This window comes from Dipodomys merriami, unplaced genomic scaffold (genome assembly GCF_024711535.1).
Source record: "Dipodomys merriami isolate MVZ:Mamm:240054 unplaced genomic scaffold, mDipMer1.0.p SCAF_738, whole genome shotgun sequence".
NCBI classification, from domain to species: domain Eukaryota; kingdom Metazoa; phylum Chordata; class Mammalia; order Rodentia; family Heteromyidae; genus Dipodomys; species Dipodomys merriami.
In genome coordinates this window covers 284,375-421,872 of record NW_027206333.1, presented here as the reverse complement: position 1 = coordinate 421,872, position 137,498 = coordinate 284,375, and the positions used below count along the sequence as shown (strand labels likewise).

Sequence of the window (137,498 nt, the reverse complement as noted above, 5' to 3'; positions counted from 1 at the left end):
CAGGAAATCCAGTTTCATGGACTAACCCTTCCACTATCAAATAGCTGAGCACAAAACCTTCTTGACAGATGGAATTCCAGCCAACAAGAGAGTTGAAATCACTAGACAGACCCTGACCTGAGGCCACCCCCCTCTTCTACATAGCACACTCAATCCTGAGAATAACAAGCCCAACTGAACTTGGAGGGATAAGGGGGTGGAGGTTGAGAGCTGTGGGCCAGGAAACCATGGAGCTAGATAGATGGTTGCTCAATATCCTTAGGAAGCATTGGATCACCCAGCATGCCACTCAGTGTTTTGTCACTCTTGGCCATGAGTCACATTCTCATTTGCTGTGATCCCAAAACAGCTTTAGGCCCAAAGTTGGATACATGAGCCCCTAAGTGTGGGAAAGACTTCACAGGGTATTGATATGTTTCAATAACATAGCAGATCTGCCTTTGATCTAAAACTCCTTCCAAGTTACATACTCTGGGCTACCCGACCAAGTAAGAAATTACACACCTCCTACTTACCACATTCACAATGTGAGATTACGTTGCAATGAAAGGCACACGCAGAAGGACAAAGTATTTCACATCTGACATTTTTGATTCACAGCTTCTATCTCACTATTTCAGGGAAACCACATCCTCATTTTCCATTGGATATTCCTCATTTCCCATGTTCAGTCCATAAGGTCAGATAGAATGAATCCATCCCACTGCTAAAGGGTACTGGGTCATCACACATCACATCCCCACAAGGAATGGTCAGAAATGGCCATATGACCCCACTAGAACCAATGAGATTGCATATTTAAAATGCTTTCAGTTGCGTGCACTGTAATCAAAGTATGCAACTAAGGTGTGTAGGATAAGTGATAGCACAGCAAAAACAAATTCCCATTTGATAAGAAAAGTTAACATAAAATACTCTAATTGATGACAGTAATTTATTGTTCCAAGTTATAAAAAGTCTGAATTTTGAAGCTCAACAGTGTCCTCAAAGCCGTTGGTTCTTTCTGTCAACTTAGTCCTTCCTTGGTCCTTGAACTAGTTTACCTATGGCCAGGAGCTGGGACCAGCTTCCCTCAAAACATATAGTTGCAGGAAAGGTAGAAAAGACTTGATAGAAATCAAGGTTGTGTTGCCAAGCAATGGCAATGGCAACAGAACACAATGAGGCTTTTGCAAGGAGTCTGGATAAAAACCCATAAGATCTCCAGAGCTACTTCATTTTCCAGGGTCATAGAAAATCCAATTTCATAAGACTAACCCTTATACTGTCAAGTGGCTGATTAAAATGCCCCTTATGCAAATGAAACTGAAAAAAAAACAAGTTCTTGTGTTTCTGCAGTCAAAAACTTCATGAAGGGAGAACCTGTTTGTGAATGAGCTTGTAGTAAAGAGAGAAAAACAAGAGAGAAGCCAGTCTTCATATAGAACTATTTGTATTCAGAATGTCAGTCCCACCTCTCCATTATACAGGCCAATAAAGTCTCTTTTAGCTGAACTGCTTTGAGTTGGGTTTATTGCCTCTTGACATAGGCAGAATCACAAAAGAAACAAACAGCAAGACATCAGTCACAGGAAAGACAGTGTTAATGGAGTGACCCTCTGACCCTATGTCCTTTAGACAAGCATGGCTAGGACCCTTCAACCAACTACTCCAGCAATGCCTTTGCCATTCACCTGGACCTTTCCACTGTTTTACCAGTTGGGGGAAAAGCTTTTGAAGCAACCCTTGTCATTTCTGACAATTGAGGGGAATATTTGAACATGATCACCAGAAACATTCAGCCCTCTGTGTGTGGGGGATGGAAACAAAACAGAGTGGAAAAACTCAGTGAATTGAGAAATAATTTTCCACCTGTTAACAAACAAAATAGAGTACTGCTAGATAAATAAACATTCTATCATTTCTCTAAGTCCAAAAGTTCCTTTCTCACATGAGCAAAAGATGGGAGGGTGGAGAAGATGGGCACAGCAAAACCAGAGGGGAACTGGCAGAAGGTGCGGCTATGTGGAGCCCTCCTCAAAGGAGTTGGCAGAGTCCAGATACTTTTGAGCCCTGCTTATATTCTTTGGCACTTTTCTGCAGAAAGGATCCAAGAGAATTCAGGAATGGAGCTGTTAACCTTCAGTGTGCCCTGATGAAGTTCATTGGGGGGGGGGGGGGCGATGGCGGGGGGGGGGGGGGGGGGGGGGGATGGCGGGGAGGGGGAGGGGAAGGGATAGGGCAAAAACATGTGCAAAGAGACCAAAGACTTATTATTCTTTAATAAAAGTTATTGTTAAGGAGAAACAGATGTTGAAGAGATACACCGAGACAGGAAAATGAACTATAAAACAGAAAGCAATCAAATTAGGAAAAGGTGTAGGCTCAAAGAAGAAAACAAAACAAACAAAAAAAGATTCTATTCCCCTTTTCAAACATACAATTGTAATGTCTGGATATGCCAACATAAAAATGCACACAAAGTTCTAACTTTGGCCTAAACATTTGATTTTTCAGAAACAACAACAATAATAGCAATAACAACATGCAATCATATCAAGTACCATGAGAGCTCTGAATTGCCCAAAACAATTGCTGGCATAGGAAAATATATTTTCAGGACATCATATATTTCCTGCCTTCCCAGATACTATTAAGCTGGTGAAGCTAAGTGAATCTTTGTGAAACTAATGATGAAAAATATCATCAAGTGAGTGAAGATAAGTGCTTGGGTTTGGATATGAAGTGTTCCCCATAAAGCTACTGTGTTGTCAGCTTGGTGTGAAACTGGTGGATCCAATCATTGAAGTTATTGGACCTTGACTGCTCCTACATAATCAATGGATTGATCAAATGATGTATTTATAATTGATGGACTATTCGAAAGTGGTGTAATTGTAGGAGGGGGGGGGTTGCTTGCAGGAAGTGGGTCACTGGGTTCTGTTCTGGGAGGTTACATCTTATCTCTTTTACCTGACTCTGTTTCTCTGTCTCTGTTTCCTGTCTCCAATGACTTGGGAAATTTTGGTCCACCATTCCCCCTTCCACCAAGATGTTCTGTTTTATGGTAGGCTCAGAATCATAGAACCAGGTGATCACAGGTTAAAAGAACAGCCAAAACAAATTCTTCATCTGTTACATTGTTTCTATTACATATTACATTGCCACTACTACAGTGAAAAAAAGAAGCTGGAAATGTTGAGTGTCACTTGCTTTCTGGACATAATTGGATGTGTATCCCATTGTCACTGGCCTCCACACAAAAATGCAATTCTTTCCAGGCATATTATTTTGTTTCCATGTTAATAGTTTATTTCTAGGAGGATTCTTGGCATTGACATAAAAAAAATCAAAGGTGAATTTTAAAAGAGTATATATATATTTTCTAATTTATCATAGCTTTGATAGAGTTTAAAAAATCTTTGTTTTTATTTTATACTGAAATTATTCTTTTCTTCAGCTTTTCCCCCCAGGATAGGCTTTTCTTCCAGACAACTCTTCTGATTTAGAAATAATTTGCTCCTTTTTCAGCTGTGATTATCTCAGGTGACAGGGAAAGCTCATGTATAGGTTAAGGAGACTATACGCTCCATATACATGTCAGGTGCTATGTAAACCTAGATTCATTCAATGACCTGTGTATCCATAACTAAACTCTTTAAGTTCAGTGCTTCTATTTGTATTTTTAAGCATGTACAACAAAAATTACGCAGTCTTTTTTGGCTACCATCTCTGTGTTCAGTGCATACACCATTATAACACAATAACGGCACACATTGCTAACAATAAGAAAAAAAGAAATAGAAGATAATGGTTTAGTTTTTTAAGAACAAGACAATAGCCCTGATTTTTATGGCCATCTGCATCACTTTTAACAGGATGGCCTTGCTGGGTCTTGCCTCTACATTACAAACACAAAACATCAAACTTGAAGAATATCTTTTTCTTTTGGAAGGAAAAATTAAAGAACTGCTTTATTAAAAGCAGATAAACCAACTTGATTATCTGTATACATATGACATAACATTGAAATGATAAAAAAAAGTTTTGAAGTCATGTTAAAAAAAAAATAGGGGAAGGGCCTACTATTGTGGTACCTGCCTGTACTCCCAGAACTCAGGAGGCTAAGACTGAAGAATTGCCAGTTTTGGGTACTTTTTTTTTTTTTTTTGGTCCAGTCGTGGGGCCTGAACTCGGCCTGGGCACTGTCCCTCAGCTCTTCAGCTCAAGGCTAGAGCTCTACCACGTGAGCCACAGCGCCACTTCTGGCTTTTTTCTTTTTGCTTATGTGGTGCTGAGGAATCGAATCAAGGGCCTCAGGCACGCAAGGCAAGCGCTCTACCACTGAGCCACCTTCCCAGGCCCCAGTTTGGGAACATTTTGACACCCTGGCTAAAAAAAGAAATGTGTGAGTGAGGGGAGGATAAGGAATGATATAGAGGTGTTTAAGTTCTTAGTCAACTAGATTCAAGGACCATTCATTTTAGTGATTGCCTTGTATTTTAAAGTTCCAGGAGGTTCCATTTTAATGTGAAAGAATAAATGTTTGACTTGGGTTTGACATATTAAAATCTTTTTTTAATCTTCCTTATACTCACTTTTATGAATGTGTTGTTCCATTAAGAACTTTCTAAGGGAGGCTGGGAAGGTGGCTCAGTGGTAGAGCGCTTGCCTTGCATGAATGAAGCCCTGGGTTCCATTCCTCAGCACCACATAAGCAGAAAAAAAAACAAAACTGGAAGTGGCACTGTGGCTCAAGTGGTAGAGCGCTAGCCTTGAGCTGAAGAGCTGAGGGACAGTGCCCAGGCCCAGAGTTCAGGCCTACGACTGGACCATCCCCCCCCCAACAAAAAAAAGAACTTTCTAAGAGCTGGGAATATGGCTTAGTGGTAGAGTGTTTGCCTAGCATGCATGAAGCCCTGGGGTCAATTCCTCAGTACCACATAAATGGAAAAAGCTGAAAATGGTGCTGTGGCTTAGGTGGGAAAGTGCTAGCCTTGAGCAAAAGCTCAGGGACAGTGCCCAGGTCCTGAGTTCAAGTCCCAGGACTGGCAAAAAAAAAAAAAAAAAAGAAGCAATCAATCCCCAGCACTGGTGGCTCATGCCTATAATCTTACAACACAGGAGACTGAGATCTGAGGATCGCGGTTCAAAGCCAGCTGAGGTAGGAAAGTCAGTGAGACTCACTCCAATAAACCACTAAGAAAACTGGAAGTGGCACTGTGACTCAAGTGGCAGAGCACTACCCTTGAGCTGAAGAGTGCAAGGACAGCACCCAGGCCCAGAGTTCAAGCCTACAAAACATTTTAATCCACTTCTTTTTTTTTTTAATTTAATTTAATTTTATTTGTGAACATATTGTACAGAGGAGTTGCAATTACATGGGCAGGATAATGCGTACATTTCTTACCAAACATTGCAGCCTCCTCCTTTGTTTACACTTCACATCCCTTCCCAGCCTCCCCCCCAATCCCAATCCCAAGCCTTCTCCTTCACCCCCCTTCCCCCCCCCCCCCCCGCACCGACGTTGTAAAGCTCATTTTGGACATGACAACTTGTACTTCTCATTGTTGCAACAGGTCCACCTGAATCCTTAAACAACTGGTTTTTGCCATCTCCTCCACAACTTATACTGACATCAAATATAGTGAAAGCAGGGGTTATACTGTGGGGGAGGGACATACAAAGCAACAAAGAAACACATGCACAAAACAAAAAAACATTAAAATACATATCTAAGGGTTCATTTTCCTGACATCACATTATCTGACCTTTTCCACTTGACTCATACATCTACTAGATATTACAAATAAGGGAAACCATGGGACCTATGTTTCTTTGGGCCTGGCTTACTTCACTTAATATAATTTTTTCCAAGTTTTTCCATTTCCTAACAAATGGGGCAATGTCATTCTTTCTGATGGAGGCATAGAATTCCATTGTGTATATATACCACATTTTCTTGATCCATTCATCTACTGAGGGGCATCTGGGTTGGTTCCATATCTTAGCTATGGTAAATAATGCTGCAATAAACATAGTTGTGCTGGTAGCTTTAGTGTGGTCTTGTTTGTAAACATTTGGGTAAATGCCCCAAAGTGGGATTGCTGGGTCATAGGGGAGTTCTATGTGAAGTCTTTTGAGGAACCTCCATACTGCTTTCCAAAGTGGTTGAACAAGTTTACATTCCCACCAACAATGAAGTAAGGTTCCTTTCTGTCCACATCCCCTCCAGCATCTGTTGTTGTTAGAGTTCTTGATTTTTGCCGTTCTAACTGGAGTGAGGTGATATCTCAATGTTGTTTTGATTTGCATTTCTTTTATGGCTAGGGATGTTGAACATTTCTTCATGTGTCTATTGGCTATCCTTCTTTCTTCTTCAGACAAGTTTCTCTTTAAGTCTTTCGCCCACTTATTTATTGGGCAGTTGTTTCTTTGAGGATTTGTTGTTGGGGGGGTTAATTTTTTGAGTTCCAAGTATATTTTAGATATGAGACCCTTGTCCGTTGTATGGCTAGTAAAGATCTTCTCCCAATCCGTGGGCTTTCTATTGATCTTGCTAGCTATGTCCTTTGCCCTGCAGAAGCTCTGCAACTTTATGCAATCCCATTTGTCCAACCTTTCTTTGATTTGTTGTGTTTCCGGGTCTCTATTCAGAAAATTTTGGCCTGAGCCAAGGAGACCTAGGGTTTCTCCTATTCCATCCTGTAATGTTTTGAGAGTGTCTGCTTTGAGTTCAAGGTCTTTGATCCATTTGGAGTTGATTCTGGTGCAGGGTGATATATAAGGATCTAGCTTTAGTTTTCTACATGTAGTTAACCAATTTTGCCAGCACCATTTACTGAAGAGGTTCTCTTTCTTCCATTCTATTGTTTTAGCTCCCTTATCGAAGATTAGATGGCTATAGGTATGTAGGTTCATTTCTGGGTTTTCAATTCTATTCCATTGGTCCTGAGGTCTGTTCTTATGCCAATACCAAGCTGTTTTGATTACTATGGCTTTATAGTAGAGTTTGAAGTTTGGTATTGATATTCCTCCAGCAGTGTTCTTTCCATTGAGGAACGTTTTTGCTATTCGGGGTCTTTCATTGTTCCATATGAATTTTTGGATTGCCTCTTCTATTTCCTTGAAGAATGAGGTTGGAATTTTGATAGGTATTGCGTTGAATTTGTAGATAGCCTTGGGAAGTATTGCCATTTTCACGATGTTAATCTTTCCAATCCAGGAGCATGGGAGGTTTTGCCATTTTTTAAGTTCTGTGTTGATTTCCTTTTTCAAGATTTTAAAGTTTTCATCATAGAGGTCCTTCACTTCTTTGGTTAAGTTAATTCCTAGGTATTTTATTTTTTGTGGGGCGATTACAAATGGAGTTGCTTTCCTAATTTCAGCCACACTTTTCTCATTGTTGGCATACAGAAAAGCCATTGATTTTGGGGGGTTAATTTTATAACCTGCTACTTTGCCAAAGTTTTGAATCAGCTTGAGTAATTTGGGAGTGGAGTCTATGGGATTCTTTAAATACAAGATCATGTCATCTGCAAAGAGGGAGAATTTTATTTCTTCTTTCCCTATTTCGATCCCCTTTATGTCTGCATCTTGTCTTATTGCTGTAGCTAGGCATTCTAATACTAGATTGAAGAGGAGTGGAGAGAGTGGGCATCCTTGTCTTGTTCCTGAGTTAAGAGGAAATGGCTTTAGTTTTTCACCATTGAGTATAATGCTGGCTGTAGGTTTGTCATATACAGCCTTTATTGTATTGAGGAATGTTTCATGGATTCCTAATTTTTCCAAAACCTTCATCATAAAGGGGTGTTGGATCTTGTCGAATGCTTTTTCTGCATCTATTGAGATAACCATGTGGTTCTTATTCTTGCTCCTGTTGATGTGATGAATAATATTAATTGATTTGCGTATATTGAACCAGCTTTGCATCCCTGAAATGAATCCTGTTTGATCATGGTGTGTGATTTTTTGGATGAATTGTTGAAGTCGATTGGCCAAAATTTTGTTGAGAAGTTTTGCATCAATGTTCATCAAAGAAATGGGTCTATAGTTCTCTTTCTTTGATGAGTCCCTGCCTGGTTTGGGGATGAGGGTTATGATGGCTTCATAGAATGTGTTCGGTAGTGAGCTTTCTCTTTCAATTTCATTGAAGAGTTGGAGGAGTATTGGTGTGAGCTCTGCTTTGAAGGCCTTGTAAAATTCCGCTGTAAAACCATCTGGTCCTGGACTTTTCTTAGCTGGGAGGTCTCTTATTGCTGTTTCTATTTCAATGCTTGATATGGGCCTGTTAAGCTGGTTTAACTCATCTTGGTTTAGTTTTGGCATGTTAATATTTGCTAGGAAAAGGTCCATTTCTGTCAAGTTCTCAAACTTATTAGCATAAAGTTTTGAGAAGTATTCCCTTATAATGTTCTGAATCTTGGTTGTTTCCGTGGTGATGTTTCCGTTCTCATCTCTGAGTTTATTAATTTGGGTGTGTTCTCTCCTTTTTCTGATAAGGTTTGCTAAGGGTCTGTCAATTTTGTTAAGTTTTTCGAAGAACCAACTCTTTGTTTTGTTGATTCTTTCTATAGTTTTTTTGGATACTAATTCATTTAATTCTGATTTAATTTTGATTATTTCTTTTCGTCTACTGGATTGGGGTTTATCTTGCTGCTCTTTTTCAAGGAGGTTTAGATGTGTCATTAAATTGCTAGTTTCAGATCTCTCCAATTTGTTGATGTAGGAGCTCAGAGCTATAAACTTGCCTCTGAGTACTGCCTTTGCTGTGTCCCAGAGGAGCTGGTAATTTGTGTGTTCATTTTTGTTGAATAGCATGAACATTTTAATTTCCTTTCTAATCTCTTCCATGACCCACTCATGATTCAACAGTGTGTTGTTCAGCCTCCATGTGATACCGGACTTTCTTTGGTGGCTTTTGGTGTTGAGTTCTAATTTTATTCCCTTGTGGTCAGAGAGAATGCAAGGTATAACTTCAATGTTTCTGAATTTAGACAAGTTTGCTTTGTGGCCTAAAATGTGGTCTATTTTAGAAACGTTCCATGTGCTGCTGAGAAAAACATGTATTCTGATGCTGCTGGGTGAAATGTTCGGTAGATATCTGTTAAGTCTAGTTGATCTATGCAGCTGTTTAGATCTGCGGTTTCTCTGTTGAGTTTTTGCCGAGTTGATCTATCTAGTGGGGAGAGTGGTGTGTTAAAATCCCCAACAATTAATGTCTTTGGATCTATATGGGATTTGAGGGAAAGTAGTGTTTCTTTGATAAATTTGGGTGCTCCATTGTTTGGCGAATAGATATTTAGAATTGTAATATCCTCCTGAAGGAGAGATCCTGTAATTAGTATGTAGCAACCTTTTTATTTCTTCTCACGAATTTTAATTTGAAGTCTATTTTATCTGATATTAGGATTGCAACTCCCGCCTGTTTATGGGGGCCGTTTGCTTGGTAGATTTTGTTCTAGCCTTTAACATTGAAAATGTGTTTGTTTTTACGGGCAAGATGTGACTCCTGCAGGCAGCAGATAGAAGGGTCTTGTCTTTTAATCCAACTAGACAGTCTATGTCGCTTAATTGGAGAGTTCAGTCCGTTAACGTTAAGAGATAGGACTGAGAGGTATTTGGGAGTTCCTGCCATGTTATCCACCTTCTTGGGGGCTGCAAAAACTGGGTTCTTCCTATGGTTCTTGGATTCTCAGTTTGGGTGCAGTTTCTTGGCCTTTGTTGCGGTCTTGTTGGCTTTCTATGTGTAGGACATCTTTAAGAATCTTTTGTAGGGCTGGTTTGGTGGAGATGTATTGTTTCAATTTTTCTTTGCTATGGAAGGTTTTTATTTGGCCTTCATTTATAAAGGAGAGTTTAGCTGGGTCCAGTATTCTTGGTTGATAGTTGTTTGTTTTTAGGGCATGGCATACATCATTCCAGGCTCTTCTTGCTTTGATTGTCTCTGCTGAGAAATCTGAGGTGATTCTAATTGGTTTCCCTTTATAGGTGATTAACCTTTTCTCCTTGACAGCTTTAAGGATCTTTTCCTTGGTCTGAGTTGATCCTGTGTGGATTATAATGTGATGGTGGGATGTCCTATTCTGGTCTGGTCTATTTGGGGTTCTAAAAGCTTCTCGTATCTGAATAGGCCTATCTTTTTGTATGTTTGGGAAGTTCTCTGCTAGGATCCTGTTAAACAAATTTCCTAGACCATTAACTTCTGTTTCTAGGTGCTCCTCTACACCCATTATCCTTAGATTGGGCCTTCTGATGGTGTCTTCCAGGTGTTGGATAGATCTATCATATTTCTTGGACTTGTCTTGGATGGTTGTATGTTCTTTCTCTATAATATCTAGGCTGTCTTCAATCCCTGAGATTCGATCTTCTGCATGGTCTAACCTGCTGTCAAGACTCTCTACTTTGTTTTTTATCTTTTTTCCTTCTAATTGGTCAACTTTGATGGCTTCAAGTTCTTTGTTGAAGCTCTGTTTTAGGTCTTGTATGAATTTCTTTACTTCCTTAATTTGGTGTTCAGTGTTTGTTCTCAAATCACTTAGTTGATTGGTTATGGTTTCTTTGGACTCCCATTCCTTCTGTTGGGTTTCATTCAGCATTCCCTTTGTGGTCTCCCTGACTTCCTTCAGCTCTTTGTTAATGGATTCCATGAATGCCTTTAGTGATCTTTGTGTATTCTCTACCTGGTCTCTCAATTCCTGAATTACTCTTTGATTAGCTTCCTCCTGTTTGTGGGATTCCTGCAGTTCTCTTTCCTCCCATTCGTGGGATTCCTGCAGTTCTCTTTGAGTGTTCTCAGCCTGCTCGTGCCATTCCTCCCTTTCTCTTTGAGTATTCTCAAGTTGTTCACGCAAATCCTGTATCAGTTTTTGAGTAGCTTCCTCACGCTTATGATATTCCTGTATAAACTTTTGGGATGCCTCCTCTCTCTCCCTATCACGCTCATACAGAGTCCTTTGTAAGTTGTCAGACTTCTCATTTATCATGTTTGCCACCAGTGTTTGTAGAGCTATTTGGGAACTCTCCTCTGGATTGTTCATTATCTGATCTGACCCCTGATTATCAAGATTGGGAATTGAGATACCCGGATTTGCCATTTTTCTTGTGTTTTTTCTGGCTTACTCTGCCCATTTGAGATGAAAATAGAACCAGTTTTGTGCTAGAACACTATCTTAAGGCAACCATCAACCAACGTTTGCATTTATACAGTCAATAGTCTACAGATACAGTCTAGTTCAACAGATACATCTATTCAACATCAAACAACTATATGTTAATGGGCTTTGAACCACAGAGAAGAATTTGGAAAACCAGAAATTATTAGGGTTAGGGAGAGATGTGGGTAAAAAATAGGAATAGATTGGTGTGGGGAGGCACAGGGAGAGTTAACTATGTCCTAATCTCAATGCAGGAAATAGGTTGGGTAGGATGCAAGTAGAGAGAGCGAGAAAAAGAAGAAAGGGAAAGGGAAATGAAAAGAGACCAGAAAAAAATAGAAACGTAAAAATTAATATAGTCATGGAGATTGAAAGACCATGTATTTAGAGAGGAATGTGAATATATTGAGAAAACAGGAGGGAGATAGAGGAGATGTGAAAAGCTTAAAAAATGCTTAAAATATTATATAGGTATAAAGAGGTAGTACTGCTATTAAGGAATTTAAGTCTCAGAGGTTTTGGATTCAGTAATAAATTTGTGGATTAAGTGTGTACACAATGGGGGATAGGGTCTAGTAGTTAACTATTGGTTTATCTGAGGATGTGCAGGACAAGGGTTAAGTCACATACAGAAGAACAAAACAGAGGAAAAGGTGAAAAGGATGACACAGGGAGAAAAAAAGATCAGAAGTTCAGTAGAGCTAGACAAAAAACAAAAAGATAATTAAGAAAGAAAGAAAAAGAGAAAGAAGACAAGAAAAGAAAGGAAAACGCACATTCACGTATTCCTAAAATAAAAATTATAAGAGGGAAAAAAAGTTACTGGAAAACAATTATTTTTCAAAAAAGGCAAAAATTGAAGATTAATAAAAGTTTTAGAAAAGGAAAAAAATTTTTTTTATATATATAAGGTACCAAAAAAAAAAGAAAAAAGAAAAAAGAAGAAGAAGAAAAAAAAAAAAGTTCTTTGATTTTTTTTTTTGATTTTTTTGGGAGGGGTGGGAAGAATCCTGTATCTCCCTTTTGTGTGTAACCAGTCTCTTGTTGGAGTCTCTGGTCAGCTTGAGGTCCTGTGGCTTGATTGGTTTCTTAAGTCAGTTTGTTCGAACAGGCAGAAAAATGCTCCGCTTTACCGAAGATTTTGAGATCCCCCTCCCAGGTTAGTTTTCTGGGAGGGTGATCTGCTTTGAGAATCACAAAAGAGGGGTGATGAGGCTAGGTTCTGGTAGAGTTGAGGCCTTTCAACAAACAGTAGCTTTTCCCTGGGGCTATTTTGTGAAAAACTCACAGAGCCATTCTCAGGGTTTCTGTTTTTCAATTGATTGTGGGGGCTGCTAGAGGGAGGGGCAGCCTCTGGCTCTGGTTACCCAGTGAGGCAAGCCACTCCAATGGCTGGCGCCTGAGCTGGGTGACTTTTCCCTGGATGGAGCTGAGTCTGGCAGGTCACTTCGCCGTTAAGTTCTTGTGACCTGCTAAATGACTCGTTTTATTCCAAGGCCTGAGTTGGAGCTGGCAGCTCCTCCGAGCTTTGTCGGTATCCAAGATGGAGATCACCGGTGCTGGGGGGGGAGGGGTGGCCTTCCCTCCTCTGCTCCCTGAGAAGGAGTGAGGACGTTGGGCTTGTACTCACGCCGAGTCTTGGATCCTGGGTCATCTCTGGTCTGCAAACTGCAGGATGAGGATGTCCGCTCCTTGTCGGTTCTTGCTGGTGTTGAATAGAATCCTCTCGCCCGCTGCGTCTGGCTCCTTCGTCCTGGCCTCTCTGTGTGAGCGCTCAGGTATGGCCGCGGCTGTGGTCGGCGCATGCGACCCTGCCACCGCCGCCGCCGCGGCTGCTGGCAGGCGCTCAGATGTGTCTCCTTGTCTTGGCTTCCCCTCTCTTGTCTAACTCTCTGTTCTGTGATGGCACACTTGGTGTGATTCTCTGGCTTAGGACTGTTCACTGGAACTCTAAAACTGCTTTCTATGCGAGAGCTTGTTCAGATTCCAGCTTCTCCTCTGCCATCTTCCCGGAACTCCTTATCCACTTCTTATTTATTCCCTTTCCCTTGTGTTTCCCAGAGCTCTCTTCCTTATAATCGTTGTGAAAAAGGAAGAAGAATCTGAAAGACACATTTGTTGTTGTTGTTGTTCAATGTTTGCCACTGTCTATGCTTTCATGAAATTAAAACTTCATACCAGGCGATTCAATTGATTTTTCTTCCTCTATAACCCGGAGTGCAGTGAAGAACTAAACCAGCTTTGAGAACTAGATCACTTCTTTTCTCCTTTGGCCCTCTATGTTCAGAAAATAAGAGACGCCAACAGATCTGCTTATTTTATTTGTTTGGTCATTTTAATCATTTTTGTTTCAAAATATTATTGAGAATCATCTGAAGAGGTGAAATAAGGTAAAAAAATGCTTAAAAATACAGTTCTGTTGGATATGACTGGAGTTTCTCTTATCATTAGAGGAAAACATTCTTAAATTTATGTTTATGTAAAAATATGATATTACATATTTTAGCACAAAGGATATCTTTTTTTAAAAATCTCTTTATCTGTCTCTCATTTGGATAATTTTTTGTTATTCAGGGGAGTCTCAGAAAAGTTGATTTAACCATAAAGCACAAAATGATCCATAGAAGTGGTCAAATTTTAATTTGTTTAAGAAGTCATATTCAAATTATATTTGGGCTATGCCCCTCATTCAAAAAAATTGAAACCACCTTCCAAAGGACTTTTTATGCTTCTATCTAAGCTTTCTCAAAAGTGTAATCATAGGCTTCAATGGATCATTCCCAGACAATAGTAGATTTGTTAAAGAAGCATTGAAGGAACTATTATTGTCAAATTCATTTTACTTAAAAAAAAATCTAGTATTTTTGCCAATTCTGTTTATCAGTCATTTTTAAAAATTTTTTATTGTAAAGATACTATACAGAGGGTTACAGTTACATGAGTAAGGTAATGAGTACACTTCATATTGAGCATTGTTACCCCCTCCATTGTTTTATCCCCTACCATCCCTTCCCTCCCTACCTTCCCCCAGTCATTTATTTTTAAAAGAATTTTGAGTAACTATTATTTTAATATTAGGATAAAATATCTGACATAGAAGTCTCCTTTGAAACCTTTTACTTATTTAATACAATTTATACTATTCTATAAATTACTTTTCTGTAGCTTCCCTAAATTTCAAGCTAATGTTTTCAGTTCCCAATTTTAACCATAACTGTTTTGCAACATACTGTAGAAACTAACAGATTCTGTTACTGTCTGTGCTAGAAGTCTGTCTGAAAAATTAAAGAGAAGCTATTGAAAAATAAATGATATATACCATCAATATTTCATATAGCTTTCTTTTTTGAGTTTTAAAAAATTTTATGATTATAAAAGTGATGTAAAGAGGGGCTACAATTACATAAGTCAGGTAAAGAGTGTATTTTTTGGATGATGTCACTCCTTCCCTTGATCTCTCATTTTCTCCCATCTACTCCCCCCACCCCCCACCCCCGCTTAAACTGTATAGAATTTTGTGTGTGTGTGTGTGAAAATACCATACAGAGGAGTTACAATTACATGGGCAAGATAATGAGTACATTTCTTATCAAGCATTGTTGCCTTCTCCTTTGTTTCCCCTTCCTATCCCTTCCCATCTCCCCCACTGCCTCCCATATCCCCTCCTATAGCTTTCTTAAATACCATAATAACCAATAAAATATGAGAAGGAAAATGATCTAATTTGTGATAATAACAAACTGGAAATAAACTAATAAAACATTTTCATGAACTACAATCTAAAACTTTGTACATAAAATTTCTAAAAACTATAAGCAAAGACATAAGCATATGAAGAAAATATCCTCTTTCTTGTTGAATAAGCTGTTATAAAGCTATCAAAATTTCTCCAAATTAAACTAGAAAGGCAATGCAATTCCAGTGAAAGCCTAACTAAAGCTTTATGTAATTGTATGTAAGCACACTCCCAAGTTCATCTAGAATTAAAGTGCTAGGGAAATTTTGAAATGAGATTAATTAGGAAGAATGGTCTCCACCATAAATAAAAATTCGTGCTCTTGTTGATGATCATGAGGAATGAACTCAGAGGCTCGGCATTATCTCAGAGCTTTTCTCACTCAAAGCTAGTGCTCTACCACTTTGAGCCACAGTGCTACTTCTGGCTTTCTGTGACTGATTGGAGATAAGAGTCTCACAGATTTTCTTGCCTGGGGTGGCTTCAAACTAAGATCCTCAGATGTCAGCCTCCTGAGTAGTTAGAATTACAGGCATGAGTCTCCAGTGCCCAGCTTGTGATAGTTAATTTTGTTTGCCAAATTAATTGAATTAAGATACCTAAGTGATTAGTAACGAACAATTCTGGATGTGACTGGATGTTTCCACAGAGCATTAACTAAGTGGAGAAAATCTGCTCTGAATGTGGATAGTCCTTGGTAAAATAAAAAGAAGAATATGAAATCTCTTCTCTCTCCCTCTCCCCCTTCATCTTTCTTGGTCTCCATGAGGTGAGCTATGCTGCTCTGCCATACCCTCTCATCTATACTGGACTGACACCTCTGAAACCATGAGCCAAAATATCCATCAAAGATCTATTACATTGTTTCTCACAGATATTTGGTCATTGTGACAAAACTATTTTACAGGAAAGAAAACTGGTACCAGAGAAGTAGGGTCATTACTATCTGTGGCTCCAAAGCATTTGGACTAATTTGTTGGAAGACGTTTGGAGGGCTTTAGAGAAGTAGACTAGAGAAACCTTAAAATGATGCAAATGGAGGTTAATGGGCAGTTTTGGTGCAACTCAGAAGACCAGAATGCAGACAATAACGATTACACTCATAAGGTTTCAAATGGAAATGAGGACTCTTGGGATTAGACTTGAAGTCCTTTGCAAAAGGACTAGAGGAAAAATCTCTTGAGAACATCTCATGAGTTGCTCAACCTCCAGACATCACAAGTTGAAGCAGATAACAGTATAAATTCATATAACAACCTTCCATTGTATTTTTTTAAGAAGGGAACATCTTTTGAGAAAGCTCATCTGTTTGCATTGGGCCAATTAAGAAGTTATTTCTCTAGGATTCATTCTGCTGTGTTCAAGCACTCAACCAAGGTCTCTAGACAGTGTTAGAGTTGGTGGTGGACCTTGCAATCAAACATATGATGCTGGTTTTTTCAGGCATGCAGAGTGCAAGAGTTTTGTGGACATAGAGACTTCCACCCAGATTTCAAAGGAAAACCTAGAAAGCCAGGCAGCGATGTGTTAGAAGGTCAGCCTACCTGTAGGTATCCCTGCAAGGACACTGCATGAAGCTGTCAGAATAAAGGCAACCCTCAGAAAATTCCAGTTACATGGAATATCTGCTGAGCAAAGCCATAGCAGGTGAACAATGCTAGGTTTAGAGAGAAGCAATATGAGCAGAAATTAGCAATGTGATAGAGGGCTCCCAAACCCTTGGGAGAGAGGTAAAACATGGATCAAGATTTTGATTTTTACACTGCTGAGTTTCAGTTTTGCTTTGGTGCAATTCCTCTTTTCTGGGCTCCCATTGCTCCTTTTTGAAATAGGAATTATTACTATATGGCATTATATTTTGGTAGTATGTATTTGTTTTGTTTGTTCTTTGTACCACAGGGGGCTAAGCATTTGCCTTGAGTCTCAGAGACCATTTTGAATTTGGACTTTTGGACAAGGTTGAAAGGGGATTCGTGGAAATAGAATGAATTCTGTATTTTGAGGTAAATATGAGTATTTGAGGGCAAGAGGCAGAGGGTCATTGTTTAAGGAGGTGTGTTTGAGTGCATTTCTTCTTCCCTTTCTCCTCTCTTTCTCCCCCTCCCCCTTCCCTGAGAAGTGACTGCTTGAGTCATGCTCCAGCTCTTTTTGCTTCAGTTACCTTTCAGATACGGTCTTGTGCTGGGCATTGGGACTCACACCTATAATCCTAGATATTCAGGAGGTTGAGATCTGAGGGTCATGGTTCAAAGGCACCAGAGGCAGCTAAGTCCATGAGAATCTGATCTCCAATTAACGATCCAAAAAAGCCAGACGAGGATCTGTGGCTCCAGTGGTAGAGCACTAACCTTGAGCTAAAAAGAAAAAAATGCTCATGGACATCACCCAAGCCCTGAGTTCAAGTCCTAGGACTTTGCCCCACAAAACAACAACAACCAGATAAGGTCTTGTATTTTTGCCTTGAGCTAACTTCAAACTATGATCTTCTGACCCATAGACTTTCACATAACTGGAGTCACAGGCATGTTTTACCATGCTTATTGATCGAAATGGAGTCTTGCTAACCTTTTGCCTAAACTGATCTCTACAATTCTCCAAATCTCTTCCTCCTGAGTAGCTGGGATTAGACATGAGCCACCACACCTAGCCTGACTTCTGATGGTTGTTCTTGATTGTTAGCTGGATGGATTGGGGGATGCTGGGAAAATTAGAAAAACAATTTCTAGGTGTCTGTACATCATTTTTCAGAAAGGATTAACTAAGCATGGAGCCTACATTCAGTGTCAACAAGACTTTCCAATAAGCTTTGTGGAATAAAGGGGGAAGAGGAGGAAGTCCATACATCCTCCCTGCCCCTGACCCCTCTGAGGTGAGCTGCTCTGACATGCCCTCCCTACTATCCAGATGGACTGCAACCATTAGCCAGAATTAGTCTTTCCTCCCTTAAGATTTTGGCTCAGAAATTTTGTTACCATGATAAAATACTAACACATGTTTTAAAAGCTATCATAAATGCTAAACATGGGGAAATGGTACAAAAATAGTCTATATACATATGTGGTTTTATTTATAATAACTAATGGTATGATCATTGAGTATTATCTTAATCTGTGTTGCTATGATATAATACCACAGACTGGGTAATTTATCTTAGTAAACAGTCTAAAGCCCAAGGTCAACATGTTTCACTGCTCTCACATAGCAGAGGGGAAAGGGCTGGGGAGCAGGGGGGGGGAGGGGTGGGAGGTGGGAAAGGGATGAATGCCCCATTCAGTTGTTTTATAATGACTCCTAATTCCATCCATGAAAGCAGAGTCTTTATCATATAAAAAAATCTGTATTACATATAACACTCAAAAGTGTTATACAAAAAAAATACAAACAAACTTGCTTTCCTTTCATTTTTTTGTTTGGTGCTATTTTGAGACATTAATGATTTATAAGTATCAAAGTATTACCTACCCTACACCTCAGGTGCCAGTGAAAAGACACTGCTATGGAGTCTTGGAATATCCTGGTATCTCTGAAAATGCTGTGGAATATGCAAAATTAAAGTATTAAGAACATTGACATTGTCTGTGTATTCTATAGAGATACAAGGAGCCTTCAGTTATAAAATTTTAGCTGCAACTTAAAATTTTAGTACTTCTTCATGGGTTTGAATATGTGGCTAGGTATTTTGTTTAAAATAAAATGATAGCATGATATGGTACCTGTCAGATAAAAGTTAAAGTCATCCTTGTTCCAGTGGCTATAATCCTACCTACTCAGGAGGAGGCTGAGATTATAGTTTGAAGCCAACCCAGGTAGGAAGTCCATGAGACTCTTATCTCCAATTAATTACCAGAAAACAGGAAGTGGCACCAAGTGGCTCAAAGTGGTAGAGTGCTAGCCTTGAGCAGAAAAAGCTCAGGGACAGCACCCAGGCCCTGAGTTCACAGGCCCCAGGATCACATACGCGTACACGTGCGCATGTGCACACGCGTGAGCACACACACACACACAAATGCCATTGCTAAGAAAAGACATAGGAGATATGGCAAAGAGCAGAGGAGAATACAGCAAATCTATGTCCCCTAAGCCACCTTTGTCTAAGAGGTATATTAAATAGCCAATATGAAAAGACATGTTTGAGGCATTTCTCTTATTCCTCTTTGCTGAGGTACAGCCCTTGGAAAAAGAAAGACAGTAAGCCATGGAGAGTCAATTGATTCTGCTACAAAGAAGCCCATCCTCTTCAGATACAGACACAGGCATGAGTATACAGGAGCATAGTATAATGTATTTTGGTTGTTATATATGTTATGTAATAATAATATACTATCTGTGTTCTTGCCAAATTATTAATGGTGAGTCTTGGTCATTTGACAATTTTTGGTTATTATTGTCAGTATCAGGGTTTGAACTCAGGGTCTTCCTTGCTCTATTACTTGAGTCACTTCTTCAGCCCTGTTTTTTGCAGATTATTTGGAGATGGAATCTCTCAAACCTTTCTTCCTGGTGTAGCTACAAACTGAAATCCTCTGATCTCAGCCTCCTGAGTAGCAAGGTTACAGGCCTCAGCCACTGGTGCCCAGCTTTTTTTTTTTTTTTTTTTCTGAAACCAGGTGTCACTATGTAGAACAGGCTGGGCTTGAACTCAGCATTTTCATACCTTTATCTCTAAAGTACTGGGATTACAGGCCTATACGACCACATCTAACTGGCAATTTCTTTGTAAATTCTATTCTCTTTAACCTCATCTACATAATTGGGAGGATGGATAAATATAGTATACTGTTCTAAAGAAATGCATTAAAAAGAATATTAGTACTGACATAAAAAAATATCCAAAGCCTTCTGCACTTTTGAAAAAGTCACAGAACTTTTATAAAGTCACATAGCTGGTGTACAATGATTCCAAATATATATTTTTAAATTATACAGAAGACAGGTACTGATTGCTACTTCTGATAATGGCAAAGGAATACTTATCATATGAACCCTCACTTTACTCAGCATTTATAAAAAGTGGAAAGCAGAATAAAAACATTTTAAGATTGTTGGTCTGTCTTCAAAGTGTGTGTGACTAAAGCTGCAGGAGAATTAAGCTCAAAACACCGCAATTAGAAAGGGTAAGAATTATGCGTTGTGGCTTTCTGGCCCAAGGGCAGTGCCAATGCCTGTGGCTATAACTGTGGAAAATTGTAGAAGAAACCACATCTTTATTAGTTAAAGGTGCCAGAGATAAGGGTTGAGGGATGGAAAAGCAGCTGAAATTTTAAAGGAAAAATCCTGGCAGTGAGAAATCAAGAGGAAAAGGAAAACACAAATTCTGAACATAAGTTCAGTCCAAATGTAAAAGCTAAACTCCAAAGACTTAGAGGAGCTGCTGAGGGTTCAAAAAAATAAAAACACAATGGGAAACCTACTCTTGACAAAGTCACTTGGGGCCAGATTTTTGAATTTGTCATACAACCCCATTCCCAAATACATGTCTTAACAAACAACAATACGGTCAGCAGAAAAAGAAAGCCCTTAAACATCTGAAAAATGGGGGCAGGAGGAATCTTATAGTCAAGAGAGCAGCTGAAAATTAGAAGGATCCCTAAAAACAAAGAAACCACCCAGGGCAGCAGTTGGGTGACCCCCATCAATACCCAAAGACTTGGCTCACTGGTAAATGGTGCAAAAGAGGCTAGGTTAGAAAGCAGCTATGGACAAGCCTAAGATCTCAGGTGTAGTATCATCAGGGGAAGGTACACCATTTACTGTAAATTCAAAAGACGTAACTGCCTAAGAGAAAAAAAGCCAGCCATACTCAAAGAATGCCCCTGAGATCCAGAGTAACTACAATATACTAAATCAAGTGTCCAAAAAGTACTTGACACTCATAGACATGAAAGCATAGCCATTCAAGGCATGGCCATTCCAAGGAAGTAAAGATAACCCATAAGATCCACTCCAAGTATGTCCTGAAGTTGGGTTGTAGCAAAGACTACAAATAACAATTATAGATGTAAAGATTTAAAGTGGCAAAGCCTGCTATATGCAAGTTGATAATTTAAAAATTCAATTTAAAAAATGGGGGAAAAAAGGATCCTGGAAAGTTTACCAAAAAGGAAAAAAGACATTGTGAACATCTGACAACCACAAGAAAAGTAGCTGAATATCATGCTAGTCATTTGGAAAATGCAAATTAAAACCACAATGTGATAGAACTTCACACCTATGACTAAAGGGGGATGTATATGCTCTGACAACCACAAATGGGGCAGATTTGGAGTTGTTGAATCTCCTACATTGCTGGTAGAAATGCAAAAAAAAAAAAATGGTACAAGCAACTTGGAGAAATATTTGGTAGTTTTTTTTAAATAAAATCAAACATACATGTCCTTTCTGCCTAAGCAATTACATTCTTCGGTACAAAACAAAAGAAATACAAACATATGTTAATAAAAGTTATAAATAAATAATCATAGCAACCTTATATACAATAGCCTAAAACTAGAAAGCACAGTTCTGTCCACTGGAACATTAAATAAATGAACTAGGATATCTTCACAGAATGGAGTCCTTCTCAAAGAGAAAAGGTATAAAATGACTGCTAATTGCAAAAACTGCATGATTCTTACAGATATTAATCTGATCACAATAAATGAACAAAGAGTACTTTTCAAAGAGTACTTTTCAGATCTTCAAATCTGGTTCCTATTTCCTTAGTTATATAATGTCTGTAAATATGCTATACCTGCAGTAAAAGGAACTTTGCAGTTATAATTAAGGTTTCTTACCAATTGATTTTAAGACACAGAATTTTCAGGATTTATTTGTAAACCCAGTTAATCATAGGAGTGCTCAAAGGAGAGATGGAATGGAAAGTCTAAAGTATTTAAAGCTTGGGAAGAATAAACTAACTTGAAGATGGAAGTTCCAAATGGAAAATGCTAGAAGGATAGAAATTGTTTTTACAACCAGTTCAGAGAAAAGGATTCTGATCCCCAATCAGGATTTAGATCAGCCAACATCTTGATTCTGGTCTTGCAAGACCCTGAGTAGATAATTCACCCATACTTTGCCAGGCTTCTGGTCTATAGAAACTGTAAGATAATTAATGGTTGTTTTTTGAGCCACTAAATATGTAGCAATTGATTATACAGAAATACATAAGTAACACACTGTATGATTCTATTTGCTTGAGTTACTGGAAGAGGCAAAATTCCATGGTGATCTAAGTCAGAAAAAGAGAAAACAAGCTGAAAAGAGGCACAAGGGAAATTTCTGAGACAATAGAAAAGTTCTGTATGTTGTTTTACATGGTGATTATTTGGTTTTATAAAACTGTCAAAACCCATTAAATTTTATATCTTCAGTAAAACACAAACATATACAGAAACACCACTCTATCTTCATAACAATGGCTAAAACTTTTTAAAAGACTGACACACATTGCTATGGATTAGAAGAATCTAGAAGCCAAATGCACTGCCATAAAATAGTATAGCCAGTTTGGAGAACAGTCTGGCAGTTTCTCATAAAGCTAGTAGACATTGTCCCCAGAAGTGAGCATTGCCACTCCCAGGAATTTATGTAAAAAAATATATATTTAGGCACAAAAGAACTTGGATAACAATGTTCACAACACCCTTGTTTGTAACAGACTCCAGCTGAAAATAATCTCAGATACATCAGCAGGAAGATGGATAAACAAATTGCAGAATAGCCATACAGTGAAATTAACTCTGATAAAAATGGCTCATATACACAGCAAATAGATGGATCTTAAAAGTTTTTATTTTGAGTAAAATGCTCCACATAAAAGAACACATATTTATCCACTAAATTTGGATTATGTTGAAGAGTAAAACTTATGCTGGTAGAAGTCAGAGACCGGTTGCCTCTGGGTTTCAAGGATGGGGAATTAATTGAAAAAGGTACATACAGGAACTTTCTAGAGTGATGAAAGTGTTTTATATTTTGTTTGGGGTGGTAATGAGACAGGAATAAATAACTGCCAAGACTCAGACTGAATACTTAAGTCCTGTGAAGGATGTCTGTAAACCACATCTCAATTTTTTAAAAAATGAAAACAAGTGTTTTAAGGAATAGGCAGAGTATTTATTAGTCATTCTTTGCTGTAGTTGCTAAGTTCATTATTGAGAGCCTACCATGTGCCTAACCCGGAGTGTAGGCCTTCAACTGGAAGACAGTATTAGTTTGATATTCTCTGTCCTGTATTTCAATAGATATGTTTCAAGCCATTAATGTTATTCTTTTTCTTCAAGTTCATTTACAAATAGGACTTTGTTAAATTGATAGTGGAAAGTTATCTACTATAAATACACTTACTGACCTTAACTACTTCCATTTCTAACTTTTATATAGGAAAAAATACAGTTTCTTTTCATAAAATGAGTGATAATACTCCATAGATTTGTAAAAATGTAACTTTAGGGAATGTGTGTGGAATAGATGAGGAATAAATGTGTGTGTGTGGATAGACGGGAGAGGATTTAGGGTAGAGGTAACATTGATCAAGATGCATTGTATACACAAGTAGACATGTTGAATTGAAACCTTTCATACAACTACTTAAAGACAATAAAACATTTAATAATAACACTTTTACTAGCATTTTTTGTCAATTCAAATTTTGTGGGTTTGAAAGCTTTGAGTTACACTAAAGGAAGATATTGGTTTATTTTTATTTTTCATTTATTTTTATGCTGGCAGCTTTTGCTTACTGGATATATGAACTCATGCTGATAATACATAAGATTCATTTTTAAGAATTACAGTGTGGTAATTCTAAAGATCTGAAAGTTTTATGGAGAGCTGAGGGATTGCCATAGAGAAATAAAGCTCATATTAAAATTCCATTTTGCCTATGCAAAGCATTTTGCCTCAAAATTTAAAGCAGTTTACAGTTCACCAAGGGATAAATACCAATGGCCAACAAGCATGTAACAGAAGTTATGTCATTATAATAAATGGAAAACCAATTAAAAGTTAAATACTATGATTTTTTTGTCTCTCAAATGTTTTACAAGTGACATTATCCAGGTTTGGCTTGGACATAACATAGGTTGCAAGTAGAAATGTAAATGAGCACAGTTTTTGGATGCCTTGGAAGTTTTGTGGTCATACACATTAGTAACCTTTAAATGCAGACAGCCTTTTCTTTGCATGGTGCTGTGTTAAATAGAAAAGGAGTGCTGTCAGCATCATGGAAAATGAGAGCATTTGTAATGCTTTACATCCAGAAATTTCACATATAGGAATCTATTTCAGATAATAAATAAGCATGCACAAAAAGATTAAGATGCAAGTATATTTATTAGGACATTATTTTAATTTAAAAATGAAAAAAACCCACATACCCAACCATAAGGAATTGGTTAGATAGATTATGATGTTTCTATAGAGTATAATGCTTTGCTCCCATAAAAATCGTGCTTTTTAAACATAAGCATAGATATTTTGAAATACTCTTAATATAATATTCAATTTTAAAAAGCAGGATACAAAAAATTACAACAGAATGACCTCAGTTTTATGTGCCTGTGGGCAGTCAAGTACATCCACACACGATCCTAGTTGAAGTTGAATCAAAATGTTAAGAAGGTCCTTTCTGAGTGATAACATTATGGAAAATTTGTAATTTTACTGCAGTTTCTATACTTTCTTTTAAAAAATCAGTGATATTTATGGAGTCATAATGAAGACTCTTTGTCCAGGCCATCCTGTTAGGGGAGAGACCATGGCAATGAGTCTTGTCAGCAGGGACAGAGATTAGACTGAACTCCCAGTATAACTTGGGGAAATGGGAATTTGTAGCCAAGAAGCAGGGTATGGGCCAGTGAATAGAAATCTACCAAGTTGAAGCATTACAGGGGAAGAATTCTGACTAAACAGAACTAATAGAATTTCTGCTGAAAACAATCTGGTCAGAGCAGACATCTTTTGGGAGATGATGGACAAGGAACCCAATATGATATTGAAGTCTTGACTGATATCAAGAGTGAAAGTTCTCATCAAACTGTCTTTGCAAATATTTTTTTTTGGCTAAAACTAGACGTTTAAAACTACAACAATAAAACAAAAAAAGTGCTCGGATGAGAAGTTGGGGAGCCTGGTTAAAATTTGACCAAGCAAAGAATCAATGTCAACTTCTCCAAACTTAGTTATAAACTGAATTGTTGCCTTTTAGGTTTTAATCTTTTAATACATATGCTAATACAGCTTATAGCATACTTGAAAAATCTGGAACTATAAAGATCAAAATAGTAAAGTTCCCAGTCTATTTCCCTGAAAAGAAGTGAGTGCACAAACTATTTTCTATGTATTTGCATAGGTAGAAAGGCATATTCACTTTTTCATTGACATACAACCTACATGCAAAATTCTACATCCACTTAAAGTGTTTGATAAACGCCTACAGCAACTAAATCTCCACTCTAATTCAAACACAGAACATTGCTATCACCCTGAAAAGATTGTTTATGCACCTTGTAGTCCAGCGTTTCCTCCATGAATCAGTTTTTGTTAATTCAGTTTAATCTGCTTTTCCTAGAACTATATACAAATGGAACTTATAGTATACAAGTTTATAGTATCTAACTTATTTTAAGCATCATGATTGTTTTGAGATTCACCTATGTGGTTTTATATATATATATATATATATATATATATTATATATATATATATATATATAAATACTTTCCTTCATTTCATTGCTGTATGGTATTTAATTATATAGATATACTATATCATACATATCTATTTACCTGTTGAAACATTTGAGTTATTTCTAATTTGTTACTATTATGAATTGATCTGTTATAATCATTTATGCACAAGTATGTATGTGGACATGTGTTTTCTTTTTTTTTGTGGGGGGGTCCGGTCATGGGGCCTAAACTCTGGGCCTGGGCGCTGTCCCTCAGCTCTTCAGCTCAAGGCTAGCGCTCTACCACTGGAGCCACAGCGCCACTTCCGGCTTTTTTCATTTTGCTTATGTGGTGCTGAGGAATCGAACCCAGGGCCTCAGGCATGCAAGGCACATGCTCTACCACTGAGCCATCTTCCCAGCCCCTGGACATGTGTTTTCATTTTTCTTGGGTAAGCACCTATGAATATACATTCATAGTCCAGGCTCTTGAGAGAAACAGAACTAATAGGATGGATGGATTGGATTGTAAGGAATTGGCTCATTGGATTACAGAAGTTGACACATCCACAATCTGGATTTGGCAAGCTGGAGACCCCCAAGAGCCAATATTGTAAATTGTAGTCTGAGTTCAAATTGCAAAACAGGAGAAAGCTGTTGTCCTAGCTTAAAGCTGTCAGAGAAAGACAATTCTTTTTTAGTCAATGTTTTACTCCACTCAGACTCTTAAGGCCCTGAATGAGGCCCATCCACTCTGAGGAGGGTCATCTACTCTACTCAGTCTATTACAATTTGAATATTAATTTTATCCAGAAACACCACCATAGACACACCCAAAACAGTGTTTTACAATATATCCAGCAACTCCTGATTTAATCAAGATGACACATAAAATTAATAATCATCGGGTAGAATGATATACGTAATTTTTTTTAATGTGTCTGTATGTTTACCTCTTTAACAAAGAATCAAAAATTCGTCCCAAGGTTAAACCACAAGAGAAATGTGTGTACTCCTTATTCTGCCCAAATACCTGATAGTCTTTTATAATTTTAGACATTTTAAGAGGGTTGGAATATTTTTTCATGAAAGTTTTAATTTGAATATTCCTGATAACTAATAGTGTTGTGTGTCTTCATATAAGCTTATTTGTTATCTGTATGTGTTTTTTTTTCTTGTGCCAGTACAGGGGCTTGAACTCAGGGACTGGTCCTATCACTTAGCTTTTTTATTCAAGGCTGGAGCTATACTACTTGAGCCACAACTCCACATCTGCACATTTTTTTCCTGGTTATATATAGAGTGTCACAGACTTTTCTGCTTGGGCTGGCTTTGAACGCTGTTTTCAGATTTTAACCTTCTTTGTACCTAGGATTACAGGCATGAGCCATGGGGACACCTAGCTCTGAGAAGGCTCTTTTATGAAGTATTCAGAATTTTGCCCAATTTTTTAATTTAATTTCTTCTTTTACTATTGAATTTTGAAAAAATCCTTGTATATATTCCGGGTTCAAGTCCTTTTCTTTTGGTTCAGTGACAAACTTTGAATTTAGGGCCTTGGGCTTTCTTGGCTTGCTTTCCTAGCTAACACTGTATCACTTGGGCCAAACCTCCAGCCAGGCTTTTAACTGGATTTTTCTGTCTTGTTTGGCTTTGAACCCTGATCATTTGGATTTGAACCTCTTGAATAGCTAGGATTACAAACAAAAACTGCCCAGGCTCAGCTATAGGCATAAATCCTTTCTCAGATACATACTTTGGATGTGTTTTCTACTAATCTATGACTTGTGCTTTGGGAAGATAACAGTGTACATTGAGGGGTTCTTCTTAGTCCTCCTATCCTGGTATGAATATACAGTGTATTTCTGCACTGGGCTTAGTAGTTACTAGTAGGTATAGATTGTCACTACAACATCTTGTGACTCTAGCCTATTATGCCAGGCCACACACAACCATCCAGATTTGTTTATAGACTGAGTTCTCCCTTTCCTTTCTGTGATCTTTCCAGTGTGTCCCTAGGGATAAAAGCCACGGTGGGTACTTCTCTTCCAGGAAGATGTGATCCTTTCTGAAATATCATTAATGTAATTTCTTTGTGTCTCCTGGGTGGTTTATGGGTACGACACATGTAAATAAAAATAAAATAAAATAAAATAATACAGTTTTGTGGTGTTTCTGGCCTGTTCTCATTGTTAGAAAAAGAATGGCACTGCAACTCTGCATCTTATACAAAAGTAAACAACCTTACTGTCTCAGGGTTTATGCACTATTCCCAGGCTATAGGTTGTGTATTTATCACTGTTGCCTTATGTGCTCACACACACATAACATATCATAACATCGCTCTTTTTAAATGGCCGAGGAATGCTTCAAGGCCTATAATTTTAACATCCTAACCAAATGTGACAGAGCTTAAACTTTCTTTAGTATCCAAAATTTTCCTCCTTGAGGTCCTCCATATCTGTGATAAAATTTACATAAGCTTTCCAACCACTGTATACCTAGTACACTGGGGATTGTTGCAGGACATAGGGATAAAGCTAAGAGTCCTGTGGATGCTACATTCTAGCAGACTTCTGAAAAAACTGAGTGCTCTCACAATATGCAAGTTCACCACAGTCTAACATTTGCCACAGTCATTTCAGGAGCCAAATTATTAAGGATAATTTATTCCAGATCTCTGCGGAAATAAACAATGCTTCTGAGTTCTATACAGATGCACGGCCAGCAGGGAGCTGCCTGACTCCATTAGACTCCATTTCTTTCAGCAAAATCAGAGCTCTACATGGAAAAGCAAGAATCTGGGGTGCTCTGTGCTGGGAGCATTCAGCTAGTAAGGGGATTATGCTGATTATGCTCTTCTCTCTGTATAACTTTTTTCCATTGTTGATGCTCACTTAATAAGTAGTCCAGTAGAATTTAACAGAAGTTACTAATTCAAGTTCAAAATGAGTCTTCATCTGTAATTTTGAGAGGGCCGTGTGTGTGTGTGTGTGTGTGTGTGTGTGTGTGTGTGTGTGTGTGTGTGTGTGTGTGTGTGTGTGTGTGTGTGTGTGTGTGTGTGTCAGAGGAAAACCATGGGTGAACAGCTAATCCAGGAGCAGACCATTCCAAATGACTGTATAGCACTCATTTCTACTGAATCAACTGGGACTATGAAAAAAAGTGGAAAAGTACATTTCATAGTAGTTATCATTTGGAATCACATTAAGAGCTTAAATCAAAGAACTGTCCAATATGCTTAACATAAGACACAAAATCATGTTTACTTACACTATTTTAGTTTTTGCAGCTAAAGCAGAGGTCAGAAAATGTTCTTAGGGTCTCCTATTATTCCATATGAACTTCTGGATTGCTTCCACTGTTGGTGGGAGTGTAAACTATTCAACCACTCTGGAAAGCAGTATTGGAGGTTCCGCAAAAGATAGAGAGTTCCCCTATGACCCAGCAATCCCACTTCTGGGCATTTACCCAGCCCACACTAATGCTACCAGCACAGCTATGTTTGTTCCAGTATTATTTACCATAGCTAAGATATGGAACCAACCTAAATGCCCCTCAGTAGATGAATGTATCAAGAAAATGAGGTAGATGTACACAATGGAATTCTATGCTTCCATCATCTCATTCATAAGAAAATGAAAAGACTTGGAAAAAATAATATTAAGTGAAATAATCCAGATCCAAAGGAACATAGACTCCATGGTTCCCCTCATTTGTAATAATTAGTATATATCTAGGACAGTCCTAGAAGAGAATCACAATAGCTCAATAGCTGTGCATATATGACCATATAAGATGATGCTAAGCAAAATGAACTACAAGATATGGAAACAATGTTTTTCTTTATTGTTATTGTTTTTAATGTACTATGTGAAATTATTTCCTTTTTCTTTCATTCTTTTTTTCCTTCCCATGGTTGTCACTGTATCTGATTTTGGTACTTTGTGTATTGTATATACACTTATCTGAATTAGGGAAGGGGAATAACCAAATGATGAGACAAATGGCAAACCAATGCAACAGCAATTCTCACAAGACAGTATGTTGGAAATGAACTTATGACTTGGGGGGATTAGGGGAGAGGGAAACTGGAAAAAAATGAGGGAGGGGGTAACATTGCTAGACCAGAAATATACTCACTGCCTTATGTATGTAAATGTAAAACCTCTGTACATCACCTTGACAATAAACTTTTTAAAAACATTCTTAAAGGATTCAGATTAGAAATAATTTATGCTTTGCAAACTATATAGTCTCTGTGACAACTATTCAACACTGTTGTCATAGAGAAAAGGCAAGCATTAACAATAAAAAAGTAGATGAGCATGACTGTATTCCAATAAACTTGATTTACAAAAACAGGCAGCAAACTGACTTTAGCCTGTGGACCACTGTTGATCAACCTTCAAAAAAGAAGTGATAATTAGACTTTCCAAAAGAAAGTATAAGTCATACTCAAAATGAATTGACCTAGGACTGGGCTATTCATGGAATTGACATATTTTGCCTGTGTGGTGCTATAAAATATGACCTTACTTTACATGCTTTTCAAGATCTAGCTAATAAGGCTTATAAGGGGCATCAAAGCAATGCATCATAGCCCTGTGCCCATATGTGGCCAGGGAGAGAAGTCTCAATAGACTGCTGTAGGGATCTATTCTTTCCAATAGAACTGATTAGATTAAGATAACTTTAAAGCTATAGATACATTCAATGCCATTCATTGAGTCAGCATTGATGTTTCTACATGGCGCTAAGAGCTGGGAATACAAAGAAGAATAAAAAAATCTGTTCTTAAAGACTCACAGTTTAATAACTTTAATGCATTTAACAAATTCCATAATAAAATCATGGAAGAACGAGGCATTCTGGTTCAGGGAAGAGATGCTCTCAACTTTGCCTGAAGATATTAAGAAACACTTTGCAAAGTTCTCATTGACTCTATTTAAAGACTGTTTACTTTGTCAGGCCATAATAAGTTTGAAAATAATTCTAGGAATTATTCTCCATTGTCTTCTGACAACAATAACTCCTTGGATAGAAAGCAAATTGTGATAGCCACTTGGGAAATTAATTTAGTACTAATTAAAGTTGGTGGCACATATAACCTATAACTGAGGTGGTTCCACTTTTATGTACAGACCATAGAGAACCTCTCACTGTATGCACTATGGGTATATTTATAGTCATTTATCACAACACTTTTGTAACTGCATAAAAGTACTGATCACTTAACTACCCATGTAAATAACTAAAAGAAAAAATGTGAGTGAAGCCGGGCACCCATGGCTCATGCCTGTAATCCTAGCTAATCAGGAGGCTGAGATCTGAGGATCACAGTTCAAAGCCAGCCCGGGCAAGAAAGTCCGTAAGACTCTTATCTCCAATAAACCACTAGAAAACCGGAATTGGCGCTGTGGCTCAAGTGGTAGAGCACTTGCTTGAGCTGAAGAGGACAGGGACAGCGCCCAACCCCAGAGTTCAAGCCCCACGACCAACAAAAAACAAAAAACAAAAAACAAAAATAATGTGTGTGATTATAAATTAGAAGATGATGCAATACTATGCACAACTATTGGTATAGTGGTACAAAACTGAAATTCTAGTATTTGCAGGCTGAGGCAGGAGGATCAGTTATCAATTTGAAAAGGACAGAGAGAGTTGCAACAATGAGAAGTACAAAATGTCATGTCAAAACCAGCTTTACAATGTCGGTGTGTGGGGGGGAGGGGGGTATAATTGGGTGGGGGGAGGGGGGTAAAATTGGGTGGGGGGAGGGGGGAGGCGGGGAAGGGAAGTGAAGGGTAAACAAAGGAGGAGGCTGCAATGCTTGGTAAGAAATGTATGCATTATCCTGCCCATGTAATTGTAGCCCCTCTGTACAGTATGTTCTCAAATAAAATAAAATACAATTAAAAAAAAAAAAAAAAAAAGAAAAGGACAGAGAGAGGGCTGGGAAGGTGGCTCAGTGGTAGAGCGCTTGCCTTGCATGTATGAGGTCCTGGGTTCAATTCCTCAGCACCACATAAGCAAAAAGAAAAAAGCCGGAAGTGGCGCTGTGGCTCAAGCGCTAGAGCGCTAGTCTTGAGTTGAAGAGCTGAGGGACAGCGCCCAGGCCCAGAGTTTAGGCCCCATAACAGGACTCCAAAAAAAAAAAAAAAGAAAGAAAAGGCCAGAGAGAATTTTTGTTGTTGTTTTTGGTCAGTGATGGAGCTTGAACTCTGGGCCTGAGCACTGTCCATCAGCTCTTCAGCTCAAGGCTAGTGCTCTACCACTTGAGTCACTGTGCCACTTCTGTTTTTCTGGTGGTTTATTGGAAATTAGAGTCTCATGGACTTTCCTGTCCGGGCTGGCTTTGATCAGATCTCAGATCTCAGATCTCAGATCTCAGACCTCAGATCTCAGCCTCCTGAGTAGTTAGGATTATAGGCATGAGCCACCAGCGCCCGGTAAGAGAATATTTTTAAAGTATTTATTTTGTTTTTTAAAATATTCTTGTAAAGGTGATATACAGAGGGGTTACAGTTACATGTCAGGTAATGAGTACATTCTTTTTGAATAGTATCACTCCTCCCTCATTTTCTCCTCATTTCTACCCTCCCTCCCCCCAAGTTATATAGTTCACTTCCAACATAGTGTCTAATGATAGTATCTATCACTGCTGAATTGGCTTACCCTTTGCTCTACTGTGTCTGTGCTTCCCTTCCCCTCCCCAAATTAGATAAAGTTTTATTTGTATATAAGTTTTAAAAGGGTAAAGAAATAAAAAAGTGACAAAAGGAAATAAACCAAAGAAAAGAGAAAAAAAACCTGCAAATGGTACAAAAAAAAAATCTCTCATAGCCAGGTACCAGGGGCTCATGCCTGTAATCCTAGTTACTGAGGAGGCTGAGATCTGAGGATCCTGGTTCAAAGCCAGCCTAGACAGGAAAAACCACAAGACTCTTATCTCCAATAAACCAAAAGAAAACTGGAAGTGGTGCTGTGGCTCAAGTGGTAGAGTGCTAACTTTGAGCTGAAGAGCTCAGGGACAGTGCCCAGGCCCAGAGGTCAAGACCCATGACTGACAAAAAAAAAAACAACAACAAAAAAAACAACTCTCATTTCCATTTCTTGGAGTTCATTTCAATAAGCATCATTTTTATACGATCATGTGCAAAGATATCTACTATTGAGGTCTTGTGATCCTCTCCTAAGAATATCCTCCTTTGTTCTCACTGTGTGAATGTTTAATTAATCATGTCCAAGTCTAATTATTTGTCTTATACTATCCATTGGGTTTACTATGCTACTTCACTATTGGTGGGAATGTAAACTTGCTCAACCATTCTTAAAATATTTTTGAGCTGGATACTGGTGGCTCATATTTGTAATCCTAGCTACTTAGGAGGTAGAAAGCAGAAAGATTGTGGTTTGAAGCCAGCTTGGTATGAGACCCCATTTCAACCAATAGTTGGGTGTGGTAGTATGTACTCTCATCCCATCTATGCAGAAAGCTGAGATTTGGAGGACCATGGCTGCTGGTCAGCCTGGGCAAAAAAATGTTTTTGAGAACCCCATCTTAACATGAAAAACTTGGAGTGACAGCATGAACCTGTTGTCTCAATTACAAAGTGAAGTGTGAGTAAGAGGCTCAAAGTCCAGGCCTGCCTCAGCAAAACTTGAGACCCTATCTCCAAAATAAGCAAACAAACACAACTAGAGGTATAACACAAGCAGCTGAGCACCTGTCTAACAAGTGCAAAGCCCTGAGTTCAAACCCAGTACCACAACACAAAAGAGACTGAAAATATTTTTAAATAGCATTTTTAAAAATTGGTGAAAGACATGAATTTGTGGATCCAAGAAGCTCAATTATGTCCAGGGCGAATAAACTCAAAGATATCTACACTGAAATATATTATAACCACATACCACAGAACTATGTAAGTTTCCATACATAAAGGAACAAGAAGGAGGAGGAAGAGGAGGAGTAGGAGGAGGAAGAAAAAGAGGAATAGAAATGCACTGGACATATATAAATGTGAAAAAAAATCTTTAGCATATGGTGTATGTTAAAATCAAGTTGTACAATGCTACCACTTGGGTTTCCTGGGGAAATGGTCCCATTCACACTGAGGCAATGTTTGGGGATAGTCTGTAAGGAATGAGAGAAACAAGAGGCAAAGGGAAAATCTGAACCACAAAGAATGTCACAATAGTCCATAAAGCAAAGTTAGTTTTCAGCAGCCCTAGAATTGAGGTATCCCTTGAGGACTGCTCTGAGTAGAGGCAAGGTCAGGTCTCTCTGTTGACTCTTCCACCTCATCCCATCTGGCAGACACGAGGGAAGACTTGAAGCAAGGTCTTTTGCCAAAGGGAATTCTCAGAGGAACAAGTTAGACTGTTGGACTTGAAGAGGTGCAATCAACGAAGGGGGAAAAAAGGCAGAGGGAATTTTACATATTAGAAGATATATCATTTGCTAGGAAATGCATGGAACTGGAAATCATGAGGAACAAGATAAGCCAAGCTCAGAAAGCAAACATTGCATGTGTTTCTCTCAGACATGGAATCTAGAACTAAAATAATAATAATAAGCTGATCCAAGAACTGTGCAAACCACAGTGATGCCAATGGGATAATTTGAAATTGACAGTACTGACAGTACTGGAGGTATTTACACTACAGAGATGGGCAAAGACTCCACAAAAAGCCCCACACACTAAGGTAGAAAACTGTTCCTGGAACAGAAGTTACAGCCAATATAAACTCTGTGCAGGAGGGTAGATAACACCTCACACAGGGTGTCCCTAATCAAATGGGACCTCTACAGCCTAAGAAAATATGAAAAAGGGGCCAGACCTTTCTACTTTATTCTACATGATCTCATGCAATTTTCATCAGTAATATTTAAAAGGTAATAAAATCTGGATATGTGGTGTCCATTTGGAATCCCAGCACTGAAAAGACTGAGGCAAAAGGATCTTGAAGCTGAGGTCAGCCCAGGAGAAATGTGACCACAGAGCCTTTGTCTTGGAGTCTCAGCATGACAGTGCAATATATGTGTAAAAAGAGATCCTGTTTTGAATCAAGAGGAAGTGAAAGCTGGTACAATTTCATCATCGTGCAAACGGCAGCTTGAAGAAGCAAGAATACAGAGATTATGCTGACAGCCAGGGGATCCACAAAGAATGAGAAGGGCAAGGTGATCCACAAACTTTTCCATTAATTTTTTTTAAATCTCTTTCCTTATGTCAGTTATCCCTGACAGAAAGCACCGAAAAATTAAAGATCTCTTTTCTAAATTAGAGACTCAACCTAAATCCCACACCTCACTTTACATGAGGGAGGTTACAAAAATTGTTTTCAAGCTGGGTGTTGGTGGCTCACCTGTAATCCTAGCTACTTAGGAGGCTGAGATCTGAAGATCGAGGTTCAAAGCCAGCCCGGACAGGAAAGCTCATGTAAATCTTATCTCCAATTAACCACCAGAAAAGCAGAAGTGATGCTATGCCTCAACTGGTAGAGCACTTGCCTTGAACTGAAGAGCTGAGAGACAACACCCAGGCCCACAATTCAGGCCCCATGACCAACCCCCCCCCCAAAAAAAAAAAAGTTTTCAAAAGATTTGTCTGCAATCTCTTAACATCTTCCTCTTCCTCCTCCCTTCCCCCTCCCCCCTACTGAAACAGACTCTGTTCTCTGGACAGAAAACAAGGGGCAGGGCCTTCTGGGCCTTGGATTGGAGATAAATACAGTTCAAATGCCATCCAAAAAGTCACTACAATGTAGGAGAAAGGAAAGCAAGTAAGGGAAAGAAAATCAAGGCAGACAGCAGGAACGTGAATGAAAGAGGAAAAAACAGAGCCAGGAAACAGAAGGTCTGTGGTTTTGAAATGCATAGCCTAGAAACAAAATGGAAACAGACTAAAGGAATAGCACTTTAAAAGCTATGAAGTGAAGTTATGAGAGAAAAATCTCAAATCTGAAAAAAAATGAAAGGATCTGATTTGTAACTAATAAGAGAGTAACTCCAGAGCCTTCTGAAACTCCCTTGGTTGTAGCAGAGAAGCCTGGATTGTGGAATCCTTGGTTACGGACACCTGATGATGATAGCTGTAAAACGTAAAACAAAAAATAACCTTTCTGGGTTTGTAATTTTAGCTACTAAGGAGGATGAGATCTGAGGACTGTAGTTCAAAACTAGCCTGGCAGACAATCTGAGAAACTCTCATCTCCAATTAACCAGCAAAAATCCAGAGGTGGATGAGGTGTGGCTCAAGTAGTGAAGTGTGAGCATGAGGCTGAGTTGAAGCCCCAGTACCTACCTCCTTCTTATTCTTCTCTTCCTTCTCCTCTTTCTACTTCTCTCCTTTTCTCTCCTCCTCTCCTCTTTCTCCTCCAATAGTTGAGTTTGACCTATTGGCTGCTGTAAGTTCAGTACATTATTGCATTAAGGTGGCTGAGATGTTCTGTCAACTTTTCACATTCTAGAGAACAGTAGGCTTCCAACTCTGCATGGGCTCCCTGGTGTGCTAGATGAGTGCCAGTATGGTTCATGTAACACAATCAGTGATGTAAAGAAAGAAAAATTTATGAGAGCAATGACAAAAAATGATGCATATACCAAAGACAAGTGAAGGAAGTTATGTGAGGTGATAAATGTGAACATTTTCTGTCATGTGACAAATTTTTGGGTTTTTTTTTGGGGGGGGGCAGGGGCATTGGTGCTGGTACTTGGACTTGAGCTCAGGGTTTGAGTGCTGTCCCTTAGCTTTTCCCACTCAAAGCTAGTGTGCTCTGCCATTTGAGCCATTCCACCACTTCATGATTTTTGGTTGTTAATTGGAGATAAGGGTCTTACTGACTCTCCTGTCCAGGCTGGCCAGAAGTGTGATCCTCAGATCTCAGCTTCCTGAGAAGCTGGGATTCCAGGTGTGAGCCACCAGTACCAGGCAATGTGACAGATGTTTTTAAGAAAAGCTCAACACTTGCAGTTAGGAACACACTTCTGATTTTACTTGTGTTCTGGTTTCCTTTTCATAATGACATCTACCCAATATCTTCAAAGAATTTGACAGGAGAAAGTGAACAACCAGTTTGGGGAGGGCTTTCATTAAGTCCACATAGCAGATTGTTAACAAAAGTTTCAAACAGCTCTCCTCTGCCTCCACAGTAATCTTACACAAATCAAATTAGACCCAAACGGTTTGATTTTCTTTAAAGTACCTTACAGGCACGTAATATAAATTTAAGCCCCACCTCCATGCCTTTCCCCACTTTTAAAGTACAAATAGCATTGTTCAATATAACTCAAATACACAGCTAAACAAAAAAGTTAGCTTTCATGTTAAGCTCATAATGACATGGAGACATGGTTTCATTTTCTTCATCAGAAAACCACACTTAAGTGCATAGAAATTCATTAGACCCCAGCCAAGCTTGCTGTTGACATGCAAAGTGGGTGCTTTGAGAAAGGCTGGGTTTCCACAGATGGTACAACCTCTAATTGGTTCAAGCAGGTTGTGTTATTAAAGAAAGGAGCCATATGTAAATGGCATTAACATGAAAATCATTCCATGACAGGCACAAAGGTTGAACTAGAATATCTGCAATTCAAACCCACCTATCAAAAAACTGATTAGATGTTCATGAGTTGAAGTATTATGATACTACAAATTGAGGAAAAGGAAAAGAAAAAAAACACTTTTAACTAGATCTCCAGTGGTCTGTCAAAAAGCATTTCTTGAGTTTTCATTCATCCTAAATCCCAGCCAGCAGGTTCGTCATCTGTACATTTGCTGTAAGTCTCCAATGCCATGTGTATTTCAGAACTTTTCTTAAATGACTTTCTTCTAGCTGCTTGGAATACAAATTCCAGCTGAAAACTATAACTGTGAATGAGAAATCCAATTCATACAAAGAATTGAAACCATTAGATTTAGCAGACTTTTTTTTTTTTTTTTGCTGGCACCAGAGTTTTAATTCAGGCCTCATGCTTGTTTGGCTTGTTTGTTCAGCTGTTGCTTTACCACTTGAGCTATACCTCCACCTGTTTTTGCTGTTATTTTGGAAGAAGGAATCTCATGTATTTTTTTCTACTGGATCTGGCTTTTAACAATGATCCTCTAGATTTCAGCCTCCTGAATAGCTAGGATTATAGGTGTGAGCCACCAGAGCCAAGCCCTAAACTACATTTTTGTTTGATGACACCTGCCCTTCCAAACTTCTATGAAAGTATTACAATTACCATCTTGTCAATGGTCCAGTTCTCTGGCGTCCTCAGATGAGCATCTTCATCAGCTAGTAGATGCCTGTCTCTTCAGCCCTCATGACAGATCAGTCATGGAAGGTGTCCATTGCCTGAAAAATATGCATGAGTATTTTCCAGAACTAAAGTGTTTTTCAAAAACCTACTTTTCTATACATCTCAGAGTCCTCTGACTCCATCAGACTAACCGGGGATAAAATCTGTATAGGCCAAATCAAAGTCAATCCCCATCCACTGAGATTTGGACAAGGGTATGCACATGATCTGAAACTATTTATATGTATATATTGTATAAACTAAAAAAAAACTGATTCTCCCCTTTTCCCCTATCTCCCAGCCACGGGAAGCCACATTGTGAGCAGGAGGACTAGGCTTTGAATGGAGCCAATGTTATTCTACCTTTGGAATCTAGTTGTGTAGATAAGTGTCTCAGAATCCATTGAAACTACTCAATTTAAGTTGTACCCTGATGTTGGAATTTTTGCTAAAATCCAACCATTACTCCAAAGGGAATGGACGAGAAGGAGGCTCTAAATAATGAGCAATATACTCCATATTGTCCCCCCACCCCACCCCCTTTTTTTTCCAGTGCTAGATCAGAATGGATGTGCTCAATTCTTAGAATGAGTTATTTCCCAAGAGAATTCCATCTATTAAAAGAGAAAGGAAGAAAGACAGATAGACAGACAGACAGACAGAAAGAAAGGAAGAAAGAAAGAAAGAAAGAAAGAAAGAAAGAAAGAAAGAAAGAAAGAAAGAAAGAAGGAAAGAAAGAAAGAAGGAAAGAAAGGGTTATTTCCCAAGACAATTCCATCTATTAAAAGAGAAAGGAAGAAAGGCAGACAGATAGAAGAAAGGAAGGAAGGAAGGAAGGAAGGAAGGAAGGAAGGAAGGAAGGAAGGAAGGAAGGAAGGAAGGAGAAAGAAAGAAGGAAGGAAGGAAAGGAAGGAAAGGAAGAGAGGGAATAGGAATATCAGGCTGATCTTTTATCATATAACAAATTCATATGAAATATCTGTATTCAATTATGAAAATTTCTTCAACACTAAGCTTTGAAACGTGATTTTCAATATATTTCTGCCTTACCCAGGGACTCACACTGGCTCATTTTGCCTTCTACTTTCAAGTCCAGACATCTCTGGCTGGTTTTCAAAGCATTCTGTAACCACACTCCACTAATTATTCAACGGTTACACTTCATCACCTCCTGAGCTCTCTTAAAGCATCTGCACTAAATCCCAAGCCTCCACTGACCAATGTGCTCTGATATTCATGAACATCACTTCCTCCCTCAGATTTTCACCCATAGGTAGCCCACATCTGAAATGCTCTCTACCATCTTCCCTGACTGTTCAAGTCCACCCTGTCCTCGAGGCTCCTCATAAATCCCTCCTCAGTTGCAATGGGCCCAGCCCCTACTACTATTTTCTTAGTTTTAATAGAACTATTTATGTGTCTCCAATTGGTCTAGTAGGTCTTTCTAATTGCTTCCTGTGTATGTATCCATATGGGTTTGATTGCAAACTTTATAAAAATAAACAATGATATTGTTTCCTTAAATTTATTCCACAGAACACCTTGCAGGACATGGAATTTGAGAGCTTGCCTTCAGATGATTATGTCTAGTGGATAGAGATAAGTAAAGGATGCTCTTCCGATGCATCCTGCGATCCCCAAACTTTTGCTGCTTCTGGTCCTGCTGGGATACTAGCTGCTTTTCACATCAGATTAAGTTCTTGAAGTCTGAGCACCAGGCCTTCCTGTTCTGTTCCACAGAAGACTTCTTGCCTTGTCTTAGATTCTTAGTAGAACAGCTGAGATTTCAGACCTGTAGACAGAGCAAACAGAATGTCAAATATCAACAGATATCTGTGACATTGATAATCTCTTCTACTTCCAAGTTGGACAGGACCTAAGCTGCTTCAGCAATGTTCTTGTTCTCAAAATCCCCAGGCAGTCTTGAGTATCTTGCAGAGATAGGAAGTTATTTTCAACCTCTAATCTAAAGTTCTCTGGCTGCAACTCAAGTCTATTCCCTTTATCTCATCTCTCAGGGAAAAACAAAAACTAGGGCCTTTTTTGCTGAAAACCGTGTCTACACCATGTAACTGTTTTGTAAAAATGCATTTACCAGACTATCTTCTTTACTTGTTAAGGACGAGGTGTTGTGTTTTCTATCTGGACTCAGTTTTAAGGTAAATGACCATCTGCAGTACTGATTATAAAGAGGCAAGCCTTTAAATGTTCAAACCTACAGAAACAGAAGAATGTTGTGACATTTGTTTAAAAAAATTAAGATATTGCCAGTCGCCAGTGACTCATGTCTGTAATCTGAGCTCCTCAAGAGGCTGAGATCTGAGCTATTTCCTTATTTTTCTGAAGATCAAACACAAAGCCTCACGTGTGCTAAGGCTGACAATACCGCTGAGTGATAGTCTCAGCCATATGCTTTAATTTTTTAGAATTTAGTTTAAAAGACATTTATAGTTAAAGAAACAATTGTCAAACTTTTTACAAAACCATTCTTCTGATCCAGGTACCAGTGGCTCAGGCCTATAATACTACCTACTTGTGAGGCTGAGAACTGAGGATCACTGCTTGAAATACCTGGGCAGAAAAGTCTGTGAGAATCTTACCTTCAAGTAACCAGCACAAAGCCAGAAATGGAGCTTGAGCTGTGGCTCAAATGATATTTAGTGTCATCCTTGAATGAAAAAGGTAAGGGACAGCACTCAGATCCTGAGTTCAAGTCCCAGTACTGGTAATACATCTACATACAAAAATTAAGATATTGTAGACATAGATGATATACATTCATATCATTGTCTATTCGCTTTCCTGAAGGATAATGACTACTCTGAAGCTAGGCACATACCCTCACTAAACAGGTTTAATATTTTAAATAAATAAATAGTATATAATACTACAATCATGCATATGTACATGACATGTTGTGTGTACTTTTTATATATACTCTAAATGGTATGTGTATATGCATGTGTCATATGCATCTATTTTAAGAAATATAGACATACATCCCATATACATTACATATCATTTTTGAGTGTTCAGATTCTTTACCTAAATAATATCAGTTTGTGGACCTCTCCAGAGTTGAGTTACATGTAAGTCATCATAACTTACATAGAATGGAGCTTCCAGCTGTTTCTGAGCCAGGGGCCCCATAGTACTGCAGTGCCAGCCCCAACTTAGTGTCTTGTATTTTCTATTTATAGTTCATAAAAACACTTGTTTCCCACTAAGATGATATGCCTTTTTAATTTTATATCATATCTGTACAATTTATTTGGTTGGACTGCCATGGATGAGGGCTTGGTGTCTGAACCTGCAATGCAATCTTGAATTAGCATACACCTGATTTCTCATTGCCAAGATGGGATCTGGAGTACACATGAGAGGAACAGTTTCGTTCTGGCTGAGTTGAATAACTAACAGGAATTTGGGCACTGGGGATGAGAGCAAAGGGATGATTGCTTCTCCAAGACATTTTGAGAATATGATGAAAAGCAACAGACTCTTGATGGTTGAACATTACCATATAAGCACCATGGGTTGTATTTTTTTGGTTAGAATCCTTCGATCTGTTTAAGTCAGAGTAAATAACTGATAATACGTTTCCATTTATACTTGTTGTACAGCAATTCTTCTATTGCATTTAGATTTCAAAAAATTTATGTGTGCATCCATTATGAAGAGTTTACCAAGATTTAAGTAACAGGTACTAGGCTTCAAAAATACAGGCAAGATACTCAGGATTCCTGTCTCATGAATAAATGTGTAATCACAAGGTAAACTTTTGCTACAGCTGTGACATGGGGGCCTCAGTGTTCTCACTCCTTTACAAATATCTTCTTCCAGTCTGTGTTTCAACGTTACTTTGAGTCTGTTATGTCATAAATATTTCATGTAATCAAATCACAAATCTTTTCTTCACTTTTGTTGTGCCAATACTTATTTTGTGTGTATGCCAGTTTAAGTCTTCAGGGCCTAGGCATTATCCCTTAGCTTTTTTGCACAAAGATGGTGCTCTACCCCTTGAGCCACAGCTCCATTTCCAGCTTTTGGGTGGTTAGTTGAAGATAACTGGAGATAAGAACCTCATGGACTTTCCTGCCCAGGTTGGCTTCAAACCTCAATCCTCAGATCTCAGCCTCCTGAGTAGCTAGGATTACAGGAATGAGCCACCACTCCCCAGCTTAGTTTTTGCTTTTTGAGTGTCACTTGAGTGTTCTCCTTTCCCTCACTGAAAATGTCATATCCTCTGACAATGTCATATTCTCCTCACCTGCCACCATCCTCTGATCTAGCTCTATGCTTCATTTAAAGATGTCCATCACAAGAGGTGACATTGATCAAGATGCACTGTACTAGTAAATTGATATGTTGAAAATTGATATGTTGAACTGAAAATTCTTTGTATAGCAAAGATATTTATTAAAAAATTAAAGAAGGGGGCTGGGAAGGTGGCTCAGTGGTAGAGCACTTGCCTTGCATGCCTGTAGGCCCTGGGTTCGATTCCTCAGCACCACATAAGCAAAAAGAAAAAAGCCGGAAGTGGCGCTGTGGCTCAAGTGGTAGAGTTCTAGCCTTGAGCTGAAGAGCTGAGGGACAGTGCAGAGGTCCAGAGTTCAGGCCCCACAACCGGACCCCCCAAAAAAAAATTGGTAAAAAATTAAAGAATAAAAAAGATGCCCACCAAAGTATTTATTTGCTTTTATAATGAATGTAATCTTAACTAAACTACAAACTCCACAGTACAGTGGGACTGTCTATAATATTCTGTCTGTTATCTTTGCAGTTATTCCTCAGTACTTAGCACAGTGCCTGACTCAGAAGTGGAACTCAACAAATATTGGGCTGAATGAATGAATGAGTATACCAATGAGAGAAAGAGATCTAAAGAAGAGTAGGCACTGATCAGGTAATGGGGGAAGGGAATGAGAGGAATGTTGAATAGAAATACGAAGAACTTGCCTGGGAACAATTTGTAAGCTCTTGAGGGCTGAAAGAGCCTGACCTGCTGGAGGATTAGGTAGAAGACCCAGAGCTCAGTGACTGCAGGGGTCAACTCACGATAGTAGAGAGGGCCAGGCTAAGGATTCTGAAGGATTATTCCTTCATTTTTAAAACTATACTCTCCAATATGATAGCCACCAGCTCCACATAGCTATTAAATTTAAATTAATTAAAACATAATGTAATTTAATTTTATAAAATTCAATTTTATAACACATACACACACACAATCCAGGTGTTGGTGGCTCATACCTGTAATCCTAGCTACTCAGGAGGATGAGATCTGAGGATCACAGTCTGAAGTCAGCTCAAGCAGATAAATCAAGGAGACTCATGTCCATTTAACTAGCAAAAAGGCAGAAGTGGAGGTATGGCCCCAAACTTAAGCAAAAAAAAAAAAAAAAAAAAATGGAGCCCTGACTTCAAGACCCTACTACTGGCATAAAAATAAAACAAACCAAAAAAGCTCATGAATCAACAATTATGTCTCTTTGTCACATCATGTCTAATGGTCAGTTCAAGTGACAGCACAAATAAGGAGTCTTTTTACCACTGCAAAAAGCCATAGGAAGAACCGCCTGAAAACACTGGGCTCTGCAGTGTGGCAGGTGGGCAGGAGGAAAGGATGTTGGTATGTTCTAACACTCCAACCCACCCAGTAGTAAACCTATGAGCTTTTGACTGTGGGAAAATAAAAGATACTTAAAACTGTAATGTGATTGAAAATGAAGGTTGAGTTTTGAGAGAACAATTTAACAGGTCAGCACATTATTAGTGTTTATATACTCATAAAATCATGCTATTCTCAAACACTTAAAAAAAAAACCTCTCAAAACATTTTGAAATCCAGTTCCAAAATCATCACTGTGTTCTAAAAACAAATAAATCTAAAGATAGGTCTGGAGATAATAAAGAAAAATCTATTTGCAAATTTACTAATTAGAGGCAGAGCTATTCTTTCATAGAAATGTTAAACATTTGTGTATTTGAAGTAAAATCTCTTTAGCCAACTACCTATTGGCTGCCTGTCAGAAACAAAGCACCCAGATTTCACATGTTTTATATTTCCTAGAATTGACCAGCACCTACAATATTTTCATATACTGACAGCTGTCATAAGAGAGGAATATCATATATATACGTATATATGAGATTTTGATTAATTACCTCATGTTGGTTCATGTTTAAAGTCATTAGTCCTGATCTAATTTTTACCCAAAACATGCTCAGAGTTGACCATGACATTGATTATGTTATCCTCTTGTTAGGGTGTAACCAAAATGATCCCAGTGCCAATGGGAGTGATTTTTTAACTGCAGATGGCAACTCATTACTAAGTTGTGAAGTCAATGAACTCACTTTTATTGGTGTTGAATAAAGAAACATACAGTACACAATGTATGTAGGTTCTGGTTGGTAAAAATCTTTATCACCATGGATTTGTCTTTGTATAACTGATGAGTCATGCAGTAAGATGTAATTAATTTATTTATGGGTTTGTTTACATTTGGGCAGTACTGGGATTTGAAGTCTGAACTGCATGCTTGCTAGGTGAGTCCCTTGCCACTTGAGCCATGACCCCAGCCCTTCACTTTACTTTTTGGATAGAGGTGGGGCTGGCCTCAGTGATTCTTTTTGCTATTTCTCCCAAGTAGTTAGAATTACAGATGTGAATCACCATGCCCCACGTTGTTGGCTGAGATGAGGGTGTCGTCAAACTTTTTTTGTTTAACCTGGCTGGCCTCAAATCACAATCTTCCTGATCTCCCAGGTAGCAAGGGCTATGAGATATACTTCTGATTAGGAATTACAATAAAAATATTTTGAGAAATACTGAACCATTTTCATTTGAAACTTGAGTTTGGGGTTTTTTTTTTCCTCTTAGCTAAATAAGGATCAAAATGGGTACCAGAACAAAACACAATACCTCTTGCTATCATTCAGCTTGCTCCTTTGGCTGATATCTTACCACATGGCCAGTCAAGCTTTCTGCTTGTGTCTCTTAGATTTTTCTACCTGGGCTGGTTTCAAACCATGATCCTCCAGATCTCAGCCTCCTAAACAACTAAGATTATAGGCTTGAGCCACTGGTGCCTGGCTAGCCTGGTTAGCCCTTTGTTGGATCCCATTTTATCTCTGTTAGTGCTGTGTAAGAGCCTCTCTTCCCCAATCTCATTTCCTATTATCTTTCCTCACCTCACACTCATTCTTTAGCTGACTTTGAACACACACAGAAAGCTAAATCTGAAGAGCCTGTGTACTGCTGTTCCTTCTGCCTGAACAGCCTTCCCTCAGACACAATGAATTCTCTTCATTCAAGTCTTTGTTGAAGTCTTACCTCCTTTGTGAGGTTTATCTTGGCCACTTTATAATATTTAAAATCAACTCTTGTACTCTCTTTTTTTTAAATTTAATTTTATTTTATTTGTGAACATACTGTACAGAGGAGTTACAATTACAAGGGCAGGATAATGCGTACATTTCTTACCAAGCATTGCAGCCTCCTCCTTTGTTTACCCTTCACATCCCTTCCCAGCCTCCCCCCTCCCCCCCAATCCCAATCCCAATCCTTCTCCTTCCCCCTCTTCCCCCCCCCCCCCCTCGCACCGACGTTGTAAAGCTCGTTTTGGACATGACAACTTGTACTTCTCATTGTTGCAACAGGTCCACCTGTATCCTTAAAAAACTGGTTTTTCCCCATCTCCTCCACAAGTTATACTGACATCAAATATAGTGAAAGCAGGAGTTATACTGTGGGGGAGGGACATACAAAGCAACAAAGAGATAATCTTATAAATGCGTTAGAAACACATGCATAAAAGAAAAAAAACATTAAAATACATATCTAAGGGTTCATTTTCCTGACATCACATTATCTGACCTTTTCCACCGGACTCATACATCTACTAGAAAAACCCAGAAATGAACCTACAGACCTATAGCCATCTAATCTTCGATAAGGGAGCTAAAACAATAGAATGGAAGAAAGACAACCTCTTCAGTAAATGGTGCTGGCAAAATTGGTTAACTACATGTAGAAAACTTAAGCTAGATCCTTATATATCACCCTGCACCAGAATCAACTCCAAATGGATCAAAGACCTTGAACTCAAAGCAGACACTCTCAAAACATTACAGGATGGAATAGGAGAAACCCTAGGTCTCCTTGGCTCAGGCTGAAATTTTCTGAATAGAGACCCGGAAACACAACAAATCAAAGAAAGATTGGACAAATGGGATTGCATAAAGTTGCAGAGCTTCTGCAGGGCAAAGGACATAGCTAGCAAGATCAATAGAAAGCCCACGGATTGGGAGAAGATCTTTACTAGCCATACAACGGACAAGGTTCTCATATCTAAAATATACTTGGAACTCAAAAAATTAAACCCCCCAACAACAAATCCTCAAAGAAACAACTGCCCAATAAATAAGTGGGCGAAAGACTTAAAGAGAAACTTCTCTGAAGAAGAAAGAAGGATGGCCAATAGACACATGAAGAAATGTTCAACATCCCTAGCCATAAAAGAAATGCAAATCAAAACAACATTGAGATATCACCTCACTCCAGTTAGAATGGCAAAAATCAAGAACTCTAACAACAACAGATGCTGGAGGGGATGTGGACAGAAAGGAACCTTACTTCATTGTTGGTGGGAATGTAAACTTGTTCAACCACTTTGGAAAGCAGTATGGAGGTTCCTCAAAAGACTTCACATAGAACTCCCCTATGACCCAGCAATCCCACTTTGGGGCATTTACCCAAATGTATACAAACAAGACCACACTAAAGCTACCAGCACAACTATGTTTATTGCAGCATTATTTACCATAGCTAAGATATGGAACCAACCCAGATGCCCCTCAGTAGATGAATGGATCAAGAAAATGTGGTATATATACACAATGGAATTCTATGCCTCCATCAGAAAGAATGACATTGCCCCATTTGTTAGGAAATGGAAGAACTTGGAAAAAATTATATTAAGTGAAGTAAGCCAGGCCCAAAGAAACATAGGTCCCAACTCTTGTACTCTTGAACCCCTGGCCCTGCTGCATTTCTTCCCTCTGTAGCAATGGCCATCTTGTATGAAGCTCTCAGGCTTATCTTCTCTGTGGATTGCTTGTTTGTCTCTCTCTGGGGGCAACCTCCCAGAGACTTTTTGAATGTTTTGCTTACTGATTTAATCCATACAATCAGAAAAGTGTTAATCAACATTGTTGAATTAATTAATTCAGATTGGCCAGATATTGAGAGAGACAGAGTCAGAGCCAGAGAGAAAGAGCAAGAGTAGACAGACACAGTCACAGAATCACGCAGAGAGACAGAATCAGATGCAAATTTGGTATTGAATTCTTAGGCTTTTTTTTAAAATTAAAAACTTGCCTTTTTATTTAAAAAACACTGCTGAAACAGCTATTATATATTGATTTTTCTTCTTCTAAGCCTATTCCTTATCTGGCTCTACAAGATTACACTAAGAGCTTCTGTTAACTCCCTGGAATCCCATCTTCAAGGAAAGTATTGAAAGTTAAAAAATGGCCCTCTGGTTAGATTTATAGTAACTCTACAGCAAATCTAGGCAAAATCAGCAACACATGTGCTTCTGCTAACTTAGCTATCCAACATGAGAAATGAAATGGTAAAGGAGGTCAGAGGATAAACCGTGGGCTTGGTTGGTTTGCAACATAAAGCTAAGGGCAAAAAGAATGGGCCCTGAATCCCCTTCCCCCACCATACACCTTTTCTTGGAACTACCCAAGTTTGAGGAGTAAACTATAAAGCTGCTCTTTGAGATAGGAAAGTTATGTGCTTGGGACATAGCATTCATTTCCTGTCTGACATTTTCCAAAATGGCTAGATCTGAGCACACCACTTAGACCAAATGATGTCCATCACGCCTTTGTGCATCCTTCATAATTATAGCTGGAGCTAGTGGCTCATTCCTGTAATCCTAGCTACTGAGGAGGAAATCTGAGGATGGCAGTTCAAAGCCCGTCCGGGAAGTGGAGGGTGGGAGACTCTTACCTCCAATTAACCAGCAAAAAAATCCACAAGTGGTAGTGTGCCAGCCTTGAGTGGAAAAGCTAAGTGATAACACAAGGCCCTGAGTTCAAGCCCTAGTACTGGCACCAAAAGCCAACAATGAAAAACAGATAGCTGGAGCTAGATATTGTTATAAGGAGTACCGCTATAAAGTAGTGTTACTTTTTAAAGAAATAGAGCATCAGTACATAAATCATTTTTGTCAAAATGGCAGAAATAATTTTTTAGCTGTATATTGTTTTTGTAAGCATACTATTTTATGTTGGAACACAAGATACACATCTGATAATAAAAATAACAGATACCCTGGTAGTACTCCCGCATTCCTGTAATCTTTGCTACTCAGAGGCTGAGATCTGAGATCTGAGGATCATGGTTCAAAGCCAACCCAGGCAGGAAAGTCTGTTAGATTCTTATCTTGAATTAACTATCCAAAAATAAAAGCTGCAAGTGGCTCCACTGGTACAGCACTATCTTTAAGCACAAAAACTCAGGAACAGCATCTAAGCCTTAAGTTCAAGCTCTAAGACTGGCACCCAAAAAAACCCACAAACAAACAAAAAAACCAAACCAAAAAACAAAAACACCCCAAAACAAAACAATGAAGAAAACAATCAAAAAGATGTAACTTTAAATAGATTGACATGATATCAGACAAACAAAACCTCACAAAAACTCAGCAAGGGTATTTAATATTTTTCTTTTATTTCCAAACATATAGCTAGCTACCTTTCCCAAACCACATTTGCACTCTAAGCAAGTCAACTACAAATTCAACTGTAAAGCTTTTTAGCTCAGTGTTTAACACTGAAGCCCAAAATATTGTACCATGCCTTGCTCATACTTCTTTTCCTCAACTTTTAGACAATTTTTAAATACATAGAAAAAGGTCTTCAGGGTTCCCATCCACAATGATGATGAAAAAGTCTGTGTTCCTCAGTAAATCTGTCAGTTTTTTGTCAATTCAGTCACAATTCAGTTTATCAATCGCAAAGCTATAGGACAAATATTACAGTCTTAAGTTCAGGGAAGTCCTTTCCTACTCTCAAAATCTCCTTAGTTTCTCCCCAATTCTAAAACAAAGGATGTTGGACTTACTACAAATTCTTCACCTCTGGTATAATTTTTTTTTAAATTTTCTTTCTCTTTGAGAAAGAACTGGAACTTAAGACTTTACACCTTTTTTTTGGTGTGTATATGATAGTCTTAGGGCTTGAACTCAGGACCTGGGTGCTGTCCCTGAGCTTCTTTTGCTTAAGGCTAGGGCTCTACTACTTGAACAACAGTTCTACTTTTGCCTTTTTAGATAGTTTATTGGAGATAGGAGTCTCACAGACTTTCTGGCCTAAGCTGGCTTTGAACCATGATCCTCAGATTTTAGCCTCCTGAGTAGATAGGGTTGCAGGAACCACTGGAACCCAGCAAGACTTTACATCTTTCCTGGCTTTTTCACTCAATATTAGGGCTCTATCATTTAAACCATACCTCCACTTTCAGCTTTTTGCTGGCTAACAGGAGTTAAAACTGGCTTCTAACTTTAATCCTCAAATCTCACCCTCCTCAGAAATAAGCTATTGAAACCCCTTTGTACAACTACTTAAAGATAATTTAGAATTATAAAAAGAATTTTTTAAAGGAAATAAACAATACTCATTTGTTCCGGGTAGAAGTTTAAATAATAAAATAAATATACTTCATATTTACAATAAATTTGGAGAAATTCTTACATCATCAACCCAATCAAAAGATTCAACATGAATGGTTGTACTTACCACCTTTCTCTTTGAACAATCAGTATTTTTTAGTTTTGTTGTTGAACAAAACATTGGATGAACATCTTACATTACTGGAAAAATATGTTAACTTTATGGCAATACAGAAGCCTTATTTAGCAGTTCAGTTCCTGTCCTCAAATGATTTGTTAAAGTGAGTCATTAAAATACTATCACTTCTTACTAGTTAATTTTAATAGTTTTAGTATTAAGGAGAAAGAAAGCAGCAGGTATGATTGCTCTCCTGTTATGGGGCTCTTACTTGTAGAGACCACCATTAAAAGTAACCAGATTTTGCCAAAAGAGAACCAGATTGCTATTGTGTGAGATACAAGAGGAAGCACAGAGTAAAATGAAATTATAAATGAATAATATCTCCATTACCAAATTAAAAATTAGCTAAAAAAAATCTTAGAAAATTAGAGAAAAAAATCAAGGGCACCCATGGTTAGGTCTTGACAGTATTTTATTCAAGGTTTTTTTCCTATGAGTATACTCGCTAAACAAGGTTATATCTTGATTTTTGAAAATAAGTATTTAAATAAAAAATACTCCAGCATTTCAGTGTTTCTCATCACACACTGCACAACTTGATTAACAATATATCTCAAAAGTGCTGCACAGGTAGAAAGGATTAATAATGTATATAAAAACAAAAAAAAAACAAATGAAGTGAAAATTGGGACACGTTATTAAAATCCTATAAAGTACATGGTGATCGTTTAGTTTGACAGGTAGCAAAATAATGACCAGATTCTCTGATTCATGTGATTATGGTAATCTTGCTCTGATAGTTTAGACACACACAAAAAATGCACTTTAGGGTATGAACTGCCTGTATTTTCTAGCTACTTTGATTATATACAAATATATGTGTAATATTCATTACTGTATCTACATGTACACACATTATCTATGTGTGAATGTGTAAACAGTGTTCTATGCTTCAGCCAAAGAAGAACAAGTAGTTGAACAAGTCTAATTTAGTTCTCATTGCACATAGGTGTCTCAGGAGGAAGGTGTTAGAAGCTTTTTCAGGGTTTGGGCTCAGGCTGAGTGGAGGGAGGGTGTGGGAGGAAGCAGGAATTCACTCCAAATTGGATGCTGGTAGAAAACAGGGCTATTTATAATTTGGAATTTAGGGATTCTTATCTTGAGAGGGAAGACTAGAATGAGAATAAAGCTGTAATTGGTGGAGAACTGGCAGTCCTCATCTTGGCCAAGAGATTGGTGTCTGGTGTTTCCTGGGTGGCAGAGTGACCTTGTTTTTGTCTGAGCTCAGACAAAACTGTGGAGTGGCCTTGCTTGGTCATGTGTTGCTGGTGAGAGTGGACTTGTCTGAGGTAAGTGTTCTGAGATTCTTCATGTCTGATGGGAGAAGTGCAAGGTCAATCCACAAGAGTCAGGCCAGCTTCTGATGTTGTTATATGGTGAGAAAACAGAGAAGCCACATTTTCTTTTAATTTTTTACTTCTTTTTGTAATTCATTCTTTCAGACCATGGAAACCACATTTTGAGAGGTTGAATTGGGAATCTTTATTAAAAGGCCAATGAATACAGGCCGACTCTTGTTGCAAAGACCTGTAGCCTGGTGAACACACTTAACCTTGTCAGTAAACTAGCCACGAAAGCCAGAAGAGGAAAGAAAAAGCAGAAAAACAATACCAGCAAACCATATGAGTTTCAAAGGAGAGTGGAAGTGGGATGCAATGGTGACTGGAGAAGAGTCAGGATACAGGATAGGAAAATGGAGACATGTGGTATGGTACAATGGTACCTGAACTGGGTCTAAATAGGGTCAGGGTCACAGGGAGCTTGAGAGTTCACAACCTAAGACTAGCAGGACTAGTAATCTATTGTCCCAGTCCCCACTCCTGCCTCTAGGAATTCAGGCATGCCTATCACCTGGGAGGTGGGACTTTCCTGCTTCCAACATGAAGAAAAGATGGTGCCACTTAAACCCAATACCCTATCATCTACCATGTGGCCAAGATGACACTGGTTAGATTCAACATCCCTACTTCAATGTTGTGTCTGATCTTTGCCTTTTTGAAATAGTTTCAGTAATCCTGATTCTGGAGATGGAAGACCTTATAAGTATATATGTACCTATGTGTCAGATTGCCTTTTTTGCATGACTCAACTTTAGGTAGGGCTGGACAAGAAAGAACATTAAGAGAACAGTTTCCCCACCCAGAAAGAACAATTCAGTACTATTCACCAGTCCCCTCCTCTCTCTATCCCAGCCCTGAAGATAGTATTGCTATCTCTTATTGTCACCTGATGAATATTCAGTAATAAAACAAGAAACCTCATGTTTATCATTATAAAAATGTATGTGGGGTTTCATTTTTTATTTATACTTTTTGCTGGTCTTGGGGATTGGGGCCTGTCCCTGAATCTTTGTGCTCAAAACTAACACTCTACCACTTGAGCCACAGCTCCATTTCCAGGTTTATGTGACTAATTGGAGATGAGAGTCTCAGGGATCTTCCTACGTGGGCTGGCTTTGAACCGTAATCCTCAGATCTCAGTCTCCAAAGTAGCTAGGATTACAGGTATGCATGACTGGTGCCCAGCTCATTTTTTATTTTGAAGAAATGTTGTTTCAAGTTTGTTTTTTAATAATCAAAAGATTCTTTTATTACCTTTAGTTCAGATTGTTTCTCTATGTTCTGATTACTTCTAAGCATTGCTAAGATAGTTCCTTCCCTTCCCCACTATTTTTTTCTTTTTTCTTTTGGCTAGGAAATTAACATTTATTGTAGCTGGCATTTAAAAGATCCTCCATGATTCTCAACTCAGAGGTGTTGTGGTTGTATTCTTCTCTTATTCTCTGGAGAACACCTGAAGTCTCTGTGCATGTTAGTGTGACTAGTACAGATGAGCACACAAATTAATTTATGGGCTATTTCATCAAATATTTATAGAAATACAAAATGTTTTGTCAAATTAATATAATCATTTTCTTCTAATTTATGGGATTTGGGAATACCACAGCCACCATCACCTCCTATTCGTCTATATAATCATTTACTAAAGAAGGATTAGTCCAATACATGTTATGTGCCCATGCATGTGCCCATGTATCTTTGCCCTAGATACTAGGCCACTGAGAGGGAGGAAGATTAATAATCCAACATCTGGATTCCTAGGGCTCAGGATGAAATTCCTGCTCAGATAATCACTTATTTCTCTAAATGCTACTTTCTTCCTATATTAAATGCATGACCACAATAATATTTCTTATCCCTTTGGGCTACTGGAGAGCTAAAAGAGATAATAATACAAGTTGACCACTAGTACAGTATTTGTATTCAGTGAGTCTTTATGGATTTTTTAGGATAAAGTGGTGAGGTACTGGAATGATGTCCTTCCCTCAAGAATTGACAGGCTCTTCTCTCTCATGTGATCAGTGGGAGACTGGAGACATCTCACTTATACTTGGGGTGAGCATAAGGAGGTAGGAGGGCAAAGTATGGAGAAGGCATTGACTGACAGACCTGACAGATGTGGAAAAGTTGTCCTGGTGTTGGTGGAAGGTGAGGAAGAAACATTGGGTGCCCTCCTCAGCCAGAGAGGCCTCCTTTCCATTCCTATGTTCTACTATCAGCTCTTGTCTTGCTATCACAGGTACTTACAAACTATTTTTTGCTAAAAGCATCCACTCCTCACAAAGTCCTACAAATGAACTAAAATTATGAGAATAACCAGGCATCCCAGCTTTTATTTACAGTGTCTCAAATGCTGGGTCTGCTTACCTGTGCACAGGCAACGATAATCAGTCAAGGAATGTCTGTTTAAAATGATGCCTGGGGGGGGGGGCTGGGAAGGGATGTGAAGGGTAAACAAAGGAGGAGGCTGCAATGCTTGATAAGAAATGTACTCATTATCTTGCCCATGAAATTGTAACCCCTCTGTACAGTATGTTCACAAAAAATAAAAATAAAAATTAAAAAAAATAAAAAATAAAATGATGCCTATCTCATCCCCCTTCAAGGCTGAAGACATAAAGAGTAACTAAGGAATCTTATTGTCATTTTTCATAATGTCTTATTATAGACAATCACAGCCCCTGGGGGGAAAATGTCTCCAAGTTTCCAGTCATTATTCTAACCTGTAGCCACCTTGATTCTGGGAACAGCAGAGCCTTACACTCAGCACTCCATGAAAAGATTACCTCAGTGCATGAGGTAATATGCTAATGTCATGAGATTCAGGTATAAATAGAGGAAAAATTGGGGTGAGGCAAAAAATATACACCATTAAGCAGTTTTAGTCAAACTGGTCCTTTGGATAATCTCATCTTGGCGGCTAAAAGGGATTTTTGTTGTTGTTCCCTTGGGCAATGGTCGCTCAAGCTGTAATCCTAGCTACTCAGGAGGCTGAGATCTGAGGATCATGGTTTGAAGACAGCAGGTAGGAAAGTCTGTGAGACTCTTATCTCCAATTAACTACACAAAGCCAGAAGTAGAGCTTGGATTCAAGTAGTAAAGTATTCCCAGTACCCAAACAACAACAACAGAAACCCTTTTCCACTATGATGAGATTATCCCAAAAGGATAATCCAAATTTGTCCAAAACTGCTTAATTATGCATACTTTTTGCCTCACCCCAATTTTTCTCCTATTTACACCTGAATCTTATATAAGACAGTAGCATATGAAGATGGGCTGAAGTAATTTGCCTTCATAATTTGGCTTTTTTTTTCTAAGTTGTTTGTTCCAGTCCTGTGTCTGACACTCTTGCTGAGCTTTCTTGTTCATTGGCTGGTGCTATAACTTGACCTACAGCTCCAACCTGTATTTTGCTGGTTAATTGGAGATGGAGTCTCAATGATTTTTTTTTTCCTGCCTGGATTGGCTTTGAACTGTAATCTTCCACTTCTCAGCCAGCTTGATAACTAGATATAGCTCAGCATTGCTTTTTCCTTTTTTTTTTTTTTTTGGTGTGTGTGTGGGGTGTCAAGACCTTAAGTCAATCCATAGGAAACAGCTAATCTACTGAAATGGAGAGCTATAGAAATCTTCAAGATTAAATAAGAAAAGTAGCATGCCTAAGAATTATGTACACTGCTCTCCGTGCAATAGATGACACATGGACTTGAATTTGCATGGGAAAATTCTGAAGAAATGTTGCCATTAAATGTGGAATCTGAGGTGCATGTGTGTGTGTGGGTGGGTGGGGGATATACTTCTCTATAAAGTATAAAATAAATTATTTCTAAAAACCATGTCTCAAGGATTAAATTTTTTAATTAAAATTTACTTTTCTAAAGTTTCAAACTCTAACAAATGCACGTCCCTAAACTTTCTAAACATCACCTATATTAGAATGAGTTCTCCAAAAAAATAAATTTCTACCTGGAGCCCTCATCTGTGCACCTCTCTTTGTTATTATTATTTTTTCCTGGAGTGGGACCTGAACTCAGGCCCTGGGCGATGTCCCTGAGCCTCTTTGAGCTCAAGGCGAGCACTCTACCACTAGAGCCCCGAGCTAGGATTCACACCACGATTCCCAGATCTCAGCCTCCTGAGTAGCTAGGATGACAGGCGTGAGCCACAGGCGCCTGGCTGTGCACCAACAATGAGAGTTCAAGACTACAGGCTCACAAAGAATAAGGCATATGCTTCCTTAATGTTAGGTGTGACATGTGGCGAGGGGGGGTGGGGGGGAAGGAGACGTGTGCCTACTCCAGGCGAATCCCTAAGACTGTGGCGGGGCCACTCGTCCTGCATTCCCCCTCCCCAGCCCCCTCAGCCTCCCACATCCCCAACCCGCAGGAGCGCGCTCAGGCGCTGGGCCGCGCGCCTGGGCCCGGGCGCCTCCGCCCGCCGCGTCCCCAGGCCACCCCCACAATGCCCCGCGCGCGTCACCCGTCACTCACGGCCCCGGGGCGCGCGCGAAGCTCCTTTCATTGGCGGGAAAACGCGCGGGAGAAGGAGGTCGGGACCCGCCCCGCTGCCGCCCGGCCACCGCCGCCGACCCGCGCTGCCAGAGCTCGGCGCTAAATTTGAAAGCAAAACCCGAGCGCGGGCGGGTCTTGGAAGCAGAACCACCCGCCCGGGAGCGGCCGGGTCCTCAGCCCGGGGACAGACTCCGTTCTCGCCGTCTCCGGCAGGACGCGCGCGCGGCCCGGGAGGACGAGGAGGAGGGCGGCATGGCCGCAGGCGTGGCCTGCGGGGACGCGGCCGGGGCCGGGCAGCTAGTGTTCTTGCTTCCAGGTAAGCCCGGCGGGACGGCGGCCCCGAGCGGGGACGGCGGGGCGTGGTTTTCCTGCCGTGACCCCCCCTCCTTCCCGCCCTCGCTCCCTTCACCTCGGTGGGGGGGGGGGGGGAGAACCCGAGGCTCGGCTTCCCTGGGGACGTCTGGGTCACGTGGCGTGTCGCGTCGCGCGGCTTCTAACCCGGAAGTGCAGGGTGGAGCTCTCGAGTCCCTGGGGATTGGCAGGACCGAGTTTTGCAGTGGCACCCAGGCTGCGCGCGCGAGAGTGAGTGTGTGTGTGTGTGAGTGTGTGTGTGTGCGTGCGTGCGTGCGTGCGTGTGTGTGTGCGTGCGTGCGTGCGCGCGCGCGCGTGTGTGTGTGTGTGTGTGTGTTGGTCCTGGGGTTTGAATTCAGGGTCTAGGCACTGTCCATTTTTGGGGGGTGGGTGGTTAGTTGGAGATCAGAATCTCACGGACTTTCCTGTGGGAGCTGGTCTTGAACCGCGATCTTCAGATCTCAGTCTCCTTCGTAGCTAGGATTACTACAGGCGTGAGCCACCAGCCCTTTGCTAACTCGGCCCTTTTGGGTAAAGGTGTCCTACCCGGCAGCTTGAAGGGTTCTTACTTGGATTGGATCCGAGGACCCACAAAGTGGCCTGGGAAAGTGCTTTGTTGCCTTAACGTGGCTCAGGCCTGGGATAGAACTGAATGGAGATTGCTGTTAGGCCAAGAGGGGGTCAAAACAATTCCTGAGAGTAAAGACCACCAGAGCCAGGCCCTTGGGCCTCTCTGTAGGTGGTGAGCAGCCATCCAGGGCATGTAGGGGCTGGAAACATTGGGCAGTCCAATGCCACAGGGTAAAAATTTGAACTGTGGAGTCAAGCCAGGAATGTTTGGTTGTCTTTTAGATGATACAGTTGGTGGGATCATATTGGAAGAAAGGAAAAAGAGCCTTTGCTAACTATATTTAATTTTGTATTATGCGAAGTTGACTCCGATATGATATGACAAAATTGCCCACTACTCTAGAGTGTGTGTACTGAAAATCGTTGTAGGATAGTCATGCATTTTGCATGTTTAACATCCCCACACTTTTTTTTCAGTGTATAAGTTTGATTTTTTTTTAAACATGCAGATGACACGAAGGGCTAAATTTTTTCTTTGACGTTAATTTTCTTGAAGAACTCCACTCCCATTACTTGATATCTATGATTCTGTGTCTCATCCTCTCAAGCCAGCATTTCAGTATACCGTTTATATTTTTTATTGTCAAGGTGATGTATCGAGGGTTACACTTATGTAAGTAAGGTAATAAGTGCCTCACACTTTCTAGTTAACAACATATAAGAAAAATGAAAGGACAGATTTACTTAAACCCTTCCAGCTTTTCATATGTCATGGCCTATGGCAAGAGATAGAACTTCACCCAGCAGCATTTTGTCTCTCTATGCTGACCTCTTCTTGGACCAGAGATTAGTTTTGCACGTTTGGATACTAGCATACTCCTTTGCGTCCAAGTGCTTTCCCTCAGCATTATGTCTGTACTATCCATCCATGTTGTATGCAGCAATTGGTTGGTTGATTTTTTTTCATTGCTGTTTGGAGTTCATTATGAATGTCAATCTAATTGGTTGGTTTCCAATTTGTGATTAAGAACATTGCCACCCATTTCTCTAGGATGTCACTACCCTGGAGTGGAATGGCTTGTTACTTAGTTTTGGAAGCCACTCCAAAATGGTTTTTCAAAGTGGTTATACCGATCTGCACTCTTGCCAGAAGAGCAGGAGAGTTCCTGTTGTTGCACATCCTCAATGAAGATGTTTGGGTAGAAAAACAGCTAATAAGAAACTGAGGGTTTTGACAGACTCTAGCAAAGGGCTAGCTACATCACTGCTTTAAAAATAATAGATACTCTCTTTGTCATACCATACAATTCGATTTTCATAGTAGGAAACAACCTTTTCGAATCAAGTTCATTGCTTTATTCAAATGTGTAGGATACCTCATGATAATTTGTGTTTCTAATTTTGTCATCTTTTTTTTTATCAATACTGTTATCTTCATTCTTTGTTTCGTATTGTCATGGTAAATACAAATTAAATGTTGAGTATGTCCCTGAAATCAGTGAGTTTAATATGTCTGTTGCACCATACTAAGAATTTTAGGCTAGTTCTGGTGTTGAGTTGAGTTGTATTATCACTTGCTAACACATTAGGGTGGGAAAGTGGCAGTTAAAGAACTGATAGCAACCTGTGGTCAAGGGTCAGGGAGGAGCATGGTGTTTTATAGCAGTTAAAACTTGAGTTTCTTTCTGTTCTTCTAGGTGGCCTTTAGTGCCACCTGCAGGCTCTCAGGATACAAACATGATTTGGTAGCTATGAAAGTGTGATGGTGGGTTTCCAAACTTGAAGGCATCAGTCACCTGGGAGCCAATCTTCTCTCCTTCCTTCCGAAGAGCAGTAGATCCTGAGCTAGGATTCAAGAATGAGCTTTTAAAACAAGTTCCCAGATGCTGCTGCTGTGATAGGTCTTGAGATCCACTCCTGGGAACCAATATAGTGAGGACTGGCCCTTGGGAGCTACATTAGGATGTAGGCATCCCAAATAGCCCAGGTTGGGCTGTTTGTTTGATGGCGGGCCAAAGTTTGCATGGTTAGGAAGTACATGGCAGTAGGTAGTATGAGGCTGGCTTTCACAGTATTTATTGTGTTTTTCTTTTTTCTTTTTTTTTGCTAGTCCTGGGAATTGAACTCAGGGCTTGGGCACTGCCCCTGAGCTTCTTTTGCTCAAGGCTAGCACTCTACCACTTGAGCCACAGTGCCACTTCCAGTTTTTTCTGCTTATGTGGTAGTGAGGAATCGAACCCAGGGTTTCATGCATGCTAGGCAAGCACTTTACCACTAAGCCACCTTCCCAACCTTTATTGTTTTTTGTTTTTTTTTTTCACTACTACCAGCAAGTAGAAATTTATCCCAGGTGGTTAGAAAGGCAGGAGACGTGCTGAGCAAGCAAAGTAGCTACAGTGAAACTGGGCTTTAATAAAGTAAAGATTATATAAACATTTTCAAGATGGAGGTAATTTGTACTCAGTTTTAGAAAACTTTTAGAATCTGAAGAACTCACTTGGTATGGAAAAGTGAGTGCATTATCCAACATTTTTCACAAGCCAGTAGAGCTCTGTGGAGATTTATCCATGAGACCATCAAGACCACGTGGCCTGATGATCGTCTTTTTCCACTACATTTAATTCATATCATAGCACTATGTATTATCATGAAGGAGTTTGGGTTTAGGTCCATTTGCCCTTAGTTTGTAATTTTGTTTAAAGTTGAGTATTCCAGTTAAACCAAAGCTGGAATTTAGAAAGGAGGCTGTAAGATATTCAGACTCAGGACCTTAATTTCCATAGGCAGGTGGAGACAGAACCACTTACAATTTAAGCAAGATAAACACTTCTTTTCCTTTGGAATGATCTATGTTTCCAGCATGGCTTGGAAATATTAGGTTGTATGTAGTTCTTTTATTTCAGAGGCCATTGACATCTCTACTTTTTGGAACATGTTAGAAGTTTCCATCCCTCTCTCTTGACCTAAAAGGAAATACTTGAGTTATATTTTGTATAATTTTCTCTGGTTGGAGTTGTGTGTCCAAGTTCTGTATACTTGTCAATTCTACGAAGCTGGGATGGACCTGGGTATGAGGGTCAGCTGGGAACACATTGAGTGTACAGTAAGAGATTATGGGTATTGCAAGCTGAATCTGCAACAGGTATCAGGGCTGAATTAATAACAGGAGTCACTTTCAGCAAATACTAAGACAATGGGACATCTCGATGTTATTTGAGGAAAAATAGAAAGAATGGAAATGATTTCAAAACCATTTTGAAACCCTCAAACCTCATTTGGGTCCATTTAACCTGATCATAAAATGACCCCGAAGCAAGAGTAAAAAGTCCCTAGAAGCAACTGAACTTTCAGTTATAGACAAGTTTTGGTGTAAAGTTCTCTATTTTATTTTTGCCAGTCGTGGGGCTTGAACTATAGGCCTGGGCGCTGTCCCTCAGCTCTTCAGCTCAAGGCGAGAGCTCTACCACTTGAGCTACAGCGCCACTTCTGGCTTTTTCTGCTTATGTGGTGCTGAGGAAATGAACCCAGGGCCTCATGCATGCAAGGCAAGCACTCTGCCACTGAGCCACCTTCCCAGCCCTTCTCTTTATTTTATAAAAATACGTGTTAAAAGATATCTTAAGAAAGACCATACTTGTTATTTATTTCCCTACAGGGAGTACAAGTGGTAGTCAGTTTCTTGTGGGTGGAATATGGTTAGTTTTTGGGAGATAAGGCTCCCAGGTCTGAGGACCAGAGACATTTCAAATTCAGTGGCATCTTTTAAGATGGAACATCTTGATAATCACAAGTACTAATATGAGAGTTGCCTCTCCAAATGCACATTTACACTGTAGAACTATATTCTCATTAAAATATTTAAACTATGAAATTTCCAAATTAATTTTCCTGTTTAGTGATGGAGGAAATTTATGTTGTTGTTATTCTGATTGTAGTCTTGTTGCCTTAATATATATATATATATACACATATATACATGTATATAGTCTTGTTGCCTTAATATATATATACATGTATATGTATATATATGTATATATACATGTATATATATATGTATATATACATGTATATATATGTGTATATATATATATATATATATATATATATATATATATATATGCCTAAAAGAAGCACCTCTTGTTTGGGAGAGGATTTTTTAAAAAGGAAGGAAATGTGTAAAAATTTAGAGCAAAAGAAGGACTACTGTAGACACCCTTGATTTTTCAGTGTCCCTAAAACACAAAAACAACTTTTTTTCCTCTTTAACCTGAGGATCAGGCATGTGGATAATAGCAGAAGAAAAGTTGAAGCAGGTAGCTGTTTGTATATGTATATGTATCTTTGTGCTTAGAAATATTCCTCATGGCTGAATCTTCCTTTATTTTAAGAAGAGCTTATTCAAATGGAAGAAGCTGCTCTTCCCTTGGCAATGTGGCCAATCCAAGCTCAACGTTGAGACAAGCTGTGTAAAGCTTGGCTTAGCTCAGAAGATAGGCCATTTACTCAATGGTTTCCTGCAGGCAGTCTCTAACATGGGACATGTTTGAACATTTTCCACATGATTCCTGAGCCTGGCTTTGTCTTAACAGAATGTGTTTTGGTGGAGCCCTGCCTTTCTCATATGGCCCCTGAATCTGCTTGTCTGGCTGGTTGAGCACACTCAGAGTTGATGGACCAAATCCTTTGCCAGCTGGTATGATCAGGCTGTATCTGAAACCTGATCCTAGTGCTCAGTAATTGTTCCAAAAGACCTGGAACAAGTAAGAATTAGCGACTCCTATGTATTTATCCCTCAGGACAGAAAAATATTCATAAAAGGAATGCTAACAGTGTTCATGATTTTTTTATTTGAGTAGCAGGATGTTTTAAGCTCCATCTCTATGTGTTGCTGGTCATTGTGGCTCTGGGCTGGTTGTGAACTTGATGTTTTCTCCAGCCACTTCCCAGTGACAAGCCATTTCTAAAAGTTTGGCTGTTGATTGAGACATCTTAAAAGAGTGGAGACTGATTTCCATGGTCTTGGTGAAGGCCAGTTTTTAGTTTTCCTCTAAAGCTTTAAAAGAAAGTTGTATTAGTCGCTTGGAAATCATTTTCCTAGTGTATACTTCTCTCACTCCTTTTTGATTTGCCTCTCAGTGGCCTTTGAAGAAACAGAGAATTTCAAAGTCAGGAAAGTCTTGAGAAATGAAGGCCTATAGTTATTACTGAAATTAGCATTCCTGAAAGCATCAGGAACTTGAAAATCATGCTGATTCATCTTGTGTGCTTTATATTTGTGTCCTAGCAAAGTATTTCTAAGGAGGTCTTTGTTTATCAGGCAAGAGGAAGCCTAAAGAAAATGAACTGGAGCCTGTGTAGGATGCAGTGTTATGAGGATAGAACTAATCTCATCCTCTTCTTTTCCTTTTAGATCTTCTTGAACCCGAATAGCCTTGATGTAATATCTAAAAATAAAGTGAATCATGCTTTGATGTCAGTCTTTTTTTTTTTTCTTGTAATGGGGTGTTTCTCAGAGCTTATCTTGTCTGGGACAAAAATCAGACAGGGTCCTGAACAATGTCCAGTACTTCCAAGTCATAAGAATATTTGGCAGAAAGTTGATTCTCCCTCCTGTCTTTTGTCTTTGAAGTTTGACCAATAGGAAGAAACATGTCTTAACCAAGAGAGGGATAAAGAAGAGCTGCCAAGTTTAAAGGACTGGTTGATAATTTCTTATCAACTGTGTGTGTAGTGACCTGCAGATGAAAACTGTGTAATATACTTTGTGATAAATTTTTCACAATTACAGAGTCATTATGTCTGTGCATTTATGCGTGCGGTGTTGTATGTTTTACACATTAAGTCACAGACTACTAAGGAGCATATACAGCTATATATACAATATTATAATCCTGAATGGGAAGATCAGTTTCCTTTACTTCACATTAATCAACCTGAACTTTGTCTGTTTTGAGATGTTTTGTATATCTCATACTAAATATCTGTTGCTCCTTTTATGTATTTTTTTGATCTTGCCTTGAAAAGGCTCCCCCTTCCTTCCTTTGCTGTCCCTGGCACTAGATTCTACTGGCTGGATCACAGTAGGGTCAAGATGTTCCTTGAGAAGGACATCAGGGAGGAGAGATAGTTTGAGACATTTGCCTCACAGGAGAAAGTCACATTGAGATACTTATTGTGCAGTTTGTGTTTTTTGAATTAGGAAGGAGGGGTTTTAAAATGAAGAGAATCTCTAGGGTATTACACTTTAAAATGTTGCCTCTGCAGTAGTACTTGCCTGAATTTCAGTCCTGGCTGTCCATTTGACTAGTACCTTGACCTTGCTACAAGTCTTTCCTATAAAAAGTGAAGTTTAAGATAGTACCTGTTTCATAGAGATGTTATAGGGATTGCATTATGTTACCTATATAGAAGATTTACATAATGCCTAGCAGATAGTAAAGGACCAATGCATATTACCTATTACCTTTTTTCTTTTTTTAGATTGTATATTCATTGGACACAGTTGTCACTTTATCACTGGTATGTGTTTGTTCAAGTTCAAATGACATCTGGAAAGTAGCAGTTTACTGCTTTGTGGTACTGAGATCAGGGGGAAATAAATCAGAAAGATTTGCTGCTAGTCATTAGCGGACCCCCGTCCCCCGCACCCCCCAATGGAGCATTCAGTTGGCCTTTAAGAGATCACAGGCAGACTGCTGTGAAATCAGTTAGATATAAGGAAACAGAGTGGCATGCTTGAGATAATTGGGAAATCCAACATATTGAATCTGAAATGGCCAGCAAAACTGATAGCTACTTCAAATTTGTCTGAACTTTTTTCTATTTTTACAAAAAAATACTACTTTTATCCAGCATTTTTGTCATCTTTTCCATAAAAGTCAGAAGGAAAAAGTGTAAAGCTGAGTCTTTTTAAAATAGAGCATGAAGTCTAGTGTGTCAGTACAATTTTGGAGGAAGGTGCTTCATGTAAGTTTTTTCTATATAATGAAGTTTGACTTTTTAAGGATCAAAATTTGTTCTCATCATTTATTTACTTTTTTTGGCTTGTCCCGAAGCCTGAACTTGGTCTGGGTACTGTCCCTGAGCCTCTTTGTGCTCAAGGCTAGTGTTCTACCACTTGAACCACAGCATCACTTCTTCCAGCTTTTCCTGAGTAGTTTATTGGAGGTAAGTCTTAGGTGGACTTTTCTGTCTGGGCTGGCTTCAGCCTCCTGAGTAGCTAGGATTATAGATATGAGCCACTGGCAGCTGGCTCATCATTTCTAATTGAGTTTTTCCTAGAATTGAAGTACACATATTAATTTATTGAATACGTCCTATGGAGTTCTGCTGGGCATTTTACCATGTATTATCTTGGTTTTACACATTATGTTCTGTTCCCTGCCCAGACAACTGCCCCTGCCCCAAATCAGGAGAGCCTTGTAATCTTTCTTGCTCAGCTTTCTTACCTATCAGTGGCACTTGAGCTGCACTTCCACTTCCACCTTTTTGTTAATGACAAGAGTATGTCTACCCAGGCTGGCTTCAAACCATTCAGCCTCTAAGTGGCTAGGATTATAGGCATGAGCCAGTACCTGTTGCATGGCTTATTTTCTTGTTTGCTTCCAAACTTGCTTGCTTACTTGAAAGAGGAGCCCACACATCCATCCCAGCCCACACATCCATCCCAGCGGACCACACAGAGGCAGGCAGGCACAGGAGAAAGATTATTATAAGGTTTATAGAGGAACTATATTTCCCCCAAGAGGGAGCACATGGCCTCTGCCACCATCCATTAATAGGAGGGTCTGAGGGATAGGAAGTGAGGTAGATGGGAGTTCAGGTGGGTCTGGGTGGAGAGAGGGAGGGGCCAGCTGTATGGAGGGAACTCCAGGAATGGGAGGGGGGCCCAGGTGTGGGTGGAGCATAATACTAATATTCCCAGCTCTGTTGTTTACTAAGAATAAGGGGTACCAGGCGGGGGGGTGGGTGGCGGGGTGGCGGCAGGGGCAATAGGCAGAGGTCATTTCTTCTGGAGCTGCTTCCTGCTGCCAAGGGGTCTCTGCTTTGTTCTTGGCCTGGTCCTCCTTTTTCCATGACAGTAGTTAAATGTAAGACACAATTAATAAAAGGCAAAAATTGTTGTTAGTACCCCAAGAGAGGAATATGCCATGGAGGAACTGATTTCCAGAAGGGGCTGTCAAAGACCTGAAATTACTTTTTTTGTCTCTTATTGGAGACAGAATGGTCCTGACTCCCAGCATCCTGGAGGAGGGGGTAGCAGAAATATTTAAAGGTACCACAACCAAAGGGTGTCTTGGGCTCTTTTGACTACTTCCTCCTGGACCAGGGCATCAAGGAATCCCTGGAACTGGGATCTTTAGGGTCTGGGTCTGCACTGGGCAAGGCAGGGCAGTGAAAGTGATGTCTCTGGTTGCCTGTAGGAACAGGATGGCCTTGACTTGTTTCCAAGTGGTATCCTGAGCAGGGGATGTTATCCTGTTGAAAGAGACTTTGGGAAAGATCAGGCAAAAAGCTAACAAAAGATCAAGCAAAAAGCTGACAGGGTGACAGGTTAATTGTAACATGAATGACATAGAGTATACATTGGCCATGAGCCAGAAACGTTTCATTTGGAGTATAAAGCCCAGTTGTAGCCCATTACAGGGAAGGTAAAATAACTGGACTCAGGAAAAGAAGGTAGAAAGGAGTGTCTAAAGTCTTTTGAGTAACTGGGATGGGGGAACATAATGGACTGTTTGGGAGTACCAGTCAGAAGTTATAGCAGGTAACAAAGGCAAGACTGTTAACTTTCTGTCCAGTTAGAAGGTAGACAGGTATGGACATTAAGTGGGCAAGCAACTCTTTTGATCTCCTGGCTCTGATTAATTTTGAAAGGGCGACTCCTTTTACTTTTTTTTTTTTTGGGTCCGGTCGTGGGGCCTGAACTCTTGGCCTGGGCGCTGTCCCTCAGCTCTTCAGCTCAAGGCTAGCGCTCTACCACTTGAGCCACAGCGGAAAGGGCGACTCCTTTTAGAATGTCATCTCTTTACTCCTCTCCATGGTTTTCCATTGTCAGGACTGACTTTGTCCTGGTGGGTGTCACAGTGTCCATTGCTGGGATAACTTGTCTTAGTTGGCATTTACGGTTTGGACTCAGGGCCTGGGCACTGTCCCTGAGCACTTCTGCTCAAGGCTAGTGCCCTACCACTTAGAGTCAATGCCACTTTCAGCCTTCGGCTGGATACTTAGAGGTGAGTCTGGAGCCATGCCTCCAGCCTGGCTCTGTGCTGATTAGCTGGGAGATGGGAGTTTTAGAGGGATTCTTTGTGCCCAGGGTGGCTTTGAACTGTGGCAAAAGGAGTCCTGGTTACAAAAGCCCTTTTTATTTCCAATAAAAGCAACAAGGAGATCAATGAGATAGAGCTTACCTATAACTTGTTAACAATTGATTAACAATTACTTGTCAGCTTTTTAAAAATAAAACAAAGTAGATGTTTTTAACCTGGGACTGATTGGCACTGTAAGTACTGCCCACTGCCTCTGGGCAGCCTGTTTAAAGTGGCTTACATACAACATTTAACCTTTAACAAACGTACAGGCCTTTCCTTGGGCTATAGCAGCTGAGCCTGTTTAACACCTTGATTTATAAAAGCATTTTTTTGGCTGGCGGAGGAACCTGATTTCTTGGCCCCAACAATGCCTACCTGTGCAGGCCTTTAGACAGATCTCAATAGGGACATAATCTCAGCTCTACAAGTTTTGGTTTTTTTTGGGGGGGTGGTCCAATCGTGGGCCTGAACTCGGCCTGGGTGCTATCCCTCAGCTCTTCAGCTCAAGGCTAGCGCTCTACCACTTGAGCCACAGCACCACTTCCAGCTTTTTTTTTCTGCTTATGTGGTGCTGAGGAATTGAACCCAGGGCCTCATGCATGCAAGGCAAGTGCTCTACCACTGAGCTACCTTCCCAGCCCTCTACAAGCTTTTTAACAGATGAATTTAACCAGCTCAAAAGTTACTGCCAATTAGGACTTTGAGCAGATACAATGGGTTTGGGATTTACATTTTACAACCTTAACTTATACTGCTATCAGATGACTGGCAAGTTTTGTCCAGTTAGAACAACATGGGTGTTGTATCTTTCCATGACCTCCTGCTTTGCCAAACTCAAGTAACTCAGGATCTGATACCATTTTTGTCATCCAAGCAATTGTTTGTAATTGCCTCTGGATGTTTTAACATTGTCAGAGTCCCCGAGTGCCTTTTTTTATGTTGGGATAAATGCACCTTTGGCATTTTCCCTGGTCAGTTGCTGGATTTGAGCTCAGGGTTTGAGTGCTTCCCCTCAGCTCTCCAGCTCAGGGTTAGCACTTGGCCACTTGGAGCACCCAAGCAACTGGGCTTTTGGGCACTCTGCTGGCAGATTAGAGATGACAGTCTCACAGGGACTTTTGTCTGTCCAGGCTGGCTTTGAACTGTAGTTCCCAGATCAATGAGTTTTTACAAACGGTCCCTTTTACTTCAATTAAAAATAACAAAGATGGTATTGGAAGTAGATTTATAAGCATGGTTTCACCTGGAACTTATTAAGTTACATTTGACAAACTTGTCTGGTCTTTTACTGTGGGCCTGCAGGAAATGGTTACAAAAAAAGCTTTCAGGGCAAACTGGAATAATCCTAATTTATCCTTTCTTACTTTGAAATAAACCTTCAGGACAATTTTATCTTTTAAACTTTAGTCTGGGAGGCCAGCCACTCCCTATACCTTCCCAAATTTTTACTGTCATTTTAATCCCTTTTTTGTAAAGTTACTTTAATTTGCATTTAAATGCCTCATTGAAACATTGGGCTACACCCTTTAACCTCTTGGCTGAAACTTTACTGGTGCTGTAGCATCTCTCTCTCTCTTTTTTTTTTTTTTTTTAACAAATACATCCAATTGTAAAATAGTATGGAAGTCAACTTATATCCTATGCTCTTACACCCCTTATGGTCTAACTAGTGGGAATTAACATTTACAGAACCAAATATCTGAAGTGGCTTGTGTTTTACCCCAAATCATCAGCCTTTTGGTCATGTGTCCTGGAGCAAGGCTGGCTAGGTCTGGGCAAGGCTGTGGCATCTCCCAGCGTGTATAGACTGTTGCAGCTCCTGTTGGTTATCTGCAAGATTCTATATATATTGGTTAAAGACCTGGTTTACACCAGCTTTTGTATATTGGTGTCACTGGCTTAGGCAGCTGTGACAACTTTGTTTTGTTTCCTGGACATTTCCAATTCACCACCACACTGTTGAGTTACCTTAGTCCCTTGATCTTAAAGGGAGTTGATTGGCGCTCAGGGGAGAAAACAGAGAATTAAACCTTAGCCTTAGTTTACTAGCCATGGTCAGAGGTACAATATTTAACTCTCAGCATAGATGGACATAGGAATGACATAAATCTCAGCCAACTTACTTACTTTGTAAAGGAAACTGTTTTTTTTTAAACTCCTTTCCAAAAGCCTTTTAAAACTGCCTGTTTTTTCTTTGGCTTATAGTCAGTCAGGTCACAAAGTTTTAAAGCAATTTAGATGAAATCACACCTTTCATTGACAAAGATATTTTAGTACATAAAATACTTGATAACCTTCATATAGACAAGTAGACACAGACAGACATGTTTGTGCACAGATTATAGTGTGCTTAGATTTTAAAATCGGCTGTTTTAAAGTTTTGAAATTTTAGTGGTATTACTTTTCCTAATTAGGATGGAACCACGTGGTCAGTTTAAAATACAAAACTTTGCCAACAAGAAACTTAGTAAACAAGAGACGACACGAACAGACAGGTGGCCTAGCATAATGGCACCGCAGGTCAGGTGGGGGGTAGGTCACAGAATCTAGTAGAGTCGGTTCGAAACAGCAGCTGAATTACCAAGATGGCAAATCCACCACAGCTCGGTGCTGGGGAGATTTAACAGAATTTAATACACTTTTGGTAATTGTTAGGTTTTTAAAAAGAGGTAGCCGAGTAAGAACTGTACCACGCACGTGGTCTTCAGTAGACCTGCTGGGACCAGGGTTGGCACTCCACGCAGCTGGCAAAAGGGAGCGAGAGCGTGTCTGGCCCTGGGTTAGGCCCTATACAGGGTAGGGGGCAGGGAAGGGTGTGTCCAGGTAAAGGGAAGTGGGATCAGGTGGGAGAGGTTACCAGAAATGAATTTTGAAATAGCAAGGAGCTGAGTTTAAGGGGAGAGGGAGAGAGACAAAGAGAGACTTTTATCTGCCCGAGTGCTCACAAAAGTGGAGTTTTAAATTTGGGGCCAAATTTGACTCTGATGGGGGCTCAGCAGCCCTCCATGGCCCAGGTGGCCTTAATGTAAAGAAATTTAGTGTCCTTCCCATGGTAAGTGACCTGAAGCCAAGTGCCTACTGTGTAGAGTGTTCTCTACAGTGTTGGTTGGCTCCTAAAGAGGGGAGGCCCCGCCAGTGAAGAACATCACTTTGTCCACTGGGGGGTCCTTGGGCCACGGTAAGACCCCTTGCAGCTAGGTCTGGGCACTTGGCCAAGATTTTGCCCAGACCGGGGCTCGGTTAGCCCACAAAGGCCCAGGTGGCCTTACCACTGAGATATTGGAGTCAGAAACCCAGACCTTGGATAAACTGGACACTTACCCTGGAGTAGGACTTAATTAGCGGTGCTGGATGGGCTGGTAGAGCACTTGGTCAGGTCACTTGGTGGTCCTCTGGCGACCAGAGTGTAGGATCTCAGGATAGGTCCCAGAACAGCTGGTTAAACCCCCTTCTCAAGTGGATTGGGGAGCAAATCCACTGGGGAGCCTATCCCCATGTACGGGCCACCAGTGAAAGAGGAGCCCACACAACCATCCCAGGAGACCATGCAGAGGCAGGCAGGCACAGGAGAAAGATTATTATAAGGTTTATTAGAGGAGCCATATTTCCCCCAGGAGGGAGCACATGGCTCCGCCACCATCCATTTAGTAGGAGGGTCTGAGGGATAGGAAATGAGGTAGATGGGAGTTCAGTTGGGTCTGGGTGGAGAGAGGGAGGGGCCAGCTGTTTGGAGGGAACTTTAGGAATGGGAGGGGGCCCAGGTGTGGGTGGAGCTGAGGACCAAAGGTGAGCATAATACTAACACTTCTAAGCTTGGTAGAGGTGCCAGCCTTTGGAATAATTCAGGATTTTCCAAATTTAAGTGAAAACTATAACTTTGATAGAGCTTTTATTCTTTAAGCAGAAGTAATATTGTGTCCTGATGTGAAAAGCTCATTCACCTGTTCAAGCTCCAAGTACTGACTCCAAGACAAGAAGTACAATAAAAGTGAGACTTAAATGGTAATCTTAGAAGATTGAGTGTCTGTGTGATGGTAGGCATGTGCTCCAAGATTACAACAGCAATTTTATATCTAGTGCTGAGAGCTCCTTTCCCCCAATTAGTCTGAGAAATACAGGGTTCACATTCTTTCTCCTAAGTTACATTACTTTCTATTGGGTAATTTGAAAACATGTACCATGTGAGACTGGTTAAAATTTAGAAAGGAGCTTTTGGCTGTCTTTACTTACCTTTGTTCTTTTGTGGTGGGAATTCTTGTGTGTTTGCTGGTACCTACAGTTTCTACCCATTTTCTCATTTTATTCTTCCCCTTGCTAATCAGCTGGGCCCTCTTCTAATTTTGTCTGTTTATCTACAGGCTTTCCAACACATCTGAAAATTGCTATGCAAGCAATGTACTGCTAATTTTCCACTCAAAATCAAATGTTTTGTCTTAAAAATGGACCACCACTCACTTTATTTTGAACACTAATATCAGGTACAGATTAAAGAACATATCAGTGGTATTATAGCAGTTTTTCATGCTAAGCTTTCAAAATGCAATGAGAACAAACCCACCATTCCATAAACACAATGAAACATGGCAAGACAGTCATTCCAACTTTTCCCAACTCTTGAAATAAGCCAAAAGCTTCCAACAGTCTGAAGAGTGTTTATTCAAGGAAAGCTGCTGAATTTCATTAGGAACAGCAGGGTTTGTGGCATTGTAACTTGAACTATTCCGATTTCCCTCTGCACCATTCTGTAGTAGGCTTGAAACTTAGCAGTTTGCAAAGTTGGTACGTGTGAAAACCAGCAGCCTTGCAAGTGCTGGACAGGACAGACTGGTTTGATGCTGTTAAAAAAAAAATCCCTTTCCCACAACATTGTCCCTATTTGACCTGTCTTCCAATTCCCTGGAAAATCCCATATACAAGGCTGTGTTGTTATTTGACCTGACTTGGAGCCAAAGCTTACTCTTTGAGAAAAGTGCTCTCCCCAGGGCATTCACTAGTCAAAAACAATGGCAGTTGTTTAACACTATAGCTTCTGAGGAGCAATACTGCCTTAGCAGATTATAATATGGCTAGAAACTTTTTTTTTTTTTTTTTTTTGGTCATGGGGCCTGAACTCTGGGCCTGGGCACTGTCCTTCAGCTCTTCAGCTCAAGGGGAGTGCTCTACCACTTGAGCCACAGCACCACTTCCAGCTTTATTCTGCTTATGTGGTGCTAAGGAATGGAGCCCATGGCCTCATGCATGCAAGGCAAGCACTCTACCACCGAGCCACCTTCCCAGTCCATGGCTAGAAACTTAAAGGGAAGATACTGTGGAGCAAGATGTCCATAAGGAACTTTGGAAAACTGACTAATTCCCAGGGAGTTAGAAAGTTACATGTATGTGGGCATGCTCAGGAAAGACTTGAGAAAACTTTGTAACCTCTCAATGACTGATGATGAGACTCTGAAGACCTGCTTTATTTTCTTAACAAAGGCTGAGAAACTTATTAGTTCAAAGCCACTAAGATAACTGAACAGAGGTATCAGTGACTCCACAATACAGAGAATACAGACTTTACAGAATTAGTATAGGAAAGTCACTAAACAAGCAACAATTGCAGTGACATTAAAAAGGGAAAAAACAGTCTGGGTGCCAATGGCTCACATCTGTAATCCTTGCTACTTAGGAGGCTAAGATTTGAGGATTGTGGTTCAAAGCCAGCCCCTGCAGAACAGTCCCCTGGAGACTCTTATCTCCAATTAACCACTCAAAAACAGGAAGAGTTGCTGTGGCTCAAAGTAGTAGAACATAGCCTTGAGCAAAAGAGTTCAGGGACAATGCCCAGCCCCATGACTGACAAAAAAAAAAAAGGAGGGGGGAGGGGGAAAACAACAAAAACCCCAAATTAAGTGTGGTGGCCCATGACTATTGTTAGGTTTTTAAAAAGAGATACTCGAGTAAAAACAGCAGCAGCACTCACGTGGTATTCAGGTAAGGGGTAGGTTTATTCAGTAGACCTGCTGGGACCAGGCAAGGTTGGCACTCCACGTGGCTGGGAAAGGCCTAGGAAAGAGAGAGAGCTAGAAAAGAACAGAGAGATAGATAGGTAGTAGAGAAAGCTAGAATAGAGCAATGAGAGAGCAGAGAGCTAGAAACAGAGAGAAAGCTAGAATAGAACCCAGAGAGAGCCTGGGCCTGGGGCTAGCCCTTATCTAGGGTATGGGTGGAGAAAGGTGTGGCCACATCAAATTCAGATGTGACCTCAGCTGATGCAGATGTGACTTCTTCCTGGTGTCCCAGTTGCCTAGGTAACGCAGGTACTGGGTGGAGACTTTGCTGCGAGGAGGGTGGAGTCTGCTAGCCCATCCAGGAGCAGACCTTAAAACTATAATCCTAGCTACTTGAGAGGTCGCCATTGGAGTAATGTGATTTGAGGCTAGCATGAGCAAAAAGTTTTTGAGACCCCTCATTTCAACCAATAGAAAGCTGAGCATGGTGGCATATTGAGGAACTTAAGCAACTCCATTTCACTTAAGACCCCCCCCATCTCAGTTTGGCAACTTAACCCTTGACCCACTTCAGCCCCAATGCTAGGAATTAGGACAGCAAGACTTGCACAAACAATTCTCGGAACCAGAGATGGTGTTTTCTCAAGACAGTATATCAAGGTATCTGAAATTCCAGAACTGCCCCTCCTGGGATCTGGTGACCATTATCTAAACCATACACCCTGCAGTTTAGCACCTATCCTCTTGAGACTCCCCTGTGGTGCAAGCCAACCCATTTAAAGTACCTCAGCCCCCTTGATCTAACCAACAACTTGTTTCTGGTCCTTTCCCCGCATTGTAGTGTGCCAATCATACTATAGAGTTGCTTTATGATTTTCCCGTGGTTTGTAGTCATTTGTTACAAGAAGTTATGATGTATGCAAAGCTCCTGCCTTCCCTAAAAAATGTATAACAAGTGCTGTAACCCTGGGCTTGGGGCCTCTCAGCGTCATGGGCTGCTGCCATGTATCAGGGGGACCAAGCTCGAGCTTGCAATAAAGACTCCTTTGCTTTTACATTGGTGACAGTCTCTGGTGTGTTCTTTCGGGTTAGGATTTCCGAATTCGGTTTTACCTTTGTTGCATTGGCTGAGAATCCTCCCCAAGCCCACCCAGACGCCTTAAGTTTTTTTTTTTTGGCGGGGGGGGGTCCGGTCAAGGGGCCTGAACTCTCTGGACCTGGGCGCTGTCCCTCAGCTCTTCAGCTCAAGGCTAGCACTCTACCACTTGAGCCACAGCGCCACTTCCGGCTTTTTTCTTTTTGCTTATGTGATGCTGAGGAGTCGAACCCGGGATCTCATGCATGCGAGGCAAACGCTCTACCACTGAGACACCTTCCCAGCCCCAGCGTTAAGTTTTTGAGACCCCTCATTTCAACCAATAAAAAGCTGAGCATGATGGTATATATCTGTCATTCCAGCTGTGCAGGAAATATAAATAACAGGATCACAGTCCATGCTGGCCTGGGCCTAAATATAAGACCAAATCTTTAAAATATCCAAAGCATAAGAGGGAGCACTGCCAAGACAAACAAAAATCCTGGGGTTCTAGTGAGTTAAAGCAGGGGCATCTCATTTCCAGTAATACCACAGAAATATCCCCCATAGTCTTCTGTGTAGAATGTTTTGTCCCCAGATAGTGTGGAGGGCCAAAAAAACGTTAGGATGTAGAACTTTGAAGGATGATGTATGCTACTAGGGGACTATGTCGATAGGGGTATATCTTTTTCTGGGCTTTGCATGTGTTAAAAAATATGACAATGAAATAAAATAGAGAAAGTCAATATGGATAGTAGAAATTACCAAAGAACATATAGATTCTGAGATTGAAAAATATATCGGAAATGAAAAATTCCCTGATGTACCCAACAGCAGATATGAGCTGGTAGAGCTGGTAGAGGAAAGCTTTAGAAAATCTGAAGATAAATTAATCGAGATTATCTAGCCTAAGGAACAGAAAGAAAATAGAACAGAGAAACTGAGTATAGGCTTAGGTTTGTAGGACACCATCAATCCTATCAACATATGCATAATAGAAATCTCCCAGAAGAATAAGAATATTTCAAGAATTAATGTTCAAACACTTACAAAATATGATTATTAATAAATCTATTCAGCTAAGAAGTGAAACATATTCTAAACAGGATAAAATAAAGGAGATATATTTCTACAAGTATCAGATGGTCAAAAGAAAGAATCTTGAAAGCAACAGCAAAAAAATGAGTTATCAAGCAAAAGGGAACTCAGTGAACTTAGAGTCTGGGATGGTATGCTGAAGATAATGAAAGAAAATAACTCAAAATAGAGGGTTCAGTGTCTGTCAAAATTATCACTGAAAAACAAGGAACAAGATATTCTCAGATAAAGAAAAAAACAAAATTCATTGCTAGAAGACCTGCCCTAATAAATAAATAATTATACTAAATGTGAAGCATTAAGCACTTCTATTAAAAGGTTGTAATTGGCACATTGTAAGGAAATATTACAAACAACTGTCTGCCAATGAAACAGACAATTCAGAAGAAATAGAAAATTTTCCAGATAAACTACAAAAGATAAAATACAAAAAAAGATAAACTCCAAAACTGACTCAAAAATCAAAATCTGTGCCGGGTGCTGGTGGCTCACGTTTATAATCCTAGGTACTTGGGAGGCTGAGATCTGAGGATCATGGTTCAAAGCCAGCCAGGAACACCAAAAAACTGGAAGTAGCGCTCAAGTGAGAGTTCTAGCTTTGAGCTGAAGAGCTGAGGGACAGTGCCCAGGCCCAGAGTTCAAGCCCCACGACCAACAAAAAAAAAAAAAAATATCTGGGCTGGGAAGGTGGCTCAGTGGTAGAGCGCTTGCCTTGCATGCCTGAGGCCCTGGGTTCAATTCCTCAGCACCACATAAGCAAAAAGGAAAAAAACTGGAAGTGGCGCTGTGGCTCAAGTGGTAGAGCGCTAGCCTTGAGCTGAAGAGCTGAGGGACAGTGCCCAGGCCCAAGAGTTCAGGCCCCACGACCGGACCCAAAAACAAAACAAAAAAAAAAAAAAATCAAAATCTGAATACAACTATGGCAAGTAAAGAAGTTTAAATTATCAGATTCCCCCCTCCCCCCATGGTGCAGGGGAGGGCATTTAAACAGCTTCACTGTAGAATTCTATTGAACATTGAAAAGCTCCAATCCTTTACAAACTTCCCACCAATGAAAAAAGAAATACTTCCTAACTCATTCTATGAAGATAGTTTTTCCCTGAAACCCAAGCCAGACAAAGACATTTCAAGTAAAGAAAATTTATCCAATATTCCCTATGAACATGGAGGTAAAAATCTTCAACAACAACCAGACTAAATCCAGGAATATATAAACAGGATTATTTGCTATGACCAAGTATGATTTATTCTAAGAATGAAAATTGGCTCAAACATGTTAATACACTATATTAATAGAATAAAAGCTAAAATCCATTTAATCACCTCATTAACCATAGGAAAAAACATTTTACACAATTAACATTTTTCACACTTTAAAGAAAAACCACTTAACAATTTATTAATAGAAACTTTTTCAATCTGATAAAAGGCATCTACAAGAAACTCAGATAGCATGCCAGTGAAATTTTTTACATGGTGAAAATATTTTAGGTAGACTAAGATAAATAAAATATATTACTAAAATTTCTTTTGACCATGTTTAATGTGGCTTGTAGAAAAATTTACATATGAGGTTCAGGTTTGTGGAATGCATTTTATTTCTTTTGATCAATGCAATTGTAGACCAGGCCTGCCAGGCTCCAGTAGATCTGGGTCCTCCACCTTGTTGCCCTGTAGGGACTGAGTGATGGAGAGGTGAAGGCAGATCAGGGTGATCCTTTTGGTTTGGAGTTGTAGAAACCGGAGATAAAGAGATGCATTACGCAGGCTTTCTATGAGGGAAAGAGCTTTGTTTTGTTCACAGCAGAATTCCTAGTTCCTGGAACTGACACTCTGAACTGGCAGCATGAAATTGGTAGTATAAAAATGTTCAGCAAGATGTAGTGGTGTTTATGGCTGAGTGGTTGTTTAGCCACCTAATGTTGAATATTTAACCAGTTCTGCTGTGAATGCATAGAATGTAGGAAGCAAGGTGTGTGTGGGTGAGGGAGGGGAGGGCAGACATAGCATTTGATAGCCTAATCATGAGATGGTATACAAGATACTGAAGGGGAACAAAAAGAACTAGATCCTGGTGGTTGCTGCTTGTCAGTGTGAGTTTCTTGTTGCCAGGGTTTTTAATTGTAAAAGTCAAAATCTTTACTCAGTAACATTTTTTATGTATAGGGGAAATATTTATATTTGAAGTTTGTGCTGAATGTAAAACGAGTTGGCTTTCAGATATCAGCATCTAACTCAAAAAAATTTAAATAAGCATATCAAAACCTTCCACCCATTCCACAGACTTTCTCTTCACTCTTGTTTCCTTTCCTGTGGAGAAAATTCAGTTAATATATCCCATTTGTCTATTTTTGACTTTGTTGTAAACATCATCTTATTCAGAGCAAACTCCCACATTTTCTTTTACTAGTTTCATAGTTGCAAGTTTTTTATTTAAGTCTTTATTTTTAGTTGATTTTAGTATATAATGAAAGCAGTTTAGTTTCACTCTGAATATTCTTGAGCATATTCCGTTTTCCCAACACTGTTTATCAAAGAGATTAGACCCTTCCTGACAAATGTTTTTGACACCCTTGTCAAGTCAGTTGGCTGCCTGGTATATACTTCTGTGGATGCTAAAACAGATTATCTCATGGAAATAGAGTAGAAGTGTGGTTACTACTGGAAAGGGTAGAAAAGGGTAAGGGAGTGGTTGATGGAGTGAAAATTATAATTAGATAGCAGGAAGGTCTAGTGTCTCACAGTAGAGTTACTAGTTAATAATTTACTGTATTTTTCAGAATAGAAATGTTTGAGATGATGGGTATACAGTCACACATTGAATATATGTATCAAAACATACTTACCCCATAACTATATATTTCCTTGGCTATGAAAGTAGACAACGTAAGCAGTTCTAGGCATTGGAAGCTTGCCAAGCCTCCTTGTTTACCTCTTCTATCGTAAGGTTTCATATCCTATTAAACTATTTCTCCTTCTTAACAGTTGTACACTTACACTCTGCATTTGTGAATGCAGAATGAATTTGTGAATGTTTAAAATCTGTTTCTTCTGTAGAGTTTCCATGAACTCCATGTGAACAATGCTGGATTTATTTTGTACTAGTCAATACTCGGTGAATGAATAAGTGAAAGAGATAAGACAAAGTAATCTTGAAACATATTCCATAGTAAAGAGGTTAAAAACCTGATTCCATCATCTCACTTGAAATTAGGGTTGAAACATTCAATCCAACAGCAAGTTGTGTTGTCTTATTCAGTGTAAAGAAAAATCTCAGGTAGGCGCTGGTGGCTCATGCCTGTAATCCTAGCTACTCAGGAAGCTGAGATCTGAGGAGCATGGTTCAAAGCCAGCCCAAGCAGGAAGGTCCATGAGACTCTTCTCCAGTTAACCACCAGAAAAACCAGAAGTGGTTTTTCTCAAGTGGTAGAGTGCTAGACTTGAGCAAAAGAGCTGAGGGACAGTGCTCAGGTCCCAAGTTCAAGTCCCACAACTAACTGGAAAAAAAAAAAAAAGATTCCCCTACTAAACAGACATTTTAGGTCTGTCTACATTTGTATATCCCAGAACACATTTCACAATGTATTATGCATAATACATTGATACAGTCAGTAGTAGCTTATCCTCTGGACTTAACTGCTTTCATGGGAAAAATAAAAACAGTTCTCCCCTTGGACAGCTAATATAGATATAGATATAGATTTTTTAGACTTCTGGAATTTAAATCTTGTAATTCTTTTAGGCTATGGAAGAATGGAAGGCTGAAGGATAATGTGTAAGAATCACTGGATCCAAAGTTCTCTATTAAAACACTCATCAAGGGAAATGATAATAACTCGTCAAAAATAATATCTCAAGCCAGCCACCAATGGCTCCTGCTTGTAATTGTACTTACTCAGGAGCCTGAGATCTGAGGCAGAGGATGAGGAGAATCAGATTTTGCTTTGTGCATTTTGAAGTTCTATATTTGATGCATAAACATTTAGGAGTGTTGTATCTCCTTAGTTAATTCACTCTTCTATTAGTATAAAATGATCTTATATTACAGGTAATTTCCTTTGTGATGAGTATAGCCTCTTAAATATTTCTTTTGACCTATGTGTAGAAGAAGCTTTCATTTTACTCTATTCTACTTGTGTCTTTATATTAAACATGTTTCTTATAAATAATAGACTTCCAAGCCCTGTGCCCTATATGCTTTAAACTGGAAAGGGAGTAAGCATTAGGGTTCACCTTGTTTGTTCCCATCCTTCAGAGATTACATGCCCAGCATGGCCCAGTGTCTTGAGGACAGTGGTTTTATATATTTAATTGCTGTTTTATTTGGGTTATACATGGGCAAAGAAAAAGGTTAACAGAACATTCAGAGTTTAAAAAATCTAAATATCCCATGAATGTATATTTTTTAATGTTTTACTTCATGATAGTAGTGGTAATATTAATAATCACAATAGCTATCATTTATTTTTTTTTGGTCTGATTAAGTGCTCAACAAATTAACTAGTTTGATTCTTTATGAAGCAAATGGGCAATTATTATCAGTATTTTATAAATGGCAATTGAGTCAGGAGACTATGACCTTTGCTCAGGGTGACAGATTATAAGCCATCAGAATGTAGAGCCTTGCTCCTCATAACTTCTCAAAGAAACTACTTAAAACTACTTGAAATCCACTGCAGATTTGCCAAGAAACTGATCATTTATTCCAGACTACACAGCCTATAAGTGATACATTGAGTTAAAAATTGTGGAAAGGACAATTGTGAAGTTGAAGAAAGGAAATAGAAATATGGTAACTAAAGTGAACATCAAAGAAAATGCCTTTTAATTTTTATAAATCAACCATTTTTTTTCAGAATATTTAAAAGATACTTCAAAGAAAATGAAAAGTGGCCTTATGTTTGTAAAATTGATTAACCCATGTTCAGGTAAGTCTCTCCACACAGTATTCCTTCCCATCTCCTTTCTTCCTTGTTGAACATTATGGCCAATGCACATTTGGCATTTGATTTGCCTGTGTCTAATTTGTTTTAACGTTAAGGTGCCATCATGAAGTGATGAAAGCTGATGGCATTATGACCCTTCCCAGATTATTCATTTGACTTAAACTTAAAAAAATTCCTATAATTTTACTTCACAGAACTTCTCAGTCATAAGAACTATTGGCATAACAAAAAAGTAGCATGCTTGAATTCTCCCTGAAAACAGATCGACTTTTTTTTGGCTTCCCTACACTAGCTTCTCTTAAAGTAGTTTTCTTAAAGTTAGTTCATTTTATGTTAGGAAGTAAAATAGACAACTAAAATAAAAGCAGAAGGTTTTTATTTGGCATGCTGAGATTTTGATTAGTTTCATTTTTAGCTGTACTTTCCTCCTTTTATTCTGACCAAAAAGCGGTACATTTTTTCCCCAATCAGGAATGATTAAAAAAAAAAAAGCATTGCATATTACAGAGGCAGATAGTTTATTGGAAAACAGTTTTAACTTTATATTCAATACATATTCAATTTTATCTCCTAATTTTTTTTAGAAATAGTACTCAGCAACGTAGTGATATTAGTGATGTCATTCATCTCTGTGCAGAATTGTTTTTCCATTAATTTGTAAGGTTTTGAGTAGACATCTGATATTTAGCAAGTTAGAAATTCCCTAGTGACCACATAAGTGAAGGTAAGGGAACGGCAATAGTAGTACCTTTTTAGAAAGATTATAAATACAACAATGAGAGAGGAAAACTTCAATTAAATTGAATGTAATTGGTTACTTACTTGAAATTTTTAGTTATGCCTGAATATAAGTTAATATAAGAAATATTTCTTCAAGAAAAGTTTTAGGTAATAGTAAACTATCCAAAGCATTTAACAAAAATATAGGTACAAAAGAAAGCAAGCCTTTTTCCAAAGTTTCTAAATGTGCAGAGGCAACACAGGAGCAGGTGTTTTTATTTGCTAGAATAGCAATCAAAACATAAGGGTGAGCTAAGCACTTACTATGTTTTAAGATATTTACATGTTTATCATAATCTTTATAAAAACCTTTTGAAATAGATTTGATGCTGTCCCATAGACAGATGTAGAAGCAGAGGCACATAAAGGTTATATAACTTCCCTAGTGATACTGAGCAAGTGATGGACACAGATTTAAACTTAGGTCCTTGATAATTGGGGAGGAAAATTCATGAGTTGAGGAGGTTAAACATAAGATATGCACAGGCTTCATTCCTTCTACCCTTTCACTTTTTTTAAAGAAAAAAAATGGAGGCATGGAGGTATGGCTCAAGTGGTAGAGTACCAGCTTTGAGTGTAAAAGCCAAATGAGCATGTAAGCCTCCAATACCAGCACAAAAAGGAAGGAAAAAAGGAAGGCAGGAAGAGAGGGAGGCAGAGAAAAATCCATCCCCTTTACTGGGGCTTTACTCACTTGCTGTGTCCTTGCATTTTTTACCTAGTTTGGCCCTTGGGGTTTAGAGCTTGGTCCTCAGCTTAGTTCCTGTGTATGTGTGTGGAGGGTGGGGGAAAACACATGTTGGTCTGGAGAGGGAACCCATATGCCAGCTCAGAACATCTGGCTAAATCACTAGGGTTTGGGAGTTTAGGTCTGTTTTTCCCTCTTGATCTGATGGCAGATTCAGTGAGAGATTTTGTAGCAGTTAACATAAATGACTTGTACTTTTTACTTTTATGGTTTAAATTCAGTGAGGTTTATGGAGCTGGAAAATAAGCATCTGGGTATAATAGCCATAAGCTTTCTGTGGAGTCAGTTTGTATAGAGAATATCTATATATGTTTATGTTTATATTAGGAACATTCTTCAGAACTATGTCTAGGCTTTTGATGTGTGTGTATATGTGTGAGAAAAATTACAAATAAAAAACAGATTTGTCTTGCAGGGGAAGGGACCATTTACTTGTTCAATATGTGTCTACAGCAGCTGTTTGAAATCAAAGTTTTCAAGGAAAAACATCATTCTTGGTTTATAAATCAGTCAGTTCAATCAGGTAAGCCACTGGTACATGTATATATATATATATATGTATATATACATATATATACATAATACATATACATAATATATATACGTATATATTGTATATATACACATTAACTAAACGCATGCTTTAGCTTTTCTGTGCTTCTCACATGGGGTTGCAGTCAGTGGTAGAGCTTTCAATGGCATCAGAAAGGGGTTAGTCCAGAGGAAAAGAAAGACAACTCTAGCATTAAGCAAAAAAAGCCAAGTGAGAACGTAAGACACTGAGTGCAATCCCAGTACCAGCACACACAGAAAAAGAAAGAAATGGAAAAATCCATTCAATTTACTGGGATTTCAATTTACAGTGTACCTCAATGTGTGTCCAGATAGGAAACTTTAACAACTCTGATTTGTCTCCTAACACATCAACACATACTTAGGCAGAAGTGAGATTACCTTTGTACAGTGAAATATATGTTGAGTTGACTAGAAATTCCTTCTCGTGAAGATCTCCACGTTTTTAACTTATTCCCTTGAGCATCCTAATGTAAATCTAAAATATATTTGAATTTAACATCCTTTGTCATGTGAATTACTGTCCACTATGATATATAAATGATGATATGAGAAATAAATAATATGATATAAGATATAAATTACTTTCTACTATGATAACAAGTACCTGAGAATGCCAACCCTACAAGAAAGAATATTTATGTAGGTTCTCAGTTTTGGAAGTTTCATTCCATGGTTCATTGGCTCTCTTGCTTTGGAGGCCTGCACTCTGTGTCATGTTAGTAGTGTGTGGTGAAACCACTCACCCCATGGCCAGGAATTAAAGACAGGAATAGAAAGAGATCAGAGTCCCACAGTCAACTTTGAGAGCACACCTCAATGACCCCAGACCTCCCACTGACCCTCACCTCTGAAAGGTTCTACAATCCCAAGATATCACTCTGGAATAAACGTTTAATATATGGGCCTTTGGGGGCCATTCTAGATTCAAAATATGATTCCCCTACCCACCCATATATATACCCATACACAAAAGCCACCACCGCCAAAATTCTAGGTGAAGAGGGGAAAAAAGACTCAAGAAAGCCATGTTCTCATCCAGGTTTGGAGTGAGTTGGGGTTATGTAGCTGGTAGATATCTGAGGCAGTCTGCATTCCCACTGCTCACACCTGCATTGTTGTCAGAAAGCACTTTGCTGTCATTTCTCAGCCTTTTGAATATGATCAAGTGCACAACAAGTTTTCTGCTTCTCCCTGTGTCCTCTGTCTGTTGGCTCCATGTGTAATGCTAAGGTACGAAGGCCACTTTGATTGTCTCTCTGGACAAAGGATTGCTGCTTGTAAGAAATTTTTTTTCTTTTTTTTTGTGGTCATGGGGCTTGAACTCGGGGCCTGGGCACTGTCCCTCAGTTCTTCAGCTCAAGGCTAGCACCCTACCACTTGAGCCACAGCACCACTTCCAGTTTTCTGAGTGGTGTATTAGAGATAAGAGTCTCACAGACTTTCATACCCAGGCTGGCTTTGACCCATGGGCCTCAGATCTCAGCCTCCTGAGTAGCTAGGATTACAGGCGTGAGCCACTGGCGCCCAGCTGAGAAATTATGTTTTCATATTTACTTATTAACTAATATATTTATTTTAGTGGGACTGGGTTTTTGAACTCTGGCCTTATGGTTACTAGGCAAGTATAATACCACTGACCCTTACCTCTAGCCCCTTTTTGCACTGATTATCATGCTTGAACCTTGATCCTCCTATTTTAGGTTTCATGCCATAGTTCCATGCTATAACTCAAACAGTAGCGAACCAGCTGCTTAAGCAAGCATGAGGCTCTGAGTTCAAACCACAATACTGGCAAATTTAATTCTAAAGAAAAAACTATTTTAAAGTATAGCCACCACAAAGGTGGACAAATATGGTCGTGGTATTAAGTATATACATATAAACTATGCTACTTGTGGACAAGGATGATGGGAGGGAGAAACAGGGATAGTGAAGGAAAGGGTGACATTGTCCAAAAAGAAATGTTCTCGTTATCTGACTTATGAAATGGTAGCCCCTCTGTGCAACACTTTAATAATAATGATAAAATTATATTTAAAGAAAGAATAGCCACCACCATAATACTATTGTTAGACCTAAAAACCTATTCCTAGTTTCTGTGTATAATAGAAACGTAAAATTAGCTTGAAAAGCTTTTGATAGGTTATTTTTACAAACTTCATCCTTTTAAAAATAATTAAAAGGCATCATAATATAAAATTATGTTTTTCTTAGAATACATATAATTTAGAGTTAAGATATCTTGCTTCTATATGTAGGTTGGTCTGAGAATAGAAATAAGTACATGTGTTTCCTGAAACTAAAATAAAGTTTGAATGAGGCAAATGAAGTGTTTATTGTTTTATTAATGAAAATAGCTCCTGTGGTTCAGCTCTATAGAAAGAGGAGCCCAAGACGGGGTTGAGGACGCGGGTAGTCTTTTTTGTGGTTGCCCTTTTTCCTTTCCGCCCAGAGAGCAGAGTTCTCAGTTTGCTGGGTTAGACACTGCTCATTTGCCTTTTTCCTCTTGAGCAAGCATTGAGGTGAAATAGGGAGCTAAAAGAGTGAACTGAATGATGACCCCCAGGCCCCAGGACAGAAAGCCCAGTCAGCTTCATCCTCAGAGGCACATGAAGTTACATTATCCTGTAGCTTAAGGTAGACTTTTTCTTTTTTTTCTTTTTTTTTTTTTGTAGGGGTGGGTGAGGGGCCGGGGGAGGGTGGGAAGGAGGGTGAGGAAGGGAGAGACTATAAAAATGATTTCTAAAGAAGAAATGGAAAGTTAAAACTGTATTCTGGTGTTTTAACTCTCTTTTTTTCCACACGAGTTTGGGTAATCTCAGAGCCCACAATAATTTTTGAGAGAGATTTACCAATCATGAGAAAACCTTACCTAAAGACAGTAGGACCTGAGATACCTGATTTGAAAGAAAAACGAGTACATTTAAATGAAATAATTTCTTGCCACTTGTTAACCTAATGGAAGCATGACAGACTGTCACACAAGCCACAGAATGAGATTTCTTAGGTCTGTATAAAAGCTTCTCAATTTGATATTTCGTATGTGTTTTTCAACAAATGTTTGTTACAATGAGATTAAGATGCAGTAGCCAAGTTGTCCTTCTAAGCAACTTTGTTCTTTTTCATTCACAGGAGGCCTTCTTCACTTTGCCACCCCTATGGACCCTCTATTTCTGCTCCTCCACTACTTCATAAAAGCTGACAAACAGGTAAACTGTCCCCTTGACATCTTGGCAGTGAAGTGACAGAAGAGACTGTTTTTTATGATTGTTTTGTTTATTTGTGTATATTAACTGAACAAAGTGGTTTTATTGCGATATTTCCATCCATGCATATAATGTACTTTGATAAAATTTTCCCCCTCTATTACTCTTTCTCATCCTCCTTTGTTACTTTTTAAACAATTTTTAACTGGCTTCACTATCCTGTTTTTCATACATGCATGTAAGTTACAAGAAAAGACAATCTTGCTTGACCTCCCTTCTCCATTTATGTCCAAGATAATGTCTCAGGTGCCTGTAATCCTAGCTACATAGGAAGCATAAGTAAAAGGAACTTGGTCCATGCTAGTCCACTCAAAAAGTGAGACCCTATTTGAAAATAACCAAAGCAAATGGTTCTAGAGGCATGACTCAAGTGGAGGGTACCTATCTAGCAAGTACAAGGCCTTGAGTTCAAACCCCGTACCAAACCAAACCAAAACCAAGGAGAAGGCAACAATGCTCTATAGGAAATGTACGCATTACCTTGCTCATGTAACTGTAACCCCTCTGTACAGTATTTTTACAATTAAAAACATACAAAAAAAGAGAAAAATGCTAACATCAAACACACACACACACACACACACACACACACACACACACACACACACACACACAAACTACATAATATAGTTTAGGAACCACATAAAACAAACTTACAAGCTTTTACAATTTTTAAAAGAAACCCACCAGTCTCATAAACAGTTCAAATAATTCGTTCATTCAGAGTTTCCAGCACAAGGTCTCCATACTGTTGTTGATGAATCCTTGAGGATTCCTAATTCCCTTTCCTGGGATTCTCAAGCTCAAAACATTATTATTGTCATAAATAATACTAAGATGCTACTGGCTTCTTCACTGTGGATATGATACTAATCATTCAAAATCTAGAGGATTAAACTGCCAGCTCCTCAACTGAAGTCAGGGTAATGACATCAACTACCCTAGCTGCCACTGTATTCTCTAGCACCATATACTTGAAGTTTAAAAGATAACAGTTTTGCCAGGCAACAGTGCTCACACTTGTAATCCTAACTATTCAGGAGGTTGAGATTTGCGAAACACAGTTCAGAGACAGCCCAGGCAGGAAAGTCCATGAAATTCTTGACTCCAATTAACTAGCAAAAAGCTGAAGTGGAGCTGTGGCTCAAGTGGTAGAATGTAAGCCTTGAGCAGAAAAAGCTAAAACACAGTGGCCATGTCCCGAGTTCAGGCCCAAGTGTCTGTGCAACAAAAAGGCCAAAAAAGATACCAGTTTTGCAAATTGCTCCCTGTATTTTCATTGTGTGTGTGTGTGTGTGTGTGTGTGTGTGTGTGTGTGTGTGTGTGTGTGTGTGTGTGTGTGTGTGTGTGTGTGTGTGTGTGTGTGTGTGTGTGTGTGTGTGTGTGTGTGTAGTTGTATAATAAAGAAATTCAGAAATACTAATTTTGAAGCTATTTTATATTGTGACTGTGTGATGGTCCATTATGTGCTAAGTATTGCCTTGGGGTACTTAATATTTAAAATATTAAGCTGATCATAGAAGACCATAGTTGTAAGGTAGAAATCTACAGACAGCAAGACTTTGGGGATGTGTGATTGGAGGAATCTGATTGGAGGGAAAATGAGAACATTTCTTAGCACTTGTTAACCTGATAGTGTGGCAAGCTGTCACACATGCTACTGAATGAATAAGATTTCACTCTTAAAATTAAAGAAAGCTGCTCTTGCAGAAAGAAAACTGATCAGATTTTCTGTCTTCTAAAGCTTGGTCACAGAAACCAATGATCAGAATTAGAACCTGGGCAATCTCATACCTGTTAGAGGCCTGGCATCCCTAAATCAGGGCACTGATATCTTTGCTTAGCCAAACTTTGTTTCCCTTGTAATTTGTAAGATTAAGAGAAGCTAATCATAACTGAGAAGAATATGGTTCTGAATTTTGTGGTCTACACAGCTCATGCTTGGACAGTCCTACCTAGCAGAAGCTGGTTTAGAATGTCTAAATCTTCTCAGACCTGTGCTGATCCAGACTTCTCTGTGACCATAGTGGGTCCTTCTTCAAATTGAAAGGTTGGGTCACTTTGGGCAATCTCAAGATCTTGGGGCTTCCTAAGCTTACCAGGGGTTTTGTCCCCTTCTTCATTTGGTGCCTACTGTGTAAAATTCTTGCTTACAAAAGCTTCCTAAAGTGAATAGAGAGTGAATCTAGTTCTAAGCTCATCCCATTTGAATGATTCCTTGGATGGAACTAGGGGGTCTCATCTAAGTTTAAAGGACTAGCCATGGGGTAATGTGTCTTTTTCTCTTCTTATGTGTAGCTAATCCATGAGAGTGTTTGCATTCGGATTGATTAATGTGTTTTTTCAGGGCAAGTTTCAGCCCCTAGATCAAGTTGTGGTGGATGATGTATTTCCAGATTGCATCTTGTTGCTGAAACTGCCAGAACTTGAGAAGTTACTTCACCATGTGACAGAGGAAAAAGGTACAGCATGTGGGCCTCTGAGATCAGGCTGATTGGAAGGTCACACAGCAGCTGCAGATGCTTATTCTTCATCGGTGGAAGGGAAAGCTGTTATGCAGGGTGGCTCTACTTGTCAGTAGATTGCCTACTTTGGAGCTGCACACAGTGAAATCTGCTGGTTATCCACAGAAAAGGAGTCATAGAACATGGCTTTAGTCTCAGTATTTCTTTGACTTTAGGCAACTGACTTTATTGCTTTAGTCTTCAGCTTTCTCATTTGTCAAAGTGTATAAAACTGTACTTACATTGAATATCTTCTGAGGTCCAGACTTTGGGGATAAATAAGACACTGTGCATTTACTTACTTTCCTTTGAGTTTGACTGAGGCAAGTGACAAGCAGTGCACAGGTATGACAGGTAGAAGTGATCCCTGTATTTCTAGGGATGCATAGGACGGGCTTGGGCTGGGTGTGGATGGGGTGAATTGGTGGATATTATGTTGCTTTCTGGGAGGTGGGGAGGGATGACTTCTGAGTAAAGTCTAGAAGGATGAGTCAAAACAGCAACACAACAAAGGCATGGGCATGTGCAAAGGTGGTCATGGAGGAAAGTTCTAAGAGTGCCATGTAAGGTTTTAGGGAATTGCACTGAATTAAGGCAGGAAAGCTGGGCAAAGGTTCAGAATGGTGTGTGTGTGGGGGGGGGGGGATTTTATGTATCTGGTCTTGGCCCAAGAGTCATGGCATGCCTGTGAAAGTTTCATAAGGACATTGTGACAATGTGAAGAATGTACTAGAAAAGCCAAGACCAGGAACAGAGAACTGTTACGGTAATCTAACCTGAGCTTAAGAGATGGAGCTAGAAGCAAGAAGCAATTTAGACCCAGAACTAATCACATGCATGGTCCAATGTGGTCAAGGAAAGGGAGGAGTCAAGAATGATTTCTAGGTTAGCTCCTTGACCCGGAGGATATGTGGTGGCGGCATGGAGGAGCGAGCAGGCCAGGGAGAGAAGTAGATTGTAGCATTTATTTATTTGATTTTTTTTTTTTTGGTCGGTTGTGCAGCTTGAACTCTGGGCCTGGGTGCTGTCCCTCAGCTCTTCAGCTCAAGGCTAGTGCTCTACCACTTGAGCCACAGTGCCACTTCCGGCTTTTTCTGCTTATGTGGTGCTGAGGAATTGAACCCAGGGACTCATGCATGAGAGGCAAGCACTCTGCCACTGAGCCAACTTCCCAGCCCTATTTATTTGAATTTTGAAAGGAGGAAGCGAGGCACTGTGGATGGATGTATTTTGACAGGTTAGAATCACTGAAAAGAAAACTTCACATCAGTGTCGTTAAAAAAAACCACCCCAATAGTTTCAGGGTTAATCTGGAAAATGGTGTGGGAATGAGAACAGGCCAATAAGCTGTAGTTGTTGGGGTCATAGATAGTCTGGCCAACTGACAGTTCTAAGACTTAAGAAAGCAGTGATTCCAGTAAGTGTAAGTTTACAGTGGGAAAGGGAGAACCTTGCTGGTTGCATTTCACGTCTACTAATTCTTTCTTGGCCACACTTATGGCTCCACTTTGGATCTAGGGGGTGCATGGCGCCAAGATCTTATCAAAGCAGTCCCATTAAAGGCATTCCCTGATTCTGAGTTTGTCGGAGACAGGAATCTTTTTGTGGGTGACAAATGAAATAGCCCATAACCACTTTTGAAAGCTATAGTAATGAAGAATAATTACAAGTCATTTTAATTTCTGTCAACTTAACATGAGTTGAAAATGCAATTAACTTATCCAGAATTCTGCCATTAGCTATATAAAAACAGTCATCTTAAAACAAAACTCAGAAACCCAGATGCCAAAAACAGGACTAATGCCTCCTGCTTGCTTGCTTCAAGTCTGTCTTAGAACAGGCCTTCTCTCTCTCATTCCTTCCTTCCAGCTATCTGTTGTGTCACTGAATTTCTGTCCCAGTTCCCTTTACTTTTCCACATTACCTAATACTCTTAGAAGATCTGCACTTTCTTTTTGAAAGCTGTTACCAACTTTTATGTGTGTTGTGTTTGTGTTGTGTTTGTGTGTGTGTGTATGTGTGTGAGTATGTGTGTGTGTGTGTTATATAATTAGGTTTCTAAAACCTAGGCCTGATGTTTTTCTTTGTTTTGTTTAAATGATAGTAAGTGAAAGAGAAGTCATTCAGAATAAGTGTCACATGCAACAGACATGTACCATAGAGGTTTTGGCAATTTTCTCAGAATCAATTTTTTTCCATGAAAGAACAATAGTCTATAAAGTTGAAGTAAAGAAAGGTTTAAAAACAAAATCACATAGGGTTGAATAACTCATGCCTGTAATCCTAGCTATTCAGGATACTAGTCTGTGCAGGAAAGTCTGTGAGACTCTTAATCTCTAGTAACCAGTAAAAAGCCCCAGAAGTGGAGTTGTGGTTCAAGTGGAGCTGTGGTTCAAGTGGTAGAGAGCCAGCCTTGAGTGGAAAAGCTAAGGAACAACACCCAGGCCCTGAGTTCAGGTACCAGTACTGATACAAAAAAATACACACACACACAACCAAACACACGTGTGAGTGTGTGTGTGTGTGTGTGTGTGTGTGTGTGTGTGTGTGTGTGTGTGTACTGGTCCTGGGGCCTGGACTCAGAACATGGGTGCTGTCCCTGACCATTTTTCCCATGTCTAGTGTTGTACCACTTGAGCAATTGCTCCACTCCAGTCTTTTTGCTTGTTAATTGGATATGGGAGTCTTACATACTTTCCTGCCCTGGTTGGCTTCAAACTACTGCCCTCAGATATCAACCTTCTGAGTAGCTAGGATTACAAGTGTGAGCCACTAGCACCTAGCCCAAACAATAAATTTTAAAATAAAGAAGGGAAGGAAGGAGAGGCCTCAGCCTCTAACGGATTCTTTATCAAAATGTGTATAAGTAATTCTCCATTACTTACTTCACCATTTTGCCTAAAATATATGTGTAAGGTCCATTCCTGGACAACGAACAGACCTCGCCCAGTACCTGCATTACCTAGGCAACTGGGACACCTGGAAGAGATCACATCCGCATCCGCTGAGGTCACATCTTAATCTGATGTGGCCACACCTTTCTCCCACCTGGTCCCACTTCCCTTTACCTGGACACACCCTTCCCCACCCCCTACCCTATATAAGGCCTAAACCAGGGCCAGACATTCCTTTTCTTTTGCCACCCGCGTGGAGTGCCAACCTTGCCTGGTCCCAGCAGGTCTACTGAATAAACCTACCCCTTACCTGAATACCACGTGCGTGGTGCAGTTCTTACTCGGCTACCTCTTTTTAAAAACCTAACAATATGTGAGCAGTTTTTCTGTATGTAAGGTCTGTGTACTAATCTGGACATCTTTTTCTATGAAAATCTGCAAGGGAATGTTTATCATTAGGGGCCTATAATTGATTATGAGAGCCTACCAAACAAGATGAGTATAGGACAGGCTTCTCCATACAGCAGCATTTATGTACTTAATAATTTATGTCTGTTAACGGCCCTTCAGTAATTCCCTTTCATTGCTTTTGTAATCTGCATCTTTACAGATGAGGAAACCCGGACTCTAAATGTTTAAGTAAGCTGCCTGACATCCAAGAATGTAGAGTAGTAGATCCAGCATCTGTCCCCAAGTCTGTTGATAGCAACTCTTGCCCTTCCTTTTTAATGCTCCGAATTACTTCCATGATATTCTGATAAAGTTTTTAGGTGGTATCTAAAGTTAAAATAGAAATATGCTTTACTTTTGAAATCTTGGGAAATCCCCATTAATTACTGTCTTTTGTGTGGAAGATGGAGGCAGGAAGAGAGACAGTGCTGAAACAGCTTCAGAAGCAGACACTTACCTATGTAGAGAGCGCCCAGGCCATCATTGAGTGATTGTGTTGAGTATATCAGTTGCTTATTTGAATTTGGATCATTATCTTCTTAGAAATTAGTGTTTGGCTCCATCTTGTCAATTTTTCTGCCTACTAAAGTGGGATCAGAATACATCTATAAGAGGGAGCAAAGGTATAGAAAGAAAAGCTGATTTTTTTTGGACTTTTTCCCCCATGGTCCCCTGAACAGAGAGTAAAATCTGAAATATCCCCTGGCTCCCCTGCTAGTTGGATATTAGCATAATAAATTCAGCCCAAGAAAGGCCGCAGTGGCTGTGGCAATAAATTTGAGTCCTGTCCTGATCTCCAGGTGTATGTAAGCCTTCCTTTTCCTCTGCCTTCTCCCTGATGCAAGCCCTGCCACTATCATTGGGTGATCTGAATGAACATGGCTATGACCTTAGCCTTGACTTCTTTATTACTGCTGAAAATGCACTAATAAATAAAGTCTTCATTTGCTTACTCTGGGGCTTAGAGTACATTTCTGGCCAACAAAGCTCACATTCAGTGGAGAGGTGACCCCGGGAGGGACTAGTAAAGAGTCATGAACTTTGCCTTGCCTGTAATAGTCTGTTTCATGGTACAAGCCAAAGCTGCACCATACTGTCTGATGTGATTAACAAGAAGAGCCAAGAAAACTTACCTGATTAAAATATCCCAGTACAATTGCCAAGATTCTGTCCCAGGAGACAGAGAAACAAGCGACTATATGAGTTTCTCAATTATGGAAAACATTGAGAAAATAGAAGTGAAAATGTGCTCTAGGCAGTTTATTCAACGATACATTGGGGAAATTCAAGTTTGTGAACCGATTACTCGATTGCTGAACATGCAATTAAATTGTGGACTCACATTTATTCCATCTTTATTTTGTAAGTCCAGACTTTCCAGATGCTTCAGGCTAGTTTTATAGGCACCAGACACATAAGGAGGAAACCCTCTAGAACATACACATATTCTCTAACCCCCTGACTCATAGTATGAAATTTAGGACATGCTGTAATGTCATGTTTTTCATAATTACCAATAGTTTGTGTAGTCTTCATGAATATTTTAGACTTTCTTACTTTTCAGAATTTATAAATTTCAAAAATAACCTATAGTTTATTCACTGAGCCTTGTATAGTATCTGTGATAAGGCGATTACTTTATTTAGGCAATGTTTAATTTAAAAATAAGGTAGAATTTTAAAATTTTCTAGAAAGAAAACTCCAGGTCCAAAGGGCTTCACTAGTGAATTTTATTCTACCTTAAGGAATAAATAATACTCAAAGCAATAGTTCTTGTCTAACTCTTTTGGCAAATAGATGAGGAAGGAATTTTGCAAAACTAGACTAGAATTGCCCTGCTAACAAAATTAAAATTGTTATAAAAAGAAAATTAGACCATCTTATTCCATCATAGCTTGAAACATTCTTTTTTTTTTTTTCCTTTTTTTTTGTCGGTTGTGAGGCTTGAACTCTGGGCCTGGGCGCTATCCCTCAGCTCTTTAGCTCAAGGTGAGCGCTCTACCACTTGAGCTACAGCACCACTTCCAGTTTTCTAGTGGTTTATTAGAGATAGGAATCTCACGGTCTTAGAAGTGGTGCTGTGGCTCAAGCGGTAGAGCATGCGCCTTGAGCTGAAGAACTGAGGGATAGCGCCCAAGCCCACAGTTCAAGCCCCAAGACCAACCAAAAAAAAAAAAAAAAAAAGTCACGGTCTTTCCTGCCCGGGCTGGCTTTGAACCGCGATCCTCAGATCTCAGCCTCCTGAGTGGCTAGGATTACAGGCGTGAGCCACCAGCGCCCAGCTAAGCTTGAAACTTTCTTAACAAGGTATTATTAGATTATTAGAAAAATCAAGTCTATAATTTCTTATTTCTTACATTAAAAGCCAAGAGAGATAAATGCAAGTATATTGTCACAAGTTCGTATACTGTTCCTGAAACAATCTGTTAACTAAAAGTAGACCGTGATAGCTTAAATATATGTAAGTACCAAATGAAGTAAATAACAAAACAAAACAACAAAAAATTCATGTCTACAAAAATCAAATACATGAGCTCTAAGTGGGATTTATTATAGGAATGCGAGGTTGTTTGAAACTTAGAAATTTAGAGTAATTCACAAATTTACACTTTACCAAAAGAAAACTACTTGGGCAGATCTAATAGTACAGAAAAGGCAATAGACAAAATTCATTCCTGAAATAAATTCTCAGCAAATCAAGAACAGAAGAGCACTTTCTAATATGTTAAAGTGTATCCATGGCAAATTCCTTAGGTTATCTTATAAATGACTGAATGAAACATATTATATAGTTATATGAACATGTTTTCTTTATATCCTTGTTCTGTAAACTTTTTCTTATTCTTTAAAAGTTTGTTAACAAACACACACATGAGCTTAGGCTACACAGAATCAGGATCTTCATCACTGTCTGCCACTTACACATTTTTGGCCCACTGGAAGGACTGCAGGGGCAGTCTAACTCATGGGGCTCTCCTTTCCTGTGATCATTACAGCTTCTTTTGGAACACTTCCTGAACTACCTGTGGAGGCTGTTTCACAAATAGGAGTACAGTCAGAAAGAACAATAAAAAGTAGTGTACTTAGCACCTAAGCGAATAGTGTAATTTTTTTTAGCATAATTAAGTCATTTTGCTGTACTTAATTGTGCGGCCTAGACTTTTATACAACTAACGGTGTAGTAGGTTTATTCACAATAGTATCACCACAAAGACATGTGTGATTCCTTGCACTCACAACATTATAATACCTACAGCACTAGGGGGCTGGGAAGTTGGCTCAGTGGTAGAGTGCTTGCCTTGCATGCCTGAGGCCCTGAGTTCGATTCCTCAGCACCACATAAGCAAAAAGAAAAAAGCCGGAAGTGGCGCTGTGGCTCAAGTGGTAGAGTGCTAGCCTTGAGCTGAAGAGCTGAGGGACAGCGCCCAGGCCCAGAGTTCAGGCCCCACGACTGGACCCAAAAAAAAAAAAAAAAAAAAATACCTACAGCACTAGATGCAATTCTATTAGAATCTTACAGTTCCATTGTTTTATATATGATCTAAAATGTCACTCTACAGTGTGTGACTACTAGCATTGAACAACTGGATAGTAGAATCAAAATATGGGGCTGGGAAGGTGGCTCAGTGGTAGAGCACTTGCCTTGCATGCCTGAGGCCCTGGGTTCGATTCCTCAGCACCACATAAGCAAAAAGAAAAAAAGCTGGAAGTGGCGCTGTGGCTCAAGTGGTAGAGCACTAGCCTTGAGGTGAAGAGCTGAGGGACAGTTCCCAGGCCCAGAGTTCAGGCCCCACGACCAGACCCCCCCCCAAAAAAAAAAGAGAAAAAAAGAAGAGAAAGAGAAAAAAATAGAATCAAAATATAACATTTATGTGATCTTCAAAAATTATGAAGTATTGAGGGGTAAATATGACCCAGTATATGTAAGATCAATATAAGGAACACTACAAAACATTGCCAAGAGAAATCAATGAAAAACTAAATAGGTAGAAATACAACACATTCATATATTGAAAGATTCCATATTGTTTAGTAGATTCAATGTTTAGCAGACTTTATTTTTTGCTAGAAGTTGATAAACTGACTCTAGAATTTATATGACTCAAGCAGTATGGAGGTTCCTTAAAAGACTACATGTAGAGCTCCCCTATGACCCAGTAATCCCACTTTTAGGCACTTACCCAAACGATCACAAACAAGGCCATATTAAAACTACCAGTAAAACTATGTTTATTGCAGCATCATTCACCATAGCTAAGATATGGAACCAACCTAGATGCCCCTCAGAGATGAATGGATCAAGAAAATGTGATATATACTCCTGGTTGGGTTTGTATTGTAATTCTGAACCAGGACCCTATTACCTCAGGAAAAAAGGTTCAGTTATGGAGGAGGCAGAGCTGGCAAAAGAATCAGAGAAGTAGTCAGTCTCATAGAAGCCAAAAGAGTGGCATTCACATTCATCAACGTTCCCCTTAAGAGCAGGGTAGGCAGAGATACCTAGCAGAGTGCAGATCTTTATACTTTTTGTTAATGAACATCGGGTCCATGGCTAGGAAGTCAGCTTGGGTAGAAATGCTGAAGCTCCTACTTACTTGCCATTGCCTCTGGACGATTTACTTAATGTCACTGAAACTCAGTCCTCCAACATGGGATTTCTAAGCTCATTTTCACTTGAGATTTGCTCTCACCATCAAAGACAAGATGTAGGTAAAGTGCCTGAACAAACATTAGTTTCTGATGCACTTAACCAGTATCACTGTCCTCATTTTTTTCTTAGTTAATATGAAGTATCTTCTGTTGATAGGCACTGTGCAATAGGATTTGTGTAGATTATCCCACTCATTTCATGTTCAAAAGAGCTTCCTAGGAAACTTCCTTCACTCACCAGGAAACAGGTTTCAAGAGGGTGGGTGTTTCCCCTAAGAGAGGATGCGTGCTAGGGTTCACATGGACTCAGGCAGAGGCTCACTTTGTTGTTCACATCTTCAGCAAGAGCATCTTCAAGAGATGTAGGAGAGTCCCTCCCCCTGGCCCAGGGGATTCAAGGAGTGGGAGTTCTATCAGAAAATTTGGAGGTAGGTGCTAGAGAGGCTAACAACAGAGTCTTGGACTTGAGTTCTGAACTTTTTTGGAGAGTCTGATGGAGAATAGAACCTAAAAGGCTTTCAACATTATACAAGTATTGAGTGACTACTGTGTGCCCATATAATTTCTGACATGCATACAGTGGGACATTGTTTCCAGAGAAATGGAATCGAGTCTTCTGGGCTTTGCTTCTACAATAAGCTATTTTCCCTATCTGGCAATAGAAGAGCAGTTCTCACACTTCTGATGGATGTCATATGCAGCCATCCTTCCCCATTACTCCAGCATCCTCAGAAGATGGGTGCTAGGGTTCTGTCCCCACTCTATCCTGTCTTTTCCTGTCCACTGTGTTGTCAACCATTGGCTCAAATGAGGTAGGGTGTGTATGCAAATACACCAAAACTAAGATTGAGGATCTTTAGTACCTTTCTTGGGGATTCTTTTACAGACTGCAGAAAACTACCCCTGAATAAGCAATGTCCATTTCCCATGATATGGAGGGGAGGAGGGAAAAGGCTATCCTGTTTACTTCACAGATGGTTAGTTTGCATTGGCTTTCGGTGGTCATAAAGGTGACTTCTGCTAAAGTGGGATTGTGGCCCTTGCTAAGTAAAAGAAAAAGAAACTCCATGAATGAAAAGCATTGCAAAGGAAATCCTGGCTTAATCACATGGCATATAAAGCTATGTGCATTGTAAGGAAAGGAAGTATAATTTATAAGAGGTGAAACTTTAATCCCTGTAAAGGGCTCAGTTGAGCCCACTATAAATCTAAATTCCCCTGAAATAGCTATGCTTATATTGGTAATACATTAAAAGATCTCTTCTTTTTACTCCACTAATCCCACCAGGGCAGCATTGAGTAGTTAATAAGATTTCTTTCCCCCTGAATATATGCAGTGAACTTCATAGGCACCTGCCTTCAATGTTATTTTTTTCCCCTTGTGACTTCCGTTTTTATTTTAGAAAGGAAGTCTTTCATTGAAAACATTAAGGTGAGCTTAAATTCTCCAGAAGAAATAGATTGCTTAGTGTGTTAGTTGGCTGAGTTTTCAAAATTACTTCTAGAGAGTTGTTTCTATAATTTGAGAGCTTTCTTACACCCCCATTCATTTCATGGTAGAATGACTTCTAACATTTTTAAAATATCTCATGATGTTTTTCAGGTTTATGAGGGTTTTTTAGAAATAGAAAATATTATAAACTATTTTTAAATTGTTAACTTGTAATTGATGTAGTGTTTTTAACTTACTGTACTACTTTTAATTTAGAAATAGACAAGAAGAAATATTACAAGTATAGTGAAGAAAAGACATTGAAGTGGCTGGAGAAAAAGGTATAGTGCCTCTCTTCTGCTTTTTTTTTTAGTATTTTTTTATTATAAAGAGACTATACAGAGGGGTTATAATTACATAAGTAAGGTAATGAGTACATTTCCTTTCTAGCATTGTTACTCCCTAACTCTTGTATCTCTCCCCCACCCTCAGTTTGTAAAGTTTGTTTTCAACAAAGTGTCTTGTATGTCTCATTGTTAAAACAGGTCAATTTGTATCCTTGTTTCAGCATTTTGTTACTTCCCTTCCCTTCCCCAAATTAGAAAAATGTATGTATAAGATTCTTCTGCTGCTTTTTGATTAAAAGAAATAGTAATGTTGCTTCTAAAAAAAAAATCCTTAGCAAAGGCAGTAAGACTGGGTCCAAAGGCCATCCTGTATATCCTTTATAAAGAGAAAAACTGTATAAAAAGATAAAAGGCTGGTCCTACCACTGAATGCAAGGATTTTCTGCTGTTGGTTAATGCAGACTCATATCCCTAAACCAGATCATGCCAGGCCTGATGTTGTTTGGTGTGGTAACCCCACAGCTACCTCCAGAGATGTTGTTCCTCAGCTCAAGAAGGAAAAGGACGAAGGAAGGAAGGGAAGGAGGGAGGGAGGGAGGGAGGAAGGATTACAGGTAAGTTTTGTGCTAGGGTTTGTTCTAAGGCTTTACATTGGACTCATAGGACTCATTGGACTCATAAGACTCCTGTGGAAATAGGTACTAGTTTTTTGCCAATTTCACAGAGAGGTGAGAGATGTAAACTAACCCATGATCACAGAGCAAATACAAGCAGCCTCATTCCAGAGTCAGTGTTCTCAGTCACCACAACATGCCATCTCCCCTACTGTGGAGACCTAAGCAAGTCCATGTATTGAGAGCACCAGCACTGATTCTCAGAATCTCTCCAAAGCCTCAGCCATCCCATCTTCTGATAGCTGGCTCTCAGGTACTTCTTAAATGGATTGAGAGCTATCTGTAAAGTCAAGGAGTTCTAGAACTAAGGTGAAAGAATCCCGATTCCCCTGTGGTTGCTTCTAGGTTCATCAAACTGTGGCAGCTTTAAAAGCCAATAATGTCATTGTTGGTGCCCGGGTCCAGTCATCTCTGTTCTCTGGTGACCAGGTTTCTAATGACAAAGAAGGTAAGTAAATCAGAAATTATTTTTGTTTGGAATAAGTTCTTTTTTGTTGTTATTGTTTCTTCAAATGCTTATCTAAGGAGTTAACAGTCTTACTGTCCCAGAATTAAGATACTGTCACTCTTCGTATTCTTGCCAGTATGCTCATTGGTCTTGGGACAAGTGTATTCTTTCAAAATTCAGCACTATTTCTACCTCACATCATAACTGCTACTAGTTGCTACTTGTGTCATTTCATTCAGCAAATGGCTCTTTTTAAAAAAAAAAAAATTCTTTTTTTTTGGGGGGGGGGTTAGTCATGTGGCCTGAACTCTGGGCCTGGGCACTGTCCCTCAGCTCTTCAGCTCAAGGCTAGGGCTCTACCACTTGAGTCGCAGCACCACTTCTGGCCTTTTCTACTTATGTGGTACTGAGGAATCGAACCCAGAGCCTCATGCACGCAAGACAAGCACTCTACCACTGAGCCACCTTCCCAGCCCGCAAATGGCTCCTTTAGATTAATAATGAGAACAACCTTAGGGACCCTTGCTATCATTTATTGAGTGTGTGATGTGCCAGGCCCATGGCTAACTGGACTATATAACAAACATTTCTCATCTGACCTCACAGGAAGGCTCAGGAAAGTTGAGGCTCACTCTAGAGTTGCCTTACTAGCAAGTGGCAGGGCTGAGCTGTGGATGGTTCTTGGCATTCTCTACTCTTCACCTTGTTGTTGGGCGTACTATACCCACACTAACATAGGAAAACCGCACATAGGCTTCATCTTTGCTGCAGTTTGTTCCCTTGAGGCATATTTCCTTAGATATCTCTCAATGTTTTGAACTTAGATGAAGTTAATTGACTTGGCAATTCTTTTCTTTTGGTTACCAAGGAACTTTATTTTGCTCTTTTCAATATAGTGTCCTTTTATTTTTGTATGTACAAATACATGAACAATTATGTATTGCAGTTAACATTCCCAAATGGGTGATGTAGAAATTATTCTAACCTTAAGCTCTAATTTAATATTTTCTTAACCTGGTTATGTGACTCCTAAAATCTGACTTCAGCCATTAAAAAGCAAACACACACATGCATACAAACAGAAAATAGACTGAGGAACAGTGGCCTGTTTGTGAGTGGTAGTGATTCAAGTAGTCTTTGATTTGCAGTAATCTATTTTTAACACCTTGTTCGTACATAAAGGTAGCTACTAGGAGTAGCAGATGGCACACCTGCTATATTGAGTTTACCAGCAGTTAGGGTCCTAAATGGCTTTAAGAAAAAAAGAGGAGGAATTAAATCAAGTGGATGGATAGGTGGATGGATGGCGCTATCAGTTGATAAAACCATATGATTATTTTTCTAACAAAGGAGAAAGGATATTAGATATTTTTCAGGCAGATCTTACTTTAGGAATGGGAAACTATGGTTCTAGAGAGATAGATGACTTATTCTGGCTGGTAAACAAAGTATTTTGCATTGAGTCCAGTGCTTCTGCTAAGATTCCCCATTTGAGGATCTGGGCTGGGCTGTTCTGCCCTTTAGTGTGTCCAAGAAGCTATTACACCTTACATTCTTCCTCTTATAGACCATTAACTTCATGTGGTAACAGCCAACGAACCGTATGTTGGCTTTCTTAAAATAGTTTTCTTTATCTCTTCATGGACCCTGGCATAACCATGAACATATTTTAAGAAGGGTCCAAACAAAACTTTCACTTACACATTGAACAGTATAATCTGCCAAAGACCTTTTGAAATCAGGTGATCATCTGTAGAAAACTAAAGCTAGATCCTTATATATCATCCTGCACCAGAATCAACTCCAAATGGATCAAAGACCTTGGAGTTAAAACAGACACCCTGAAAACATTGCAGGAAGGAATAGGAGAAACCCTAGGTCTCCTTGGCACAGGCCTAAATTTTCCTAATAGAGACCCAGAAATGCAACAAATCAAAGAAAGGTTGGACAAATGGGATTGTATGAAGTTGCAGAGCTTCTGCATGGCAAAGGACATAGCTAGCAAGATCAATAGAAAGCCCACGGATTGGGAGAAGATCTTCACTAGCCATACAATGGACAAGGGTCTCATATCTAAAATATACATGGAAACCCAAAAATTAAATCTCCCAAAAACAAATCCTCAAAGAAACAACTGCCCGATAAATAAGTGGGCTAAAGAAACTTCTCTGAAGAGGAAATACAAATGGCCAATAGACATATGAAGAAATGTTCAACCTCTCTAGCCATAAAAGAAATTCAAATCAAAACTAAAAAGAAATTCAAATCAAAACTACATTGAGATTCTACCTCACCCCAGTTAGAATGGCTATAATCAAGAACTCTAATAACAACAAATGCTAGAGGGGATGTGTCCAAAAGGGGACCCTACTGCATTGTTGGTAGGAATGTAAACTTGTTCAACCACTTTGGAAAGCAGTATGGAGGTTACTCAAGACTCCATATAGAGCGCCCCTGTGACCCAGCAATCCCACTTTTGGGCATTTACCCAAATGATCACAAGCAAGGCCATACTAAGGCTACCAGCACAACTATGTTTATCACAGTATTATTTACCTAAGATATAGAACCAACCCAGATGCCCCTCAGTAGATCAAGAAACTGTGTACATATATATACAAAATGGAATTCTATGCCTCCATCAGAAAGAATGACATCGCCCATTTGTTAGGAAATGAAAAGACTTGGAAAAAATTATATTAAGTGAAGTAAACCAGGCCCAAAGAAACATAGGTCCCATAGTTTCCCTTATTTGCAATAACTAGTACATGTGTAGGACAAGCAGAAAAGGTCAAAAGCTATGTACATATGACCATATAAGATGTTGTTAAGCAAAATGAACCCCAAACAAGATAGGGACACAGTATCTTTTTTCTTTCTTGTTATTGTTTCAGTTTGATGTCAGTGCTTGTATCTTGTATATATACCTCTTTAATTCGGGAAGAGGAAGGAAAAAACAAAATGGTTAAATAAGGATAGAGATTGACCCATTGTAACAATGAGATGTACAAAACACTATGTTCAAAATGAACTTTACAACTTTGGGCAGAGAGGGGGAGAGGAGAGTGGGAGAGAGATAGTTGTGGAAGTGGGAGGGAAAGGATGGTAGGGGGAAAACAAAGGAGGAGGCAACAATGCTCAATAAGAAATGTACTCATGGGCTTGGAAGGTGGCTCAGTGGTAGAGTGCTTGCCTTGCATGCATGAGGCCCTGGGTTTGATTCCTCAGCACCACATAGGAAAAAAGAAAAAAGCTGGAAGTGGCGCTGTGGCTCAAGTGGTAGAGTGCTAACCTTGAGCTGAAGAACTGAGAGACAGTACCCAGGCCCAGAGTTCAGGCCCCACGAACTGGACCCCCTCCCCACCCCCAAAAAAGAAATGTACTCATTACCTTGCTCATGTAACTGTAACCCCTCTGTATAGCATTTTTACAATAAAAAAATGTACAAAAAAAAGAAAAAAAATTAAGTCAGGTGATCACCAGATGGCAGTAATTTTCTAAATAGTGTTGAGCCACATTGAAAGTAGAAGAGAAAAGAAGGAAGAAGAAAGTAAGTGAACATCCCAGCAGCAAACCTGAGGTCAACTGTTGGTATTTTATATAGCCCCTGTGCTTATCCCATTTGAAGGTCAAATTCAATTGTTCATCATATTTTACACACAATACTGAATTAGGAAAGAGGATTTGGAGACAGATTTCGTTGTAACTGTATTTAATGTGATGTCATTGTTAAAGGTCCAGATGCTAGAAAATGAATTATTAAGTTTTTTTCATTTTTTGAAAAAGTTTTATTTTTTTAATTTGGGAGTGTATATAATGCTGTTAGGAAGCAAATACCTAACAGGCAACTCAAAGAGATGATTTTATTTACTATTTTTATTTTATTTTGCTTAAATCCTAATACTCATTACTGCTTAGTTATTACATTTATTCTATATGAAAACATTGTAGAAAAAAAGTTACCTTAAAAGAAATGCATGTGCCTTAAAAGAAATACACATGTAGCCGGGTGCCAGTGGCTACATGTGTAATCCTAGCTACTCAGAAGACTGAGATCTGAGGATCATGGTTCAAAGCCAGCCCAGACAGAAAAGTCTGTGAAACTCTTATCTCCAATAAACCACCAGAAAACCGGAAGTGGCGCTATAGCTCAAGTGGTAGAGTGCTAGCCTTGAACTGAAGAGCTAAGGGACAGTGCTCAGGCCCAGAGTTCAAGCCCAATGACTAAAAGAATAATAATAAGAAGAAAGAAAGTAAGTAAAAAGAAATACACATATAATCCTAGCTACTCAGGAGGCTGAAATCTCAGAATTGTGGTTCAAGCCCATCTTGGGCAGGAAAGTCTGTGAGACTGTCTAATTAACTACCAAAAAACTAGACTTGGAGCAGTGGGTCAAGTGGTAGAGTGGTTGCCTTGAGCATAAAAGCTCAGGAACAGTGCCTGGGCTCTGAGTTCAAGCCCAAGGATCAGCACAGGGAAAAAAAAAAGACATATGAATATCTTGTATTGTTACAATTGGCTTTTCATATTTAGAGACCTCAACTAAGAAAGCAACCTTGAATTTTAGTTTAGTTTACTAGCATCTGGTGGCCACCTAATGTTCAATATATCATATTTTTGGAATTATCTTCTGTATTTCTTCCTGTCCTTACATATAAGTATTAGTATCCCTAGTTAACTAATGAGGAAACTGAAGTGAGAGCATACATGAATTTCTTGATAGAAAAATCCAGATATAGGAATAATTTGAACTGAAGTCAATTTGACTATAAAACTATCATAATCTTACTAATTTTTTCTTTCATCATTTTTCTCTTTCAGAGGATTATGTTCATTATGCTCATGGTCTGATCTCTGATTACATCCCTAAAGAATTAAGTGATGGCTTATCTAAACATTTAAAGTACGTGTCTTTAATCTTTAGTTGTAATTAACAAGTCTTCATGCCTCTTGGTTTCCCCAACAATGGCTTTCCTTGGTGGATGTGGGCTATGTCATATATGGGTCAGAGTTAATTTCTAATACAAATTAACTGACTGGAATGAATTGATTTGGATCTGCAGCAACTAGTGAGTGTTAAAATTAGAATCATTGCTTTGTATGATTGTAGAGGATGAGGTTTATTAAAATTTTATCCCTTACTGAGACTCAACTACTTTGGTTCTTCATGAATATTTTGAGAGTAAGAGAAGCTAGGCACAATGACTCATACCTGTAATCCTAGCTACTTGAGAAGTTGAGAGGATCTCAGTTAGAGGCAAGTCCTAGCAGAGAAGTTTGTGAGGCCCTCTCTCATCTGGTAGGTATGCATGGTGACATGTGACTATTATCCTAAACTGTGTGGGAAGCTGAGATTGTGAGAACTGAGGTTTCAGGCCAGCTGAGGCCAAAAAGCATTCAATATTTCAATCTCACTGGACACAGTGGTATGTGCCTGTTTTTCCACCTAGGCATGGAGGTCTGAGGGTTGGTGGCACAACGTGAGACTCTTAAAGATAACTAGCACAGCTGTTCACAATAGCCAAGTTATGGAAACAGCCCAGATGCCCTACAGCAGATAAGTGGATTAATAAAATGTGGTTCAGATACACAGTGGAATTTTACTTATTCTTTAGAAAGGATAAGAGTATATCATTTGCAGGGAAATGGATGGACCTAGAACAAATTATGCCAAGTAAAGTAAGCCAAGTTTAGAGACAGGAATGGTACATTTAGCGAGAGCTAAAATATAACTGGGCATGTTAACCTAGGCATTCATACGCAGACTAATGAATGGAAGGATACCCTTAGGAGAGGAATGCAAAGATGTAACTTCTCTGAACATTTAAAATATTATTTACTAAAATAAACTCCGGGAAATGGAAATGTAGGGATTTTGTTTTTATTGTTGGTAGTAGTGGTGATGGTATTTTTGTTTGTTTATTTATTTTTGGGTCCGGTCACAGGGCCTGAACTCTGGGCCTGGGCGCTGTCCTTCAGCTCTTCAGCTTAAGCCTAGAGCTCTACCACTTGAGTCACAGTGCCACTTCCGGCTTTTTTCTTTTTGCTTATGTGGTGCTAAGGAATCGAACCCAGGGCCTCATGCATGCAAGGCAAGCTCTCTACCACTGAGCCATCTTCCCAGCCCCCAGGGATGACATTCTCTAAAAAGAAATGTTTGCCTGGATTTCTTAGATGCTTGTCTAGAGACTTTATGTCTTGGTACTTCATTATTTGTTTAGATCTTTTCCACTGAAAATTTTAAATTTGGGCTAAAGATTTGGGAGGCAGAAATAATGGAAATAGAATTTCTGTTTAATAGAAGAGATAGAGTTGTATGGCTTTTCTGGACAGTATAATAATTAGAATAATTTGCACTTGCAAATGAACTATTTATGAAGACAAAACACGCCAGTGTCAAATGAGAAATTATGGAGGCCAAAGAAAAAATGAGTTCCAATTTTATTTCTTAGACAATTCCCATATATGGAATTAAGTAGCAAAATAAAGATTCATTCATTTAAACAAATTGCATTCTGCATTCTTCACTCTGAAAAGACATGTGGAGGTAAAGCTATAATAAGGACTACCTAAGTCTTAAATTGGCCCAGATTCTCTATGAAAAACCATGACTATGATTCTTATTTTTAACTTCCTTAGGCTTCCAGAGCCTTCAACTCCATTGCCAAACCCTCCATCAAAGGTAAGAGACTGTGGCCAAGCTATCTCTAGGGGCTTGGAACAATATAACACATTTTACCACACAAATTTAGCTTGTCCTCATGTATTTTAAAGCATACAAAATCCATCTTGCATGGAGTATTGCAATGTGGAATGTAGACTGTTCTCCAATAGTATTTCTTATGTTTTTAGACTTTACCTGAATACTGAAAACTAAATTCATTTTAGAAAGATACTTCTCTAAAAGTATTATAAATACATCTTTATTTATTTATTTTTTAAAGATAGGTTCTCACTACTTAGCCCAAGCTGGTCTCAAATTCACGATTTTCCTACTTCTGCTTTTGCATGCCAGGTATGGACCATCATGCCTAGCTGAAATCTTAAGGTAGATGGATCGCTAGTTTTACTAATCACCCAGAATACTCTACACACAATTTAAACATAGTTTGCTGAATATAATTATTGTTAACACAAAGGTATACAGAACATGAGTTTTGTAACAAAGAATCCTTTGAAGAAAGATAACCTGGCTTTTATTCAGAATTTGAAATGAAGAATCTGTATGTAAATCTCATCTGTTAGTGGGAATCCATTTCCTCTTCTAGACTTCTATACTGCCACCCACAACTCCTCTACAAATTGTGTTAATTGCCCAGATACTAAGACTAGAGGAGCCAGTCAGTCATAAACCACACTTGATGGCAATCTAGCATGTCTCAGACTAGGCTACATCTCAGCTAAGTATAGTGCTGCTCCAAGCCAGGAAAATAAGCACATGTACCTCTTCTATGTTTGGTTGGTCCTTGCTCAGTTAAGGAATGGATGCCTTGTGAATGTGCAGTGCCCACATTGTTGGTGCTAAATAACTTTCTTTTACTGTTCATTCATTCATTCCTTGGGCTTCAGAAGGACCAACATATTTTGGATTTTTTTTGTATCATGTCCTATATAAAGGTAATGGTGGCAGCTCTGAAAACATTTATCACCTTGAGTCTTACTAGAAAATGGAACATGTATTAATTTAGAGCCATGTTTGGTAGATTATTAAAGCAGATATATCTTTTACTCTTCTGAAGAATAGCATTGGATGGAAATCAGTTGCTCTTAGAAAAACTAGGAATTAATCTCTGAGAATAGCTTGGGGAACACAGAAAAATAACCATCTTGCTATAACTAAGAAGGTAGGTGCTCTAAAAGTAATTGCTTTTTATCTCTCTCCATCAGAAAAATTAGGAATATTTCTTTTCCTCCCCAAATATATCCACTGATTCATCTAAACTTGTTCTTGAAGATTTTAACCTCTGTTATTTCCTGGAGTAATGCATTCCATAGTTTATTTTTCTCTTTTCCACTTTTATTTTATTTCTAAAATTTAGGTCATTTGTATTTTGTTTTAGATTTTGACTTAGATTCAGGGTCTGTTTAGATTCTGGTTCCTAAAGCATAAGTCTCTGCTAAACTCTTGTTTTTGTGGTGAGAAAACATCCCAGACAACACATTGTAAATGAACTAGTATGGCCAGGTTCCAACAAAATTACATTTATAAAATCCAGGGCCAGCTGGATTTGGCCAGTGGGGGCATAGTTTGTCTCTTTTTCTTTTTCTGATTTAGAGCTCAGAATACTGTCACTGAACCTCAGCCTCACTTCTTAGGTTGTATTAGTTGCTTTTCAAGGCTTTCCTCTCTGTACGTTTTCCTGGGATTCTGGGGTACACGGTATATATTGTACTATAGGTTAAACAAGTGTAAGCTAAGTTTCTACTAGTTTACCTGTGTGTGCCCTGGGTTTGACTGATTTTTTTTTTTTACAGCAACATCCTTGATTATTTTCAGGAAATACCTTCTGACAGCCATTGGGCATCTCTGTCTGTATTTGTAATGGATAGGTGGAGTTCACTCTCCTTATTTTTTGCCTCATTGTCCCTTATTATCACATATCTGTCTGTTCTGAAGCTGGACTTCCTCCATTCCTTCTTTAGTCTTTTGTCATTGTCAACTAGCAGAGCTGAATGCAGTCAGGGGTTTGGAGACGTTCCCAATCTCTTTCTTCTAAACTATTTGCAAGATGGTAAGTCCAGGCCTGACATTAATCTCTGTGGTGCTCTTCTGTTCTCTTCCAGAACTCTCTCCCTTTGGTTATGTCCATTGTACTGGCTTCTGAGACACTCATCTCTTTCTGCTGAAGTATCTCTCCAAACTATAGGGTTTTGGTCTTTTAAATAACAAGAATCTCAATAAATATGACAATCCTATTTTTCCAACATTTCCAACAGTGTGCTGAGAATAACAAAAATTAGTTATGGGAAGAAAGTGTAACAATTATTTTTTTTTGTTAGATGCACTTGTAACTCATGTCTTGTTTGAATGTGTGCTATTAAAAGATCTGACCAACTCCTTGCCCTTAATAAACATTTCATATTCATCTGGAAATATATTTGTCTTAAGTTCTAGCCATGAACTTTTTACAACTTGAACTGTCAAGTTGCAAAAGTGAATAATGTGAATAATGTCCTATAATAATGTCCAAGTATTTATAATGACTTATCTGTGAGATACAGTTCATTGAATATATCCTCATGTCTTCAAGTTCTGAAACAGTTGTGGCCTTCAGCATTATAAGCTGTAAGTTCCACTTTACTGGTTGATGGTAACTTTCTAGTTACGATAGGCATTCCCTAACTGCGATTTTCTTTTAAACATGAACATGTATTCATGAGATACATCCATTCACTTTGTGTTGGTGGGTCATTGATTTGTGGTAAATTAGTCTTTTCCTTTTAATGATTTATTTGCTAGAGATTGCTTTGTGGCGAAGGGAATTCTCCTTTTTTTTTTGATGGCAAAGCTTTTGAAAAACTTTAATAGTTTTATCTCCACCTGTCATGGAGGCATTGACATCTGTTAGCACCACCTGTACTGGTGCTTTGGTTAACAAGGCAGGGGTATGAAGAAGAGATCTGGAGACTGATCTCTCTTTCCTAGGGGAAATCCGTGTTGACTCTTGCTGCATATTTCCACTAACAGCTTAAAGGTCTTTAAAACTCCAAATTATAATTACCATATGATCAATCCTCCATGTCAAACAAGACTAATCTGACCTGCTTCTTACCTTTTCCATGAAGTGTGGCCATTCTATATTATAATTATTAAGGCCATTATTTATTATTAAGGTCTGGTTCTTGCTAGGATTCTCACATGCATTCACTAGAGTGCAAAACACTAAGTGAAAGGTGAAAATACAAAGATTCAACTTAGCTACATTGAGCCTAATGGAAAGGACACTTTTATAAAAATTAACATCTCAATGAAGCCCTCTACTAGGTGCTATTAATTTAGGTTTCCTCTCTTACTGGCTGATTGTTGTATATAGCCATTCTCATGTGGATAAATTGAGATAGTTGAGTTAAAAAAGAGGGAAGGATATGAAGCTACTCATAGATGGTAATAATAGAATAATGCTGCCCTATATTCATTTTGAGCATAAACCAGCTGGACACCTGGCTCCCTATAAGGGAATTCTCATCTTTAGCTTTCATGATGTGCATTTTGCCTCTTAACATCCTTTAAGTCTACAGCACCCAGATGCCCACTGAAGCTGGTATATACAAACCGTTTATTTTGTTAAGGGGCTGAGGCCAGGTTGTGTCATATCCCATCATCACCATGGTTTCTTTCTGGAAGTGATGTGTGGCTTCCTTCCCTAGGGATTGGTCCAAATAAAAAGCAGCTTATAAAAGTAAAATCATTGCCAGCTTTGTGCTATTGTGTAGGTACAAATTTGCACATTTAGTTGCATGGTTGTTTTTAATGGATTGGTATAAGTGGCAGAGTGATATTTGATGCTCTTCACTGCTCTAACATTGCAGAAACCAAAGTTATCAGATGAGCCTATAGAAGCAAAAGAAGATTACACTAAGTTTAACACTAAAGATTTGAAGACTGAAAAGGTATGTTTGTCCAGGTGTAGTGGCTACTGTCTGTCCTCAGACCTCAGTGAGTGATACAGTACACATCCAGAAATAATTGCATGCTTGATTGTGGATACAGTTTTGACTGGGGAAAACTATTCACTTGCATTTCTGTGGCTTAATAGTTCATTCAAAATAGTGTATGGTAGTGAAAGCATTAAGGCATTACGACCTTTTACACACCAAAGAAAAGCATTCTGCTTAGCATCAATGCCCTCAAGTTTTGCCATGTTTGTTGGTAGGTGGGAAGTTTCACTATAGGTAACTCCTTTGTCACCCTAACTTCTCCAGAGCTTCCCAGAAATTAGAGTGATAAAAATTATTAATAATAATTCCACTAGTCAGCATTCACCTTACAAATGTGAGTTGGATAACATTTTTTACTTAGTTGTACATGCTTTATAATAACAGGTAGCCTTTAAAATTGGCATTGTAATACTTACATAGCTTCTGGTTCTGCCCCTTTCAGTTACTGGTATATTGTGGAAATGTTCATGTATCATTACACATTCTTTGAAATCATAATCATGGTTTCGTGATACCCAATCATAAGTCTTTATTACATCATATGGGATTTGGCATTGAATCAGTCCTCTACATGTAGCCATACAGATTACTTCTAGATTTTTTTTAATGAAAGGATAGATAATTTTTTTACAGCCTGCATTTCTGATTATTTCATTTGACACAATTTAGAACTAAATTGGGGACCGTGAGCTTTGACATAATTGAAATTGTGCTCAAATCTTGTCCCATCCCGTCCCCCCCCCTCCGTCGTGGGGCCTGACCTCTGGGCCTAGGTGCTGTCCCTCAGCTCTTCAGCTCAAGGATAGCACTCTACACTTGAGCCACAGTACCACTTCCGTTGTTTTTTCTGCTTATGTGGTGCTGAGGAATCGAACCCAGGGCCTCATGCATGCAAGGCAAGCCCTCTACCACAGAGCCACCTTCCCAGCCCCTGAAATTGTGAATGTATATTTATTTTGCTTATTCATTTACTTTTTTTTAATGTGTCAGGACTTGGGCTTGAACTCAAGGCCTGGGTACTGTACTATAGCTTTTCTGCTCAAGGCTGGCATGCTACCACTTGAGCCAAAGCTTCACTTCCAGCATTCTTAACAGAATTAAATATTGTTTTATTCTTGAAAATGTTTGCCTTTCAAATAGAAGAAGGTTTTTTAGTTGCTCATTGTCTATTTGCATTTTTGCATAGTTATTTTTGTCCCTTGCCTATTTTTTCTGCTCAAGACTAGTGCTTTGCCACTTACCTATTGCCACTTCTCCTTACCTATTTTTATGTTGGGATAGTACTAAAGCCATTTATTTATACCCATTTATGGTACCAACAATTTTCTGGTGTGTTTTTAGCCTTTTCAATTGATTTTTTTTTAAACAATTAAACTTTCTGAAGTTAAGTATAGAGATGGGTTTTTTTTATTGTGTTTATGCCCATTTCAAGATAAGTTAACTTCCTCTTAGATTTGAATAGTGTTCAATGTTTGCATAAATGTCATTCTTTTATTCATAAGTAGAAATCAATCTGAGAATGAGCCAGTTTAAGACTGACCTAAATAGCTAGCTCTCGACAGAGACATTTCATTTTCTCAGAGAATCTTTCTGCCCTGCCTTCAGGAGAAATAACACTTCCCAGTATTTTCACTTGGCCAGCCACCAGTGCTAGAAGAGGGTTGGATCAGAGTTATAGTTAAATGCACAGGAAAACTTGTCTGAAAGAGACTGTCACTTTTCACCATCTAGTCACAAAATAAGCCTACCAAAGGTAGGCAGATTGAGAAGCAAAATGGCAGAATCATACAGTGTCCTTAAAGGATCTGGTCTTAGAGTTCCTAAGGAGACAAATCTTTCTTTTTCTTTTCTGATTTCCATTATTGATTCTTGTTTTAAAAAGTTGTAATGCCTCCTAGTGAACTCAGTTGCTATTTATCATCTTCTAGTGTATTTTACAGGACATAATAAAAATATATACAGTGACCAGGAAGAGAGAGAAATGTACAGGGCAGAAATATTGGAGGCAGCTTTATGGAAAGCATTTCTTTTAGGAGGAAAAAAACAGGACAGCTATCCTGCTGGCCTGGGATAATTGGCAATACAGGTCATCTTTTGAATATAGGCTGTCCTTGGTTTTCCATAGAGTGAGTGAATAAAATCAGATTGTAAATTGCTGTGAATTATTCATCGTGTGGTAATACAAGGCTATAATTCCTCCCCCTGACAATTGCCGCCTGTGGCAGTCCCATTGTTTGTGTTATTACACTTAATGCACCCTCCAGAATTACTCCCCCAAAGTAAACCACCACTTGTAACATTCCTTCTTGGAAGGTGGCAGTTTTATCTTAACATATTCCATCTCTGAAGTCTGAATTCTGAATAGATATCAGAACTTGCTTCACTCCTTTATGAAGCTGTTAGCAACAGATGCTTACCTCCCTGAGAAAACCTTGAGGGTTGCACGGTCTTGTCTGATTTGCATGTTTAATTTACAAATGTTGTACATTCATAACAACTTTTCTCTCTTATCTTCACAACAGAAAAGTAGCAAAATGACTGCAGCTCAGAAGGCTTTGGCTAAAGTTGACAAGAGCGGAATGAAAAGTATTGAAACCTTTTTTGGGGCAAAAAGTAAAAAAAAAATTGGGAAGATCTGAAACTTTAGAAATAAAATCTCATAAAGCAAAACAAAATGTTTGTTTCCTACATGTTCCATTTTCATTCTTCTTTCATGTTGATCTTTAATCACCACTTTAGCAGGGAGAAATTTTCATCCTTCAATGTTGCTTTGGATTTAGTATTTCTGAACAAAATATGGAAACTAATTGTATAGCTTCACGATCATGGTAAATTGAAATAACTCAAGCCTCGAAGTGTCCTCATAAACCAGCTATTTGAAGGAATGGCTTGCTAGTTTATGCACCTTTGCATAAACTTTTATAAACATAGTTTTCAGAGTATTGAAAGAAATAGAAACAAGACTGTACATTTTAGTAAGCTTATATTTAAAAGTGCTTTTTTATTTTTATAAATACATTTTTCAGAAAATAGAGATCAAAATAAAAACATTATAATCTCCTACCTTTTCATTGCCCAAAGATAATTTGGTGTATTTTCGTTCAATAAAATGTTGAAAAAAAATTGAAGGAATAGAAGCTTTAGTAGCTTTCTTTTTTGGAATATCATTTTGTGAACATTTTCCCAGGCTCTTAGATATTCTTCATACAGATATTTCAGGGCTGGGCTATAGGTCAGTGGTGAAACACTGTTGCTAGACTAGCATGCTTAAAGCCTCAGGTTCAATCCCAGTTCTACCAAAATTGATTACTATAAGTGAATAAATGCCTTTATGACAATATAATTTTCAGGTGTTTAGATACTTGGTTATTTAAGTAATGTCCCCATTTATTTACAAATGTTCAGTATTTGAAGAACCAGATTATATGTAAATATTTTGTCCACATATTTTTGTCCTTAGAACAGATTTTCTAATGTGGATTTACTGGTTTCTGTGTAACTATAATCCAGCTCTGTAGGTAGTAGAGGTAGGAGGACTATGGTTCCAGGCTGGCTTAGACAAAAGTTCAAGACCCACCCTTAAAAATAAACTAAAGCAAAAGTAACCTAGGGGCATGGCTAAAATGGTAAGACATTTGCCTAGCACAAAGCTCTGAGTTCAACCTCTAAAATAAATAATAATATGAAGATATATCTATATCTATCCATATATATGCTTATATATGTGGAAATATATTTCAAAGAAATTTATTGTACTTGATTAGTAATGACATTGAAATATGTTTCACTTAAGTGTTTCCTCTACAGAAAACTTAACTAGTTGCTTTTATTTTCTTCTACTATTTTGGTAGTTTTTTTATTTTGTTTTAATTACTTAAATCACGCAGATAATATTTTTAAACAACACATGAGATAAAGCTATGGTTTGGTTATTTTTCTTACCATTTTTATTTTCCATTTTGCCTGTGGGATTAATTTCTTGGGTTTTAAGAGTAAGTTCTGATGGGATTTACATTATGACTTTGTTAGACTCATAAGTTATTCTGAGGAAATCAAATATTTTCTTACAGAATTTATTGTTTTCATTCAGAAACACAGTATTCTCTATATTTATTCAGATCCTAACTATTCCTTTCACTGAGATTTTGTTCATCATCTCAGAGATAATTCTTTTTAGTAGAATGTCTCGGCATTTTCCTATTTGAATGGAATCTGTTTTTTCATTTAGGCTATTAACTGGTCATTTTATGGTAAATTTTCGATTTTTATATGTGTATTGTTTAAATAATCAATTAACTAAACTCAATCTAAAATATTTCTGTTTTTATTTATCCTGAATATTCAACTCAAAATAAGGTCATGAATTCTAAAAGTTTATATGTAATTCTCTTTTTTTGGGGGGAGGTGCAGGGGGTCCGGTCGTGGGGCCTGAACTCTGGGCCTGGGCGCTATCCCTCAGCTCTTCAGCTCAAGGCCAGCGCTCTACCACTTGAGCCATAGTGCCACTTCCGGCTTTTTTCTTTTCACTTATGTGGTGCTGAGGAATCGAACCCAGGGCCTCATGCATTCAAGGCAAACGCTGTACCACTGAGCCACCTTCCCAGCCCCTATATGTAATTCTTTCTAGTACCTATACCTGTTGTTTTTTTGTCTTTTGTATTCTTATGTATGCTAGGATATTCAAAGTGGTGTTAAAGAATAATAATAATCATCTTTGACTTCTAGTTTGTTTTTTTTTGGAGTCCGGTCGTGGGGCCTGAACTTTGGGCCTGGGTGCTGTCCCTCAGCTCTTCAGCTCAAGGCTAGCACTCTACCACTTGAGCCACAGCGCCACTTCCAGCTTTTTTTCTTTTTGCTTATGTGGTGCTGAGGAATTGAACCCAGGGCCTCAGGCATGCAAGGCAAGCGCTCTACCACTGAGCCACCTTCCCAGCCTCTGACTTGTGGTTTTATTGATGTGCTTTACCATTGATTTTTGAAACTAGCCATTATTACTACAATGACTGTCTTTGGTATTTGTTTATTATGTTGTGGATGCACTCTGGCTGGTTAGTGTGTATCAAAACCCATTTTCCATTATTATCTCTAGGGTTTTTAAAATTTTTATATTTTTAATGACAGAGTTGCTGGTAGGACTTAAGTGTTAGACATACACTAGTTCTCTACTTTTTTCCATTGTTCTCTAAAACACTGGAAAACACTTTTGCAAGGAGTATTCTATCTCTGGGAAACTTAAAGATTACCAAAAGTACAAGGGTCTAGAACTGAAGATTTTTTCAATTTTGTTGTAGTTTATTTGCTTGTTGTATTTTTTTTCTGTAATTGGGAAGAATTTCTTCTGTTGTTTTACTTGTCATTTTTTAAGAGTACAGTCCACCTATTTGTCAGAATGATTCTCAGTTTTTGTCTAACAGTTTTTGTTTTTTTCTTGATTGTATACTTTGGATGGACACCAGAGGAGTGATGTCATTTTCAGTGCATCCTATTGAGATCAGTATTCCCAATGCTAGTCAGATTAACCCCAGTCACTCAGAATAGTGTCTACTGCACACTACTATCAACTGCCCTTGAAATTAACAAATTACTTGTGGGTAAAATGTCTAAGACATAAGTATCCTATTCCATATCCAACCCATTTGTTTTACGATCTACTCATGATTTTTCTATCATATCTTCTGTATCCATTGGCATCCTTTTGTATGGAACAGATTTCCCTTTCTGCTTACTACATAAGCATTTATAAATGTAGATCAGGGCTAGGGAATGTGGCTTAGGGGTAGAGAGCTTGTGGAACATATATGCAGCCCCAGTACAAACAAAAAAAAGTCTGAAGTGGTGCTGTGGCTCAAGTGTTAGAGTGCTAGCCTTGAGCAAAAGAAGCTCAGAGACAGTGCCCATGACCTAAGTTCAAGCCCCATGACAGGCAAAAATAAAATAAAAAATAAAAGAAATGCACATCAGAATGAGTTTGTAGATGTTTATTTTATATAGTGAGCTATAATATAGTATCTCTATTAAATTTAATGTACATATAGTTCCAGAAACTTGCTGCAGTATAACTTTCTTTTTTTTTAATTTTTATTTTATTTTATTTTATTTTATTTGAGAACATATTGTACAGAGGGGTTACAATTACATGGGCAGGATAATGCATACATTTCTTACCAAGCATTGCAGCCTCCTCCTTTGTTTACCCTTCACCTCCCTTCCCAGCCTCCCCCGTCCCCCCCAACCAATCATACCCCCCTCCCCCCCCCACAACGACATTGTAAAGCTGGTTTTGACATGACATTTTGTACTTCTCATTGTTGCAACAGGTCCACCTGAATCCTTAAACGACTTGTTTGTCCCCATCTCCTCCACATGTTATACTGACATCAAATATAGTGAAAGCGGGGGTTACACTGTGGGGGAGGGACATACAAAGCAACAAAGAAATAATCTTATAAATGCGTTAGAAACACATGCATGAAAGAAACGAAAACATTAAAATACATATTTAAGGGTTCGTTTTCCTAACATCACATTATCTGACCTTTTCCGCTTGGCTCATACCTATACTAGATATTGCAAATAAGGGAAACCATGGGACCTATGCTTCTTTGGGCCTGGCTTACTTCACTTAATATAATTTTTTCCAAGCCTTTCCATTTCCTAACAAATGGGGAAATGTCATTCTTTCTGATGGAGGCATAGAATTCCATTGTGTATATATACCACATTTTCTTGATCCATTCATCTACTGAGGGGCATCTGGGTTGGTTCCATATCTTAGCTATGGTACATAATGCTGCAATAAACATAGTTGTGCTGGTACCTTTAGTGTGGTCTTGTTTGTATACATTTGGGTAAATGCTCAAAAGTGGGATTGCTGGATCATAGGGGAGATCTATGTGAAGTCTTTTGAGGAAACTCCATACTGCTTTCCAAAGTGGTTGAACAAGTTTACATTCCCACCAACAATGAAGTAAGGTACCTTTCTGTCCACATCCCCTCCAGCATCTGTTGTTGTTAGAGTTCTTGATTTTTGCCATTCTAACTGGAGTGAGGTGATATCTCAAGGCTGTTTTGATTTGCATTTTTTTTATGGCTAGGGATGTTGAACATTTCTTCATGTGTCTATTGGCCATCCTTCTTTCTTCTTCAGAGAAGTTTCTCTTTAAGTCTTTTGCCCACTTATTTATTGGGCAGTTGTTTCTTTGAGGATTTGTTGTTGGGTGGTTTAATTTTTTGAGTTCCAAGTATATTTTAGATATGAGACCCTTGTCCGTTGTATGGCTAGTAAAGATCTTCTCCCAATCGGTGGGCTTTCTATTGATCTTGCTAGCTATGTCATTTGCCCTGCAGAAGCTCTGAAACCTTATGCAATCCCATTTGTCCAACCTTTCTTTGATTTGTTGTGCTTCTGGGTCTCTATTCAGAAAATTTTGGCCTGAGCCAAGGAGACCTAGGGTTTTTCCTATTCCATCCTGTAATGTTTTCAGAGGGTCTGCTTTGAGTTCAAGGTCTTTGATCCATTTGGAGTTGATTCTGGTGCAGGGTGATATATAAGGATCTAGCTTTAGTTTTCTACATGTAGTTAACCAATTTTGCCAGCACCATTTACTGAAGAGGCTGTCTTTCTTCCATTCTATTGTTTTAGCTCCCTTATTGAAGATTAGATGGCTATACGTATGTAGGTTCATTTCTGGGTTTTCAATTCTATTCCATTGGTCCTGAGGTCTGTTCTTATGCCAATACCAAGCTGTTTTGATTACTATGGCTTTATAGTAGAGTTTGAAATTTGGTATTGATATTCCTCCAGCAGTGTTCTTTCCGTTGAGGAGCGTTTTTGCTATTTGGGGTCTTTTATTGTTCCATATGAATTTTTGGATTGCCTCTTCTATTTCCTTGAAGAATGAGGGTGGAATTTTGATAGGTATCGCGTTGAATTTGTAGATAGCCTTGGGAAGTATTGCCATTTTCACGATGTTAATCTTTCCAATCCAGGAGCATGGGAGGTTTTGCCATTTTTTAAGTTCTGTGTTGATTACCTTTTTCAAGATTTTAAAGTTTTCATCATAGAGGTCCTTCACTTCTTTAGTTAAGTTAATTCCTAGGTATTTTATTTTTTGTGGGGCTATTACAAATGGAGTTGCTTTCCTAATTTCAGCCACACTTTTCTCATTGTTGGCATACAGAAAAGCCATTGATTTTGGGGGGTTAATTTTATAACCTGCTACTTTGCCAAAGTTTTGAATCAGCTTGAGTAATTTGGGAGTGGAGTCTATGGGATTCTTTAAATACAAGATCATGTCATCTGCAAAGAGGGAGAGTTTTATTTCTTCTTTCCCTATTTGGATCCCCTTTATGTCTGCATCTTGTCTTATTGCTGTAGCTAGGCATTCTAATACTAGATTGAAGAGGAGTGGAGAGAGTGGGCATCCTTGTCTTGTTCCTGAGTTAAGAGGAAATGGCTTTAGTTTTTCACCATTGAATATAATGCTGGCTGTAGGTTTGTCATATACAGCCTTTATTGTATTGAGGAATGTTCCATGGATTCCTAATTTTTCCAAAACCTTCATCATAAAGGGGTGTTGGATCTTGTCGAATGCTTTTTCTGCAACTATTGAGATAACCATGTGGTTCTTATTCTTGCTCCTGTTGATGTGATGAATAATATTAATTGATTTGCGTATATTGAACCAGCTTTGCATCCCTGAAGTGAATCCTGTTTGATCATGGTGTATGATTTTTTGGGTGAATTGTTGAAGTCGATTGGCCAAAATTTTGTTGAGAAGTTTTGCATCAATGTTCATCAAAGAAATGGGTCTATAGTTCTCTTTCTTTGATGAGTCCCTGCCTGGTTTGGGGATGAGGGTTATGATGGCTTCATAGAATGTGTTCGGTAGTGAGCTTTCTCTTTCAATTTCATTGAAGAGTTGGAGGAGTATTGGTGTGAGCTCTGCTTTGAAGGCCTTGTAAAATTCTGCTGTAAAACCATCTGGTCCTGGACTTTTCTTAGCTGGGAGGTCTCTTATTGCTGTTTCTATTTCAATGCTTGATATGGGCCTGTTAAGCTGGTTTAACTCATCTTGGTTTAGTTTTGGCATGTTAATATTTGCTAGGAAAAGGTCCATTTATGTCAAGTTCTCAAACTTATTAGCATAAAGTTTTGAGAAGTATTCCCTTATAATGTTCTGAATCTTGGTTGTTTCCGTGGTGATGTTTCCGTTCTCATCTCTGAGTTTATTAATTTGGGTGTGTTCTCTCCTTTTTCTGATGAGGTTTGCTAAGGGTCTGTCAATTTTGTTAAGTTTTTCGAAGAACCAACTCTTTGTTTTGTTGATTCTTTCTATAGTTTTTTTGGATACTAATTCATTTAATTCTGATTTAATTTTGATTATTTCTTTTCGTCTACTGGATTGGGGTTTATCTTGCTGCTCTTTTTCAAGGAGGTTTAGATGTGTCATTAAATTGCTAGTTTCAGATCTCTCCAATTTGTTGATGTAGGAGCTCAGAGCTATAAACTTGCCTCTGAGTACTGCCTTTGCTGTGTCCCAGAGGAGCTGGTAATTTGTGTGTTCATTTTTGTTGAATAGCATGAACATTTGAATTTCCTTTCTAATCTCTTCCATGACCCACTCATGATTCAGCAGTGTGTTGTTCAGCCTCCATGTGATACCGGACTTTCTTTGGTGGCTTTTGGTGTTGAGTTCTAATTTTATTCCCTTGTGGTCAGAGAGAATGCAAGGTATAACTTCAATGTTTCTGAATTTAGACAAGTTTGCTTTGTGGCCTAAAATGTGGTCTATTTTAGAAAACGTTCCATGTGCTGCTGAGAAGAACGTGTATTCTGATGCTGCTGGGTGAAATGTTCGGTAAATGTCTGTTAAGTCTAGTTCATCTATGCAGCTGTTTAGATCTGCGGTTTCTCTGTTGAGTTTTTGCCGAGTTGATCTATCTAGTGGGGAGAGTGGTGTGTTAAAATCCCCAACAATTAATGTCTTTGGATCTATATGGGATTTGAGGGAAAGTAGTGTTTCTTTGATAAATTTGGGTGCTCCATTGTTTGGCGAATAGATATTTAGAATTGTAATATCCTCCTGAAGGAGAGATCCTTTAATTAGTATGTAGCGACCTTCTTTATCTCTTCTCACGAATTTTAATTTGAAGTCTATTTTATCTGATATTAGGATTGCAACTCCCGCCTGATTATGAGGGCCGTTTGCTTGGTAGATTTTGTTCCAGCCTTTAACATTGAAAATGTGTTTGTTTTTACGGGCAAGATGTGACTCCTGCAGGCAGCAGATAGAAGGGTCTTGTCTTTTAATCCAACTAGACAGTCTATGTCGCTTAATTGGAGAGTTCAGTCCGTTAACGTTAAGAGATAGGACTGAGAGGTATTTGGGAGTTCCTGCCATGTTATCCACCTTCTTGGGGGCTGCAAAAACTGGGTTCTTCCTATGGTTCTTGGATTCTCAGTTTGGGTGCAGTTTCTTGGCCTTTGTTGAGGTCTTGTTGGTTTTCTATGTGTAGGACATCTTTAAGAATCTTTTGTAGGGCTGGTTTGGTGGAGATGTATTGTTTCAATTTTTCTTTGCTATGGAAGGTTTTTATTTGGCCTTCAGTTATGAAGGAGAGTTTAGCTGGGTCCAGTATTCTTGGTTGATAGTTGTTTGTTTTTAGGGCATGGCATACATCATTCCAGGCTCTTCTTGCTTTGATTGTCTCTGCTGAGAAATCTGAGGTGATTCTAATTGGTTTCCCTTTATAGGTGATTAACCTTTTCTCCTTGACAGCTTTAAGGATCTTTTCCTTGGTCTGAGTTGATCCTGTGTGGATTATAATGTGATGGTGGGATGTCCTATTCTGGTCTGGTCTATTTGGGGTTCTAAAAGCTTCTTGTATCTGAATAGGCCTATCTTTTTGTATGTTTGGGAAGTTCTCTGCTAGGATCCTGTTAAACAAATTTCCTAGACCATTAACTTCTGTTTCTAGGTGCTCCTCTACACCCATTATCCTTAGATTGGGCCTTCTGATGGTGTCTTCCAGGTGTTGGATAGACCTATCATATTTCTTGGACTTGTCTTGGATGGTTGTATGTTCTTTATAATATCTAGGCTGTCTTCAATCCCTGAGATTCGATCTTCTGCATGGTCTAACCTGCTGTCAAGACTCTCTACTTTGTTTTTTATCCCTTTTCCTTCTAATTGGTCAGCTTTGATGGCTTCAAGTTCTTTGTTGAAGCTTTGTTTTAGGTCTTGTATGAATTTCTTTACTTCCTTAATTTGGTGTTCAGTGTTTGTTCTCAAATCACTTAGTTGATTGGTTATGGTTTCTTTGGACTCCCATTCCTTCTGTTGGGTTCCATTCAGCATTCCCTTTGTGGTCTCCCTGACTTCCTTCAGCTCTTTGTTAATGGATTCCATGAATGCCTTTAGTGATCTTTGTGTATTCTCTACCTGGTCTCTCAATTCCTGAATTACTCTTTGATTAGCTTCCTCCCGTTTGTGGGATTCCTGCAGTTCTCTTTCCTCCCATTCGTGGGATTCCTGCAGTTCTCTTTGAGTGTTCTCAGCCTGCTCATGCCATTCCTCCCTTTCTCTTTGAGTATTCTCAAGTTGTTCACGCAAATCCTGTATCAGTTTTTGAGTAGCTTCCTCACGCTTATGATATTCCTGTATAAACTTTTGGGATGCCTCCTCTCTCTCCCTATCACGCTCATACAGAGTCCTTTGTACATTGTCAAACTTCTCATTTATCATGTTTGCTAGTAGTGATTGTAGAGCTATTTGGGAACTCTCCTCTGGATTATTCTTTATCTGTTCTAATCCCTGATTATCAAGATTGGGAATTGAGATACCCGAATTTGCCATTTTTCTTGTGGTTTTCCGGCTTACTCTGCCCATTTGAGATGAAGATAGCACCAGTTTTGTGCTAGTACACCATCTTAAGGCAACCATCAACCAAAGTTTGCGTTTGTACAGTCAATAGTCTACAGATTCAATCTAGTTCAACAGATACATCTATTCAACATCAAACAACTATATGTTAAAGGACTTCGAACCGCAGAAAAGAATTTGGAAAACCAGAAATTATTAGGATTAGGGAGAGATGTGGGTAAAAAATAGGAATAGATTGGTGTGGGGAGGCACAGGGAGAATTAACTGTGTCCTAATCACAATGCAGGAAATGGGTTGGGTAGGATGCAAGTAGAGAGAGAGAAAAAGAAGAGACGAAAAGAGGAATGAAAAGAGACCAGAAAAAAAAAATAGAAACGTAAAAGTTAATGTTATTATAGAGATTAAAAGACTGTCTATTTAGAGAGGAATGTGAATATGTTGAGAGAAAGGGAGGGACATGGAGGAGATGTGAAAAACTTTAAGGATGGGAAAGGGAGAAGAAAAGATCAGAAGTTCAGTAGAGCTAGACAAAAAACAAAAAGATAATTAAGAAAGAAAGAAAAAGAGAAAGAAGACAAGAAAAGAAAGGAAAACGCTCATTCACGTGTTCCTAAAATACAAATTATAAGAGGAGAAAAAAAAAGTTACTGGAAAACAATTATTTTTCAGAAGAGGCAAAAATTAAAGATTAATAAAAGTTTTAGAAGAGAAAAAAAATTATATACATATATATAAGGTAACAAAAAAAACAAACAAAAAAAAGAAAAGAAGAAGAAGGAAAAAAAGAAAAGAAAAAAAAGTCTTGATTTTTTTTGGGAGGGGGGGAGGGGTGGGAAGAATCCTGTATCTCCCTTTTGTCTGTAACCAGTCTCTTGTTGGAGTCTCTGGTCAGCTTGAGGTCCTGTGGCTTGATTGGTTTCTTAAGTCGGTTTGTTGGAAGAGGCAGAAAAATGCTCTGCTTTACTCAAGATTTTGAGATCCCCCTCCCAGGTTAGTTTTCTGGGAGGGTGATCTGCTTTGAGAATAACAAAAGAGGGGGATGCGGTGATGAGGCTAGGTTCTGGGTAGAGTTGAGGCCTTTCAACAAACAATAGCTTTTCCCTGGGGCTATTTTGTGATAAAGCTCACAGAGCCCAGCCTGGAGCCATTCTCAGGGTTTCTGTTTTTCAATTGATTGTGGAGGCTGCTAGAGGGAGGGGCAGCCTCTGGTCTGGTTACCCCGTGAGGCAAGCCACTCCAATGGCTGGCGCCTGAGCTGGGTGACTTTTCCCTGGATGGAGCTGAGTCTGGCTGGTCACTTTGCCGTCAAGTTCTTGTGACCTGCTAAAAGACTCGTTTTATTCCAAGGCCTGAGCTGGAGCTAGCAGCTCCTCCGAGCTTTGTCGGTATCCAAGATGGAGATCACCGGTGCTGGGGGCGGAGGGGTGGCCTTCCCTCCTCTGCTCCCTGAGAAGGAGTGAGGACATCGGGCTTGTACTCAAGCCGAGTCTTGGATCCTGGGTCGTCTCTGGTCTGCAAACTGCAGGATGAAGATGTCCGCTCCTTGTCGGTTCTTGTTGGTGTTGAGTAGAATCCGCTCGTCTGCTGCGTCTGGCTCCTTCGTCCCGGACTCTCTGTGTCTCAGGTATGACCCCGCAGTGGTGGTCACCGCCGCGACCCTTCCGCCGCAGCGGCAGCTGCTGGCAGGCGCTCAGATGTGTCTCCTTGGCTTCCCCTCTCTTGACTAACTCTCTGTCCTGTGATGGCACACTTGGTGTGATTCTCTGGCTTAGGACTGTTCACTGGAACTCTAAAACTGCTTTCTATGCGAGAGCTTGTTCAGATTCCAGCTTCTCCTCCGCCATCTTCCCGGAACTCTTGCAGTATAACTTTCATCTGTGTTCATATTTCCTTACTTCTGCTGCAGGGTATTAGAGGCCCTTTCCTTTCCCTGTCTATTACTTGAATGAATCTTTTCCCCAGGGAACACTGTTCCTTTGTAAAGCTTTAGAGTAGTAGGTAGTAGTTATGTTCATTGCTCTTGGCATGTTAATACCTAATAGTGTCCAAAGCTAGGAATTGTGTGTGTGTGTGTGTGTGTGTGTGTGTGTGTTTGTGTAAGTAAGAGAGAGAGAGACAAATTATATAGTCATTAGAATTTCTAAATCTTCATGTCAATATTTAGGTTAAAGAAATGGTGTTCTATTCCTTTTACACCAGGAGTTTTTGTTGTTGTTATTATTTTGTTTTGTTTTTGTCAGTCATGGGGCTTGAACTTTGGGCCTGGGTGCTATCCCTGAGATCTTCAACTCAAGGGGAGCCCTCTACCACTTGAGCCACAGCGCCACTTCCGGTTTTCTGGTGGCTAATTGGAGATGAGTTTCACGGGCTTTTCTGCCCAGTCTGGCTTTGAACTGCGATTCTCAGATCTCAGCCTCCTGAGTAACTAGGATTACAGTCATGAGCCTGGGCCCAGGTACACAAGGAGTATTGAATTTTGTCAAATAATTTTTGTATCTAATGAGATGGCCATAGTTTTCCTTCAATAAAGGAATATCTTTTAATGTTTGAATCATAGAGAACCAATTTTCTTTCCCTTCACTTAAAATTTTGTTTTTTATTAATTTCATAAAATGATGATTTTAATGTGACATTTGCATTCTTGAATACTATGCACTTTAGTTATAGTTATCTTCTTACCCTCTCTTATTTCTCTTCTTCCTCCCACTGGTTCCCTCTCTCCTCCAGTAGTCTCCTTTCTGCATAAGCGATTGCTTTTTTAATCTTCAATTGACCTTGCATTTTTTGGGAAAAACTATGTTTTCTCAGTGTATATATTATTTCTTTTCATATACAGCATTAACTTTTATTTCCTAACATTTTGTTATGGATTTTTATGTATCTACTTATGAGGGATGTTGCCTTTTCATTTACTTGTTATAACTTTGTCTGGTTTTGGTGTCAGAATAATACTGGTCTTATAATGAATTAGGAATATCAAAGCTTGTATTCTGAAGGATCTTGTGAGATTGGCTTTGTTTCTTCTGTATAAGGCAGACAGATTTACCAGTGAAGCCATTTGGGCCAGGAATTTTCTTTACAATTTCAATTTTTGTGGTAGCTGTATAGCTATTTCACTTTTCTTCTTTCTTTTGTGTCAGTTTGATTATTTATATCTTTTTAAATATGTCTGCTTTGTTTAGGTTTTCAAGTTCTTTGGCATAGGATTTCATCTTTGCATTATCTCTTACTATTTAAATGATATTTCCCTTTTTATACCCATATCAGACATTTTTGTCTTTTTGTTTTCTTGATTAGCACAGGCAAAGTTCATCAATTCCTTTTATCCATCCAAGGAACCATTGCCTTCTGGATTGCATAATTCCTAATGAGACATCTGTGATAATTTTTAAGATTCCTTCCACATTATATAAATGCATTCTCTCCTTGGCTTTTTATAGTTTTTTTTTTTGTTTCATAATACTTTTTACAAGTTATTTATATATTAATGTTGTTTTCTTTGTTCATCTTATTTGAAAATTGGATAAGCATGGATTTGAGTTTATAATTTTCATCAGACTTAGAACATTTCTGGCCACTATTATCAAATAGTCTTATGTTCTCCCCAGGCTCTCCCCTCAGTTTCTGGAACTTCATCTATATATATGCTTGACCACATAGTACTAATAGTCCTGAGAATAGAACTGAGTTTCTGGTTTTGTTTTTGTTTTTGTTTTCTTCTTCTTCTATTTTTAGATTTTCTTTTGCTGTATTTTCAAGTTTGCTTTCTCTAAGAGTTACCCAAATTTGGTGATCTGCTTCCTAAAAGACAGGTTAAGGAGGTGATGGAAGGGTATCCTTATTAGTGTTTGGAAGATGTCCAGCAACTTTGCCCTGTTTGAATAACTAAAAGAAGTGACTCAGTTTTTACACCTTTTTTATGTGCTGTAATTTACACACCATCTTTGGGGCCTATCAGAGTGACTGGGATGTTTCCTAGCTTTATGTAAAATCTCTTCACAGGTTTTACAGCAATCATATAACAGTATTAATTTATTCATTCATTTATTTACTTAGTGCCAGTACCAGAGCTTGTGCTCTTGCTTGTTTTTATTCACTTGCAGCTGACAATCTACCACTTGAGCCTCATTTCAGTCTAGCTTAGTTACTGATTAATTGGAACCAGAGTCTCTCAGGGATTTTTCTGCCAAGGCTGTGAAGTATGATACTGGAGATTTTAGCCTCCTGAGTAGCTAGGATTATAGGTCTGAGCCATAGGAGCCCAGCTATAATTGAAATTCATCTGTATAACCCTCCAAGGTAAACCAGAGGGTTTGGCCTCCCTGGTTTTCAGACTGTAGGTGGCAGTACCCAGATGCCCTCCTTTCTATACCTCCTTTCTATACCGAAGCTCAGGCTTTTCCCTTTGGCTTCCCACAGATCTTTCCTCTACCTTGTCTGTGTAGCTTATAACCACTCATCCTTCACTACTCTGTTGTAAGTATAAATTTCACTTTAAGAAAGGAAAAATCAAATCTATTTTTGTTTGTCTTCTCTATATATTTTTAATGAATTCTGCAGGTCAGTTTGTTCCCAGAAGGCCACACCAGAATTGAGGGAGAGCTTTACTTGCTTGCACATTTGCCTGTCGAAGCTTTAATTCAACTGCCAGCCTTTTGGCTTTTACTGTACTCTCATTAGTGAATGATATTTTGATCGTGTCATACTAACCAAGCCTATGTGAGAGAGGGGAAGCACCAGATACTTACAGAGGCATCAGAAGCTTCATAACTGCTAAAGGAATTGTTACCTTACACATGTATTTTAGTTAGGATATGTATAAAAGTAAAATCATTGTCGAGAAAGAAGCCAAGGAATATGCTTAGATTCTTTCATGTCTTTAAGAATATGTTCTGAACACCCATTGTGTTTCAAACATTGATTTAGGTATACTATATGGTGAAACTGACAGTGTAGAAGATTAAAATCTCTGCCCTGGAAATGTTTCCATTCTAGGATAGGAAGACATGTCAGATAGTGTGAGAGGCTATGGGAAAGGCTGAGCAACCAGGAGGCAGGCTCTGGAGAGAGAGGGTCAAGGGAAGCCTTCATCACCTTTACTTCCTCTCTACCTTCCACCAAAGAAATCTGATTTATAGCAACTTGGTTTTTTGTATTGTATAACTTCAGACTAAACCTTTTTTTCCCTTAACATTGTGCCCAGTAAGAAACCAACTTGTTCAATGACATTTGTTCAATTTCATTTTTTCCCAGAGGATTTCAGGAACTACTACCTACAAGTCTATGCTTATCTGTTTTTTGTTGTATTTATATCATAGTCTACATGTTTTGTTTTTTAAAAAAAGATCTACATTAAAGGAAAAAAGAGCAAAAACAAATGCTAGAGAAAGACAAAATTACTTAAGAATTTATCTCAGCAACTTGTCTTCATGCCGTTCTTGTAGTTTTGTGGGGGGGGTCCCCTAAAATAATGGCATCCGTACCATAAGTTTGGGTGATTTTGTAATTCTTTTGGACATTGGAAGAACTCTTGGAATTCTTTTGGAAGAATTCTTTTTGGTAGTACAAGAATTGTATTTCTTCTCTAGCTGGCCAGAAGCCTGGGATTAGACTGGGAAAGACGTGGCCAAGGCTGGTGGCATCAGGGTACTCTTTCTTTTCCCCTCCCTTAGAAGTGTAAATGTACAGCTTACCTTTCTGTTCTAGAAGCTACAGATAGTGTTTGGGCTTTCAGGTAACTGTTTTCCTTTCATCTCTAGACGGCAACACAAAGACAGAAAAGGGGCAAATGACACGTGACACAGCTCCACACCAGGCTTGGCTGCTTCCTGGGTAACTTCCAACTCTGCGAAAGTCTAAAACTCTGCTGCACTTTCTAGAAAACCACCAAATGCCATAGTGTATTTTGAAGAATCGGTGATGGATGCTGTATTTCTTTGATCAATTATGGGTATTTCCACCTGGAGCCTTTGGCAAGGTAGTTTTATCTTAGGCTTGAAGGTATCTAATGTAGATTTGAGTAATTTGGCTCACTTACCTTCTTCCCCAGCCCCAGCCTCCCATAACAGTGTGGGTCTTTGCAGTAGAAAGCTTCAGATTGCAAAATATCAAGAGGAGAAGGCCTGTTGGGAAATCTGGGTCACTTCTTAAATCTGACCTGGTTGACCTGTCCTACTTGGGTAAAATCAGCATGGTTTAGTCCTACAGATGGTGACATAAGCCCTTGATTAATTTTAAAGGCTCTGCTGAACCAAGTTTCAACCCATACTTTAAATATTTACCAAAAACTTGACCCTTCTTTCCTCCTTACCAACTTGGCAGCTTCTAATACCTCATGATATTAACATGTGCATTTTATGATCTTACAGAGTTATAAACATTTCTTCATTTTTATAATAGATTTGCCCAGTGTATGTATTATTGTTATTTTTAGAGTGGGAGTATAAGCTGTGAAGGAATGCTGAAAGTAAGTGCCAAAAAGTAATTAATTAAGTGGGGAATGTTGTAGGAGGTAGTGGGGGTCGTATGCAAACATGTCCTGGGATTTAAGCAGGGTCATGTACTAGACCTGCAGGAGGAATGGGTGGAGTGGCTGCTGTTCTTTGATCTGCCTGCATCACATGGACCCCAAACATCATCTGTAAGAACTGAGTTTCTAAATTTCTAAATCCATCAAGTAAGTTGAACCTAGTTCTGACAGGTAGTCTGTTAGTTTTCCACATCTGCTTTTATATGTAGAATTATTTTTATAACCTCAGAGAAATTGTAACATTTCTATGCTTACCAAAGTTGAGTTGCAAATCTTTTCCCAAACCCTAGCTCTACAAAGTCAGTATAGAACTCTGGATATCTTACAGACTTCCAGAAAGGGGTGCTACACAGAAATGATCCACTTGAAACTCATGCATGCCATTTGGGTAAGGTTAATGAGCCTTGCCAGTTGTGCATTTATGGAATTAAACAATAAGGCTTTCCCTATCCTCGTCTTGTACAATCCCAAGCACTGCCTTTGGCCCAGAGCAATTGCTAACACTAGAGTGCTATTGCTGAGTAGATGCTAAGTCCTTGACCTAATAGTTTTGTGGGGCTAACCTCTGAGCAAGAAAGCCTAGCACAGTGGCTAGTGAAGCCCTACCCTTGTATGTCCTGCAAGACACTTACTCTGTGAAAATGGGTTCCAAGTGTGAGGATCCCCCAGATTGTGAATGACTGGTTGGTACAGTTCTATCACTGGCTCATATCACCCTCATATTACATACCACTCCCAGCTTCAGCCTAGTGCTTCTCTGTTCTCTGACTTCCTCCTTCCCCTTTATCTTCCCAGTCACACCCTGCCAGAGCTACTAGATATGCCCAACTTGTTCCCAGAAGCCCTTTTCTCTTATTGTGACCTATGTTCGTATTCCATTAGCCTCTGACCTTTGAAGAACTGTCAAACTTAGCACATCTAAAATTATAAAAACTTGTTTTGTTCCCTTATGTAAGTAACATACATTCCCTCAAAAAATAAAACCAAGCACAAACAAAAGTGATCTACAACTTCCCCCAGCACCAAACAGGTTCTTCTTTGGCAGTTGTAAGCTCTGAATTTGCTAATTTCCTTAGTTTACACAATGCCCAACATCCAGTTTCTGTCCTCTTTTTTTTTTTTTCTTTTTGTCAGTCATGGGGCTTGAATTCTGGGCTTGGGCAATGTCCTTGAGCTCTTCAACTCAAGGTGAGCACTCTGCCACTTGAGCCACAGTGCCACTTTCAGTGTTCTCGTGGTTTACTGGAGATGAGTCTCACAGACTTTCCTGCCCAGGCTGGCTTTGAACTGCGTTCCTCAGGTCTCAGCCTCCTGAGTAGATAGAATACAGATGTGAGCCACTGGTGCCTGGCTTCTGTCCTCTTTTTAATAAGTAGCCGTGGGCACTGTTTATGCAATTCACTTCTGTCATTTTATCCAAGTCAAATCTTAACTGAGTCCTTCAGAAATCTCATGGGAAATTTTAAATTAAAATACGTCAACACATATAAGAACTTAAAAAATGAATTGAACCTCAAATCTCACATATGCCAGACATGTCCTCTACCACTGAGCCACACTGGCTGCACCAGCCCTTCCCACTGCATACCTATTGCCACAAGCCTAAGGATGTTTCCCACATGGATATCTAGCTTTCTCGCCAGCAGAGACCATCTGGCCTGGGTCTCAAATAGAGGTTCTACCCCAGTGATGAGCATGCCATGTCTTCCCACATAAATGTGAGTCACTAATGGACAGATTAAGATTCTTCCTCTTTCCCAAGTTATGGTGTTCTTTTAGAAAACAATCGTGCTTCAACCAGAAGAGGAGGTGGTCGAGGCCAAGGTGGAAGCCAAGGTGGAAATAAGCATCCTGCATCTCTTTTAGCATCAAATTCTGCATCCCTGAGTCAGCAATGCTCATGGTTAGAATTACTGTCTTAGGAGAAGGAGGAACCTTCATTGTGGGGCTGCTAATAGAAAATGGGGAGGGGGGAACCTAAATTGAAAGATAGGGGAAATACTTTAAAATTTTGGTATTGAAAGTACAATGATTCCCTGTTTTTCCTTTTCCAATCTTTTCTTCTCTCCCCCTCTTCCTCTTTTAGCTTCTATGATAAACATGTATTGTTGCATTAATTTTAAAATACCATACACTGGTGGCTCAAGCTTGTAATTCTAGCTACTTAGGAGACAAGAGATCTGAGAGTCACAGTTCAAAGCCAGCCCAGAAAAAGTCTGTGAGACTTATCTCCAAGGTGTGATTCAGGTGGTAGAGTGTCAGCCTTGAACAAAAAAGCCAAGCCAGAATGTGAAGCTATGAGTTCAAGGCCCAGTGTCAGCACGAAAAAAGGGGGGGGGGATACCTAGTGATATTAAAAAAATAATTAATGTATACAATTAGTTCCTTTCACATTCATAAATCTTTAAAAAAAAAATTTTCCGGTCGTGGGTCTTGAACTCAGGGCCTGGGCACTGTTCCTGAGCTGCTTTTGTTTAGGAAACTCACTCTACCACTTGAGCCACAGCACTACTTCTGGCTTTTTCTGTGTATGTGGTGCTAAAGCATTGAACCCAGGGCTTCATGCACACTAGGCGAGCACTCTACCGCTGAGCCACCTCCCCAGCCCTAAAAAAAAAAAAAAAAATGAGTCTTAGTTAATTTCTTGGAGAAAGACTCAGCATGGAAGAGTGTATATTCTACCGTTCTATGTTGACTACTCATGGATGCATAGCAAATACTGCCAGGAAGCAAATAATGGCTCTTCTTCTATCCCTAGATTTACAAGATTTCTCTATGGGATTCCCTGCCTCCCTCCCCTAGTCAAAAAGATGATGGGCTTTAAGTTGTGTGTTTGGAATGTGTACATGGATGACAAAATAAACTATTTCTTTTTCCTTGAAAAAGTTTCCTTGAAAGTTTCCTAGGGGTCCTGGAAATAATTGTAAATGCCCTAGGGTCTATCACAGCCTGAATGAAGAATGACTATTTCTGTCACCAGCACAGTAGAGAGAACAAGCATCCCATCATTGAGGACAGAAGAGAACATTTCACACTCACTGACAGCCACCATCTTCTTAGTTTTTTCCCTTAGAGACAGGAACCAAATTGCTCAGCCTTACTGGGAAAGCTTTTGAGAACCAGTTCCTGAATGCTACTTACTGGTTCTTCAAAAGGACTTTACAAGGATGAGTCAAGAGGAGTGGTGACTGTACTTTTAATGTTTTTGAAATGATTTGGACCACTTCTAGGAATATGTGAAACTGGATGATCCTAAGTTAATGTTGCATCTTTCCCCCTCATACTTTGCATGATTTGATCATTTAATAGAATTATAAAACGTTAATATTATTGAGACTATTTTTTGAGATTGAGAGTTTTTTGGTATGGATGTTGACCTGAGAGGCTAGATATGACAAGCGTACAATAAATGTCTTTCCCAATTGAGTGTGGATCACTTATCTTAATACATTTTACATTGTAAAACTCCTAGAAATACATATATTTTTTCAGTATGATGGGGGGATCAAAGAAGGAAGAGAGAGAAAGAAGAAAGAGGAAAGAAAAAGAAGGCGGAGAGGGAGGGAGGAATGAACATTCCGTATCTAAAGTGGTAGTAGTGGGAGATGGATCTACAGAAGGTTTCCTCTGGCTCAGTGGCTGTTTTACAAACGTATTGTCACCTTCTTCCCCACTGTGTGTTTGGGTTGATGACCAATTAGCCAGATATCATGAATGGTTTACAAAGCTTTAACAAGTTGCCCTGACTGTAGACATGCTGCTTTAGTTGGTCTAGGTGTGTCTGGATACTGGGTGTTTACATGTGGCCCCTACTGGTGTTTCACTCTCCTCTTCCTCCTCATCCCTACCCCTGTCAGTCTTCACAAGGCCCTCACTTTCACCAAGACAAGTGTATTCTTTTTAATTTTTCTGTTGTCTAGTTTCCTAGCACACAGCCCAGGCACACTCTAACACCCCAAAAGCATAAGAAGTCTGAAGTAACTGGGACAATAAGGGGTGGAATTTGAAGCCAGGCCCATTAGAGCTACTGAAAGTGAAATCCCTCCTAAAGTGAAATGATCCTGGGACAGACTCATTCAGGAGAGGTATGTTTCTCAAAGGGGGATGAAAGTAATTAATTTATATTGAAGGTTTGGAGATAGCTCATTATTGTAACAAGGATGCATGTAAGGAAAGCTCTCCTGTAAATCTATCCTCCATTTGTCTTTTTTCCCCCCAATGCTTCTCTAGGCAAGACAGCCACCATGAGATAAATCAGGTGTTGATGGACAGGCTGTGATGTCTCTTTCCTGTATAACACTCATCATGGCTGCCCATGAATGAATTGTGTGCCTGGAGTAGTGAGTAATAAACTGGGTGAGGGATGGCTATTCAGTGGACTTTGGCTTTGAAGGGGATGGACATGGGAATTTTTTTAACAGTGTAAAAGAGACAGAAAAGAGATCTACAGGATTTCTAGATATGGGTAAGAGGTAGACCTGAGCAGGAATGAATGAGCATAGGGCAAAGGCAGGCAGCCTGTGTCAAGACATCAAGACAAGAAGGAATTAATATCACATTGGCTTAGGGATATAATTTCACTTATTTTCTCCCTGGTGCTGTAGTCTAAAAGCACAGTGAAAATTCCAGTTTAAGTTGTGGTTAGAACCACAAGAGCCAGCTAACCTGCTGGCAGGCATACAACCTGGAAGGGCAGCAATTGTGTGAGGGCCCTGGGGCTGGACAAGTCCAGGCAGAGTAAGTGCAAAGTCAGGAGATTTCCTTTGCCCAGGTGTGAAAATAGGTGTCAGCTTTCAGAGCTATTCAAGTACCTTTCCATGCTTAACAAGCAGACCAGAGGCAGCTAATCACTCAATGAAAGCTAATCATTTTGCTGCTCATTTATTTTCCCAGTTAATGCTTTGCAAAATAAGTGTGTACCTTTCCAAAGAAGAAAGACTTGTAAAAAGGGTAGTGGAGTTCATGACTTCAGAAAACTGGCTCCCGCTTTTCTCTAACGACAGCTTTATAAGGCCAAGGAAGTTCAAAAGGTAAAGTGCATTGGTAGGAAATGAATTTTTTTTTTACTTGTCTAAAAAACATAAAGATATTGCTGGGCGCCAGTGGCTCATGCCTGTGATTCTAGCTCTTCATGAGGCTGAGATCTGAGGATCACAGTTTGAAGCACTCAGGGCAAGAAAGTCTGTGAGACTTATCTGTGATAAATTACCCACAAGGCCAGAAGTAGAACTGTGGTTCAAGTGGTTGAGTGATAGCTTTGAGCAAAAGAAGCTCAGGGACAACACCCAGGCCCTGGGTTCAAGCCCCAGGACTGGCACAAAATTAAAAATAAAGATATTTATATTGATTCATATGCATATATAATATATGTATAATTATTTCATCAGTGAGCCATAACTAAAAATACAGAGAAAAATGAGTGGGATTTTTTGTTTACCCAATTATTTAGGTAAAGGGTCTATATTTTCAAAGATTTCCTCTTGTGCGCTCTCTCTCTCTCTCTCTCTCTCTCTCTCTCTCTCTCTCTCTCTCTCTCTCTCTCTCGCTCGCTCGCTCGCTCGCTCGCTCTTGCTCTTGCTCTCGCTTTCTCTCTCTCATTAGTCATGGAGCTTGAACTCTGGGCCTAAGTGCTATCCCTGAGCCTGTCAGCTTAAGGCTAGTACTCTACCTCTTGAGCCACAGTTCCACTTCAGTTTTCTGGTGGTTTATTGGAGATAAGAGTCTCACAGACTTTGCTGCCTGGGCAGGCTTTGAATCGCGATCCTCAGATCTCAGCTTCCTGTGTAGCTAGGATTACAGGCATGAGCCACTGGCACCTGGCTTGGTCTCTTTTTTGAGTGAGTAGTTTTACTGAAGTTTTAGTAAATGAGTATCCTCCTGTAAGGCACACAGGCCCCAGAGAAAAGACCCATGCAGGTTGAATGCACAGCTTGGCTCTGTGCTAGAAACTATGTATGGCAATATTCTTTATACTGATACTGATAGTAATGTTATTATCAGCTCTGTTTTAAGGTCATATAAAATGAGGCAGTAAGTGGATGGGGGAAGCTCCTGCCAATTGAGGTATATAAGACCTACAAAACCATTTAGTACATGACAGGGCAGACATATATGTTTCTTGTATGCTTGTCAGCTTCCCTGGTCTGTCTGCTTGTACTGATAATTTTGATAGTTCTCTAGTAGTGTTATAATTCCAGTGGCCCCAAGAAGAAAAATGTTTCCCACTCCTGCAAGAGGTTAATAGACTTATGATGACAGTGTAAGAACTGAAGTCCTGCTCTTTCTGGTTTTGGAGCTCAAAGTTGTTTCCCACAGGAAAAGAGTGAGGCCCATCCCACCTGAAATCCACCAACAGCGCTCCTGTTTACAGCTACCACTGTCCTCTTTCCCATCCCTGATCTCTATTCCATCTTCCCACCATATACTCCACCACTCCAATACTCATCAAACCAGTTCATTCTGTAAACCATGAACAACAAAACGATACAGTACTACACAACGTAGGAAGCATCCAGGAGAACAAGGAAGGAAGAGTATGGCTGAAGAAATCAGAACAAGAAAAACACATCTGTTACGAGGAAGGGGTAAGGCAAGGGGAAGATCTAAACAGAGGGGAACATCATACATACCAGGATAGCAAGAGCTTTCCGGAACTCAATTTAGTTGTGAAAGACAGAGAGTGATAGGGTTATGAAAGTTACTGATAAAAATGAAAATTTTCTTGTCAGACCAAAGAAAACTGAAGCCAAGAAATCAGGGAGGAAGAAGGCTCTGGGATAATCACTGCTTCAAGGACTTGAGAAAAAAATCCACAAGACATTCCATCACATTCTGTACACATCCATGTTCGTCATGCCTCTCACCTAGCATGGATTTCTATAATCCAAGTTTATCTTCACATTCTTTAAAACTATAGCAATTCATGCAGCACTGTTCGCAATAGCTAGGATATGGAAACAACCTAGATGCCCCACCACAGATGAATGGATCCAAAAATTGTGGTATCTATACACAATGGAATATTATGCAGCCATTAGAAATGACAAAATAATGGCATTTGCAGGGAAATGGATGGAGCTAGAAGGAATCATGTTGAGCGAGGTAAGCCAAGAACGAAGAGACAAACAGTACATGGTCTCCCTGATAAGTGGATGATAAATCCAAAATGTTAGGTGATATGACAAAACTAACAGGACTTAAGAAACAAGGAACTCCCACTCATCTGGTTGAACCACTACCAAATATCCCCATGCTGCTGATCACATATATGATATATAACATGTGAGCACCGTTATATATTACAGACTGTGATAGACAATTTGCTCCAGGAAAGCTAGAATGAACTTGTGACTTTAAACGAGCATCATTATTCCACAATACTGTGAATTACCAGAAATTAAGTAATCACTTAATCACAATCAAAAAAAAAAAAAAAAAAGAACCTTGGGGAAGGGAGGGAGGGAGGGGATGGTAGGGGGAAAACAATGGAGGGGGTAACAATGTTCAAGAGGAAGTGTACTCATTACCTCACTCGTAACTGTAACCCTCTGTATAGTATCTTTACAATAAAAAAAATTAAAAAAAAAAACTATAGCAATTCAGATAAGATGCCCTGGTAGAACCTTTGTTAAGAAATGGCACCTCTAAGCAATAAGCAGATGACAACTCCAGCCTGAAATATTCAAAACCAGTTAAATTATGTGCCCAAGTGTCTTCCATGAACGTCTTTCCTTTCACTAATAAAAACTCTTTTTCTCTGACATCTTTGAATATACACATAGTTTACCAGGTATGTGTCACCCATTGCAAGGACCCTCACAGATAGGTAATAGATCTGTTATTTAATTTGACAAGAGTTAAAAAAAACCACCTATAGGAAGCACACTTTCAGGAAAGATGTTCTCTTAGTGGCAGTAGAAAAGAAGAGAGACATTGCTCTTCAAAGCCCCAGAGCAACCTTTATTTACTGGAAAGAAATAGTCCTAAAATATACACAAAAACTGTGGTTCATAAAATTCATACAAGGTTTTGAGATGTGACCCTACAAATATCAAAGAAATACTCATCTGTCTCAAAAGTGAGAAATCTCCAAGAATTAACCCAAGTTAGGTCAAAGAGAAAGACATGAAATAAGATATCAAGAAAAGGAAATGAAAGATAAAATGTTGTCAAACAGCCAGTGAAAGTAGTAAAAATAGTAATTAACTACAAAACATAGTAATGAAGCCATTCACACACCGAAAAAATAAAAAACCCTCAGGCACACAGTAGGGATAAAAGAATTCACAGAAATTACAGAAGGTAAGACTGCATTTGGCTGTATAATAATGCACACCTGTGGGCTGGGAAGGTGGCTCAGTGGTAGAGTGCTTGCCTTGCATGCATGAGGCTCTGGGTTCAATTCCTCAGCACCACATAAGCAGAAAAAGCCAGAAGTGGCACTCTGGCTCAAGTGGTAGAGCACTAACCTTAAGCTGAAGAGCTGAGGGACAGTGCCCAGGCCCCATGACAGGAAAGAAAAAATAATAATAATGCACACCTGTCATCGAGAAGGCAAGAATACCATGAGCTCTAGGTCAGCCTGGTCTACATGGCAAAACAATGCAGTAAAACAACCAACCAACCAAAAAAGAATTTATGGTTCAGATAACCAGGTTCAGATAACCAGGAATACATGTAAGAAAAATTACAGATCTATATTAAGAAACTTTAACTGACAGAAACAAAGCAGTCTTGAAAAATGCAGTTATGCCATATTCTTGAATAAAAGGAGTGAACATCAGACTGACACTAAAACTCCCTAAACTAAGTCATTTATAATTACAATAAATACTCTGCTAGGATAGTGTTATGGCCCAACAAGTTGATACTAAAATTCCTTGAGAAAATAAATTAGGATAAAATATTCAGAAAAGTTCTTCAAACTATCAATAAGTAGACCTGGCATTGGTAGGTCACATCTGTAGACTCAACTACTCAGGAGGCTGAAATCTGGAGGAGTGAGGTTCAAAGTAACCCAAGCAGAAAGTCCATAAGATGCCATTTCCAAATAACCAACAAAATGCTTGGATCTAATAGCATGAACACAAAGTCCTGAGTTCAATCCCTGTTACCATAACACACGTGTGTGCTCATGAATACATGTGTGTGTGCGTGTGCACACACACATAAAGGATAATAGGAATACTCTATCCATCTCACAGTGAAATCTTAAGTTACAAAAATTAAAAGCATGATATAAGTTAAATAGAAAGATAAAACACAGTAGAAAGCCTATAGAAAGCTATAAATGCATTCAAAGATCTAGTGTATAATGAAAGTTTCATTTTACATCTATAGCTGAAAGAAAGGGTCATTAAAAATGATTTGGTACAATTTAGTAATTTCTTTAAAAAGTAGATTCAAATTGCAAATATGAAAAATTCCAAAAAAGATCAAATATTATAAAAGATAAAAAAAAGGCACAAGTCAACAGAAAATGATGTGGAGAAAGACAATTAATGGAACAAAATGAACCCAGTGACAAACTGTGACTCATTGATTTCAGTTCTGGGCATTTATATATGTAGACTAGATGGAATAGTTGTGTAGGCAAGCTTATTCATTATGTTGTTGGTTGAAATAACGAAAGATTGGAAACATCACTGTTCATCTGTAAAGGGCTAAATTACAGTGTCTGAATAATGGTTTCGAGTTATCTATCATTACATGACAAATTTCCTCGAATTTAATGGCTTGAACCACAATTCATTATTCTCTCTCACTATTCTGTGGGCTGACCACACTCAGCCTGGCAGTTCTCACTTAGCTGTTGACAGGGCTAGAAGCCTCTGGAGGCTCCACCATCCTCATTTCCATGTCTGCTGTTTGTCCTGGTGGGGCTGAAGAAGTGAGAGAGTGGCTGAGCATCTCTCCCCAAGTGGTCTCTTAAGTAAGGCTAGCCTGGACTTCCTCACAACAAGGCAATGTTACAGTGATCAGACATCTGACTACACCAAGGGTGAATGTCCCATATGGCAGGAGGCAGAAGCAGACCTTCCTCATGCCTGACTTGCAACTGGTACAGCCTGTCAATTACACAGCATTCTGTGGGTCAAATAAATCTCTAAAGCCAGCTCATATTCAAGGGGAGAAGAACTATAATCTACTTCTGAATGGAAAGAGGAGCAAATAATTTTGGACCATCTATAATGAAAGTATATGCAATTGTAAAAAAAAAAAAGAGAGAGAGAGAAAGGAGGTACTCTATATAATAACTTGGAAAAGGTTTTAAGTGAATAAAAGCTAAACATAGGGCAATGTAAATAATATGACATGGTACTAACCACCATTTATAGTTTCTCTCTCTTTGGTTTCAGTTACTTATGATCAGCTGAAATAAAAAATTATTAAATGGAAATTTCTAGAAATAAATAAGTCATAAGTTTTCAATTTCATGTTATTCTGAATATCATGATTGCATGCTATCTTGCCAGGTACACAAATCATCTCCTTGTCCAATGTATTCACACTGTACACGCTACTGACCCTTAGAAGCCATTGGTTATCATAATGACCCCCAGCAGTTGCGCTATTACCTTGCATTATTAGCATGTGGCTCAAGGAGAATCTATAAAGATCTTCCTTTAAGTGAGAAGATATGTATAGTGGGTGGGGGGACTTAAAGACTACATATAGAATTCTAACCATCCATGGTTTCAGACATGGATAAGGTGAGTACTGTATAATTTGTTTAAGAAGATAGGAATAAGGAAAAATACCTATGCATATATTTGGGT

At 39.1% G+C, this 137,498-nt stretch overlaps 1 protein-coding gene across 3 annotated transcripts; it reads left to right on the top strand.

Annotated features, from left to right (window-relative positions):
* Positions 1 to 55,775: 55,775 nt before the first annotated feature.
* LOC138818347 (ribonuclease H2 subunit B) lies at positions 55,776 to 129,992 on the top strand. Of its 3 annotated transcripts, XM_070009347.1 has the most exons (11): positions 55,776 to 55,855; positions 78,788 to 78,859; positions 80,821 to 80,928; positions 84,114 to 84,190; positions 86,595 to 86,709; positions 96,454 to 96,518; positions 97,544 to 97,646; positions 102,469 to 102,550; positions 104,287 to 104,329; positions 108,178 to 108,258; positions 110,829 to 110,976. In XM_070009347.1, the coding sequence occupies exons 1-11, from the start codon at positions 55,792 to 55,794 to the stop codon at positions 110,943 to 110,945; spliced, it is 927 nt and encodes a 308-aa protein (XP_069865448.1). In that variant the 5' UTR covers positions 55,776 to 55,791; the 3' UTR covers positions 110,946 to 110,976. The 3 variants fall into 3 exon arrangements, with proteins under 3 accessions (XP_069865448.1, XP_069865450.1, XP_069865449.1); XM_070009349.1 differs by lacking the exons at positions 108,178 to 108,258; positions 110,829 to 110,976 and adding an exon at positions 125,951 to 129,992; XM_070009348.1 differs by lacking the exon at positions 55,776 to 55,855 and having other exon boundaries at positions 78,799 to 78,859; positions 80,808 to 80,928.
* Positions 129,993 to 137,498: the final 7,506 nt, after the last annotated feature.

What these genes read in the sequence shown, in the direction of transcription:
- LOC138818347 (XM_070009347.1), top strand. Translation starts at nt 55,792, where the DNA reads ATGGCCGCAGGCGTGGCCTGCGGGGACGCGGCCGGGGCCGGGCAGCTA. An exon ending in CCATGTGACAGAGGAAAAAG is followed by an intron (nt 86,710 to 96,453) that starts GTACAGCATGTG and finishes CTTTTAATTTAG; the next exon opens with AAATAGACAAGAAGAAATAT. An exon ending in GGCTTATCTAAACATTTAAA is followed by an intron (nt 102,551 to 104,286) that starts GTACGTGTCTTT and finishes TAACTTCCTTAG; the next exon opens with GCTTCCAGAGCCTTCAACTC.